The sequence below is a fragment of the Mustela nigripes genome, chromosome 1 (assembly GCF_022355385.1).
Source record: "Mustela nigripes isolate SB6536 chromosome 1, MUSNIG.SB6536, whole genome shotgun sequence".
NCBI lineage: Eukaryota > Metazoa > Chordata > Mammalia > Carnivora > Mustelidae > Mustela > Mustela nigripes.
In genome coordinates, this window is record NC_081557.1 from 203,027,848 (window position 1) to 203,155,915 (window position 128,068).

Here is a 128,068-nt window from a genome sequence, read left to right on the forward strand (position 1 = left end):
GACCGCAACCCTGACGCCGCCTTCCGGGAGGCGACGGACCGACGCCGTGCGGCCAGACGGGGACAGGCCCGAGAAAACGCTGCCCCACGTCCCAGCTTGGGACGGCCTGGGCTACCAAGCCTCCGCGCAGCGGGCGGGGCGGGGCGAGGGGGGCTTTTGGCGGGAGATTCGGACGCGCGCACGGCCCAGGCGCTCGGAGTGGCCAGGACCCGGGAGAAGACGCGCCTCTGATTGGCTGGCCCGGCAAGGCGGCCTCTGATTGGTCGACCCCACGGGGGCGGCCTCTGGGCAGGCGGGAATCGGGAACCCGGAAGGGGAGGCCGCAGTCTGGGCCGCCAGCCTTCGCCAGTTCTCCCCGCTGCGGGGTGCTCACTACCGCCGCCCTCCCGCCCCTGGCCCGTGGCTCGTGGCTCCGCTTCGCGAATCCTCCACGCCCCTCTGACCCAAGCGCCATGAGGGCCGCCACCCCTTCTGCGGAACCCCTGGCCCAGCCCGGCTGGAGCCCCGGGAAGGGGCAGCTGGGAAAACGGAGGCTGCGGCTCCTACAGCGCCCGCCTCCCGCCTCATTTTAGACAGAAATGGGCAAAGCACTGCCACTTCCCAGTCGGCTTCGCGGGTTACCAGTTCGAGTATCAGGAAAAGCACAATATTCCAGTATGTACATCGGACTAACGCTTTATTAAATACTGTATTGCTCAGCTAACAGTAAATTTATAAAACTAAGTAACTTTATTTTGTAATAAAAATAACCCGACCCAGTCCTTCGACAGCATCTGAAACCCTCGGCTGACACTAGGCTCATCGTCCCCTCTTATAGCCTCAGTTGGCCGGGTACCCCGGCGACCCACGAGGCTAAGCCACCTCCGCTCCCAAATCCCTGGGCTTCAGTGTGGCCTTAGCCAAGGCAAGCCGGCTTGGTCCATCACCCCAGCTTCAAACAGCCAGGTTTAGGAGGCTTAGGGCTACAAACACGAGGGCTCCCTCCAGCAACCGCATCAGTCAGAGCTGGGCCTGATGGCCTGGCTGCTCCTGCCCTCCTAGGTGTGCCACCAGGAGTTGGGAAGAGGCAGGGCACTTTCTGATCCAGGTGGCCTTACAGAGCTGTGGCCAGCCCTGTGCTGTGTCCCAACAAGCTTGTCTGTAAGGACAGCGCTGTTGTCTTCGGCTCAGTATCCCGTCTGGCTGGGAGTCAGGCTTGGCCTTCCTCTGGACTCATGGGGCGGCAGTAGGCATGAAGGTGCATGACCTCCAGGAGACAAGCAACCTCCACAAGCATGCAGCTTTAGAACAGGAATTGAGAGAAGCCAGCCTCTAAAAGGAAGTCCGGGATCTCCCTGGGGCAGATGGCAGGTAGCGGCCACCCCACCCAGGAAGTCCCAGGTAGTGCTCTCACCCTGGAGTGGCACCCCAGTCTCTCTGCACCGCCGGACTCTCCCCAGACGCTGAGAAGCCTGGAGGGATGCAGAGGGCACACAGGGCCACCAGCCAGCTTGGAGACAGGAGTCTGGAGGACAAACTGCAACCAGTTTGGATGAACCTGGGTTTGGTATGTAACTGAAAGGCAGGTATGCTACATAAAATTAAGGCAAGTGGTTCAGGGTAGGGCCTTGCGGACAGAACCCTGGTCTCCAGAAGACAGTTCAGGCAGCCTCAGAATGCTCTGGAAACAGGCCCCACACCATACCATATTCCGAGTCCAGCATCTGCCCCCACCTGGAGAAACGAGAAGAAAGGAAGCGGAGGCACTGAAGTCCCATCCCACTGCCACTGCTACAGAAGAAAACTTCCTTTTTAAACAAAAACTGCTGTCCTTCATCATGCTGGGGAAAGAGCCCCTGGCTGACAACACAAGTGAGGGCCTGGAGCCCTGGCTGCTCCTCATGGTAACTGTGGGGTCCTTAGCAGGGCTCGCCGGGGCCACCAAGGCCACTTTTTGCTCCGGCCAGCAGGCTCAGCGCACAGCACACACATCCAGGATGCAGAAGCGTGCACGGCAGGTGGGGCAGGGCACACGGCTGGCGAGCCAGGTGTCAGGGCGCTGTGGGTCCTGGCGGCTGGCGAACCACTTGCCCATGCAGGTGAGACACCACATGGGGCGACAGTAGCACTGCTGGCACTCGCCTTCAGCTGTCTCTTGGCAGGTCTTCACCAGCTTCACACTGGCACGTGTCTGCATGCAGCCAATGCATGCCTCCAGCTCCTGCGGGTGGGCCAAGGGTGTCATAGGGAGCCTGGCCAGATAGCCCTCTGCCCCTCCATTCTACCCAGGGGGCTTGGCCTGTGGGAACCCACCTGCCCCCACCCAGCCCTCACCTGGCTGCTGGGGACTGAGTAGGCTGGGTTGACCTCCACCAGAGAAGCAAACGTCTCCAGGAACAGGTCGCCCAGGCTCTGATGGATGACCACGTTGGCCGCACTGCGGATGGGTGCGCGGAGCTTCTCACACAGCTCACCATACTCCGTGGAGTTCAGCCTGCACAAGGTGAGGTCTGCTGGGCTGGGGCCACTGAACCAAGGCCCCTCTGCAGGGCAGGGCCATCATTCCTGCTGGGGATGCCAAGGTGCCTCTACAGTGACAGACACCCACAACCACACACAACATGGGAGCCCAGGCACAGCCCAGTCACCTGAAGTAGACCAGCCAGTAAAGATAACCCTGAGACCAGAGCCCACAGAATCAGCACCAACTCCCTGCCCCCAAGGGATGCAGAGAGGGGCAAAAAAAGTGGATGGATTGCAGGTGGGACACAGAATGCCTGGCTCTCAACAAGTTCAGGCACAAAGAGGGTCACAGGAGAGGAACAATGCACTGTCCAAAGTTTGAATGGGGTGGGAAGACATTGGTTGGGCCCCAGAGCCAAAGCAGCCATCAAGCCTCAGTCCTGTACCATCCCCCCAAACATGCCTAACGTGCTCCCCTGAAAAGAGCTGTCATGGAAAGAGCAGCAGCAGGGGGTACCTACAGGGGCATGAGGGGACAACAGGCCTTGAGGGAGAGTTCCACTGGTGGGGTGGACAGAGGAGCCTGCTCCAATGCATCATTGCCTCCCAGAGGAGCCCAAGACTAGAACCTGGTGGCTGGTTGCCTCTGACATGCCCCAGCCTTACTCTTGCCCTGGCCACACACACACCTACCGGATGTCGAAGGCCTGCACGCCAGGGCTGGCACTGGCCACGTGGATGGTAAGGAGCTGCACAGGCAGGTTCGAGTCTGGGGAGAGCTCATGCTGCTGGGACTCTGTCACGGTCAGGTGCACATCCTGCTGCTGAGCCACGTGCACACGGTATGTGGTCACCTTCATCACCCACGTGTCTGTCACAATCACACGTGCCCCTGGTGCCCCCGTGGCAAACTTATCGATCCGCCGGAATTCCGTGTTGACTGAGGAGGCCACGGCCCTCCAGCCTGACTGTGGGAGGGCATAGAGGGCCAAGGTGCGGGCCAGCGGGTGGCGGGCCCACTGATCACAGGACCAGTAGTAGATTAGGGTGCTGGCGATGGTGGGCAAGGTCACTGCCAGCAGGAGGAAGAGCCGCCAGGCCTCTGGGGCCTGGCCGAGGGAGTAGAGCTGCTTTTCTGAGGCCGCAAAGCACATGCCCACGTAGTAACCTACAAGGATAAGAAGGGCCTCAGCAGGAATTGGGGCTGCCAGGCCATTGTTATCCCTCCAAAGTGCCTACCAAAGGCCGTCTTGGTCAGCTCTCAGGGCTAGGCCATGGTACCCCAGGGCAGGTGCACCTTACCTGTCTCCACACTGGCCCAGCTCAACCCTTGCCCACGACAGTAACATAATAAAGGAGAAAAAGACATTTCTAATGTACTACTTTAGCCATACAAGAGTAATACATGATTACAGAAATAGGAAAGCCTGAAAAACGCAAAAACAAACACAAAGATCTGGTGTCACCCAAAGCCAAGCTGCACATTGGCCTCCCAGGGGCGGGATCTTGGCCTCTCAACCCCAACCCCACTGAGAAGGCAAATCAGTGTGTGGCCCTTCCCAAGAACTCAGATTTGTGCTCCAAACAGAAAGCAGAAAACAACGGGGGAACACCACAGCTCCCAGGCCCCTGCTGGTTAGTTCTGGGCCGATTTGCATATTCTACTGACTGAAGTAGATAACGAAGTAGATAATGGGTACCCGCCAGAGCACTTTTAAGAGCACAAAATAATAGTAAACATTTGCTGTCTATCAAGTTACTTCATTTAAGGTAATTTATCCTGCAGCAGTAGAAAACATGCATACAAAGTTTCAAAGCTTTTACAAAACAAGGTCAAAAGGGAAAAAAAGACCCTGAGACTGGCCACAAGGCTAAATTCTTCCCACCTGCATGAGTCACTGAGCTCCCTAAGCTCCAGCTTCTCAGTCCTGGTGCAGCCTGCGGACAGCCCTGCCACACACAGGCTTACAGAAAGGGTGTGGCTAAAGGGACTTCAGAAAGCTGTGGGAACCCTTAGTTCCCAAGACAGAAACCCAACCCACGATCCTCTTGGGGGCCCAGGTTCCGAGCCACACTTTCCTCATCCCTGCCTCACAGAGCTGCTGGGGCCTCAGGTTGAGAAAGCCACACAGTTACCCCAACAGCAGGCAGACAGAACCAGTGGCAAAGGAGACCACCAGACTGCCACCAAGGCCCTGTGTCCTTGGCGTGGGCAGGCAGCCCTCCTGCTCATGTCTGGCCTCAACCCAGTCCCCTCCAGGAGGCTCTCCACACCTGGCCCAGGCTGCTGCGCCCTGCTGACAGCTGGAAACTCCTGTGCCCACGGAGCCATAGACACGGCCCCCAGCAGCTACCTGCCCTTCCAGACCTGCTTCTGCTCTGTATGCTCCAGAGAACCACATACACATATCTAGTACCGCGCCTTCCAGCCAGTCCCCTGTCCAACCAGCTGACAAACCAGCCTCTCAGAGGCCAGAGAGCACCTGAGTCTCCGCCCAGGGTCAACCCCTGTACCACCTGTGAGCATCCTGCGCCAGCCACACAAACACGCCCCGCCATCCTCTGCACCTGTGACGCCCCTATGGGGTTACCCATCTCTGCCTCCTTTCCCACACCCACCTTCCAAAGCCTGGGAAAAGACCACCTGCTCTCCCAGGTCTCCCCACCTTCCTGTTACGATCAGTTAACTCATGTCCCTCTCCTGGGAACTGCCTCCACAAAATGACTCCGGACCTGCCCCAGCTGGGCGAAGCATCATCCCCTTTGCCCGCCCCTCAATATTCTAAGCCTTCATTTCCACCACCTGCAAACAGCCACCTGCCGCCAGCGAGCACCTTCCTCTCCGCTCTCGGGAGCCGGGGACCCGAGAAGCCCAACTCAGAGCGCACGGGCTGTTAGTTCACCGCCGCGGTTCTCAGGATCAGCGTCTCTCCTCTGCTCCGAGCGACCCGGGACCCGCTCGCCTTCCCCCGACTCTCCCCGACCTCTGGGGTCCCGGAACTCGGCCGCAGCCCGAGGGGCCACTTCCGCCCACCAAGGAGGACACAGGTCGGTGCCCCGCCCCGAGGACCCTCTGGGGAGGGTCCGGCCTGCTCACCGAGCGGCAGCAGCGAGTGGCACAGCAGCGTGGCGGAGGTGCGGCGCAGGTGGTAGGATACAAAGGCGGCGTCCTCGCTGCCCAGCCAGCCCGACAGCAGGTTCTGCACCGTGAGCCCGGCCGAGTGGAACTCGGTGGGCGTGAACACGAAACACACGGCGAACACCAGGTAGGCCAGCGTGAAGGTGACCTCCGGGCTGTCCATCGCGCTGCCGCGGCCCCCAGGAAGCCGTCAGGGAGAGCCCCGCAGCCCGCGACTGGAAACAGCCCCGAGAACTCCGAGCCGGTGGGCCGCAGCAGGCGAACGCCACCGGCGCGGGGCGCTCTGGGAGACTGTGTCGCCGCCCGCGGGGCATTCTGGGAGATGGGGTCCCGTCTGCAGGCTGGCGTGAGGAGCGCTGGGAGACGTCACATCTACGCGGGGCACCCTGGGAAACGGAGTTGCCGCGTCTGGCTCAGCCAGAAGCGTTGGGACCGCGACGGTCCTCGTGAGAGTTCGGCTCCATCTCACAATCCGCTTTGGGGCGGAGCTGCAGCCGGTCCCATTTCACAACTGGGGAAGCCGAGACCCGGGCCAATGGCTCTTAGGCCCTGGCCCTTCCGCGCAGCCCTGTCGCGTCCGCAGCAGATCTCACCCCGGCCTCCCGCAGCCACCCTCAGCCCGCCAGCGGCCCCGCCCCTCCGCAGGCGCAGCGAGCCGGGTTCCCGACGCCTTCCGGCGCCGCCACGCCCAACACGCCCCTCCCCCGGAAGCGGACTGCCGGCGTCCGGGAGGCGTGGCCGCGGCGCGGCGTGCGTCCCGCCCCCGTCGCGAGCTGATTGGCCGCGCGCGCCAACCGTCGGTATTTGAATCCGTGGCGGGCGAACGGGCTCCCGGATTCCGCGCCTCCCGCTCCCTCGGTTTCGTGTGGCCGCCAGCAGGTAGGCGATGGCGGCGGCGGAGTCCCCGGCTCGGGGTTCAATCCCCACCTCGTCCCCCCCAGCCTCCGGTCCCCGCACCCTGACGCCCGCGGCAGCTGGGCGGCGCCCACCCCCAACGGGCCCTCCTCCGTCCGCGGCTCCTCCCGCGCTTTCGGGGTGCGCCGTCCGCTCGGCACCCCCGCCCCCTGGGACCCACCCCGCCGGTGTTTGCTGCCGCCCTCCCAGGGGCGCCCTCCTGCCAGAGTCCCCGGCACCCCGCGGGTCCGCTGGTTTCCGTCTGCAGCCCTTGGGCGGAGACGCCTGAGGGTTTCCTGCCTTACGGTTCCCCCTCGGTCTCCTAAGTCGGCCTCCCCTCGCCGTCACCTTTTGACCTCTTCCAGCCTCGAACCCTACCTGTATCCGCGCCTTGCGAGTGTACACTTCCTATCCTCTGCGCCCCCGGCTCAACGCCCTCCCCTCTTGGACCCGATCCTCCGCCCCTCCCACCTCTGGGGGCACCTTCGTGCTGCTTTATCCACGCCCCACCTGCGAGCTCCCATCTGTGAGCCCTCGCCGACAACAGCTGCACCCGCCCTCCGGTTCCTGCTGATTGTTCCCAGCTGCTGCGCGCAGCTCCTCTGGGTTCCGCCCACGGACCTGGACCTCGGTTCAATGGGAGGTCTGGCCTGGCCGGCTCTGCTGGGAGCCTTCTCCTCTTTGTCAGTGAAAGCTAGGCCTGACAGAGAATGCCCCGGCTGTTCTCCCACCTTCCTCAGGCGAGGCACTGTCGGAAATTGTCCTCTAGGCCCCCTCCCTGGAGTATCCCACAGCCATCCCACTCCCAGATGTGGGCCTGCTGGCCAAGCTGGGGCTGCTCACACCACCCCGTCTGGACGCAGGAACCTCTGACCCCCCACTTCCCTCCTGCCCTTTCCTGGGCTCACACACAGGGCCCCACCCCCATACCTTCCAGGGCATCTTGTAACCTTGACTCCCCTCTTTTCAGGACAGCTTTGCTCCCTCTGCCCCTGCCAAGCCCAGCCTTGCTCTTCAAGCTGCAGCCTCCAGCACCCCCGCCACCAGCAAATACCTGAGACATTCCCATGGACAGGCCCTCTAGCCACTACTGGGTTGGGAATGTCATGCTAGTGACTGTCATGAGGACCTTGGGAAGGGGGAGTGAGGACTTCTGGGCCTTGTGGAGGTCGCTGGTGTATATTTCTAGACTCCAAGCCTCAGTGTTGAAATTCCTCCAGTCCCCACCAAAGTAATCCTCCATTTTATTGGTCTCCACCTTGCCCCGCTCTCTTCTGGGCCTGGACCCTCATGGTGCCACAGTGTGCCCCCCATCTCCCAGCCTGTGACGAAAGAGCAAGCCTGCTTTCTTGCTCTCAGCTAACATGGCAGCCAGCTCAGCTGTTGCTGTGGCCTCAGCGCCTGCAGTAGAGGCCTGAGGGGAGACCCAGGCTTTCTAACAGGCCCACACCCAGGTCTCCTGACCTTTCCTCGCTAAGTTCAAATTGTTTTGAGGACCCGATTCTCCTTCCTTGTTCTGTGGGCTGAAGGCCTTTGCGGCTCTTTGTCCTGGGCGGCGGCAGCTGCCCTAAAACAAGGACTGCCTGGCAGAGGACATGCTGAGATGGGACCCACCAGTGCAGGATGGGGACATCTGCCCTGCCGGGCCAACTCCTTGCCCTGCCTATACAGCCCTCATGCTGACGCCAATTGTCTGCTTTCCCAGAATGAGTCTGCAGATCTACAATGATGAAAACGTCACTGGTGACAAAAGTGCAGAGAACTGTGAGTTCCTGTTTTCACCGCCGGAACTTACCGGAAGACTATCTGTTCTTCGTCTGTCACAGAAAGAAAATGTGCCACCCAAGAGCGTACTCAAAGCTATGAAAGTAAGCAAATTTCGCCTGTGTAAATATACTGTGTGTCATGCATTAGGTCCCTCTGGGACTTGCTTACCTGGGGACTTGTGGAAGAGGGCAGGGCACTGCCACAATAGTGGGTGAAAACTGGACTTCTTGAACAGATCTCCTCCTCCCCCAATAGGTGACTTTCCAGACTCCTCTGCGGGACCCACAGACACACCGGATATTGAGTCCTAGCATGAGCAGCAAGCTCGAGGCTCCTTTTGCTCTGGAGGATACTGTTGGCTTAGAAAATTCTCCTCAAAACCAGACCCAGAAAGAGAAGTAAGTGTTGATGCTGCTTAATGTACTGCAATTCCTAATCTTTCCAGCAGACAGTGCAGGAAAATTCAACTTTGTCGTTAGTTGCATCTGGTCAAGTTCCTCGTGGTTTCTGCTGTGAACTTGTGCAGGGCATTGCCCAGCATGATAAGTGGCTCACACTAGAAGCCACTTGTTAGTAGAAAAGTGGATGATGGGGGCACCTGGGTGGCTCAGTGGGTTAAAGCCTCTGCCTTCGGCTCAAGTCGTGATCCCGGGGTCCTGGGATCGAGCCCCACATCGGGCTCTCTGCTTGGCATGGAGCCTGCTTCCTCCTTTCTCTCTGCCTGCCTCTCTGCCTACTTGTGATCTCGGTCTGTCAAATAAATAAATAAAATTCTAAAAGAAAAGAAAAGTGGATGATGAAATTTGTAGAAGTTCAAGGTTTTTTTGTTTAAGCTTTTTTTGGTTTATTTGTAAAGAGAGAGCACAAATAGGGAGGGGCAGAGAGAAAGAGCAAGAATCTTGATCTCATGACCCTAAGATCATGACCTGCGCCAAAACCAAGTCAGACGCCCAACTAACTGAGCCACCCAGGTGCCCCAAATAAGTTTAGGTTTTATGTTGTGTGGGGTGCCTGGGTGGCTCAGTGGGTTAAACTCTCTGCCTTCGGCTTGGGTCATGATTCCAGGGTCCTGGGATCGAGCCCCGCATTGGGCTCTCTGCTCAGCGAGGAGCCTGCTTCCTCATCTCTCTCTGCCTGCCTCTCTGCCTACTTGTGATTTGTCTGTCAAATAAATAAATAAAATCTTTTTAAAAAAAAAGAAAGAAAGAAAAGTTTTATGTCGTGCTCCTTTACTGTGCCTTTACCAGCACACCAGCCTGGCTTTGGTTTGTCTCATTTCATGGAATGTCTGCGCACATCTCCAGTGCTATGTGGATAGGTTTCTTTCTTTTTATACCCACTGGGTTCTCCTTTTTGTTTGCGAGTCAGCCTTGGATGTTGTCAAGAGCTCTCGATCTTCTTTCTCTTCAGTGAAAATCTGTGTAGCTGGTGGTCACCAAATGAAAGGGGGAGATAGGCAAGCAGAGAAAACCTTGACTGTGACTTCTCCCGTTTCGGGTCTCCCAGAAACCTGCGTGCTCTCGTTGGTCCACAAGCTTTGATTTATGAGGTTATACTTGTGAAAGTTAATCCTAAGAAGAGAATTAACTGAATGTTCTTTTTTTACTGTTTTTAGCTAATGTTTTCTCATGGATTAAGTTCTAATTTAAAAATTAACAGATTCTTTAGTGTTAACTAAGCTTGTTTCTAAAAAGCCAACAGTTCACCAAGGAAGTGGACACCAAAATGACCAATGGAATTCTCCACAAACCAATGATGGCCAATGCCATCCCCGCTCCAGCAGATGTGAGAGCAACCCCTGAAGATTGGCAGCATTCCAGTGGGCCCACCTCAGCTCACCTGGCCAGTCTGGATCCCTCAAGCTCTCCCCAGATGCCAAAACGTCTTGAAAATCAAGTGGCTTCTCTAGGACAAATGACTGTGAGCCCCGAGCAAGCCTTGGAGGAAAGTGTCCATTCTTATTTCTCAGAAAAGAGTATTCCCTCCACCTTGGAAATCACAGAAGACCCTTCCCAGATGGCTACCCCAGACCAAACAGAAGACCCTCCCGAAGCCACCAGAGAAAGCCCAAACTGGGTGGCTGCTTTGTCCCCTATGACTCACCCTGCAGGAGCAGGTGGAGAAGAGTCCCCTGTAGACCTGCCTGGTGAGGCCCCGGCCGGCCCTGAAGAGCCCTCAGGTCCTGGAGATGCCACACTGTCCAGTCATCTGAAGGCTGGAGGGGCCACAGCCCCAAGTCCTCAGAAGAAAGAAGCTGATGGCCAGAGAGCCACCTCGTGGAATGGCAGGCCCATAGAGCTAGAATTTGATTTATCTGACAATACTACCAGCAAAACATTGCCTGCACTGAGGGAATTGGGGACGAGACCTAGCCCTAAACCTTCCCCTAGGATGTCAGAACCACGGCAAGAAAAGGCCCCTGAGGAGGCCAGTGAGGGGCCCCTTCCCCTGCCCCGGAGGTCTTCCAGCCTGGACTGGAACAATCTGGATGACCCAATCTTTAACCCATTTGAAGGAGGAGAGGCCCAGCCCTCAGAATGCCCACAGAGCAGGCCAGCCGGGCCTGTGGCCAAGGAGGTGTCTGCTAGTCCCGAGGCCACGGGGCCCTCCTCTCCGAGCCTGTGAGTACTTGGTAGTGGGGGGATAGTGCCCAGCAGTGTGCGTGCTGGAGGACCCAGGCCAGAGAAGGGGCTTGGTCACACATGGGCTGTGGGAGGCAGCTGCCCGGCCTGGATCCCGAGACCACAGAGGGTGCGCTCCTCCACTGCAGGGGACTCCTGAGAGATTGTGCGGGAGAACACACAGTAGTGCCTGGTTCTGTCCCCTCCATGGCAGCTTATGCTTTCTAAGAGCATGATCTGGAAGCACCCTGGAGCTTGAGGGGATCTTGTCTGCCAGTCCAGGGCCGGCGGAGCAGCTCCCCGTGCTTGCCCCCGTGCCTCGGGCTCTCCCACTGTGCTCTCCCAGCACTTAGCCAGGGCCTGGCCCCCCAGCACTCATCCAGGCAGCATTCTGGTGGGATGCATGCCGGCTTCCCCCCAGCCAGGAGTGCGCCCTGACAGTCCTGTAGGCCATCTCCTCGCACAGGCCCGGCCCCCTGGGACCCTTACTCTGGCACATTTGCCAGCTTCCTGGTGAAATCAGACAAGTAAACCCTTGGGATTTGCTCTATGAGCCGGGTCCCCCTGGGAAGCCCATGCTTCTTGGGCAGTTGAGGTGGGTGGGGACGGCTCTGCTGGGAACTTCTGCATAGCCCTTGGCCTTCAAGGTGAGGGTTCACAGGGTGGGAGGCAGCTCAATCCCGGGGCACATGCCCTATTGACACCATCTCTTCAGGCAGGTGCCTTCATTCTCCTCGGATGACACGCCTGGGGTGCAGACCGCAGCCAGGACCCCAGGTGCAGCAGGCAAGGTAGGGACATGAGCTCAGCCCAGGCCATCCGTCATCCTCCGTGCACGTGGGCAGAGGGCGGTGGGGAGAGACCAGGTGGGACACGGCGTGGCACCAAAATCCCCCCCCCCCCCCCCCCACCCCCGCTCCCATCCTGACGAGACTGGGGGAGGTACAGCTGCGCACAGGACCTTGGGCCTCATGAGATGCCCAGACCAAGCTGCCCTTCTTCCAGGAGGGAGCTGCGGACCCTGCAGGTGCACCAACCTCCAGGGGTGGCCTGGGCGGTGAGCCAGCACCCCCCACTCCACAGGACCTGGAGCCCACCGCAGAGCTGGCTGAGGAGCAGTTCCGAGACCCCACTGAGGGTACGTTGTCCCCAGGTCACTTGTCTGTTCCTGCCGGCGGTTGCTGTTCCAGAAATGCCCGAGTTCAGGGACATTTTTCCAGAGATCGCCCTACAGGCAGCTATTCCCTGACTTGAAGCGATGTGTACAGATGCTCTGGATCCTTCCAGGACATACCCCTGCCGTAAGGGATTTCAGGACTGGAAATCAGATCCGGAAAGAGGCTCTGTGCACACACACAGGCGGCGGGCGCATTGTTGGTGGAGAAATCCTGTTGGAATGGCTCCACACAGAGAACTGCCCTTCCATGGGGGTGGAGGGCGGGTCTGGACTCTTGAGATGAGAATCTAGGATGGACTTATCTCACGAGAGAGAAGGCAGGGGTCTTGATGAGGCTTAACTTACAGGTAGAGAGGAGACCGGAGTGCAGGGTTGGTCCGTGACCGGACGATCCCAGGGACCCCTGAGTCCCAAGGGAGTTCTTGGGTCTGGTTTCTCTCCCTGAGCATCAGGTGTTCAAGGGTCCTCTGTGTCACTGCTTGTTTCCTGTCCCAGCCAAAGGGTGTGCCGCCGTGTGGAGGGACCACAACTAGCATTTCTGTTCACCAGTTGAGGGTCGTCTGGGTTGTCTGCTCAGTGAGACTGCCGCAAACTTTCGCATGCATGTGTTGGACGTGAGTGTCTGTTGGTCTTGGGCACGAACCCTGGAGGGGAACTCCGGGTCATGTGGTAGCTCTGGGTGACACTGAGGAGACACCAGCTTAACTTTCCAAAGCAGCAGCTGTGTTTAAGGTCCCCAACTCTCCTTGGCCTCGGCAGCCCCCTGGGGGCCTCTGGGACTTCAGTTCCAGCCTCCAGCCATGGGGAGCGCCCCCTCCGAGGATCTGATCTGCATCCCCCTGCTGATAAGTCTTCATGTGCCTTTCACACCTTCTTGGAATGTCTGCTTGTGTACTTTGCCCTGCTGTTGGATTCAAATTGGCATTTTTTTTTTTTAAGATTTTATTTATTTGATAGAGACACATCGAGAAAGGAATACAAGCAGAGGAAGTGGAAGAGGGAGAAGCAGGCTCCCCACTGAGCAGGGAGCCTGTTGCGGGGCTTAATCCCAGAACCCTGGGATCATGACCTGAGCAGAAGGCAGACGCTTTAACTGAGCCACCCAGGCGCCCCTCAGATTGGCTTTTTATTATTGAGTTGTAATGATTTCCTATCTATCCTAGGTAAGGATTTTTTTACCATATAGGTGACATGGAAGGAATCGTTTCCTGTTCTATGGGCTTTCTGTCTCCCAGTGGCGTCCTTTGAAGCACAGATGTTAACCCCGAAGTCTTGTTTCCCTCTTTTTCTTTTGCTCTTTGTGCTTTTAGTATGAAATCTAAGGAATCCATGCCAGATGTGATACTGCAAGGGTCTGCCCTTACATTTTCTAAAAACATTACCGTTGTAGCTCTTATATTTGGGATTTTTATTCATTTTGAGTAAATTTTTGTGTATGATGGGGGCCATCCTCAGGTTTTTTTAAGTGAGAGTTCCATTGTCCAGAATTCAAAAATGGTTTTAGGGGAAGTTTTACTTTTTTTTTTTTTTTTTTTTTTTAAGATTTTATTTATTTGAGAGAGTGAGAGTGAGAGCATAAGAGGGAAGAAGGTCAGAGGGAGAAGCAGATTCCCTGCAGAGCTGAGTGCCTGATGCAGGATTTGTTCCCGGGACTCCAGGACCATGACATGAGCTGAAGGCAGTAACTTAACCAACTGAGCCACCCAGGCACCCCTAGAGTAGTTTTAAATAATAGCTCTTAGCCCTGGCACTTGGGTCCCTTGGAACAGTTTTGGTTGTCGTACCTGGAGAGATGCTGCTTGGCTCCTGGCAACACACGGGACAATCCCACCAGGTGTCTTGGCCCCAGGGGTCCTTAGTGTGAGCCAGGATTGGTGGCCCCCAGGGGAGAGGGGTGGAGGGAGCAAATCACAGCTCTGGGCAGCCCCGCCTGAGGGCCACAGGGCCAGAAGCAGGGGACTGCTATTCACGGTGCCCGTGTGGTGGGTGACAGCAGCACTAATGCCTCCCCCCTCCTCAGTTCTAGGCTCTGGAGCTGAGGTGGATTATCTGGAGCAGTTTGGGGGTTCCTCGGTGAGTACCGCACTGTCATGACAGCCTTTTCCAGAGTATACCTCTGCAAAGAGGGTGCTTTCTAGAACAACCCTGAGCCACTGACCCACCTCCAAAATCACGATGGGCTGGCTCACACATGCCAATGGTGTCTGCTCCGTGATGGGCATCAGCAGCTCCCCGGGACCCCCTCCCAAGCTGCACCCGGGGCCTCGTGGTGCCTGTCTGGAGCTCTCATGGAGAGGGGAGCTTGAGCACACACTGCTGCATGCTGGGGTCTGCCTTGGGGCCATCCTCCATGAGGGAGGCTGGTGAACCTGCATACTCGCCCATTCCTCCAGTTTAAGGAGTCAGCCCTGAGAAAACAGTCTTTGTACCTCAAGTTTGACCCGCTCCTAAAGGACAGCCCTCAGAGACCAGGGCCTGTGGCTCCAGAGACCAGCAGGTATACCTCCCCTCTATCCCCTGGGGCTTAGGGCGGGCAGATGGGCAGGCATCTACCCAAGATTTCTAGACTAAATGGGGACATTCATGACTCTGCCTTGGAAAGGTAGACTTCAGGGCTCTCTGGACCCCTCGGGTACGGGAGAAGGGATTGTGGGTCCAATCCCACACTTGCCTGTCCTCATGAGTGGACCCCTGTGGCTGGGTGATAGCTCATGCCACAGGGGCAGAGACTCGAAGTGGAGTTGAAGGGATGTAACAGAGGCTGTTCTGTGGCCTTTGGGGGAAATGGGCACATTTACCTTCTATTCTGGGGTCTCAGTGCACAGGATGTGGCCGTGCCTTCCTCAGGAAACTTGCCAGAGGCGAAGCTCGTGGAACTTGACTTCCTGGGACCCCCAGATGCTCCCGTAAGTGCTCTTCCCCCTTGTGATGCAGAGAGAAGACTCTGGTTACGGGCCTGATGACACGAGTGGGTGCAGCACCCCTCCTTGGCATGGGGTGGGGGAATCCCTGCTGCCCTGGGAGACCATGGCCTCTGAGGACCTGTCCTCCCGACAGTAGGGTAGAGGTGGGGGTGGCTCCCAAAAGATCATATGGCCCAGCTTGTCGTCCCCCCACAGATGCTGGATCCCCCTCCCTGTGTCTTTGGGCCTGGGGGGCCACCGCTGTCCATGGGCTCCATCGTGGACGTGTTGCAGTACAGCCAGAAGGACCTGGACGCAGCGGTGAGACCAGGGTGTAGGGCGGCTGGGTTCCCATCAGGTGCTGCAGTACATAGCCCTGAGCACCAGCTCTCCTCCAAAGATGTCCGCTCACTGGTTTCGCACCCCAGTGTCTTCCCCCAGCATCTCCCAGAGTAGCTGCTTACATACAGAAGGGCTCAGGCATCCCCCACAGGCACAGGCTGGCCACGTCTGCTAGCTGCTAAGTCCTTTCCCAGCCTCAGTGCCTGTGGCCCCCTGTCCTGCCCAGAGCTGGCCAGGAGCTCCCGTGGTTGGGCCCCTCCCCCTCTGCAGCTGCTCTCCCAGCCTTGTCCATGGCAGGAGGTGTCCCCCCTCTCCACCCGCACACAGACACAATTCCTGGGGGCTGATGGGACCCCTTCGTGTCCGACAGGCAGTTCTCTCCCTAGACACTGGCTGGCCCTGCCACCACCTGGGAGCCACAAGGTCCTTGGGCTGACTGGGGCTCCTCACAGCCACTACCCCGACTCTGACACGTTGTCCCCTGGACCCTGGGTGTGAGGGGTGCCCAGCAGCTACGTGCTATGTGCCGTGTGCAGGTGGAGACCACACGCGAGGAGAACGTGCTGCTGAGGAGCCAGTGTGAGACGCTGCGCGCCAGGAACCTGGAGATGGGGTAAGGCTTGCAGTGCTCACCGGGCGGCTTGGGTGCATCTGCTGCGGGCGGCACAGGCGGCCATGGGCACCTCCATTCTCCCCACAGGAAGATCATGGATGGCTTTGAGGGAATCGTGTACCAGGCGATGGGTGAGTGCTGGCAGCCCCAGGTCTCAACTGTGGTGGAGCCACCAAGGCCAGTGAGGGAACGTCTGGTGGTCAGAGCTGGGTGGTGCTGGGGGACTGGTACTTGCTGGCCCCAAAGCTGGCCAGGCCCCAGGTGGGCATCTGGAGTCCCTTCCATGGTCACTGTAGCCATGGTGTGCCCCCCACGTTCCCAGGGGATCCCAGGGTGTCAGGCTCTGGACGTGTCAGGTGGGGCTTGGAGTGAGTACCAGTCCTCACCCTGGGCAAAGCCTCAAGCTCCCGGAGGCTCCTGGCTTGGGGACCTGGCCCAGTATCCCTTGGGGCCCTAGGTTCCTGTCCACCCACCCCTCCAGGGCTGGCTTGTGGGCCCCCTAGGCTCTGCTCTGGAAGATCACATTGGAGGGGGTGTCTTTCGCCTGGCCCTCAGCGGGACCACAGCCGGCTGCCCACCCCTCCCCTGCCGCATGTGTCCCACATCCCGGGCCCTCACCTGTGGTACCAGCATGTGGGGGCTGCTCTCACCCTGGTGCTTGTTTCTCTTTGCTCAAGAGGAGGCTCAGAAGCAGAAGGAACTTGCAAAAGCAGAGATCCAGAAGATCCTAAAGGAAAAAGAGCAGCTGACTGCAGACCTGAGCTCCATGGAAAAGTCTTTCTCTGACCTCTTCAAACGGTTTGAGAAACAGAAGGAGGTGATTGAGGGTTACCGCAAGGTAGGTGGTACCAGGTGGGCCTGTGCCTGTCTCCCACACGAGTACCTGGGGCCAGCCTGCCCCATGACCTCACCTTGCTGAGGGCAGAAGCTGCTCACTCGCCAGGCAGACCACCCGGGCAGCCCCTGGCTGTGCCCTTCCCTTGCCAGTGGACCCAGTGTTGGCGGAGGTTACTATTTGTCCAGGGACTTGAGCAGAGGGGCCATGGGGCCTGGGCTGGAGACAGAGCCCCGGCAGGCTCTGGGTGCCTAGGATGCCCTGGAGGAGGGCCTAGGCCCCTTGGACCTCCGTGGCCCCACTGCATGAGGCCTACGGGCTGCCCGGCATTCTGGGCACACAGCTGGGCAGGGCTCCCCCATGGCCGACCCTTTCTTCCTGTGCAAGAGGAGTCACCTGAAGGAGCTGGTCCCCTTCCAGAGAGCATCGAGACCTGCACGCATGGCATGTGGTGACCACACGCACAGCTGTTGAGACAGGCCTATGTTAGGGGTGGGGGCAGGGGGCCTAGAAAGTGTCACCTGATGTGTGAAAGAAGAAAGCACAGGGGCAAAGCTCAAAGGTGGGGCCTGTTGCCATGAAGGAAGAGGGCTCAGGGGGCCCTGGAAGGCCCAGGGGTGGTGGGGGTGCTGCATCGGGGCCTCAATCTCCAGCCTTCTCCCTGCCCCTCAACTATTGGCTTTGTCATGGTCTGAAACCAGACCCAGACTCAGCTGCAAAGCTGGGGCCACACAGCCCTGAGGTGGATGGCCCCAGCCCCATGTCCAGATATGCCCTCCTGTGGTCAGCAGTACCTGCCAGAAGCTGTGAGGGGCCAGGGGTCCGTTCTCACATCTGGCATGGGGGGGAGGGGCAGGTAGGTGTCCAGCTATGTCCCCGTGGCCCTCCTTGTCGGAGCTGCTGTTTAACACCCCCAGAAACCCTTGATGGTGGGCCGTCCACACCTGTCCAAAAAGCGAGGCCTGGGGGGCTCCAACAGAGGACATACCGCACAGTTCACATCTGCATGTTCTCTAAAGAATGAAGAGTCGCTGAAGAAGTGTGTGGAGGGTTACATTGCAAGGATAGAAAAGGAGGGCCAGCGGTACCAGGCCCTGAAGGCCCATGCGGAGGAGAAGCTCCAACTGTGAGTTTGGTGGGAGTGGGCGGGGCAAGACCTAGCAACCCTCGGGTCAGGGACCCCCCTGGCCTTGACATATCAGCCCCCTCCTTGGCATCCCCAGGGCTAGCGAGGAGATTGCCCAGGTACGCAGCAAGGCCCAAGCAGAGTCCTTGGCCTTCCAGGCCAGCCTGAGGAAGGAGCAGATGCGCATCCACTCACTGGAGAAGACAGTGGAGCAAAAGGTGGGCACATGGGACCCCTGGTGCTGGGGGGAGGGGAGGAGCCCTGCCTGCTCGGGACCGGCTTGGGGATCCACCCTGGGGCAGGGGCTTCAGCCAATAACTTGTAGGCAGCCCATGGCCCACTCCAGGGCTGCCGCTTCTGAGAATTGCTCCAGACCCAGGGATTCTGTGCCCCAGCTGACACAGTCAGAAGAGCATGCAACTCTTTGAACAACTTGGGGTTGTGAGTTCGAGCCCCACGTGAGATGTAGGGAGGATTCAAAATAAAATCTTCAGAAAAACAAATGAGGATTTTATTTTTCTCCTTCAGACTAAGGAAAATGAGGAACTGACCCGGATCTGTGATGACCTCATCTCCAAGATGGAGAAGATCTGACACACCCCCGCCCCATCTGTCTGTGTGTGTGTGTGTGTGTGTGTGTGTGTGTGTGTGCGCGCGCGCGCGCGCGCATACCTGTCTGTCTATGGAAGTTTTCCTGTTCTTCTCTCTTGATCTCTCGTTTTTAAACTAGACTGCTTTAAAAAGAAGAGTAAATAAAGATTGCCTTTGGTTCAAGTGTTGAAGGTGCTCTCATTTTGACTCCGGTGTGGGTTTCTGGCTTGGGCCAGAGGCTGACCTGGCCACTGCAGCTGTTGGCCCGTGCCCCTCGTGGTTGCCCAAGGGGCACCAGCCCTGCCTTTGCACGGCCGTGCTGCCACTGGCCTGGGGTGGTTGGCCCTCGACGGGGCTGTGGTTCCCGCATCCATTGCTCTCAGGTCCTTTGTGGTCGTGGTGAATGAACAACTGCAATCATTTTGGGCGCCCAGCTTGATGCCAGGGTGAGCCTGACACGATCTGGAAGGCGGGGTTCTCCAGCTGGACCCCACGCCTCCTGGGCCGAGTCTGAGATGGAGTTCCCAGAAGTGGACTTGGATGCCTCTACTGACCATTGGGCTATAGATCCTGCCAACCACAGTGGGCATTTGTGACTCGGCACAAAGGCCCAGCATCTCCTGAGCCAGGTGTCAAGGTGGATGTCTGAGTTGGTGACCCCTCGGTGGCTGTCAGGACCATATCCAGAGGATATGGCATGGCATGGCACTGGGGATGGGACTAAGGGCATGGCTGGGTGAAGGTGAACCTCTGGGACAGGTGGTTTCCGAACCAGGCAGAACCTCCTCAAGGAGCAGGCAAAAGGCACAGGTGAGGGAAATAGTACCTGGACAGGGATTAGGAGTGGCTGGCACCAAGGTCTGAGGAGGAACAGCTAGCAAAAGGGAGCAGGGGACCTGGCACAGAGACCCAAGCCAAGGCCTGCCCAGGTAGGAGGCCTCTGAGTTCCCCAGTGCCACCACCCCACACTGGGACTCCTGCTGTCAGCTGGCCTCCCCAAGAAGGACCTCAGGGTGGGCAGCGGGCCCTCCCAGCCACCACCAGGGGGCGCTGCTGGCCCAAAGCCACAATTCAGTGTAGAGTGGGAGGGGACTGTGGGGCCAGCCACCAGGGCACCCAGGACCCCACAGGTGGAGGATATGTTTGCTCTCAGAGTGTCTGAAGGAAAGTGCCCAGTGCTGGGAGCAGGAACTGGGGAGGCCCCCTGCTGCCCGCACCACTCTCCTGTCTCCTGTCCCACGATGTCTCCCAAGCCTGAGGACCTCCCATAGGGCCTCTTCTCTAGATGGCCACCAGGGTGTTCCTGGGCTCAAGAACCTGCTCTGGGCCCTTGAGCTGGAGCCCAGGCCCTGGGGCGGGCCCCCAGGATACCACTGTCCAGCCACCAGCTCTCTGTTCTAAAGCCACTTCTAACGGCTTTCCCCCCACACAGTCCCAAACCTGGTGTGTCTGGGGGCCCTGGCATCTGGGAACCACCCTCACTAGCTCTACCCAGGGACCCTAGAAACAATGCTCACACAGAAGTGTCCCTTCCACGCAGAGGCCACCCGTCGCTGCCCCTGGCAGGCAGGCCTGACCCGCCACACCGGCCAGCAGCTTCCTCCCCTCAGAGCCTGTGATGCCTCCAAGCAGCTTGCCGCCACCCCCCAATCTGGCTCCGCAGCTCAAGGTTCAGGCTGGGGCACTTGGGCCTGGAAGGCATGTCCTCAAGAGCATGCCTGGCTGTCCTGGGCTAGAGTTCCTGCCGCTGCTCCAGGCTCCGCGGCACCTGGGGCTCAGGACTGCAGCTCATCTGGGGCCTCACCCACGTACAGGCCCTTCCAGCCGCGGGGCAAGGGGCCGTGCAGCCGCAGGGCTCCCACTCCTCCTCGTAGGGTCAGGGCTGCCCCGAAGGCTCTGTTGTAGCTAGCTCCTCACCAGGCTCAACTGGCCTGCTGGCCACCAAGGCCCTGTCCCCCACGGAGCCTCTCGGAGCCTGGCCAGGAGTCTGCCCAGAGAAGGCCACTGGGGGCAGCCGGCCGTGCTGAGGACACGGGCCGCTGGTCAGCATCCTGGGCCAGGAGCCTCTCTTCGGGACAAAGGGGCCTTGTGCAGCTGAATGGGTGTTTATACTGGAGCCCGAGCTAACTCAGGGCGGCAAGGCTGGGTAGGCCTGGCACTGGGCTTCCCCGGGTAAACATGGCCAAGCCAGGCACACAGCCGCAGGACTGAACTTCCACACCCTTGCCTTCCCTGCTTGGGACACCAGCAGTATCCTGGGGCCTCCTGCCAGGATGGGGGCATGAGGACCCGGGGGCTGGCCTGGGATGCTGCCTCGGATCCCCAGTGCTGAGCAGGAGGGAAGTAGTGTCCACAGGCTGGCAGCATGCCCACTGAGGCCTCGTGGATGGGGCACCCCGTGGCTGCCTCCCAGATCCATGGCTGCCCCTACCTTCTTAGAGCACAGGAGAGGAGGGCCCCCCAAGTCTGCAGAGACTCCCTCTTTTACCCCCAGTGAGATGTCATCAGGAGGAGGGACCTCAGGTGAGGGGTGAGGTAAGGGTGGTCATGAGGGTGGGGAGTAGAGGGGAGAGACCTTGCCTCCAAGTGAGGCCACTGTGAGAAGGTCTGCGGGCTGCCACCGCAGCTCAACTTCAGCCTCCAGAACCAAGAGACCTAATGACCTGTCGCCGAAGGCAGGCCCGCAGGATCTTGTGAGGGCAGCCCAAGGACTGCGACCCTCACCATGACCAGGACTGCCGGGCAGGAGGCCCGCCCCCCGCCCCACCTGTCCTCCCTAGAGCTGTGGCCATCCACACCGCACTGAGAGGGCCCATGGGGGAGGAGCAGAATGGGGGTGCAGGGGGACCGGCCTTCCTCGATGTCCCCCCTACCTCCACACTGGCAGGCCACTGTAGCTCTCTTCAGCCATAGCCTCCCCCTGGAGTCAGGTGCTGCCTCCACTCCCAGCTACCCCCAGCCCAGGCTAAACCCCAAACTCTCCTTGGCCCCTCAGTGGGAAGGAGGATTTCCACGTGGCCAAGCGGGTGCTCAGAAGGTCCTTTCTTGGGCTGACCCCCTCCCCATTGTGCCGCTCTGCACTCTGAGAAAGCCAGATAGTGTAGATGCTGCCTGGGCCCGTAGGATCGGGGTGTGCACACCCAGGCCCCTGTCGCCTGCGGCCTCTCAGAGAGGTCCTGGCAGGGTGGAGGTCAGCAAGCCACCACACGCTGGAGAGTAGACGGCTCTCCCCAGGGCCAGCAGGGCTGCCTGAGGCCAGAGAAGGGAGTCCTGACTCAGCGGAGGCTGCCTTGGGGGCCCTGCTGGGGTGTGGGGCGTGTCCCTGAGGTGGAGAACCTGCCTGTAGGGCTGCACGTGGAGGACAGCCCCACGCACCCTGGCCCTGGTTCCTAGAGGCCTCCCTTCCCAGGACCCCAGACTCCAGGAGCCCTGGGCTGCCCTCACCCTTTCCACCCACCCCTGTTAAGGTTGCGAGAGAGCCATTGTGCCCAGCGGCCTGCAGGGGGTGCCATTGGGCTGGCCTCAGGGGCCGGCAGCTGAGCTGCGACCGGTCCCAGGGGCCGGGGCCTCCACGCTGGGTCTCCCAGACCCCTACCCTGGGGCATCAAGGGGTTATCTCCCTGTCGTCCCTGTCCAGCCATCAGGGGCACCAGTCCTGCCCCCTGCACGTTCCCTCTGCCCTGCAGACCCCCAGGTACCAACCTAGGCCCCCACAAACTGCAGAGCAGGCCCAGCCACAGTGGGGGTACTTAGGAGGCACACCTGGGCCCAGAGCAGCTGGGGGGCCCATCACCAACCACTGAGGGTCTGGATGAGCCTGAAATGGGCCTGCCAGCAGAGGCTTGTGGCGGGGACTTGGCCCTTCCCTCCCTGGCCCCGTCCTTGTCCAGCGGGGCTCCAGGGGCCGAGGCAAAGGTCCCCTGCCCCCTGGCACCACCAGCCAGGCCCCAGGGTGTGCTGGGCTCTTGGCCCCCTCCTCAGTCTTTTAGTAGTAGGCCGGACTCAGAGAAACACGCCCAGCCCCCACCTGGCCCTGGGCTCCAGGCTGTCCGGCTCACAGGTGTCTGTAGACAGACCTCACGAGGGCAGAGTGAGGTGAGGGAGTGAGCGCTCCCCCAGCACCCCCTGCTCTGGAACAGGGCTTGAGGTGAGGGGACCATACCTCCTGCAGACAACAGGTGGGAACAGAGGGACAGAGTGAGGGGCTGTACCCAGCCCACTGGGGGCCAGGTTCCCAGAGGCGGGGACCTCTAACCTCGGAGCCCTGGCCTGTTTCCCCCTCCCAGGTGTCCCCCCATACCCCCTACAGACACACGCCATCAGAGGATGGGCTGGCATCCTCTGACCCAGGTGTCTACTCTGCAGGGGCAAAGATGGGGTGGGCAGGGCTGTGGGGGAGGGAACACGCTTCTCTTGACCAGGTAACCTGTGACACTCAGCTTCTGAGGAGGAGGGGGTTCTGCTGGGCAGCAAAGGGGTGAGTGGCCTGTGCGATTCCGGCCTAGACCTGCGGTCTACCCGTGGGTTTCCAAAGGCATAGTGTCCGTCCACTCATGGGATGGGACTGGGCCCACCTTGGGGGCCGTCTCCAGCAGGACTGGCTGCACAGGCAGCATCCCTGGGCCCTGTGGAATGGCTTTGGAAGCTATACAGGCGGGGGAGAGCTGGTGTTAAAGCCAGCCCAAGGGGTCCCACCAGAGGGCGGTCTTCCCCTGGCGTGTCAGGCTGGCAGGGCGGTTAGCGGGTGGGGCCTGGAGAGCTGCCAAGGCCCGGGCCTGGGCCTGAACCACGGGTGTCCCACACAGGCAGTGTCCCGGCCCCATGGCATGCAGGGGAGCCTGACAGGCCCTAGCGCTTCTGCCTGGGGTGTCCCCCAACCTCAGGACTGCCCAGAGCCTGCCTGCCCCTTGCCCTGGCTCAGAGCTAGTTGCTGAAGCTACACATGGCCCTCTTGGGGGCCCATGGCTATAAGCCCTGACGGCAGGGCTGACCAGAAGTTGATGCTGAGGATGGGGGAGGGCTGGCAGCTGCGGGTGGACCCCTAACAACCCCAACAACGCCCTTAGGGTGTGGGACCTCACACCCTAAGTTACAGGAAGCAGAGGGGGATCCAGACCAGGGCACAGAGCTCTGGAGCCCTACACGTCGTCCGCACACACAAACATGAACAAAGGGCTTTCTCAGTTCCAAGCACCATGCCCAGCCTTCGGGGTCCAGCCCCGGCCCTGATGGAGTCCACCTTCTGGCGGGGTGAGGGGCAGAGAGTGCAGGAATAAGCAAGAACAGGGTGGGAGGAAGGTGGCAGCACTGTGGGTAAGGGGGCAGAGAGCAGGGGCCTGAGAGGCAGAAGTGCCCCTGGGGGGCTCCCAAGCACCCCCTCTAGCCAGGAAAATCCCAAGGCTGCTTCACGGCCTCTTCTGCCCCACCCCCCACACACCACAGATACTGAGCCACTTCCATGGAGCTTCCTGGGCAGGGGCCTCACTACCTCCACACCAGCCAGGCAGGAGCTCCAGCAACCCAGAGCAGCAGGGAGCATGGGAGGGGGACCAGCGTGGGCTGGCCCCCGTGTCCTGCCAAGACCTCAGATTCCCACACCATGCAGGTGACCCCCATCCCCTGCTGCTCACCAGTGGACAGGTGGGTGGGGCAGCTGAAGATTGGGCTGGGCTGGCTCTTGGGACCCCAGGCAGGGCCCTCCCTCATCCTCTCTGGGCTGCAGAGGTCATGGGCCAGCAACCCTTGGGGTCCTCCAAACTTGGAAGGTAGCCGCCCACCAGGGTGCAGGCCCAACCCTCCTCAGCTGGGCTGGGCCTGGGGGGTGTCACTCTGCACCAGGCCCAGCAGCAAAAGCCATCCAGACATGGGGCAGGCCCGAGATTGGGGGCTCCTCTTGCACAAGCCCCACACTGGCGAGGCCTCAAGGAATCAGAAACACATGGCCAGGCCGGCCCAGTGTCCCCATGTCCCAGCATCCAGGCCTCAGGCAGCTCACCCACAGAGCAGAGTTGAGGCCGGGATTCCCCCTGCCCCCACCACGCGCCTTCCTGCCCCCACCCCCTTTCAGCAACAGGACAGGCCGCACCAGCTCAGCCCCTCCATTGCCCAGCTCGGTGTGCAGGTCTGCTCCACTCCGAGGCTCATGCCTCCAGCCTGGCCTTGACCGCATGAGGTGGGCCCTCAAAGCTGTAGACCAGGCTTGTTCCCAGGGGAGAGGCCCTCCCGCCCCTGTGGCCTGGGCCTCCAGGCTTCCCCAGATCCTGGTGAGCATCCAGACCTGAATGAGGCAGCAGACCGCCTGGGGGGAGTCGCAGTGGGGTAGGGGGCTCTGGGGCTACTGTCACTGTGGAGGATGGCAAAGGAAGCTGAGAGCCATGGGCTTGGCATCCAGGCCCTGGGCACTTCATGCTGCTGACAAGGCCCAGGACTGGGGACCCTGCCATGCTGCTCCGTTTCTCTTCGTGGGGTGCAGCACTATGGGCCAGCGCAGCACTGAGGGGCTACCTGGAGGAAGGGGCTCTGGACGGGGGGTGGGCATGGCCAGCAGAGGGCCTCTCTCCAAGAAAAGGCTGAATGTTGGTCAGTGCCCGACACAGCCATCCTCTCTGCTGCCCAGGGGGTCGCCGTGTCACCCTGGGGAGGCCCCACCCAGCCCCAGGGCCACCCGGGCCAGGCAGGCACCAGCCGGATCTATGCCCGCCCTGACGTGCCCACCATGTACTGCTTCCCTCCGGGAGCGCACCCTACACACCAGGTGCTGGCTCGCCTGCCAGGAGCATGAGCTCACTCCACTCTCCCTCGGCAGGGCGGGCCATACCCCACCCCACAGGCCACGTGACTTGCCCGAGGTCCCACAGCCATCATGGCCACTCCCCACCCTGCCCCATCAGTGGCTTCCTGGAATAGCCCGGGGGTTCCCAGGTCTCTTTGCTCTCACAGGGACCATAACCGCTATGAGCAAGGGCCCAGACGGAGCCCAGGACAGCCTGGCACCTGGCAGGCCTTGTGGACAGGAGCGCTGGCTGGAGAGGGGCTCAGGAACCCCCAGGCTCGAGACACCCAGGGCTGGGCGCTGTCTGGTCCGGATCCCTGGAAGGGGAGGGCAGGCAGGCATGGTTGTTGCTGTTGACACATTTCTCTCCCGTTTCCCCCAGGCTCCTCCCACCAAGCAGGAAATGCTGGGGCTCTCCTGTGGGCCACAGGCCAGGCCTTCTGGACGCTTCTGGGAACCCCCTCCCCACATTCTCAGAAAGCTCTTGCCCTGAGCCCAGGCTTGTCTAGCCCAAGGTGCCCCTCCCTCCTGCCAGGGACAGCTGAGGAAGGTCAGCTTCCTGGAAGAGGTGCCCTAGGCCTCGCTGGACACCAGCCCAGGGGGAGGCTGGTAGGCAAGGACTCTGGACAGGGGCTTAGGTCAGGCGAAGGAGGAAGCAGAAGGGGATCCAGACCAGGGCAGGCTGTGAACACTCTCTTCACACTAGGGTCCCCAGATTCTAAGACCTGGGCCACTGTGCTACCCCTGCAGGAGGGGATGGGGACAGTAAGCAGTGAGGCCATGCCATTCTGCTGGTCATGCCAGTGTGGCACCGTCTGCCTCCCGCCTGTCCACTTGGAGCCACTCTGTCATGGAGCCCCACTTGGCAAACTTGGCCAGGGCCTCACCTGCGGGGGACTGGGGGGCTTCTCAGAGGAGCCCCTCCCAAGAAAATCTCCCAGAATGCTAACGTACCCCCTAAGAACTTCTGCTCACAGACCCTGGGCTCCCTCAGCAGCCCAGAGGCTCAGGGACGGTGTCCCACAGTGCAGGGACTTGGGCAGGGAGTGTGGAGCACGGAGGCTGGTGCCCTGGCCTCAGGGAGCTAGGAGTGGCAGGCCACGGGGAGGGCCCAGCGAGGGAGAGGGGTTTTCAGAGGGTGGATGGCCCAGATGGTGACCTGTGGGGAGGAAGTGGGGACACCTGGGGGAGACCTGGTGGGGGCCCCAAGGGCCAGCAGCCACTGGGGCCATGGGGGAGGGATTTTCCAAGTGGCCAGGGCTCTGAGGCAGGGTATGGGGCCATGTGGCCACAGCAGAGCTGGCCAGGTGCCCCCACCCCAAACCTGCTGGAGGCAGGCTGTGGGGGCAGCGGGGGTGCGTGACCAGGCCGGCTGGTCACCCATTCTGAGGTTGGAGAGGCAGGCTGGCGGCCAGGGCCTGGCTGCTGTCTCTGCAGGGCCCTCTCTGAGGACACCCGGTCCCAGAGGAGCTGGGAGGCCAGAGCCCAGCACAGCAACTGGACAGCCGCCGCTTTGAGCAGGACCCTCCTGGCGTTCCCAGGCAGCCCCCGGCCATGCCCTCAGTCCAGAAAAAGCTGGCAGGCCGGAGGTAGGAGGGGGACAGGGCCTGTGGCTACACTGGGTCCCTCGGGGGAACCTGAGCCCGGGGAGGGGTGAGTGGCCCCGAGCAGCAGCCTGAGGGCTTTCTGAAGTAGGCGGTGGCCCCCCCAGTGCCCTGCCCCTTGGCAGCCAGTTTCAGAGGCTTCAGCTGGCGGTTCTCATCAGTTCAGGGAACCAGCGGTTTGGCGGAGGGGCTGGGCTGGGGGGAGGGGCTGGCCTCCGCCAGGCAGGCACCCATCCTCGTCCCTGTCAAGCCCCAAACCCTTCGTAGGCACTTGTGGCCAAGATGACCCCCCCATCTCATGGACAGGACCTTGTGGGGAAAGGGGGGTCCATTCTACAACATGGCTGCCAGCTAGGGAGGCTTCCTGGGGGAGTCAAGGCCTGGAGGATAAGGACCTGGGAGCAGGAAGGGAGGAGCTCCCAAAGAGGAGGAGCAGGATGAGGCTGGGCGGTCTCACCACCTCCCAGTGGAAGTCAGGCTGGAGATGCCTCCTCCAAAACAGGTCAGAGACAAGGGGCAGCGGGCACAGGCCTCAGAGCCTGCCTGCTGGTGCCTAGACACAGGAGGCCATGGAGACGGGCAGCTCCCATGCCCAAAGTCAGCGCAATCCTGTTTCATAACCAGCCTGGATTCCACCCCAGCCGAGAAAAGAGCATAAAAACCCAATATATTTTAATTATATCTTTGAGGGCCATGAGCACAATCGTTTCCAGATGGGGACCCGAATGATGGCTGCTCTGTGCTTGGCCCGGGGTTGGGGGAGAAGGGAGGATGGGCTGGGCCCCTCCAGGGTGACAGTGGCTGCTGTGGCTCAGGGCTCACTGCCCAGAGGCGAGGAGCTCTCTCTTACTGCTAGTGACTTCCATTTTACAGATGGGGAAACTGAGGCTCAGGGCTACTGGACTGCACTGCCTGAGGGCAGAATTGGCACCCTGGCCCAGGGGGTCCTTCCAGACAGGGGGCTCCCTGGGGTGGGCAGCCCGGGTCTCGGAGCAGGGGCCTGCAGCAGACTAGTGTGTCAGGGACGTGATTGGCAGAGGGTCTGGACCACACTGCCCAGGGAAGGCCAGCTCCGCAGCAATGGGAGGAGCCCTTGCTTACAGCTGAACCCAGCTCCATCCCAGGGCTCCCAGAGTCTGGGGCGCTGTCCCAGGACTCCTGCCTGCCCCTCCCGCTCCCTCTGGGCAGGAACAGACCCAGAGCAGCATCCTTCTCAGCTGTGAGACCCCTGGGGGCCTGCTGGAGGCCCTGGTCCCACCTGCTGGGAGACCCAGCCCCATAGGGCAGGGCACGCACAGGGTGGGCACTGGAACAGGAAGGTCCTCAGGAGCTCAGGGAGGCTGTTAGGAATTCTGCCAGGTAATAAGATTCTCTGCTCGGCCTCCCTGGCCCTTCCTGTGGAGCTGGCGGCCCATGTCTACCCAGCACCCCCCCACCCCGCTCTACTGCCCCACTGCACCCCTCACCCCAGCCCAGCCCCACTGGAGTAGGCAGGACACCCACCAGCCCCTTGCATGTAATCAGAGGACGGACAGGACAGCAAGGGGCCTCCCATCTTTGCCCACACGCAGGGCTGAGGCCCCACCCCAGTGGTGGAAGCGGGAGGGCCCAGGAGGCACGATGGCATAGGGAGGGTTTGGGGAGGGCAGCTGCTGGGCCCCCAGTGGGGATGCCCTCACCCTCCAGGCTGGCTCGAGGATGCTGGCCTGGGCTGGGAGCGCCCATGCACCTGGTTGGAGTTCGGAGTCAGCCCCACCAGTTCTCCCCAGCCACACAGCTGCCTGGCCTCGGTGCCCTACCTATAAAATGGGCACCAAGCAGAGGGTCCCTTCCAGGATGTCCAGGAAGGTGTGGAGGGGTGGCTGGGTCTTATGGGACCCTGGCACCTCCCGGCGACGGCGTCTCCTGGGCTTGTACTCTGGGGAGACTCCACCACGACACCCTATCTTCCGTCACAGCCAGCATCCCAGAGGTGACCCACCAGGGGTCTTGTGGGGGTGGGGAGTGCAGAGATAGGCTGAGCCAGGGACCAAGGTGCTGCAGCCCAGACCTGGCCAGGATGGCCCCAAGGATGGTGGCCTAGGGCCTTTCCCTCCCAGCACCCCGCCCTCCCGATGACCGCAGGGTGACCCTACATGAACTGCAGCTGGCAAGGTCAAGGTGGGGACTTGGCCCAGTGCTGGGCAGAGCACCCCTACCTCCTGCGCCCACTGCCAGGCCCCGGGGCACCCACAGCAGACGTGATGTCATCCTGTGGCCTCACCTCTGCTGGGAACAGTGAAGGTGCTCCCTCGGCCCACCGAGGCAGGTGTGGGTGCTCCTTCTCCCCGGCTGCCTGAGGCTGCTGACTCACCCCTCCCCACCCACCAGCAGCCCTCAGTCCTGCCCCGAGCAGGGGGAGGCACAGACCTGCCTCACCGGCCCCTGGCCAATGCTGGTGAGAGTCTGGCTTCCCGGTGCTTCCCCAGAGCCCCCCAACCGCTAATGCCAGCAGCCACCTCCCAGTGTGAGACTGCCTAGCACCAGCCGGGCCACAGGGCATGCTCTCTATGCTAGCACAGAGCTGACCCAGGCTGCCTCCCGCCACCCAGGTCACTGGCTCCTGGGTGCCCAAACTCCACTCTCTCTGGGAGCCAATTCCCAGGATTCTGGCTGCCACCGACTTCCATTTCCATTCTCTGTCCTGCACATACTCAACCCTGCACCGTCCCTCCCCTCTCTACCCTATGCATACTCATCCCTCCACCACCCCCCACTCCACCACCTCCCACCCTCCACCCTGCACATACTCACCTCTGCACCACTCCTCCACTCTCACCCACATTGCACATACTCACCCCTCCACAACCCCTGACTCTGCAAATCCTCACCCCTCCACCCCCCATCCTCCATATACCCGCTCCACACTTTCACCACCCGCCCCTCTCCCAACTGTCAGAGCCCCATATGGCTAGCAGCTTCGCCATCTCTTCACCCTGCAGGCCATATACCACCCACAGCCCTGCTGGCTCAAGACAGCTGTGTGCACTCCTCTGGCTCCTGTTCCATCACTCTGCCTCTCCCATCCTGCCACCAGACCAGTCACTGATCCATCCATGCGTCCACCAAACAGGTCCTGACCAAGCACACGGGCCCCGGCCCTGTGGGGCAAAGGGCTCTCAGGACCTCCCACACCTACAGTGAGGGGCCCTCCGGGGATCGGGCACCTAGTCTGAGGCAGGTGGGTGTGGTGTGTTGGGAGGCGGGTGGGGGCAAGGGGGCTTTAGCAGGGCCGAAGGCAAGGGGCAGGTTCTGAGGGAGGTAGGGCAGGAGGCCAAGAGCAGGGCCCGAAGGCAGGAGGAGGAAACGGTGCCAGAGACAATCCCACAACAGACCCGATAAGTGCCTGCTGCATACCAGTAGTCGGGGGCCCCAAGGAAGAAGCCAAGGACTATCTTGAGACAGCTGGGTCTGGGGGTGAAAAAAGGGTTTGCCTGCCTTTCCGGGCCCCTATAGCCTGGGGCTGCCTCCACCCAGAGGGATAGGGGCCGCACCAAAGGCTGGAGCGGGAATGGGAGAGAGGTGACACAGGCACACCTACCCTCACCCCTCCAGGCTGCAGCCCAGGGTTGCGGACAGGCCTGAGCAGGCATGATGGAGGCATGGCAGAGGCACACCTCCCTCCCCGTCCTTTCCACCCGCGCCAGCAGACGGCGGGCCAGGGCTGACGTCCTCTTCAGGACCCGCCTGCTTCGGGCCCTTCTCCGGCTCTGCCATGGCTGCCCAGCTGGATTCTAGCCACAGCGAGAACCTGGATGGTCCCCACAGGCCCTGAGCTAGAGCCCACCCCAGAGCTGCTTTTGTGCCTGGTGGTAAAGGAAAGATTCTGGGTGAAGGTGTCCCCCCAACATGGACCTCAAGGGCGCTGGCTCAGGAAAGCTCCCTCCCCTCAGGCGTCAGTCCCCACTGCTTCTGGGTCCTCCCAGGCTCAGAGACCAGTGGAACCAGCTCAGGGAGGCTGGGAGGACCAGGAAATGACTGCAGACTCCCTCAATCAGGGGTCTGCAGGCAGTGGGAGGTGGTCATCAGGCTCAGGAGACAAGACAGGCCCTCTCACTTCCAACAAGGTGGGTGAGGGGTCTTTGCCTCAATGCCCTGTCCCCTGGGCAGACATGGTACCTGACCCAGGGTCTTGACTACTTCCACACCTGAGAACACGGAGACCAGGCCCCACGGGCTCCCGGTCCATGGTAGTCCACGGCCCTGGCAAGCAGCACTCAAAGCTGCGTCAGGAGGAGGGTGGGCACCTGGGGTCCTCCCCGTTCTGCTGGAGGCACCCAGGTGGCCATGTAATGGGTACCTGGCGGGGCTGCTGTTCATAACCCCAGATCCTGGGCTCTGCTGAGATGGAGCTGGAAAACTTGGGGTTTAAACCAAGAATGAATCCTCTGCCCGTCCTGAGACTTGGCCCAGGTCCCCAGAAGAGCAGAGTGAGCCAAACCCCTGGGATAGGAAGTGAGGTCCTGGCAAATCCTGGGGTCCAGCTGAACCCCATCCCTTCATGAGCATGGGGAAGAGGGACAGGAAGGCCCCTGTTTCTCTTGCACACTCTCTGGACTTCTCATTCATGACCACAAGGTCCCCCAGGCCACAGAGCAGTTCCCTGAGGAGAAGGGGGCCCTGAGACCCCGAGTGGGCTTCCCAGGGAGCCAACCACCACCTCCTGGCTAAAGAGCACGCCAGCGTTTTCACCCCTGAGGAGGGCAAGGCCTAAGAAAGAAGGATAGGCCTCATCAAGGCTCTTGGTGCTTCAGCTATGCTTGACCCAGCACCCTCCCTCTCCCGCCCCCGCCATGTCCCCTTCCCCTTGCAGCAGAGATAGCGTGGGACTGAGAAGCAGATAAACTTGCCCGCCCCAGGACCTGATTAACAGCAAATCCCAGGAAGTCCCCGCCCCATCCTGAAACCCCATCTGCAGCCTGGCTCAGCCTGGGCAGTCATCCCACCCATCCGGGGCAGGCCTGGCCCAGAGGCCATCACCACTGGCATGCACCCGTAGCCCCTCCCTGAGGGCCCAGCCTTCTCTGCCCACTTTAGGGGTGAGATGACTGAGGGGTCCTAGAGCCACCCCTGCCCCCAGGGCCTTCCCCACTTGTCTTATCTGTGGCTGGACCAGGGCCTCATAAATGCCCCGGGGAGCAGCAGGCCCCTAGGTGAGGGCTCAGGGAGGGAGCTGACATAGTTTCTCATGGAGGTGGGTCAGGAAAAAACCAGCCAGCCCAGGAGGCCCTCAGAGAGATAGGTCCCTGGAGGACCTGTGCACGGACACTAGGGACAGCAGGGAAGGCAGCTGGGGCATAAGGACTTCCCTATTTCTTTTCCTTAAATGAGGTGGCCCACCTTCCACCCTCTGGCCATTTCCTGGGGCATCAGGGTGGGGACTGGGAAGGGGGTCAGGTCCCTGGGGCATGTACAGTCTTCAGCCCTTGTACTAGGGCCTTCAGATGCTCAGTCGGCCTGAAGAACAGATAGCCACACTGAGGCAGGGGGCCTTGGCTGTGGTCACCTGTGGGTCAGGGGCAGAACTAAAGCCTACACAGAAGGGTAAGGCAGGCAGAGTCAGGCATCCCGACCATGGGTGGGGGGACAGCGAGCCTGGCCGCAGGACAGGAAGCTGGCTGGGCTGCAGTGGCCACCAAGTGTGGGCAGGAGTGGCCCTCAGTTGCCGGGGTGGGGGGGCATGTGTGGTGCCATTGGGCAGATGACTTAATCACAGGCGGGCTTTGTCGCTGGGCGCTTGCCTCCCTGCCCGGATCCTCCAACCAGCCCTGCCGCAGGCTGCACGCCCCCACCCCCAGCCCCAGCTCCTAGCAACCTGCAGCCGAGCATGGGCAAATGTGAGGAGGGCTGGGGGCTCCTTGCCACAGGGCCTGGGAACAGCGCAGGGGTGGCCGTGGGGTGCGGCCGGGGTGGGTCCATCCCAGGCCGGGCCGGGGGGACGCCTGCCATGCCTGGCCCGTGCCAGCCCCTGGAGGAGGGCATCCTGGGAGTGGTTCTGGGCTGGCATCCTGGCAGAGGAGGCGCCGGGGCCGGGGGCTTTGTATGCTGCAAGCCCTCTTCTCTTCCTGGGCCCCCACCCGACCGATCCTGTCAGAGCCTTAGAAAGTGAGACAAAGGCCCGGGAGGCCCCGGGAGGGCTGGGACACAGGCAGGAGATGGGGTTTTAATGACCGGACTCTAAGGGTGGGAGAGGAGGGAGCTCGTTAACCCTGTCGGGCCCTCTCCCTGGGGCCGCCCACCCCCACCCAGGCCCCTGTCACTGACCCTTTAAGATGGAGAACGAGCAGAAACAGGGCTGGGGGCCGGGATCCCCAATGCCCCCACCCAGGTAGCCTGTGCCCCAGTCCCCTGCCAGACAGCTGGGAGCAACTGAGGCCCTGTGCAGGAGCGGGATGCCAGCTAGAAACATGGGTCTGTCATCCCTGCCCCTCTGCGCTTGCAAGTTTCCTGTGTCCTGAGCTCAGACTAGGAGTTGCACCCCTGCAGGGGGGTCACCTGCAGTGTGGGAAACCAGGGGCTCTGCCACGCCTCCCCAATTCTTTCGCAGAGTTCTTCCTCACATGGCGGGGCAGTAGGGAGCCCCTGTGGGCCCCAGAGCTGTGGCAGAGACCATGGAGGGGATGGCCACCTGCTTGTTTCCTCCTTCAGGCCCTCACATCCAGTGTCGCCTGCCCCCAGCTCCTGACATTCTCAGAGGTGCCACCAGCCAGCTCTTCCATTCCCCCCACCCCATCCCCCACAAACCACCTCCTATCCCTCACCCCAAGGTGCAGAATTGGGCCTGGGCCTGTCATCTGCTCTGACCTTGGACTTGCCATGTGGGGACTTGACGAGGCCCTGGGTGTCCTGAGCCTCATTTTTCTGGAGGGCCAGGTGTCCAAGGACCCAGAACAGAAGCAGAGCCACAGATGGAGATTTTCAGCTACGTGGGATAATCCATGGAGAACACCAAGCGTGGGGGCCAGGTGTGAGCAGCCCCCCAGGGGGCCGGCACATTGTTCCAGAGGGTGGCAGTTGGAGGAAGCAACTCCAGGGGCACCAGATAGGGCACTCCCTGCCCCCCAAGTGCCAGCTGCCTGTGGTAGGAGGACCCACTTCGGCAGCCTGAACCTGCGCATTCTGTCCTGCTCTGGACTGGGGCAGGGACAGGAGGCTGAGGTCATAGAGCCCAGCACATGGGGAGGGATGTGCGGTAGGGCCAGCTTCTCTGCTGGGCTCAGGATGGGGTGTCCAGCTGGGAAAGGGCAGAGGCCAGGGTCTCTGCAGGGTCACCTCCGCTCCGGGGGCTGAGCTCTGATCCCTGCCCACCATCTATGTCTATGCTGTGGGGCCAGATGGGCCCAGAGAGACCAGCAAGGGGTACCTGTGATGGCCCACAGAATGTGGGTGAGGCCAGCCAGCGGGGAGGCCAAGGTCTCGCGGGGTGTCCAGGTGGTTGGAAGGTGGACAGACTCCCAGAGGACTCAGGAATTGGGCCTGAGAGCTGGTCAGGTACAGAACAGCCCATGCTTGAGCTGGGCAGTGAACGGGAGTCAGAAGCAAGGTGTGATGCCATTAGGGTCAGGAGACCCCCTCAAGGTGCCCACTGGCTGCATCCAAGTGCAGGCACATCGTAGAGGGCACATTCCTGTGCTTACAGGTATCTCTCTGTGCCCACAGGCCTGGAGCTGGGCCTGGGCCCATAAGTGTCCCCAGGGTGTGTGTGTGTGGCAGGTGCCTGACACTGAGGCACGTGGCTTGTCCATGTGTGGCTATAGCAGACCCCCCCCGCACCCCAGAGTCATCAGGGTGCAGGTGCTCCCCGGGAACCCCCAAGCTCTCTCCATATAGCATACCTGCCCTCAGAACGCTGAACTTCAGGAGAGCTCGAGGCCCCTATGCCTTCTTATAGACACTTCCTTCTTGGGGTGGGGGGTTTCTGGGAAGGCCAGTAAATGAGCGTCCGCCCAATAAAGCCACATCCCGGCCTCAGGCAAGCGGCCCTCAGCCCAGGAGTCTCCAAGTCAGATGATGGTCCCAGGACTTGCCTGGGCCAGGTCTCCTCTGGGCAACCTGTGCTGCCAGGAGGGGACTGAGTTTCCATCGAACAGAACAGGAGATGAGAGGCCGCCCCGCAGTGGCCACCCCAGGCCCGCTCACCTGTGGACAAGCCAGCCGAGCTGGGGGCAGTGGCCTCGGCACAAACAGCCCGGCTTGTTTTCACCCACGGGGTTCCACGGAGTTTCCAAAAGTCTTAATAAGGGACGTGGCCTGGGCGGGAGCGTGGCCGCCGGGCTGTGAATGGCGCCTGTGAGCGCCGGGGAGAGGCCGTCCTCCGCGGCCAGCCAGGGGGGCCCGGGATAAATGGCCCCAGTCATGCCTTGGGCTGGCCCAGCGCGAGTGTGCGAAGTTGAAGCTATAAATTACCCGCCGAGGCCAGCGCCACCGCAGCGCGGGCGGGGGTGGGGTGGGTGTCCGTAAATCGGCCCTTTCACCACTGGAGGCTGCGCACGAAAGAAAAACTTTGTTTTATTAAAGCAACATCAGGGCTGCGGCCGCCCGGCTGGGAGGCGCCAACAGCGGGGCTGGGCACCGGGCAGGCGGGGAGGCGGGGGGTCCAGCCGCACCCCGGGGCCTTGGAAAAAGGGCCCGTCAGGAAGGACCAGCTCCAGCCACGGGGGGCCGGTGCCCACTCCTGCACCAAAACTGGCGGGGGCCTGTGCTGCTGGCTCTCTGGGTGGCCCCACCCTGGTCCCCCACACATTGCCGGGGCCCCTCCAAACCCCCCCACCGCAAAGCCAGCCTCCATCAGCCCCTGAGTGGGGCTCCTGGGTGAGCCACCTCCATCCCCAAGAGCTCCATCTTTCCTTCCAACCGGAGGATGACTGACATTCTGGGGAGCAGGGAAGGACCGCTTGGGAAGCTGCAGGCCTTGTACTGCCCCTGGTGGGCTCAGGCCCTGCTCTGCTGTGGGGGCTGGAGCCCCAGCCAGCCCTCATGGGGAGTCCCCCACCCCACCCAAGCCTTCCATGGCTCCCGGCTATCCCAGCCTCAGGGTCACAGGAGGCTGGGCGCGTGGTGCTTTAGGAGCTGCCTAGGATAATTTTTAGACAATTAAAGTGAAAATGAATGGAAACCAGTGGCCTTATCTCTACTCCTCCCTCAGCCAGGAGGTAGGCGCTAGTGTCCCACAGACCCTGGCAGGGTGAGTGGGTGGAAATTCAGGGTGTGTGAGTGCAGGTTCTTGCCACACACGGACTCCCAAAGGAAGCTCCCGGTGGCCCCCCAGCCCTGCCCATGCAGGGACACCCCCTGTGTGAGGTCCTCTGTGCCCATAGCCTCCTCCAGAGCCTCCCCAGAGCACCCCAGCCCCATGAACCGCAGAGGAGGCTGCAACCCAAGGCCCACCCTGCCTCCTTTCTACACCCCTGCCAGAGGACAAGGCTGCATTGCTTGCCCCGCGCCTGAGCCCCCTAGCCAGGAAAGTGCCTAGTAGGAAGACTTCTGGCACCACATCTGGCAAGCAAGTGCTTGCTTGGGGCAGCCAAGCCTCTGGCTTCTCTGTTGCAGGCGATTGGCTTTGCCTGTGCCCTCTGGACTTTCCAGATGCCTCAGCTGAAGATGGGGCCTGGAGGTCAGGGTGGCAACCCTCTCTGGGCCCAGAGCGCGTCTGCCCCCATGTCCCCATCAGGCTGGAAGCTTCTTCTGCTTCAGCCAGGGGATCACAGTCCTTGCTCCCCATGTGGATTCAGAAACCCAGGCTCCTCAGCTGATGCATGGAATCTCGGGCGTCACAAATGACTGATGCCAGCCCCTTGAGGTACCAGTAAACTCACACCTGCCAACCTGGGTGGGAGGTCCTGTGAACAAGACCGGCTGGGGTGGGGCTGGACTCCCAACTGAACCCAGATTGCAGTATTCAGAACAGACCCAATATCGGAATCCAGGGAGCGAGATCAATTTGGAGGCATCAGGCAGGGAGGGCACCGCGAGGGGCGCACTCTTGGGTTGAACCTGAAGGATAAGAAGGAACCAGGCCTGAGTGGCCCTGAAGTACGGGCTTCTGGGAGGCCCAGGGGCTGGAGTAGATGGAGCCACAGGAGGCGGGAAACCAGGGGCCAGGGCACAGGAGCCACTGCAGGAGCAGAGTGGCACATGGATTTGGGAGGGAGGGCAACAGGCAGGGCAGCACAGGCCCGGGGAAGGAGCAGGGGTCGAGGCCAATCCTGGGTGAAGGCTGAAATTCCAGGGCCTGGGACTCAGCCTCCTGTACCCTCAGGCTGCTCTAGGGCCCCTCCCTGACACGGTAGGCAGAACCTGGGCTGGGTTAGGGTGCCAGTCTCTGCCAGGGGGCCAGGGGAAAGGGCCTGGGAGATGGCTGTGCCCCCGGAATCATGCTGCTTCCAGCCCGCCACCCAGGAGATGAAAGGCCGTACGTTGGCCCTGCCCTGTTCAGGCCCCCACGGTGCCCTTTGAAGGCTGTGGGAATGCCTGCAGGGCAGACAGGTGCCAGGCACTGGGAGGGGGGCAGCTGGTGTTGGGGCACTGGCCGAAAGGGCCTCCTGGCTCAGCCCTGGCCACCTCCCAAGGCCACACTGTCACGGCCATGCCCTGTCAGAGATGCCAGTGGGCAGTGGGGGCAGGGGGTACCACCATTCTCCACTGGTCGCAAAAAGCAAGGCCTGTGACCGTGCCTCAGTCTCCCCATCTGTACCGCCAGTAGACAGAGACCAAGAAGATGTGGAATCGAGACTCCCACATACCCACCCCTGCAGTGTGGGCCTCAGGGTTGACAAGGGTCCAAGGAAATGCAGGCCTCCCAGGCCCCTCTGGAACCTCTCCTCTAGGGGTTACCCCACTGCCTGGCAGGCCTCGGGGAAACCTCCCACCAGGACCGACTGTGGGGTGGTGGGGCAGCCTCTGCATCAGTCTGCTCTGGCTGGGAATCCCTCCGGTCTGATCCCAGCTGCCATCCGGGATGCAGGACAGACTCCAGGGAACCTGAGGGCGGGGGTGGGGCCTGTTGCTCCCCGGGGCTGGGCTGGGGCTGGAATGTTTGCATTCACTGTTTGCCTGAGGAGGGTGGTGTCCCCGGGGTGGGGGGGGCCCTCCTGGGGAGCCCCTCCCGGTTCCTAGGGCCCCAGGCCCAGCTGAGTCTACAGCTAAGTCAGCTGGGGTGGGGGAGGGACCCTTTGAGTCGGATGGGGAATTCCAGGGCTGGTCTGGACACAAAAGGGTCCTTCCTACCTCCAGCCTGCCCCTCAGGGACCCTCTGTGCCCTGGACCCCGAGACCCCAGCCCAAATAGTTGCTCAACCAGCTCCTCCCCCGCCCAGCCCTACGGGTCCCCAGCCCAGCTCGGAGATTATGCAAATCCCCGGCGGCTCCTTAATTAAATCCCTAACGAGGCGCTGGGGCCGGGCCAGAGGCGGCGCTGAAAGCCGGGGTCACGCTCCGGAGGGGCCCGGCCCGTCTGCGACGTGAGGGCCCCCTGTGCCCCTACCAGGCCTGGGAACCTCCGTGCAGCCGGAGGGGGTGGCCGGGCTGGCCCTCCTTTCGCCGGGCCGGCCCGCCCCCGCGCCTCGCCCCCAACTCCCGACCCGGAGGCTGGACCCCAGCCCCACCTAGCGGCTTCGCCCCGGGCCTCAGTCTCCCCAGCGAGGACGGCCGGTGCCCGCGCACCTGCGCCGGGTCCTGCGGGCTCGGGGTCCTGAGGGCGGGGGGCCGCCGGGGTCGGGGGCGTGGCGGCCGGGGGCAGCGGCCCCCCCGAGCCCCGCGCTCCCCTTTCAGACGCGGGTTGTTGGGCCAACAGCCCGGCCGGCCGCCTGAAAGGCCGGGATTAGCGCACATTAGCGGCCCTTTGAGCGGCGCCCGGGGCGCCCCTTCCGCCTGCCCCGCCCCGCACAAGCCGGACCGCGGGGCGGGAGGCTGGGGGAGGGGAGGCCAAGAGTCCCCCCTTTTTGTCAGGCCTCCGGTCAGGGTGTTAGCCCCGCCTGGAGCAGAGGGGCCGGCCAGCACAGACCGCGAGAGGGCCGCTGCCCGGTGGGGTCCGGATGGCCAGCATGCACAGCGGCCTCCTGCCCCGGAGCCCTACCCGGTGGAAGCCCTTTTCCCCTTCCTCCAACCTCTTTGCCACGGCTTCAAGGGGGTGACCTGGGGAAAGCCCCAGCCGCTCTCTGCTCCAAAGTGGCCTCCGCATGGGGGTCGAGGATGCCGCTTGCTGGCCTGCCACAGGGTCTCTCAGGCTCCTAACAGCAAACAGCGACCCCCAGAACAACCGCAGGGCTGTTCCCACGCCCACCTCCAGTCCTAGCTTCTAACATTCTCCCTGATCCAAACATCTTTTCCTCCCAGCAGCCTGCCTGGATTTTCCCAAACTGAGCTCCAGGCCTCTGGGTCTCCAAAACTTTCTTCTTCTCCTGGACGCCCTGGCTCAAAGGTCCCCCCAGTGGGTTAGCATCCCTCCCCCCAGCACCCAGCTAGAGGCTCACTCTTTTCTCTCAGAATAATCCTTGAGCCCTGGGTCCAGAAAGGAGACTGCAGGTGGGAGTAGCCCCTGTCCCCAGCTGGAGTCAGGGATGACACAGTTTGCTGAGTGCAGCCCGCCTGCCGCACCTTGTCCCAGATGCCTGACCCGGACTGACTGGGGAAACTGAGGGATGGGTGAGGAAGGAGCCAGCCATCCGGGTCACACTCTACACCCACGGCCCCCTTCTCACTCTCACCTAGTCACCTGCCTGTTGGGGGCGACCGCTGGCCCAAGGACCCTCAACATCGACCCAGCATGACCAACACCGGGACTGGGGGTCCGGTTGATGCCCACCTGCTACCAGGCCCCCATGTGTACACGCGCATGCACACACATGCCCACCGGGGCTCCGCAGCGCGCCCCCACCCTGGGAAGAGTAAATATCTTCTCCAGAGGAAGCAACAGGCCTGTCTCCCGAGAGAAAAAATGTGGCCAAACCAGACCCAGGAGGCCTGTGGGCCCCTCTCCTGCTACCACCCTGGAGTCACGATGGCCTCTCAAGTTTGGTGGTAAAACATTGACAGCCCCCCTCCTCCACGGGCCTGGTTCTCACATGGGCAGGTGCCTTGGGGGAGTATGGGGCTGAGCAGGCAGGTAGGACACGGCAGGTGTTGGTGTGTGTGAGCATACGCGGTGGGGGGATGGGAGGGCTGGGAGCTACCCCTGCCCCCTGCCATGAGGAGGGACTCTCAGAGCCTGGAAGGCCCCCAGGGCTGCCCCATCTGCTCAGGGGATCTTGCCTAAAAGAGACAAAGCTCCCTTGCTTATGGGCCTGCAACTCTGCTACCTGAGTCTCCCTGTACCTTCCCCACCCTCCCCCCCATCACCACCCTGGGCCCCAGATGGGTCAGGACCAACTGCAGACAAGCACAGGGCCTCTGGGCCTTAAGGGAGAGCCCCTGGCTATTGGGGGCCCAGAACAGAGGCTCCCTGGGTCCTGGGCCTCACTGGGATGATGAGTCCAGGGGTCTTGCCTTTGTTGGCTTCAGAAGGATGCGACTGCCTCTCACTTCTTTGCCTCTGGAAAGGCAAAAGAAGGGCAGTCAAGACCCTCCCCTGCCCAGGGGCCCCCACCAGCCTAGCCAGGACAAGGACTGGCCAGGCCAGATCCTATGACTCTGGAGAAACCACATGGAGCCTGGGGTTTGCCTCGGGAAACCCGATCAACTAATGACAGGTTTGGTGTGGGGGTGACTGGCTGAGGCCCCACCACAGGCCTATCAGCAGCAGAGGACCCCCATTCCCTCCACGTCCCCATGGCCGCAGATGCCAGAAGCCCGGCCTCAAGGCCTCTGACACCATCCCCCAAGCGTGTGTTTGCCCTGGTTGGACCCCCAGCGTCTCACTCACCCTGGCCACCCAACCCCTCTCGGCCAGCCTGTACCAGGCCCTCCCCTGCCCTGAGGACATTTGGAACTTCTGGAGCTGCTCTTCTGGAAGCAATCGCAAGAAGGGTGTCAGGCCACCGAGAGGCTGTGGCCCTGCATTGTCACCTGCATCTTCCCTGGACCAGTCTGGCCCCTCTGCCTGGGGCCTTCCAGGCTTCGAGGCTCAAAAGGGATGGCCTGGTAGCTCGGGTGGTCAGGAGCTACAAACAGCCACCAGGCCTTGTGGATATGCCTGTGGGGACCCAACCCTGTACACACTAGGCTCAGCCCAAGCCTCCCGGAGCCCCGTGGGGGCTGCCCTTCTGGTAGGGTCCAGTGTCCGGCACTGAGGCAAGGCTGTGGGCAGCTTGTGGGGGGTCTGGGCGGCGGCAGGCCTGCGGGGTCCCCAGAGGATCCTGGAATGGCCCGCTCACCCATGCCCCCACTCAGGAGGGGAAGCTGAGGCATGTCCTGGAGGCCAGTGAGTGCAGTGGGGATGGGGGAGCCAGCCGGGGAGTGCAGGTGGCCTCCTGGGACTCATGGGTGCAGGGCACACACTGCCTGTCTGACGGTCTGACTGTCTGACGGGGCAGGGCACCAGAGCCTCCCTCTGTCGCTGCAGCCCAGGCGGGCAGCTTTAATTACCACTCGCTGGGCCTATTGAGCCGAGATAATCTGGGCCCGCTGCAGGCGGCGCAGGGAGGTGCCTCCTCCCCCCGCAGCCCGGGCACAGGGTCCCCAGGTTCTCACGTCCTGCCGGCCCCAATTAAAGAGAGCTCGGCGGGGCTGCCGCTGCACTAATGAGCTCCGTGGGCTGCTGGGCTCCGCGCCAGGGGGGCGCAGGAGCGGCGGGGTGGGGGAGGGGAGGCTTGGGACCATTCCAGAGGGGAGCCCACGGGCCTTCCCCTATCTGTGTCCACCTGCCCAGTGGAGCTCTGAGACATCCTTGTGACGGAGAGACACCTGATGCAGGAGGCCCCCTCTCTGTGCAAAACCCCCTGACAGCCCACACTCAGAAGTCAAGACACCCTCCCAGGGCCAGGAGCCAGGCAGGAGCCAGGGTCTGGAGGGCAAGTGGCGGGTGCCGCAGGGGTGGGGGCTGGGGCAGAGGCAGAGGGCAGGGGTGCCTGTCCTGGCAGCTGGCTTAAGACACAGGGGGTTCCCTCTCAGCCCTTCCCATTCAGAGCAGCCGCCCAGGGCCCTGGGAGGGAGAAGTGAGGGGCTGAGGGGGGCAGGACGGGAGCCCTAGAGGATGGGTATCAGGACCAGGGGAATCTTCCAGAAACCTCTGAAGGCCACCAGGGGAGCCCAGGTCAGTCTGGATGGGGCAGCCCAGACCTCTCCCAACCCAGAGCTTCCGGTCACTGGGGCGCTTGGGGCCGAGTGGGGCACACAGGACTCAGTTGGTGAAGGGAGACGGGGCACTTGCAGACCGAGATGGCCAGCTGGGGGGTTTTGTGTCAGGCTTACCAGGAACGGGCTTACCCCACACTGCTGCCTGTCCTACTCTCTGAGCTTTGGAGGCCAGGCTGGGTGTGCGGGGCCTCTGAGAGGCTGGGACTGCAGTCCATCAGTTGGAGAGGCTTTTAGGGCCAGGGCCCCCAGTGTCCGCTGGGACTTCCGGGTCTGCCCCTCGAGTCACAGACAGTGTCTGTGGGGCCCAGGGCAGGAAGTGGGACAGGGGCCTTGGTGGGCAGATACCCAGAGGGGAGCAAGAGTGTAGGGGGCTTCTTGGCCAGCAGTGCACATCGGGCTCCCCACCCTGCTGACCTGACCCCTGAGGGGAACCCAGAGGCTAGGTCCTGACCAGCCTGAACCTCATGCACACAGTCCATGCACACGGACGTGAACCACTGACCTGTGCTCATACGTGTGGACATGGGGTTCCTGGATAAGCACAGGCCTCAGGACCGGCCCCCCACAGGCTTAGGGCTCCGTGAATATTTGTTGCAGCCAGGGAAAAGGTCGACGGTCAGCACAGAGAGATCTGGAGGCCGTGTGGTGACCCAGTTTACTGGAAAAGCCGGAGCCCAGCAGAGGGTTTGGCCAAAGCCAGCTCCGGGTCCTACAGACCTGTGGGCACCCCAACACATGGTCCCAGAGACCAGGTGAAGGCAAGGGACCCCGGGACAGGCCAGCCCATCTCCCAGAGTGGAAGACAAAGGCTGGAGGAGGGTGCCTTTGCCCCCTGCCCGCAGGGTCGGGTGAGGGGTGTCCCAGGAGCTGGACCGGGGCGCTGGGCCAGGCTGGGATGAGGTGAGGCCAAGCCTGTGTTGGTCCGATGGCAGCACTGCAGCTGGCAGCTCCCCTTGGCCAACTTCCGTCTCCTCAGCTCTGGCTACTTCATCTGACCCAGGCCTTGAGGCCAGTCAGGTACAAGGGCCATTTGTGTTCTTGGAGGAAGGGGGTCCCCTTGGACCCCCGAGTCTGCTCCATGGTTGCCCCTTGCTCCTGCCAGGAGTCCCCCCGCCCTGCTGTCCCCTTGGGGCACTGGCTTTTGCCTCTCTGGGGGCAGGGAGGTGCCTGGCAGCCACAAAGGAGCATGGGGCAGTTTGAGCCCCTGAGAGAAGCTGATGGGAAGGGGGGCAGCTTCTCACTTCCACTTACCCCTCCCTTGGGGCCTGCCCCTTCGAGCCCACCCCCCTACTGGGCCAGGGCTGGTGCCAGCCCTTGTCCCCGGGACAGCCGGTGAGCGCCACAGGTGCTATCCGTGACAGCAGCAGAATGAGCCCGTTGCACCCAGGGCAGGTGTCGGCGCCTGGGACAGGGCCAACTAGAAACCCAACCCAGCCCCCTACCCCCACCCGCTGCAAACCTGGCAGGCCTTCCCCTGAGAGAGAGAGAGAGATTAGCAGGACCCTTGTCCCAGCCCCTCCCCGATCGATCTGCCCCAGATAAGGTGGGTTCCAGGGCGGGTGAGCGGGGCAGTGGGGGTGGGGGCGGGCAGGACGCAGGACAACAGGACAGGAGGAGGCCCTCCTGGCTTGGTCTTTCAGGACCCGAGCTGGGGGAGGCTTAATCTCACATCCCAACTCCCTTCCTGCTCAGGTGGCCAGGAGATCTAGGTCAGGTCGGGGGCTGGGAAGAGTGGTGCACACGGGTGTGGGCTTACCGCTCTCACAGCACCCTCCCTTGGGCACCCTGGGCCCACACAGTCCCCAGGGGGTGACCACAACAGGACAGCTCCTCGTTCTCGGCCTGTGGGGTCTCTCCCCCTTGGGGTTCTCACTGCGGGCCTTCAGGGTCCTGTGCACCTCCTTGCCCAAACAGCTGGGCTTCCTCACCAAGCACACACATCCTCCTTTCTCAGGCCACAGACTTGCTGGGTCTGCTCTGGGGAGCCCCTGACTCCAGACTCTGCCCCTCCTAGCCCTCCCTGCTGGGGAGGGGGTTCCCAGGGAGGGCGGCTCCTCCTGGGGGTTCCATGGAGGTGTGCGTCTCTGCCTGGAGGGCCCATCTGCTCTGATCCCCCAGAGCTGACATGGGCAGTGGGGTGCTGGGCTCTAGGAAGGGGGTGAGGTGGACATGGGAGGGACTCATATTTCTGGGGCTTTAAACCCCCCGAGGGCTCAGCCTGTTCTCTAGCCCTAGGCACAGCCCTCCCCAGGGCCAGACTGCCTGGAGCTCTCTGTGAGTCCTCTAGAACAGCTTTCTATTCACACTGCGTCTACAGCCCTCCCACTGGCCACCAGGTCCCCCCACCTCATGGGTGCCCTCCATAGCTCTGCAGGGCTGGCCTCGCTGCCCAGCCTCCTCCTTCTCCGCCTCCCCCAGCTGATGAGGACTGCTGTCTCTGCAGAAGCTACTGTCTGATGGCCATGGGCCCAGCCGGGCCTCTCCCTGGGGTCTTGGCGCCAGCGAGGCCTTCTGCTTGGGGAGACTGTCCCTTGCCGCCACTTCGTCCCCACATCTTGGGGATTTGCCTGCAAGTCCTGGGCCATTCATACCCCTGCTAGTCTTCTATACCCCTAACCGGGCCATACACACAGTGGGCACTTTCTGGACACCAACCCTAGGCTGACCAAAGGCCACTCCTGGACCTCGACGGCTTTCCAGACCTGCTCCCTTGGGCCCAGGGCAGCCCCCATGGCCACTGAGTCCAGTTCCAACATCCCCCAGGACCCCATCCCACCTGGAAGCTGTCCCCAGGTGCTGGTCTGAGCACATCCCAGCCACACGGCTTTGCTCTCAGGAAGGCATGCCCTGGGCCATGGCAGAGGGTGGCTGTGGGCTTTTGGGTGGAGCAGTGGGGGCTGGGCAGGGGAAGGCTCATGGGATTCCATGAGCTCCATGCTTGCCCCTTGCTCCTGCCAGGAGTCCCCCGGCCCTGGGGCCCAATGCAGGTCACTCGAGAGACAGTGCCTGCCTTCTACGCTGGCCTCTGCAACCTGAGGCCTGAGACAGGCTGGCAGGGGCCCAAGTCAGCGTGGCCAACAGTCCCATGTGTCAACTTGTCAGGTCAGCAGGTGCTCCCCGGGAGGACAGACTGCTGAGCGCTCAGGTCCAGGGGACTTGGTCCATGAGGGGCTGACTGAGGCACCCATAGCCCCAGAGCTTGTCCCCGGAGGGAGCTACCTACAGGCTCTCAGCTGCCAGTTGGCATACCCGTGGAGGCCTGAGTCCTGAGCTGTGCCCACACCTCAGGCCCTCAGCGCCCCTTATGAGGCAGCCCCTCCACAGGGATCTGGGGACCCTGCGCATGACCTGCCTGGCTCTGGACAGAGAGGTTCTTCCCTTGTCTTCCTGCCCGGCCCTCCCGCCCCTACTTTGGAGACAGCAGTCCCAGGGGCCGCAGCTGATGCCGGGGGTCCCACCTCCCTCAACCAGGTGAGCACAGCCAACCTCAAGTGGGCAAGACAGACAAATGGCCGCCAGACAGACACCCGGCCAGCTCAGTGGCCCACACACTCCTCCAGGCCAGCTGGCTACACCAATGCCTGTTGACTCTTGGCCTCTCCTGCCCGTGAGGGGTCATGTTCAGTTGGAGGATGGGGCTGGCTGGAGCAGCGCCTGAGATGAGGTGGTGGGTGCTGGGGCAGGGGGACTTGCCGAGGGCCCTGGCCAGGCTCAGGAGGGAATAGGTGCCCATCCAGCCTATGCGCTGTGCTGCTCTGGCTGTTTCTCCCTCTAGCCACAAACACTTCCACCAAGAAGCCATCTGGGAAGAGGACAGCCTCCACCATCCTGCTCAGGGTGGATCCTCTAGGATGGGCTGGGCCACGTATTAGCAGCACAGGGCAGGGATGTGGTAGAATGTCCTGACCTTGCCAGACCTCACGCCCTGAGGGATCGGCAGCCTAACCCTGAATCCTCCACCCTCTAACCCTGCTCTCCTCGGGGTCACTGTGTGGGGAGCCTCCCACAGAGCGACGCAGCAGCTGCTGCTGTCAGGGGGACCTACCACACTTGACCCCTCTCACCCTCCCCAAGGCCTCGCCCCTCCCGCTGGGACCCTGCATTCACCTCCTCCCTCATAGCCTGTGGAGAACCTGGCCTATACCCTTTGGCCAGGTCCCCAGGGCTCACCTTAGTAAGGCTTTGCAGCAACCCCCTGGCTGGCCTCTGCCCCCTTAGTCCCCTTAAGCCCTCATACTTGCCAGCAGGGCCCACCCTCAGGGATCCTGTGAGGCTGTTCCCTGGGCCTGAGGCACTGTTCCCTGCACATCAGGGGCCTAGGGCCTCAGGCTGTTTCCTCGGTGCCCCTCTACCCACCCCCAGCTCTGCCTCTGTGAGGAAGACTGCTGGCCATGAGAGCTAAGAGTTTGTTCTTCTTGACTTCCCCACAAGGCTTCTAGGGCTGGATCTGGGTCTGTGTCCTTTGCCCATGGGTGTCTGTGGCCTGGGGTGGGAATGCTCATGGTGCCCCCGGCTGGCTGTCTCCCCCACCTCCAGCCTAGGCCACAGCCCCCACCCCCACAGAAACACACACTAGACTTTCCTCAAACACAAGTCCATTTCCATTTGTGCCACACTGATTGTCTGTGCGGACAAAGGCCCCTTTCAGGGACGTCAGAGGTTCAGCAAATAAATAAATGAATGAAGTCTCCGAGAGGAAGAGGTGGTGGGAAGGGGCCGGGCTGGGGGTGGGGGCAGACAGGCACCCTCCCATCAGCTGTCCTGGCCCTTGGAGGGCACACAGACTAGGGCCAGAGTGGACGGTGGGGGACCAGGGGACAGGCCTCCCCAGCCTGGGGGCTGTGAGCTGCCCTGGATGGGGGTGGTTCAGGGCAATGAGGCCCAGGAATCAAGTGTCACACTAAGGGCTCCCACAAAGGCTGGGGGCTGGCTCAGTCTGGCATTTGGTTTGTCCCACGATGCATCATGGGCCCTCTGGGGGAGACAGGATCAGAGACCCCAAGCCTGGGTGCTGGGGGGCGGCAGGCCTGCATGGGTTCCCCTGTGCCCTTGTGAGCCCAGTCCCACCCTCACTGTGTACCTTCCTGGAGTCCCAGGAGGGACCCACAGTCAACTCTTAGCCTCCTGGAGGATCTGAGCTCCTTGAAAGGCAGGCAGGCAGGGTCCCCACCTGCTGCTTTCTAGGGTCCCCTGATACTGAGCACCCCCCCCCAGCTCTGGGAATTCCCTCTGCCCAGGTCAGGCCTCCCTGAGGGTTCTGTGCTCCCTCTAGCCGAGGCTCAAGGGCCCGCAGAGGCCAGCAAACCCCCTGCCCTAACTGTCTTTGTCAGTCAGACTCAAGTAGAGAGGAATGGAAGGGTCCAGGAGGGCTGCCTGGAGGAAGGGACTGGGGTATTGCCTACAGGAGAGAAGGGGCTGGTCTGCTTGATTGGCTGCTGCTCCAGTCCAGGCCTGGTCCAGCCCCCAGGGCAGTGCTGACTCCTGGCTATTCTGGGGACAACAATGGCCAGCATTTAAATTCCAATTGAGTCGGCCTGAGTGGCCTCGGGCGTGAGAACGGGAGCCCCCACCCCCAGCCTGAGCCCCGCCTGCCACATTCCTGCCTCCCCGGAGATGGCCATGGCCAGGCCGTCGCCAGGGGGCCGGGAATGCAGCACTCAATGGCCAGGGACAAGGGCCCATTGAGCGGTGACGGGCCGGATTGAGTCGTCATTGCCCCTCTGCTCAGGAGCCCCCCTCCTCTGTCCCACCCGCCCCCCAGTGTTCCCAATGTCAGCTGTTAGGGGGACCCTGTGCAGGCCTTCCTGGGTCCAGAGCAGGCACAGGCAGACCTGGGTCCTCTCGGTGGACCAAGTGACCACACAGCCTCTCTCCTCTTACCCCTCTTGCCACAGCCAAATTGTAATCGGATCATGTCACACTCCTGCCTATACTATAGCCCTTGGTGCTACCAGTGCCTGCAGAAACTGAAGGCTGAGCCCCTCCTCCAACAGCTGGGCCAGCTGACCTCTCCTCCCCTCACCTACCCTTGCTCTCCACCTCCCTCACCCTGCCCGGTGGCCCCCCACCCACCCTGCCACCAGCTCTCATTCAGCCTTACCTTTCCCCCTGTGCACTCTTCACCGTCCACCCCATCAGCCCCACGGAGTCAGGATCCCGTCAGCCCCAGGCCTGATCTTCGGGGGCTCCACATGGATGGACCCATCAGGGTTTTAATGCCCACAAGCATGGCCAGGACAGGTCTCCCGCACCCCAGAAAGAGCACAGTACCTTCATGGAAGCCCCATTGGAGGGATGAAGGACACTTGGTTGCAGGTGTGTTCTTCCCCACAGGGCCCCTAAAGGTAGAGGCCCATCCCATGAGGCAGCCCATGGCCCAAGAACTTGACCCTCAAGGGGACCTGAGTCCCTTGAGAAGGGCGCTCCTCGCTGGCTTTGCAGGGTCAGGGATCCCTCACTCCTTCACTTTGGAGGGGAAGCCCTGGGCCAGCTGGCCTAAAGAGTAGGGGGTGAGCCACCAAAAAGTCACGGAGTCCAAGGACACCAAGGAGTCACTCTGCTCACGGAGCCAGCCTCAGGCCAGTGACTGGCTGACACTGTGCGCACTGTTATCTGTCCTCACCCAGATGGATCACCTGGACAGGACCCCAGGCTTCGTGGCCCTCTGTGGCCATGTCAGTGGCCCTGTTTCAGGCCAGGATAGGAGGATGTCAGGCAAGATGCCAGGGAACCTGAGCCTAGGGAGGGTAGTCCCAGGGGGTAGCAGCTGATTGGGAGACATAAAGCCCTGGGTGCCAGGGCCCCCACTCGGGAGAGAACTGGGGGACGGGACGGGGGCTGGCTCAGTGCCCATGGGCGGCATGTGTCCCCATGAGGATACCTCCTTCCATCCTGCTTGGGAAGATGAGCTCACCCACCTGTCTCCTGGGTGCATCTGGCTGGGAGGAGAAAGAGTGCTGGTGGGGGGGCAGCCTTGGCCAGGGTCAACAGCCTGCCAGGTCTGGAAATGTCCCCCAAGCAGGCACGGCAGCCCACCTCCCCCAGGCAGGACCCAGGGAACACAAGACAAGTGAGGTGTCGCAGTGCTGAGGGCCAGGTCTGGGCTTACTGAGAGCTCCCAGGGCTGTGGCCTAGGGGGCAAGACCTGGTGCGTGGGGCGCATGGGAGCCCCTCGTGCCCTTAGATGACCTGGCAACTGGGGGTGCTAGGAAGATAGTTGTGGACTGAATGCATGCCTGCTTCACAGCAGGGAGTAAAGGGGAATAAAGGGGAGAGCTGGGGGCCCAGGCCTACCCCCCACCCTGTCCCACTATCCAGAGAAACCCAGGCCCACAGTGGGACCCCTCCACCCTCACCCTGCCCAGGCAGTCTGGCGGGGGACCTGAGTCCCTTGAGAAGGGCGCTCCTCTCTGGTTTTGCAGGGGCAGGGACCCCTCACTTCTTCACTTTGGAGGGGAAGCCCTGGGCCAGCTGGCCTAGAGAGTAGGGGGTGAGCCACCAAGAAGTCACCCCTCAGGGTCCCCTGCAGGCCCCCATCTTCCACACTCCTGGGGCAGGGCAGGAACAGGGGTGGTGGCTGGGCCTTGGCTGTCAAGGGCCCGCACACCCTAAGCCCCCCGCTGCCCAGCTGCCTCAAGGTCCCCAAGGTCCCAGCCTGTGTCTAGGCTGGAGCTGGGGCTTCAGGTCCCCTGGGGGGAGGCTGTCTTGAGAGGTCCTTGCCCGTGGCTGCAAGTGGACAAGGATGGATTTGCGGAGGAAGTGTCACCCAAGGAGCGGTGAGTGGCTATGGTGGGGCGCTGGGAGGGGGAGGAGGGGCAGAGCTCCACAGAGAGGGAGCCTTGTGCAAAGCCTCCGAGGTAGAGATGAGCCCTGGGTCCAAGGACTGACCGGCACAGGGGTGGTTAGAGAGCTTGATCTGTGAGTCCCTGGCTGTGCCGAGAGTCAGTCAGGGGCCCTGGGGCCCCAGAGCCACAGGGCTCCTGAGTAGAGAGTGGTGTGGTCCTATGCAGACTTGGGCAGGACCCCTGGTGGCCTGTGAGGCAGGACCCGGGGCAGGGCCCAAGGTCAGGCTCGAGCAGCCATGTAGGTGTCTGAGGTTGGTGACCCTGGAAAGATACAGTAGCCAGCAGGGCTGGGCCCATCCCAGAGGTCCCACTCCAGCCATGGCCCCACCTTATGCCCAGGCAGCATGGGCCAGCTCCTTGAGCCCCAGATGTCCTGTCTTGGTGCCCCTCAGCTCTCCCTTGCCTGGAGTGAAATCAAGGCTCTCAGCAGGACATAGCTGCAGGCTGGGGACATAGAATGCTGAGCTGTCCTCCCAGCTGAACCTCCTATGCTAGTCTTTCCTGGACATGCAAAGCAGCAGTACCTGCTTTCTCTCTTTGCCCTGGCTTCCAGGGAGCTCAGGATCAAGCAATGACCATCTGTCTCTAGGTTCTGGAGTGTTTCTGTTTTCTCGGCCTAAGGAAGTCTAGGGTGAAAAAGCTGTGTTTTCTCAGCAACTTAGAGCTCAAACCCACACAGCACGAGTGTGTGGGGTCTACTGCTCAGAGACAAGGATGTGCTTTCCTTCCATCTCTATTCCGGAGCCCAGATGGGGTAGGGGCCTCGCCAAAGCCCCTCCTGCACCTACAGCCCTGACCCTGGCCAAAACCGGCCGGAGGGGTGGATAAGGCCCAGGTCATCAGGGAAAGCTAGTTCTCAGGCCCCCAGGAGGGCCCAGAGCCCTTCCTGTCCCACATAAACACACGCCTCTCCCACCTGCCTCTCCTTGGCCCAAGACCGGGGACTCACTTGAGTCCTAAGCCGCCTCCCAGGTGGAAGGGGAGTCCTGAGCGGGGGTGAGTTTCCTGATCCCAAGGGCTCTAGCCGATGCCATCCATGTCCAGACGGCAGCAGAGTTGAGATGGCAGGCGCTGGGCTCTGTGACAAGTCCTGTCCTGAGTGCGGAATGGGAAGTGAGTCAAGCCCTAGCCCCTGACCTCCCATTTCTCTCCAAGGTCAGCCTGCAAGATGTTTCAAAAGGGCAGGGCCCTGGGTTTGGGGGAACTGGTGGGGGGCTCGGTGGGCCTAGGGACTGGCAGGCATCCCTGGTGAAGACAGCTACGTTCGGGCCAGTGTCAATGGGCCACTGTGCTTCTCGAGAGTCCCTAAACCTGCCCACCTGGCAGGACAGATGTGTCCCCACTGGCTCCAGCGGGCTGCTGTGCACAGCCCAAATGTGGGGTGCCATGGTCAGGGGCTAGTGTGCATCCCGGGGCCTCTGGGAGTCCCGCCCAAGTGGAGAGTGAGCCTATGCTCACCCTGCCTGAGCCAGCTGTCCTCAAGACCACACTCGCCCCCAACAGTCCAACACAGCTCTTCCCAGCCTGGGCAGCCGGAGTCTTTTTCTGGGGACACAGGTCTTGACTTTCAGGGGACAGAATCCTCCTAATCCCACCTTGAAGCTCCCTCCATTAACAACAGAGCCCCTCCATGAATGTGGGCCTGGGCCAGGTCTCAGGGGGCTCAGGGAGTCCTCTTGGCTACCTGGTGGTGGAGCGAGCTGCATGGAGAGGACCACGTCCCAGGCGACAGCAGGAGGGTAGGGCTGGGATTGACCAGAGATGTCTGCCACGCAGCAGACTGGCACGTTGTAGCCCACAGGCCACAGAGGTGACCCCCACCCAGCTCTAGCACCCCTGAGACCTCAAGACCCCACCCCAGGCAGGCCTTCCCCTTGGTCTCACTGGCCCAGAGTCTGTGCATCAGCTAGGCTGGGGGTGGTGGGTGACTCCTCCCCGCGGCTGAGGGGCCTCGGGGCCACCCCCTCAGGGGTCTTTTCAGGGGTCTTGGTGGGGGACGGTGGGCAGGGCCTGACTTCAGGGGGCTGACTCTTTCAGGACTGGAGAGAACAGAGCTGTATGAAGGGTTTGCAGTCAGCCCCTCCCCTGCCCGTCCCATGTGCTCTGATGTCCAGAGTCCAGTCATCTCATCCATGGGGAGGCAACTTTACTGTCCCCATCTTACAAACATGCCAGAGACCACCCAGCAAGTACCAGCTGAGGTGGGACCCCTACACCCAGTGCCTTCTGGGCTAAGCCCACTTCTGGGGTGGGAATGATGGGGGGTTCCGGGTGGAGGCTCTGGGCAGCCAGGGCTGTGGATACAGAAGTCCCAAGGGCACAGGTGCATTCAGAGGTCAGGAGAGCAGAGGAGTCACAGGAAAGGGGGCTCACTTGCCTTGCTCCCCACTTCTGAGGGACATCTTCAGGGGTGGAGGGCTGGGCAGGTTGGGGAGAGCCTGAGTGGGCAGGCCTCCAAAGAGTGGGCCCGCCCCCATCCAGTCTCCACCTGCCCAGCCAGCCAGGTTTCTGGCGCTACCAGTTCCGTGAGCTCATGGCAGCGCGGGGCCCAGAGCCTGTAAGCTCTTTACGAGAATACACCAGGCTTCGTGTGCGTGCCCACCCGTGCCAGATGGGGCTGGGGTGGGATGGGGACATGGGAATACAGAAACAGCAAAGTCTCGCCCAGCTCCTGGTTTCAGAGACTGGCGGCTTCCCCTTGCCCAGCAGGATGGACACACCAAGGGGGCATGAGAGCATGGCCAGACCGGGAATTAGGGAACAGGCCCCCAGCCCGGTGTGTCTTGTGAATGGCCCCACTCTTCTGCTCGCATGGAGAGTTCTGTCCCCCAGCCACTCTTGAATGTGAAGGCAGAAAGCAGCCCAGGGATGGGCCGGGGAATGGACTGGATGCCTGGCAGCCGTGGGGGAGGGACTGCCACAGGCCTTCTTCCTTTGTATCCCCATCCTCTATGGGCTGGGCCTGTAGGCCCCTACCACAGGAAGGAAAAACCTTGAGCACTAATGAGGCCCATTATTGAACCCCTGGAAGTTTCTCAGAAGCCAAGAGGGGGAGGAGAGGACATGGTCAGTGCAAATCGGGGTAGGGTGCCTGTGAGGGCAGCGAGCCAAGAGGAACCAGGACCCAGAAAGTCATGGCCAGAGGCATGCCGAGGAGGGGTAGCAGTTCTAGATCTGCTGTGTGGCCCAGGGCAGGTGGCAAACTTCTTTGAATCAAAGCAGATTCCTCATCTGTCTACTTGAGCTCAGTCATCTCCTTCACCCCAAAGACCCAAGGGGCTGGGAGAGGGAGCCCTTTCCCAGCTGGCCAGGGTTGGCCAGGGTCACCAGAGGACCCAGCTTTAGTAGGCTAGCCTGGGACTTGGACTAGCCTGGAGTGCACACTGGCCCAAGGTTTCCCTCAGCCAAGTCAGGTCTCCAGGGGGGCCAGACGGGGACCCAGAGCCCTGAGCAGAGGCTGTCTGCCGAAGCCTCTGGTCCTGCTTGTGTTCCCGGGCATGCACATGTGAGCGCCCATGCACACGTGGAAACGTGTGCACCCAGACTTGGCCTGGGCCCAGGGAGTGCTGAGATCTGAACCCCCTGCCTTCACAGGGTGCGTGCTGGGACGGGTGTGGGGAGCCTGCCCAGCCTTGCTCTGACCCAGTTTTCCGGGCCCGGCCCAGCAGGCTGCCCTGGCAGTGGAGGCCTGGAGAACTTCTCAGCAACATGGGTGCCTGGGCCCGTGGTGTCCTGCCGGCAGGAGCCAGCTAGCTCCACGTGCTCCGGGCTGAAGCAGGCCTGCTCCCTGGGACACACGTGCATGCAGGCACAGGCTTGTCTCAGAGGTGTGCCCCCATGAACCCCCATGAGGGTTCTAGGCCTCACTTGCTGGGGATGGGCAAGCCTCCCAGGAGGCAGGCTGCTTCTGGGCCCCCCTATATCCTGCCCACCTCCCCTTCTTTCTCAGGATGAACCAGCACTTCATCCAAAGACCAAACCCTGTGGCCCTCTGATCCTGACCTGGCAGAGGGCTTCCCTGTTGCTCTTTCCCGGAAATCAGCTGGGGCCCAGCTGCAGACCAGAATCCCGGGAGGCCACAGGTTTGGGGCTAAGCCCACGGAGCCACAGGGGCTGGGCAGTCCTTGGGAGATGTCCCGGAGGAAGGCAAGAGGGAGGGTCCCGCCGGGCAGAGAGGCCGCAGGAGCATATCTGGGGCAAGGACTGCAGGGAGTGGGAGAGGAGGGTGGCCATGGGAAGGGAGCCCTGGCCTGATAAGTCCCTTTGATCTGCACTGAGGCAGCACAGACCCCTGTCCTCAGATAAACTGGACCCGGAGCCACAGGCTCCAGCCCTGTCCTCCTGATCGCCCTGCCCCCACCCACTGAGCCTAGAAGATGGGAGGCTGGGACAGGGGTGGTGCCCCACGAAGCAGGCCTGGCGGCAGGGAGGGGAGTTGGGCTTGCTCCCCACCCTGGTCCCCCAGCCTGGCTGCATGTGGCCTTCTCTGGCCCTGCAGGCCTGGCAGCAGACCCTTCTCCCACTTCCCTGAGAGGCTCCCATCGCCTTCACCCGGAGCCTGGGGGCCCCATGAAGCCCCTCCCTGGCTGTGGTCCCTTGAGCAGCCCTGTCTGACCTGAGTTCAATTCCTGTGTGAGCACAAGTGTGGACACAGCTCCGTGTGGGACAGTTGCCCACTGCCCAGGCACCCTTGCCATGATGGCTACCCTCCGCCTGGGTGGGGGGGTCAGCGTCCCCCAGGCCCAGGGGGCTATCCCAACCACATCACCAGCCTGCTGGGCAGACCAGCTGGACAATAAAGTTGTCAGAAGCCTGGGGCCATGGGGAAGGCAGGCAGGCGTGGCCAGGGAGGGAGGCCTTGGGAAGCCTTGCAAAGACATCTCTATTAGGGGGTCACAAACCCTGCCCAGCCCCAGGGCCTCCCAGGACTGAGAGGAGTGGGTGAGCATGGGCAGAGTTGGCCCTCAGACTGAAGGCAGGTGGGGACTTGCTGTCCATCAGGGCCCACAGGGAGGGCAGGCCTATAGGCAGAGGTGCAAAGTGAGGCTGGGAGTGGCATGGTGTGGGCACCCCGTCTCTGAGAGAACCCCAGAGGAACCTGAAGCCTAGGTCTCCCCCGGATTGGGAGTGCCCTGAGCAAATAGTTGCTGAGATAGGCCCCTTGTGAGATGCTTCTCGATGCTGTGCCTCAGTTTCCCCATCTGTAAGATGGTATGTTGCCAACTGCGTTGGGCAACCCTTTAGCTTCAACAGACAGTCCTCCGCCTGTGTTCAGCCTGTGCCCAGGCCAGGCTGGGGCCTCAGGACAGCACACTCACTCCTGCCCCCAGGCTTCCCCAGGAGCACAGTTTCAGAAGCTTGGGGCCCGGGGGACCCACAGAAGGCCCAGTCTCCTGGGAGGATAAGACCAGAGCAGGTTTCCTGCAGGTGTACTGGCTGCAGCCCTCACCCTTTGGGGGGCAAGCAAGACCCCACATGAACTGTAGCCTCTGACCTTCAAGACCCAGCAGATGGCCGAGAGGGGGCGGAGAAGGCCCTGTGGGGCAAGCTGCTCCCCACCTCTCCTTGCCCAGGGCTGCAGAGGGTGGGGGTGCGCAGCCACAGGGCCCTGGGTCAGCAGAGGACAGCTAGGCCTTTCCTCCCAGAATCCCCAGAGCCAGACCCCCTTCTCTAGGAAGCCCAGGACCCCCACCAGCCCCTTCCTCCCCAGGTCCTGCCTGAGCACTTTCCCAGAGCCACCTCCTTCCTCCTGACCAGCCTCCCCCCAGATGCTGTCAGAGCCTCTTCTGTGGGAGACAGAGGCCCGGCGACCCACAGAGCTGGGCAGCCACGGGCCGTGGCCCTTCTAGGACTCTGTCTCAGATGCCCGCTGTGACCTTCCAGCCCGACTGCCCACAGCATCGGCAGCAGCCAGGGCACTGAGCTGGCCATGGGGGAAGCTTGGGGCAGGAGTTGTGTCCCCACACCTCATTCTCCTGGGCAGAGGGCCTGGCTGGTGGGGCAGGGGCGGGGGTCGTGGCTCCTGGTGGGCCTGAGTCTGGCCGGGGGTGCACAAGGAGTGCGGGGCTCCCGACAACGGCTGCTTGGAGAGCCAGCAGTCTCTGCCTGGCCTCGGCAAGTTCACTCTGCAAACAGGTGCCTCCTCCAATTAGCTCTCTTCTGCCCTGCAGGCCAGCATCCAGGAGAAGGGCCTGAGGGTGTGGCCTCCCTCAAGCGGCTGGGCACTTGCCTGAGGCTGGGGGGTCCAGCCTGCTCTGTGTGCCCCCTGAATGCTGCAGAGAACACCCACCCTTCCCCAGCTCAGTAGAACTCTCCCCAGGGCAGGGCAGCCATACCCCACCACTGCATGCTTGTGAAGGCTGTGCCATCTGAGTGTCTGTGCCTCAGTTTCCCCACCTGTCAAAGGGGAGCTGATGATGGAGCTGGCGTGAGGTTCGTTGTCAGGAGCCACCATCACTACCCATGAGTCCTCCTGTTCCCAGTCCCTCAGGATGCAGGTTGCCCCAGTGAGAGTTCTGAGAGTCCTCTGGCCCCAGCCTGGACTGGCTAGTGTCTGTAGCCTCCAGCAGGCAGAGATGGAGGCCTCCCCTGCCCACTGGACCCAGCTGGCCACACTGAGCTTGTCTGCTCCGGCTGGAAGCACGGCTGAGGTTTGTCCATGGGTGACCTGTGCAGGGGCAAAGGGCCAGGGATCGAGGCCCTGAGGAGGGACTTCGGCTGAGGCTCAGGTCAGAGCTCAAAGGGGCTTCCTAGAGCGGGAGACACTCACCAGGAAGAGCCAACAGGACCCAGAGGAAGGGGCATTCCATTGAAGAGGGTGGAGGCTGCCCAGGAGGGAGGAGGGTGTGACGTGGGGTTGGCCCAGAGGCCCCTGAGGCCTGGATTCCTAATTCAGCTGGAGCCTGCGGAGCAGGCTTGTTTATTCTTGGCAGGAAGGCTTGGGGGGGAGGTGGTGGTGAAGCCTTTTCAAAAAATAATAATAATAAAAACGCTCATTTAGAAGGCTCCCAAGACGTGCTGAACTCCAAAAGGGTCTTGGAAAAAATGCTGAGAAGGTTTAAGTGTAAATGGACCCAAAACACCATAATTAAATTTCCCTTAAATTTACCAGAGTTTGGGGTCAAAGAAAAAATAAAACTTAGGGAAAATACACTTGAGGTTTCAGGCAAATGCCAAGTGCTTAGAAAAATAGATTTCTGAGCTTCTCAGCGGCTACCGGCCTGGCCCCCAGCAGCCCCAGGAGCTGCAAAGGCCTTAACCCCTCCAGGACCAACTCCGGCCACTTTTCTCTGCTGCCCTTCCCTCCCTCCCCGGCCCAGCCAGGCTCCCTGCCCACACCAGCTCCCTCCTGGCCCCCTGCTCCTTGGAGCAGCCCTCTATGTCAAGTTCCGTGTAGGGAGCAGGGGGCCCCTCACCCCAGCCTGGTTGGAGCCCAGCACAAGGTTGAGCTTTTGTTGCCCCTTCCCCTGCTCCCTGCCACCACTTTCCTGCAACTACAGGTAGCCCTGGTCTCCTTTCCTTGCTCATCTGGGAACAACCACACTTTCTAAACCTGAACTTGGGATTCCAGGGCTAGCGGTCAGAGCTAAACAAGGGGAAAAGAGGCCGGAATGTCTGGACAGGGGCTGTTACAGCATATGCCAGAAGACAGCCTCCCCATGGGGCATGATTATGGTATTGCCCTCTTTGCTCAGCTTGCCAGGGAGCTCAGAGCTCAAATTAAGGCTCTTGTACAGTAGCTAGTGTTGGCCCACGGATTTTGGAATACTTTGTCTTCTCCACATTCTTTGGAATTCCATTTCTGTTATAACGGGCAAATCAATCACGCTTTTTATTTTAATCCTCCTCCAATTTTCTGAGTACAAATTTAAAAGGTAGAGATTACCCATAATCCATAGCAGCTCTGGCCTCTCTCAAATCTGTTCTTTCTTCGGGGGAAGGAGATCTGCTCAGCCCAGCTCTCTATGGAGAGGCACCTCCTGCTCCATGCTGTGGACTCCCCTTATCCCTGGGTCCCACACGCAGGGGTAGAGACTGTCAGTAGGCAGGCCGGTAGCAGTGGTTTCCAAGAAGGTGGAGATGTGTGTTTGGAGATGGAAAGCTCCCGGGGGGAGGTCAAGCAGTGCCCTGGGGGTCCCCCAGGGCCTCCCAGAGAAGGTGAACTAGGCCAAGATGTTTGGCTCCCTTGGGCCCTGTTTCCTCCATCAAAGCACTCAGCCTGGTGGCAGAGCAGAGCAAAAACTCCATCAACAGCCACATCTCTGGGCCAAGCACTCCATTCCAGGGGTAGCGGAGTGGGAGGCTCTGACCAGGGGGTCTCCACACCCTGGCTTCTAACAGCAGCCTCGATGGCCACCTAAGGGGTTAGCAGGCAGGATTGGAGTCTGCACTAGGCAGTGGGAGGCGAGGAGGAGTGGCTGCAGGGCCCTGGGCTGACAGCCTGCCATGATCCCTACACCCAGGGCACTGTGCAGCCACCCCCTCCCCCACCCGCCACAGCATCCCTCCCCGCTTGCACCTGCACAGGCCCCAGCAAGCCGGGCAGCCTGGCTCTGAGTCACCAATCAGGCTGGTCTGGGCCAGGCTGCCCAACAGCCCCCAACTCCAGCCCAAGGCCTCCTATACTCACCTTCACTGGGGCTTGGGAGAAGGGTGGCCTTGCGGGGGGGAGTGGACAGGGAGGCATAAAGCCTGAAGGGAGTGGGGCAGCCCTAGGACTCCTACACCCCCACTCTGATCCTCTGCAGACTCTCTAAGCCCCTGCACCTGCTCCCTGGCCTGAGGTGCCCCAAGGGGGCCTCCCTCATGGGGTCCAGGAGGCCTGCAAAGAGTCCCAGGGGAAAATCTCCATCAGGAGAGCCATGCTGACACAGTGGCGACTAATGGCTCATTTTTAGAAAGTGTTGCTGAGATGTTGGGAAACACAGCCCAGATGGCATTGTGAGTACCAGGCCTGGTGTCAAGGTAAGGCCCTACGAAACGCTGACTTGGAAATAATAGTTGTGACCAATACAATTATTTTTTCAGTGATAATAACAAAGGCCTTCCAGCAATGCCCTCCCCATGGTGAGGGTGGGATGGGCTGGACGACTCCCCCAGTGCTGGCAACAGGCAGTGCTGGGGCCTTTTGGAAGCAAATTGGCAGAATCTGCCAAGAGCCACAAGGACCTCCTGTTCTCTGACCTGGAGGCCGGCAGACATTCAGGAGAGGCCAGTGGAGAGGTCACAGCGAAGGGAGCCCTTCAGACTGCGTGCCACGGGAGGAACCAGCGACCACAAGCTGTGTAGACAGCGGTATAAGACACAGGTCCACTTGCTGACCCCTGGAGACCAAGAATGTGACCTCATTCTTTGTGGTATTGTTAAATTATGCTCTTGGGATGATCTTGGATGATCTCGGTGGGTCCTACCTCCAATGGCAAGTGTTCCTATAAGGAACGGAAGAGAATGGGAAGAGGAAAAGAGTGGGCACAGAGTGGGTAGCAGTCACCCGGCCACCAGCCCAGGAGCACCTGGAGCTCAGAGGCAGGAAGAGGCAGGAAGGACCCCCCAGCCCCCAGAGCCTCAGGGGGAGCAGGACCCTGCCCACACTTTGATTTCCAACTTCTGGCCTCCAGGACTATGAGAGACCACATTTCAGCCAACCGGTGTGTGGTCATTGGTTACAGCAGCCTTAGGAAAGGAAGACGGAGCATGAAGTACCCAGGCCTGGCACTGGAGCAAGAGGAGGGGCACGCTCCCTCCCAAAGGCCCCAAGTGCAAGGGCCCATCCCCCAACAGCCTCTCCTCTCGCTAGTGCTGCCCAGTGGCCAAAGCCACACATGAGCAGGACAGGAGGGGGCCCCTGATGCTGTGTGGGCTCAGGCTTATTGGGACAGACAGAAGCACGTAGAGACCACTAACACAGACCCATAAACCCTGTGGGCACTTGGGCCATGGAGACGTTCCTAGGAGGAGAAAAGCAGGAAAGTTACTCAAGGGAGGGTGGCTGGATGCCCACACTCAGAGACCAAGGGATGCAGGACGCTTTTCTCAGGGGCCCATGGGGGAACTCTGGGTGCTATCCTGGGAGGGGACCTGCAGGGAACAACCAGAGCCTTTACTGGACCTCAGAAGGGTCCTCTGAGAAGCCATCCGTCAGGTGCCAGCGGCCAATCCTTCTCCCCTGCCGCACTCTGAGCAGATTCCTGCACCCTCTGCCTGCTCTGTCCATAAGCAAATCTGGAGGACAAACCCAATCCAGTTCACACAGATGAAGAGGGTTAACAGGGCAACAATCCACACCCATCCTTGTATATTGAGTGATTGATTCATTCAGTAACTTGTTAGGGGCACCTGGTAGCTCAGTTGTTTAAGTGTCTGACTCTTGGTTTTAGTTCAGGTCATGGTCTCAGGGTCATGACATTGAGCCCTAAGTTGGGCTCTATGCTCAGCGGTGGGGGGGTTGTCTGCTGGAGAGTCTCTCTCTCTCTGCCACTCCTCCCACTCATGACCACTCTCTCATATATATATATAAAATAAATAAACCTTTTTTAAAAAGTAGCTGATTAGTTAAGGAACTGGCTAGTATATTAGAGCTGTATATGCTGTTGTGGCCCCTGGGACGGTATCCCAGGAGGGAACCCAGGTGGGGCTAACCTGGGGCTGTGCACTGGAAGGGTGCAGACAGAGGGCCCAGGGCCAGCACAGTGCACTCGGGCTTCAGGAGAGCAGGTAACAAGAGCAGCATGCCTCGCAGGTGCCAACTGCTCAGGTGGGCGCCCTAGGGTTGCAGGAGGGCTCCCTGGGGGTGGGGCTCTTCTAGGTCCCGAAATCTGGCCTCAGAGGCTGGGGTTTCTCCAGGTAGGCATTTTCAAAACACAGGCTACCCCCTGGATCTGCGGGGTGGGGGGGCTGCTAGCGCCCTGTCATAGGGGGACTTTCATGGCCCATTTTCCTGATGAGCACCCAGAGTCCCAGAAGCCAGGTGGTCCAGAGGCACTTGGGTGGGACAGGCCAGAGCCCTGCCCCTGTCTCCCCTCCCTTCTCTGGTGCCCCTTGGGGTTTGCCTGGAAGTGGGAGAAGTGCCCTTTTCCCGGTGAAGGTCACGTTGGTCTCGTGGGGTCCTATCCATTTCAAACCTGTCCCACCCAGCAGGGCCCAGGACTTGCCACAACTCCGCCAGGTTGAGCTCTGCCATCAACTACCCTCATCCTTCCCCAGAGTCCTAGGGTTGGGGTCCCCTCTCTGCGGCCCCCAGCCCCTGCTCTCCATTCTGATGCCTGGCCAGCGCCCCATCTCCAAACTTGTTTTCTCATGGAGGACTGGGAGTAACTTGGGCGGCTTAACTACAGGCAGCAGCGAGGCCCAAGCTTCTGGGGTGCAGTCCGCCAGTATTCCAGGCCCAGGCAGACAGGCAGAGGGGCCCCTCACTCCCGGGGCCTTTGCAACACAGTTTTCCAGGACTCCATGCGCCCCGGGGCTTGTCCACCTGAGGACCGGCTGCTCACCTCAAGCTAGAGCTTGAGCAGCTCCTTCTCGGTGAAGCCTGTCTGATAGGGCTTCACCCACCGGGATACCCCCCACTTTCCATGTCCCCACTTTCGGTGATCCGAGGTCGGGTGGCGATTGGGACTGTGAGTCGCGCAACTGGAGGACTGCGCTCGGCCCCTCCGCGCGCCCGCTGGGTCCAGTAGGGCGACGCGGTGGGTCAGCGGGCATCTCGCGCGTCCAGCCCCGGCTCCCACGCCCTCCGAGACCGCCCGGCGCCCCCACCCGGCCCCGCCCCCTCTAATCCCCTCCGCGGGCTGGGTCCCGGCGAGTCACAGCCCCGCCTCCCGGCCGCCTCAGGGGAGGGGCGTGTCCCGCGCCCAGCGAGTCGGGGCGGGCGTGGCCGGGCCGGGGTGGGGCCGGGGGCGGGGCAGAGGGCGGGGCGGCCGGGGACCGGCCCCCACTGGCTGCCGCGCTTCAGGCAGCCCGGGCTCAGTGCACGGTGGCGGCGGCGGCGGTGGTACGGCTCGCTGGCGCCGCGCAGTCCTGCTCCGCCGGGCGCACGGACGCACGGGTCAGCCAACACTGCAGGCAGGGGACGCGGGCGCTGGGCCGCCGGGCAACGAGTGGAGCCAGAGCCGCACGCGGCGAGTGGGCGCCAGCGGCAGCCAGGTCGGTGCGCGGGCGCGGAGGGGTCGAGGCGGGCGCTCGGCGAGGCCAGAGCGCGCGGCGGGCTCATCTCCCCGAACTGTCTCTGCGGCGGGGCCCGGCAGGGGCGCAGGCTTCCCGCTCTGGAAAGTTTGCCGCCGCCGTCGCCGCCGCCGCCGCCGCCGCCCTGGGAGGGCTCCGCAGAAGTCAGGGAAGGAAGGGGGAGGAAGGGAGGGACCGCGGCGGGGAGGAGGCGGCCGGCGCCAGGCGGCCCGGGAGCCCAGGGCGGTGGCGGCGGGCGGGGCGGCCGGGGGTCGGCGGAGCCGCGGCGCAGGAGCCCAACCACCGCCGCTTCCGCCCCTGCGCGTCCCGGCTCCTCCCGGGTAACGAACTGCCGCCTTCTCCTGCAGTCTCCCGAGGGGGGCCCTCCTCCCGCCGGTTCCCGAGCGGGGCCATGGGGGGCAGTACGCCCGCGCGCGCCGCCTGAGGACGTCGTCGCCCTCGCCCCCACTATGGGCGCCGCGGCTCGCGCCCTAGCGATCTGCGTGGTGCTGGCGGTCATGACCCGCGCCGCCTCGATGCCTCCGGCCATGGAGCCGCGCGTCGTGCGGAGAGCGGCAGGTAAGGGTACCATAGAGGGGCGTCGGGGGCCCAGGAACGGGTTGCTGGGTGGGTGAGGGCGCCGGATCGGGGTGGGCCCGAGGGTGCGTCCTGGGCTGGCCCTGCGGAACCGGTGCCCGGGTTTCTGTAGCCCTCTTAAAGCTGGCGTGGCAGTTTGTGGGGCTCCTGGAGCCTCGGGGCTACTACCCAAGTGCGGAGCCGCGGCGGGGAGCGGGTCGCGACTGCGGCGTCCGCTGCCACTGACTCCCCGCGGTTCCCCAGTGGGGTGCAGCCTGACCCCGGGCAGCATCGAGAGGGCGCGGGGCTGCGTTTCCACGATTCTGCGGGCCTTCCCTGACGGAAAGTTCCTATTGTTGGTGCTGCAGTCCTAACCCGCCTCCGTCCCGGTTCATGACTTCGGCCTAAAGCGCGAGACCGCACTTTGTAGAGAGGGTGTGAGTGCGTCAGCCTGCCCCCCCCCCCCCCCCCCCCCCCCCCCCCCCCCCCCCCCCCCGCCCCCCCCCCGCCCGGGCCCCCCCCCGCCCCCCCCCCCCCCCCGCCCCGGGGGCTAAAGGTTTCTCCCCCCCCCCCTCCCGAGGGCGCGCGCCCGACTCCAGGCCGGGCGCCGGCGGGGGAGCGGGGAGAGGGCGGGGGTCCGAGGGCAGTGGAACCGCCGACCCCAGCGGGCTGTCAAGGTCGGGTGAACGTCGGTGGTCGGCGAGGGGCCAGTACGCGGAGCGCCGGGGAGGGGAGGGAACGCGTCCGTGCGCCAGGCCCCGCCCCGCACACGCGCCGCGACCCTCGAGGTGCAGCGCGCGCGGCCCCCTGCCGAGCCGGCTGTGCGCTCCGGGCGGCGCCGCCCCCCACACGCACAGCCAGGCTCCTGGCTGCGCCGGGAGGAGAGGGCCTGCCCGGGGGTACAGCCGGTTCCAGGCGCACAGGCGATCCGGGGGGCACAGCCGACTCTAGGGGCACAGGCGATCTCGGGGGCCGCGCGGAGGGAGGCCTTCGCCCGGTGAGCTCACGCCCCACCCGGGCGGGACCCGAACAGCCGCTCCTTTGTACCCGGCGCGGCCACAGACCGTGCATTGATGGCGGCCGCGCCGGCCTCGCGGTGAGGTGTGAGCTGAGCAGCGGCGGCAGGCGCGCCTTGCCAGGGAGGCGGCGGCCGCGGGCAGGACGGAGGCAGATGGCTGCCCTCCCCTCCCTGCGCCCCCGCGCTCCTTTCTACCGCGGCGGCTGCAGCCTCCCGGAACAATGTCATTTTTTTATGAATGAAATGGTCCCGGCGCTTGAATGTATGTGTCATTCAGCGACGTGACAGAGGCCGTCGCGAGGTCAGCGCGCGCTTTTAGCGTCCTGCTCAGGCGGCCCCAGCGTCCAGGGGCGCCGAATAGGCGGTCGCGGGGGGAGCCCCGAATTAGCATTCGTATTCAGATAAAGATATTACTCCCTACGGCCGAGGAATGTCAACTAGCCCCGAGGACCGGGTGGCAGGCGGGGCTCCAGAGCCTCCCGGGACCCCCTGAGGCATTCGGGGGGCGGGCATGGGGGCGAGCCTTCCTCCCTCTGGGAACGCACCCGAGGCAGGGCCTGGGACACAGTGGCAGGAGGGACCCCGGGGCCCGGGGCCCTCTTTCCTCCATTAGAGATAGCTGTGCCCCTCCCGGAAGGAGAGCTGGTGGGACAGGTAGTGAGTGGCTAGGTCAGCGAAGCTAATCCAGCTCGTGAAGTAGATGGACCAGGCAGTAAACATTCAAAGACCTCGTGAAATGTAGAGGTTCCAGCTGACATTTTACTGGGAAACATGAATCAGGAAGCCAGAGTTAGCTGGGGCAGAGGTGGGGAAGGTGAGGGCCTCTGGCCTGACCTGGGCAGCCTTCTTCTCCAAATGGGCCCCAGTATTCCCTGTGAGGGACATGGGTGGGGGGCACTCCGCCTACCCTCTGACTCCACCCAGTCAGGAGGAGTCCTTTGGGTGGATAGGCATTGCCCAGAAAAGCCCTGGTTGCACCCTCCCCCTCCCCCCACCCCATGGGGCCGGACTTTGAGCCCCACAGCCCTCTGGGTGGTTCATTAACCTGGTTCAGCAAGAGGCTGGACTTCTGACCTCAGCCCGGGACCCAAGCAGAGACGCACCCCTGCCCCCAGGGCCTCAGCTCTGCTTGGGGCTACTCTGGGGCTCCGTGTGCCCCATTTCAAAACCAAAACTAAAGGGGAACAGGAGCTGCAGCAGGCCTGAGTGACTTTGAAGTAAGCAATGAGGGGAGTTTTTTCTGGACGGGATGGGAGCTTCCTGACTCCAGATCCTGCTGGGGCTCTGCTCTGGGTGCCCTCCTCCAGCCCCAGTTACCTCCCTATTTGTGAGGACAGGTAATGGTAGAATTCTGGAAAGGGCAGGCTGGGTCATCCTGTAAGCCCACATTCACTTGCCTGACCTCCAATCTCCCCCTTTTTTTTCTAACTTTGTTATCAAACTTTTCAGAAAGTTTCCAGGTGGGGAAGGGGGAAGATCAGATTTTCTCCCTTGACTTCGGGTTCCCTTTGAGACAAGCTGTCTCTCTTGCGCTATTTGAAAGCATGTAGGTCCCATACTCTGAAGTTGGAAACCTTCAGCACACGTCCAGAACCAGAACCCTTTGTTCTTCATTCTACCTCAAACCCCAAATTTCTTGGGTACAGCCAGCTCCAATGGCTCCTTTGAATCAGGTCTGCATTTGTTCTTTGGGTTGCCCCCAACCCAAGGCCCTTCTGAGGGAATGTGGTCCAGCCCCTGTGCCATCCCTGTGCACTGGCAGGGCTCAACTGTAGCGACCTGAATCCAGGAGTGTTTCCTCCCTGTTGGCGAGTCAGGGGCCCAGCGGCAGCCCTCCCAACTAGGCCTGCCCTGGACGTCACCTGGTGACCTCAATGGTGATGGTTTTGGTGTCCCACCCCTGCTGTCATGTGATCCAGCCCTTCCACAGCTATGGTGGCCGCCCTGGCCTTCCAGTGGGATTTCTGCCCTGTGTCCCGGAGGTGGGGGGTGGACAGTTGAGGCACAAGGCCAGTGAGTTAGCAGAATCATGAACACCCTGTGACTGGGAAATAGGCCTGCAAGCACAGCTGGGCTTTTCCAGGATAGAGTACCCCTTGAGCTGTGCCCTTGGGCTGCCCTTCGCACGCAGTACCTGGTGGCGCCCAGACCCCATTGAGGTGGGGGTGCTGGTGACCCCATTGGGGTGGGGGTGCTGGTGGGGGCAGACATTCCAGCTGGGCCCACTTCCCTCAATGGCACGTGGGTACCTGCCATGGCACACAGGACTTGGTCTCCAGCATGTGTGGGCCCCAGCACTGGTGTAGATGCAGGCAGAGCCTCTTTGTGTCAATGGAGAAAGACTCCCTCCTGGGGCTGCTGGGGGTGGGCACTGAGCACCGTGTTCCTCTATTGCTCCCTAGGGTAGAGCCTATGGTGACGGGTTTTGTGCCCACCTGCCTGACCCTATGCACTCAGCGACACTGCTGGGTCACGACTTGGCATGGGCCTGGTGGATCAGATCCCCTGGAGGCTACCTGGGTCCAGGGCTCCCCAGCTTTGGCACCTGGGCACATCCGGGGCTGGGCCTCAGTTGATGGCAGCATCTGTCCATCAGCAGATGGCTGGCCTAGGGGCTGCTCCATGTCTCCCCAGTCCCATGCTGGACCAGGCTGAAGGAAATGCTATGTGGATGGTTGACCTGCCAACGTTGCCCAGACCAAACCAGAATCAAGCACACTGTTGCCCTTGGGCCGGGGCCTGGGGCTGAGACTGCCGGGACCAGTCTGTCCTTAGCCTTCTGGGGGGCCTCAGCCAGCTCCCAGCACTGGGTGGTCCCCACAGGACATAGTAGCCAGGACTGGGGGGGGTTGGAGGTTAGAGTAGGAGTCCTGACTGTGGGCCCCAGGGGTGTAGACTTGAGGATACTTCAGAGACCCTTCTAGAGGGCCTGGACAGGTGGGACTGCCGGAAGTAAGTAGGCAGACTTGGGACTGTCCAGGGAGCCAGGGGCTGGTGTGGCCAGAGTGGGCAGCTGGGCCCTCGAATCTAGGCCACGCGTCGGCAGAATGACAAGTGACAGTGTAACTGACCCAGCTGGGTCTGGGGAAGGAGGCCTGGGCGGTGGGACCACCCACCCTTGTCCTGGGCCCCAAGCCCAGGCCTCCTGCCTGCACTGGGCATTGTCTGGCCCTGGCAGGGATGCCTGGGGGTGATCGTCAGCCCCGCCAGTGGTGTATCCCTGGATGGCAGGTCTCGGCCCTTTGCGAGCTGGGCAGCTGCTGGGGAGGGAGGAAGGCCCCTGGGCTTACCCGTGGATATCTGCCCTTGGCAAGGATCCCCTCCCCCACCAGAACATTGGCACGTAAGGTGGGCCAGGGCCCCTTAGCCCTGGCATCAGGGCTCCCACTCTGACCTGCTCCTGGCTGAATCTGAACAGTCTCCCACTCCTCCCAGCTTGGGTCCTTATCCATGAAATTGGGTGGGGGCGTCCAGGTCCCCTTAACCTGCTGGCCGATGAGACACTGCTGGCTAGACACAGTACCCTCTCTGTATGAGCTTTTTCTTTTTCTTTTTTTTTTTTAAAGATTTTATTTATTTATTTGACAGAGAGAGATCACAAATAGGCAGAGAGGCAGGCAGAGAGAGAGGAGGAAGCAGGCTCCCTGCTGAGCAGAGAGCCCGATGCGGGACTCAATCCCAGGACCCTGAGATCATGACCTGAGCCGAAGGCAGCGGCTTAACCCACTGAGCCACCCAGGCGCCCTGTATGAGCTTTTTCTTGCTATGTGTTTAGTGTAGTGCTGACCTGTGGCTCACACACATGACACTCCCTCCTAAGTCAGGGTCCGGGTGTTCCACGACCCTGAGCGCCTCCACCCTGGGCCAGCCCCTGAGGTCACTGGCCCACAGCAAGTGCTGCTCTGGGAGGTTCGGCCCATGCTGCCCAGACACGGCGGCTTCCTTCTCAAACTGGGGAGGGTCTGTTCTCTGGTCCAGAAGTGCTTTTGCCACCAAGGGGAGAGATGGGGTGTTAAGTGGGACCCCTGCCCATACCCTGTCTGTCCTGCCTTGAGCCTCCATTTCAGGCTAGAAGGCAGAGGTCTGTGGAGGACTGCCTGCTGACTGCCTGGTTTTGAATGGCCTGTGAACTCAGGGTGCAGTTTGCATTTCTGAGTGGTTGGGAAAAAGCAGAGGAAGAGTAACACTTCAGGATGCTTTGCCCTGGGAATTCTTGGTGTCCATCAGGATGGTCCGGCGGGAATGCAGCAGAACCTGCTTCATCATGTGTCATTCGCGTCAGTGCCCCCATGGTCTAGGGGTCCTCGGGGTGCACCCCCCATTGGCAGGGCTGGATGTCACTATCCCCAGCCCTTTGCAGGATTATGGGCTCTGGACACAGAGCCTCTGGGCCCTAGATGCCCCCGCCACAGCCTCCGTGCATGTCTGGGCGGTGGGCCTGCCATGGTGCCTCGGCGGGGACGCCCAGGATTCCTATTTTGGGGGCGCCTGCCTTAGGGTCCTCCATCTCCTCCACAGAGGCCCCGGGGCCTGAGCCTGGCCAGCAGGAACACCTGGTCTTTGGCAGCGGGGACACCGTGGAGCTGAGCTGCCATGCACCTGCTGGTGGTCCCACAGGGCCCAGCGTCTGGGTCAAGGACGGCGTGGGCCTGGTGCCTTCAGACCGCGTCCTGCTGGGGCCTCATCGGCTGCAGGTGCTCAATGCCTCCCACGAGGACTCAGGGGCCTACAGCTGCCGGCAGCGGCTCACGCACCGTGTGCTCTCCCACTTCAGTGTGCGAGTGACGGGTGAGTGCCCGCTGGGCTCCCCCAGGCTCACTGCATGGCCTTGGGAGGGTGCGGGCTCATGTGGGCTCCCCTAGGCTCACCCTATGGCCATGGTGGGGCCGGGTGGGGGATGTGATGGGTGAGTGGCTGCGAGGTGAGGGGTTGAGACCATGCTCCCACAGCACCCCACATTGAGCATCTTTGTGGTCGTTGATAGAGAAGGAGGCCCCCCAGAGACTCAGGAGGGGTGGTAGACACCGGGGAGTAGGCGCTGGGTGCTTGCCTGTCAGGGGGCTGACTCCTGCGCACTCTGTTGCCTGAATTTCAGATGCTCCGTCCTCCGGAGATGATGAAGATGGGGAGGACGAGGCTGAGGATACAGGTGAGCCCAGATTGCAGGCATGCAGGGCTGGCTAAGGGTGGGGATCTGCCTTCCCAGGGGTGGGCCTGCTTTCTAGGTGCCAAGCCCTCCACTGTCATCGGGCAGGTGGGAGACTGAGGCCTGGGGGTCACCACCTCAGGGCCGTGACGAGTGTGGGTTCCCCTCAGTGTGGCGGCCCTGAGCTCTAGGTGGCAGCCACGGGGGCTGTAAGGCCTTGGGTGTGGTGGTCCAGGCCAGATATGTCTTTGGCAGGGCTGCTGTGGGGCCGTCGGCCTGGGGCATTAGGGGCAGGGGAGGTGGGAGCAGAGGGTGGCTGTGGACTCCAGGAACCAAGTTTTGGACATGTGCTCAATGTAAACCAGAGGCTGTTGCATCTGCTGGGTGGGGGGGGGGGGGGGGGGGGGGGGGGGGGGGGGCGGGTGACAGCACGTGGGGGTTTAAGCCTGTCTGTCACAGAGGGGCTGGTTAGGGGCGATGGGCTGTCTGTTTTTGGAGGAGCCAAGTTTGAGAAGCTGAGAGATGTGGAACAGGGGTGGGAGGCCCTGCGGGGTCCAGTGGCGGAGAGGTGAGGGGGAGCCAGCCAGGTATGCGGGCCTGGGTGGGGACGTAGGAGGGGAGTGGTCCCGGCAGAGGGCCGGGCCCCATAGGTTGGCTCCACCTTGGGTGTGCACAAGGGCAGAGGCATGAAAGGGCCCTTCCTAAGAAGCTGCTAGGTTTCCTCTCTTTTCCCTTTTTTCCTTTGGCTGCTAGTAGTTCAGAGCCAAACTCCAGGCCCACCTGGAGCCTCAAGCACCCCCAGCCATGCCAGGCCATGCTGGTGCCCCCTCCCCCATTAGCCCGTGGGCTCAGCAGCTCTGAGGGTTGCTGCCAGGGCTGCTCTCCATAGGCACTGTCTAGCAGCACTGAGCTGCCATGGTCTCAGCCTGCCGGTCACCCCGGGGGTCTCTGTCCCTGGAGGGCTCCCTGCTTGGGCCTCGGTGCCCTCCTCTGTCAGGTGGTTGTGTTGAAGGCAGTAGGGCAGAGGTGGGGGTGAAAGGGGTATCTCTCCCGTCTTAGGGGATGCTGGCCCAACCTCCCATGGCAGGAAGGCAGCCTGCATTCCAGCAACAAGGAAGGATGGAAACCAGTTAGGGTGGGGATGGGGTGGTAAAACCAGGAGAGGGGCAGGGCCTCCCAGATGCTGTGTCACCATTTCTACTCCCCCTGCCCGTCAGGCCCTAGCGTGCTCTAGAGGGTGACTTCAGGTCTCAAGGGTTCTAGCAGGTACCTGGCCACCTGTGAGATCTGGGCTCTGCACCTTCCTGGCTTCCAGGTCCTGGCCTTGCTTGTCGGTCCGGCTGGGCTTCATGACCTGGGCTGACCTGGTTCTGAGGCCTGCTGGGTCTGTGCGTCAGTGGACTGGCTCCAAATGTGCCTCCCTGGGTGGGTGGGTGGTCCCCCAGGAGGTACCGCTGTGTCTTGAAGGCTCCTCAGTCAGGGTGTACTGTTCCGGACCCTTGGGTCCCCTTGGCTGGGAGGGTGCTTGGGGGAGGTGGCCAGGGCAGGGAAGGGACGCGTGTCTCGGCTTTGAGAATGCCAGGAGGTGATGTTGGGGCTGTCGGTGGCCTTGTCCAGATGAGGCAGCAGGCCTCAGAAGTCTGACACTCTGTGCTCAGGAGGGGACTGAGGCTGGAGGCATGGGCAGCCTGGTGGCCTCCGAAGGCAGGGTCAGACGGGCCTCTACCCCCACCCTGGACTGGCAAGTGCCCCTCTGTCAGCAGGGGCTCCTTACTGGACGCGGCCCGAGCGGATGGACAAGAAGCTGCTAGCGGTGCCCGCCGCCAACACCGTGCGCTTCCGCTGCCCAGCCGCCGGCAACCCCACGCCATCCATCTCCTGGCTGAAGAATGGCAAGGAGTTCCGAGGCGAGCACCGCATCGGGGGCATCAAGGTGGGCCTGCTGGTGGGTGGTGTTGGCCAGTGGAGGTTGGGCCACCGTTCCTCACCTGCACACCTGCCCACAGCTACGACACCAGCAGTGGAGCCTGGTCATGGAGAGCGTGGTGCCCTCAGACCGCGGGAACTATACGTGTGTTGTGCAGAACAAGTTCGGCAGCATCCAGCAGACCTACACCTTGGACGTGCTGGGTGAGGCTCTGGACTGGCGGGGGGCGGGGTGTGGCGGGGTCTAGTGGTTCAGGGCCAGGCCGCTCCTGAGCCCCATCTGACCCCGCAGAGCGCTCGCCGCACCGGCCCATCCTGCAGGCCGGGCTGCCTGCCAACCAGACGGCTGTGCTGGGCAGTGACGTGGAGTTCCACTGCAAGGTGTACAGTGATGCACAGCCCCACATCCAGTGGCTCAAGCACGTGGAGGTGAATGGCAGCAAAGTTGGGCCCGACGGCACCCCGTATGTCACCGTGCTCAAGGTGAGTGCCACCCCGAGCTGGGTGTTGGCAGGGCTGCGGGCTCCTGCTCAGGGTGCTGGGCCTGGCCTGCCCTGTGGCCGGCTGGAAGGCATCCCAGCAGGGAGGCCGGTTGGGTCACGGGTGTTGGGGGAGCTTGGCATCCGACCAGTGGGGGAGAAGCAGTACGGTGGGTGGGGGTCGGCTTGGGAGTCTGGGCTCAGTCCCGGCACATGAGGCAGGCAGTGCGTGGCCCTGCAGTGAGTCCTCAGTTTCCCGGTCTGCTCTACGGGTTGGCCTCAGCCCTGGAGGCGGGCGTGCACATAGCACCCTGGGCCAGGCTCAAGCTCCAGGCCCTGTGTCAGGCAGGTGGCCGCTGAACCCTTGGGGCATGGCCCGCTCTGGGACCCAAGGTGCAGGTCACCATGCCTCGCACCTGATTCGGCACCGTCTGCATGCACAGAGCACAGCTCGTGCCCACCTACCTCCCTCGGCCCCCACTTTGTTCCCACGGCCCCAAGTTGGGACGGTTGCGACACTGTCAGCCCAGAAAGAAACATCTGTTGCTCATGAGGGTGGAGAGCAGGCACTTGGGCTGAGAGTGGGAGTGCAGGCCCAAACACAAAGGCCGCGGTGGCCCCGTCAGGCAAGATCTCAACACACCCCGGAACAGAGCCAGGCCCTGCCGGGACCCTGGGGTAGGCAGGCGGAGGGCCAGCCCTGGAGGGCCATGCTCTGGGCTGAAGTTGGGGGGGCAGGCCGAAGGCACATCCTGAGTAACCACGGCCCACTACTGGGAGGTGCTTCCATGACCTCCTCCAGGAAGCCTTCCTGCCTGGCATAGCCTGGCCCACCCCCTCCGTTCCTTGAGTGCCACCCCTGTGGCGGGGTCTGCTCCGGGCCCTGAGCCCACATGGCCACTCTGTGCCCGGCCGGGCTGCTAAGGACGCACCTAAGCCGGGTCTCTTGTCCCCGCAGTCCTGGATCAGTGAGAGTGTGGAGGCCGACGCACGCCTCCGCCTGGCCAATGTGTCCGAGCGTGATGGGGGCGAGTACCTCTGTCGAGCCTCCAATTTCATAGGCGTGGCTGAGAAGGCCTTTTGGCTGCGTGTTCACGGGCCCCAAGCAGGTAACAACTCTGTCCCACGCTGTCTGGCACGCCGAGCTCCAGCTCCGACGCCCTGGCCATGCGCCCACCTGCACGCCCCCATCCTGCTCGCTCCCTGCCCTGTGGCTCACGCTGTGCTCCTGACACAGCCACGTCTGCGATGTGGGTGCCACTGGCCTCCACGTGACCATGTGCTTCAAGCCCCTGTGGCCTGTGCTGACCCCGTCTGCGCTCCCATGGCATCCCCAGGAGGCCATCAGCCCCGGCAGAGGCTGTGCCCCTCTGTGAGCTTCTGCCCTGTCCCTGCCCCGCGTGTGTGTGTGCGTGTGCATGTGTGTCTATGTGTGTGTGTGCACGTGCGTCTCTTGCCCACGTTCTCTCGCCTGCTCTTGTGACCTCTGCCCCTGGCTCTCCCACCTGCGCCATTCCTCTCGGTCTATCGGTCAGTCCATCCACTCAGCTGCCCACCCATGCTCCCCACCTGCGCCCCCTGTGTGCACGCTAACCTTGCATGCTGCGTGGGTGCAGCTTGCTGCTGGCCGCACGCCTGGCGCTCACCTGGGACAGAGGACTCGCCGGTGGAGGGACTGGCTTCGGGCTCTGTGTGGACGCACGAGGCGGAAGACCCCTGGCGCCGTGGCCGTGGTTGTGGTGGTGGTGGCAGCGGCGTTTTCCTTGCAGCCTGGCTGGATCATCACCGCGTGGACTCTGGCCGTGGTGCCCGTGGGAGGTGCTGGCGCTCGCCTATCGCGCTCTCTTCTCTCTTTGTAGACGGCGGGCGCTAACACCACCGACAAGGAGCTAGAGGTTCTGTCCTTGCGCAATGTCACCTTTGAGGACGCTGGGGAGTACACGTGTCTGGCGGGCAATTCTATCGGGTTTTCCCATCACTCTGCGTGGCTGGTGGTGCTTCCAGGTACTGGCTCCTGCTGCTGCTTGCTCTGTTCCTGTCCTCTTGGGCTCGCTGGCTTGGGACACTCCATGGCTGCCAGGGACAGGCAGGGGACCCTGCGGCCCGTGGCCAGCTTACTCCACAGAGTGCTCATGCAGGCCCAGTGGCGGGCATGGGAACGGAGTTGACAACACCGTGTCTTGGCTCAGGGTCCCTCCCCTGGAGCCCCCCGCTCTCAGCCAGGTCCCCAAGAGCCTAGGTGGTAGCATTGGCGTCTCCCCGGGTGGTGGGCGTATGTGCTGCTGGCTCTCCTGGGCTCCTCCGCTCCTGGGCGTCCCCCTGCTGACCCAGCATCTCTGACCGCAGGGCCCTTGGTACACCCCCTCTGGGGTCTGAGCCCCTTTCCCCACGCCCACTGTGTCTCTGGCTCAGGCCCAGGGCAGCTCGTGGGGGCTCCCGTGCAGGTGGGCCAGGCCTGCAACGCCCATGTCTTTGCAGCTGAGGAGGAGCTGGTGGAGGCTGGTGAGGCTGGCAGCGTGTACGCGGGCGTCCTCAGCTACGGGGTGGGCTTCCTCCTCTTCATCCTGGTGGTGGCAGCCGTCACTCTCTGCCGCCTGCGTACGCCCCCGAAGAAGGGCCTGGGCTCGCCCGCCGTGCACAAGGTCTCCCGCTTCCCACTCAAGCGACAGGTAACAGAAAGTAGATACCAGGTTCTGAGCTGCCTGGCCTCCCAGACCCTCCATGGCCGCGTCTCCTGGGCTGCTGAGCTTAGCACCCTGTGGTGTCTGGGAACTGGGGCCCACGTGGGGACACGGGTGTGTGTGGCGGCTGAGGCAACCCCACCCTTGACTTTGCCATCCCCCGGGTCACTTTGTCTTCACGTAGCACTATGTGGAGCTTGAACAGCCCTCCCCCCAAGCCCTGGCCAGCCCTGCCCATGCAGAGAGAGCTGCAGCCTAACCGTCCCCAGCCCCCCACCAACCCTGCCGTCGTTTGGCCCTGCGGCACCAACCTGTCCCTGCCGACCCAAGCAGGTGTCCTTGGAGTCCAACTCGTCTATGAACTCCAACACACCCCTGGTACGCATCGCCAGGCTGTCCTCAGGGGAAGGCCCCGCACTGGCCAATGTCTCCGAGCTGGAGTTGCCTGCTGACCCCAAGTGGGAGCTGTCCAGGGCCCGGTCAGTGGTGGCGATGGGACCTTGTGTGCCAGGGCTGGGGGCACATATGGGGTGCAGCCTTGTGGTGGGGGAGGAGGGCTCCCTCAGAAGCCTGATTGGATTCCAGTCAGAGGCAGGTGGGAATTGGCTCCCTGCATAGGGTGGCCACCACTGGACGTGGTGCTGGGGCCAGAGAAGGCTGGGCCAGGGACCCTGCAGGTGGGGGACACCCCTGCACAGTGCTCCATCTGGAGGGCCCCGCACAGTAAGAGGCTGGAAGGCCAGCGTTCTCCATCCTCACGAGCAAAGTTGTAGGGGCACATATGGAGGGCTTCCTGGAGGCAGTGGCACCGAGCCTCCGAAACGGCCTGGGACAGAGCCTGGAGCAGGCGGCGTGCTCATGGCTTCCTATCTCTGCTGCCAGGCTGACACTGGGCAAGCCACTTGGGGAGGGATGCTTCGGCCAGGTGGTCATGGCGGAGGCCATTGGCATCGACAAGGACAGGGCTGCCCGGCCCGTCACTGTGGCAGTGAAGATGCTCAAAGGTGAGGGAAGGGTGGGCTGTGGCGGGAGGGTCCGGTCGGGGCTGGAGCAGCAGTCCCTAAGGTGGTCTCCCTCCTTTACAGATGATGCCACGGATAAGGACCTATCGGATCTAGTATCTGAGATGGAGATGATGAAGATGATCGGCCGCCACAAGAACATCATCAACCTGCTGGGGGCTTGCACCCAGGGCGGTAGGTGCCATGGCATGGCGGGGGCAGGGGGCTCGCGGCCTGTTGGGGGAACCTTCTCTGAGGCTCCTGTGCCCCCAGGGCCCCTGTACGTGCTAGTGGAGTATGCGGCCAAGGGTAACCTGCGGGAGTACCTGCGGGCACGGCGGCCCCCGGGCCTGGACTACTCCTTCGACACCTGTGGGCCACCCGGGGAGCAGCTCACCTGCAAGGACCTGGTGTCCTGTGCCTACCAGGTGGCCCGGGGCATGGAGTACCTGGCCTCCCAGAAGGTAAGCAGGGGCGGGAGGGCGGGCACAGGCCCCTCGGCCAGTGGGGGCCCCGTGGGAGCCTCAAACCCCCTCCACCCTCCCCCAGTGCATCCACAGGGACCTGGCCGCCCGCAATGTGCTGGTGACCGAGGACAATGTAATGAAGATTGCGGACTTCGGCCTGGCCCGCGATGTGCACAACCTGGACTACTACAAGAAGACCACCAACGTGAGCCCCGCTAAAGGCGGGGGTCGGTCGGTTGGAGGCTAGGGAGGGCTCCCCCTGCCCATAGGAGGGCCCCTGACCCAGCGTACCCCCTTCCTCCGCCCAGGGCCGGCTGCCTGTGAAGTGGATGGCACCTGAGGCCTTGTTTGACCGGGTCTACACCCACCAGAGTGATGTGTATGTAGTCTCCTAGATCCTGAGGAGGGCCAGGGGTTGGGAGCTGTGGGGGACGTGGAACTGTGTCAAGGGGACGCAGGACACCGTTGGGAGCCTCCTGGACCCTGGCCCATCACCCCTGTGCTCTGCTGGGGGTCTGCTCAGGGAGGCAGGCTGACCGTCCTGTGCTCCCCACCAGCTGGTCCTTTGGGGTCCTTCTCTGGGAGATCTTCACCCTGGGAGGCTCGCCATACCCCGGCATCCCCGTGGAGGAACTCTTCAAGCTTTTGAAGGAGGGTCACCGCATGGACAAGCCGGCCAACTGCACACATGACTTGTGAGTGTCCCCACTTTCTCTGCAGCTGGCAGGGTTCCCAAGGGGTGCAGGCGGGGCTGAGGGCAGGCGGGGGGCCTTTCCCAACTGCCACCCCCACCCCCCCGCAGGTACATGATCATGCGGGAATGCTGGCATGCTGTGCCCTCCCAGAGGCCCACCTTCAAGCAGTTGGTGGAGGACCTGGACCGTATCCTCACTGTGACATCCACAGATGTGAGTGCCACCCCCTCCCCCCGCCCGTGCTGTGTGGAGGACGTGGCATTGACCTCCACCCTCCCACAGGAGTACTTGGACCTGTCTGTGCCTTTTGAGCAGTACTCGCCAGGCGGCCAGGACACCCCAAGCTCCAGCTCCTCGGGGGACGACTCTGTGTTTGCCCATGACCTGCTGCCTCCGGCCCCCACCAGCAGTGGGGGCCTGCGGACGTGAAGGGCCAGCAGCCTGCAGGCCGAGCCCCCACCACTGTTGAGAGTGGACGCCAGCTCCCCCCTACCCTGTGCTGCTGGTGGCATGCTGTCAACCACTGGGGCCCCTTTGCCTGGGCCCGAGCCTGGGACAGACAGACAATGGACAGACACTTGTGTGTGTGTGTGTGCACCCGTGTGTGTGAGTGTGAGTCTTGAGGCCCCCTGCACAGGGATCCCTGGGGTGCCCACTCTGCTGTACAGTGACCTCCTGGCCACCAGCGCCGGCAGCACCAGGGGGACAAATGTAGAATGTAAAGGGGTTCCTCCAGGAGCCCCTCAGGACAGGGAGCCGGGCCCCTTCCCCAGGCTCCCTTCCCCCCACATCCGTTGCCTCCCAGGGGCCAGTGGGGGGGTGGGCAGGCTCTGGCATGCAGTGTGGACCAAGGCCCCTAGGGCTGAGCCTGCGGGGTAGCCCCTATGCGGCAGGCCCCCGCCACGCACCACCTTGTGCCTGGGGATGCGTGTGAGCAAACCACCCCACCCCGCCCCAGCCTGCCCCATGTCCCCCCCCCAGCTCCTTGGAGGCTAAATTACGGGTACCTGAAGGCAGGAGCCTTTACCTTCTCTCCGAGAGGTTCATTCCAGAAATGAGTGTACATTTATATAAATAGAAGCCATGCCTATATATATGCATATCTATATGGAAGAAAGATTGGTGTGGCTGGCACAGGACCCTGGGGGCCCAGGGAGCCTCCCCGAGGGATTTGCTGTTGAGACAAGAGCAAACACCAGCACACCACGGGGCGGCTTTTCTGACAGTTTTGTTTTAAAAATTGTACCTGGACCTGTATATTTGTAAAGCTATTTATCGATCGCCCAGAACCCCTGCCCCCCGCCCCACACTCATAGTGTTGAGACAGCCGCATGGCACAGAGGTTTCAGTTTTAACTTATTAACCATGGAGAAGGGACCGTGGGGTTGTGATAGTGCTGGGTGTGGCCTGCCACCCCCCAAAACCCAGCGAGTTCCTTTGTGCCCTCAAGGGTTGTTCATAGTTTGAGGTGATTCTAGTGAGGTGTTTTGTTTCCTTTGGCCTTCTTTTGCAAGGGAATTAGATTGCTATAGGGTTTTTCTTTAGGAGATTTATTTTTTGGGACTTCAAAGCAAGCTGGTATTTTCTTCCAAGTTCTAATTGCCATGTGCTCCGGGTGGGGAGGTGGCTTCCGGTGGGGGCCAGCCCTGCATGCAGGCTTCAATGTTATTAGATGTTACAAGTTTATATATATCTATATATATAATTTATTGAGTTTTTACAAGATGTATTTGCTGTAGACTTAACACTTCTTGCGCAATGCTTCTAGACTTTATAGCCCAGACTGCCACCTTTCAAAGCTTGCAAGAGAAAGCGGTGAATTCAGTTTTGTTACTTTTTGTACTGTTAATGGCCCAAATTTGGGGGCCTGTTTTTTGCTCATCAGCTGGCCAACTGGGCAATGGTTCAGGGTGGTCTTTGTTCTCAGGGGCCCCCCTCCCCTGCCTTATGGGAGCCAAAGGTGTTGGCCCAAACTGGCAGATGTGCTTTCCAGAAAATAAACGGAGACAACTGGTTCCTGTCCTGATTCTGTGCCTTGTTGTTTCCGGCCCTCTGGAACCCCAGGCAGTTCAGCATCCTTAATGTCCACCTGGGACAGGTCCTATCATCTGTTCTCCCCACCCCAAGGATGTAGGGGTCCCCAGCTGCTGGCACAGACTGGGACTGGCTGCCTGGGGTCACAAGCCCAGGTCCTGGCTAGGACAGAACAATCCTGGGCAAAGCCAAGGCACAGGTGAGGATGGTCTGCTGTGTGCAGCTGCATGGGGGTCCAACCTTAGGGCCATGTGTGGTCTTCACTGTCTGAGGTCCCCAAGGGCAGGGAATGGTGGCAAGGGGGTGTCCAGGGGATTGGCAGTGAGAGCATCCTGGGATGTGGCTGAGCAAGGAGGAAGGCAGGTCCCGCCAAGCCCCCTGGTTGCCCCCAGCTCCTGGAATCTAGGTAGGCTCTGGGGGTCCTGTGCAGACATCTGCAGCGGCTTCCGAGGCTTCCCTCCCTCCTGCACACCCCACGTGCTAGCATCTGCGGTTACCTGGGGAGAAGCTGGTTTCTAGCTGGGTTCCCCTCATGGAGCCACATGTCAGCAAAGCTCTCACCTGGCCCCTGATTCAGCCAGACCCAGGGAGAGTGCTGTCTACCCTGGGGGCCACACTCTAGCTCCTGGATGCTTACCCCATCCCAGGCCTGGTACCACACCCTTGGGCTTCACCTGCACCCCTGCATTCCACCATTTCTGCAACTTTGGGCAGAGGCTGCATGCTGACCCTTAGCTAGTTGGGACACTGAGGACCCAGTGACAGGATCTGGTCCCCTCTGCTCTGCGTTCTCAGTCTGAGGGAGTGGGGACACCAATCAGGGCACCCACCCATGCACCGGTGAGGTAAGTCTGGGAAGCCTTCCTAAAGGAGGTGGCAGTGCCCAGGCTAGACGGTGAGGCTAGAGAGGATTCAGGGATGGGCAGCCAAGCACAAAACTTGGCCCAGGTCCTCTCTGGCGCCCAGTGCTGTGTAGGGCCCCTCTCCCTCCTTCCTCTGCTGACCCCTGGTCTGGTCCCAGCGGAGAGGACCGCTCCGGGTTAACCAGCCACCTGGCTGTGTCAACTTTTAACTGGCTTTTCAGAAATCGCTCCTGCTGTAGCTGTGTTCAACTCAATTTCCAAGTCTGGGGCTTCCCTGGAAGGGAGGATCTGAATCCAGTGGGTGACCCGCGCCCCCCCCCCCCCCATACCGCGACCCCACTGGGAAGCTCTCCCTGCCCCCGGTCCAGCCTGCCAGAGACCGGGTGTTCTTGGAGTCACCAGCACTCTGGGGAGATGGGGGCCGATAGGGGTGCAAGTGTGCGCTGCTGGTCCCAGGCTGGCGGGGAGGTGGGGAGAGCCCAGAGGGTACCCGGCTGAGGGGGGCCCGGCAAATGGGGACGGCGGGGGTAGGAGAAGCTGATGGGCGGAGAGGGGCAGGAACTGGGGAGGCAGGCGAAGCGCGGGCCGGGAGCGCCCTCTAGTGCCGCCCGCAAGCATCCCCGCCAAGTCCCCAGCTCCTCGCCCGCGCGGGGCTCCGGGGGCGCGCTCGAGAACCGGGGCTAGGCCTCCCGGGAGCTGGGAGTCTTGCGGACGCCTGACCGAGACCCCGGGCGGGACGCGGGCGGGCAGACGAACGGGCCAGGCCGGCAGGTTGGGGCACTGAACAGGCAAGCAAGGGCAGCCCTGCACCCTCGCGCGGCCTGGAGCCTCCCCGCCCCTCACCTGCAGGTCCCACCTGCCCCGCGGCCCCGCCCCTCACTACCGGTCCCACCCACTCCAAGCCCCGCCCCTCACCTGCCGGTCCCACCCACTCCAGGTCCCCGCCCCTGTCCTGCTACACCTGTGCTGTCTCACCTGCGACCCCTCCCCTCCCCGGCCGGGCTCGCCTCCTCCTGCAAGCCCCGCTGCCAGTCCCTGGGTGTCTTATGAATCCCTGGACAGATGGGGTCCGACCCAGACTCGAACAGGCCTCCGTGGCGTTTCAGGGAGAGAGGCGTCCACAAGCCACCGCCCTCGAAGGGTGGAGAGTTCCCCGGTTCTTGGAGCTCCAGGCCCCGTCCTTCACCTTTCCCCCTAGCTGTCGGGGTTGGCTCCTTTCCTGGACCCCGCAATCTTATTCCTGACCTGTCAGATGCCGCCCACCTGTTCTGCCAGGCTGGACACCAGCTGTACACCCTGCATCCTCCTCCCAGGCGGGTGGACGCACACACTCGGCCGCAGCTGCCAAGGTCTGCAGGGTCGCAGCCCCACACGGAGCACACTTGCATCCGCCCGCGTGGGCCGACTCCAGTCGCCCCCACTGCAGTGCAGTGAGAGGTGTTTTAAATCCGGACCTCATCTGGTTGCCTTCATCCCAGAAGAACCCCTGGCCTTTCCCCCCTTCCCTGAGCTTTTTGGGGGCACAACGATGTATTGGAAGGGCCTGCTTTCTGGATATGCTGGTGCTCCTGTGGGGTCATCAGACTTTACTGGGTGGGTACCTGGGGCAGGAGCGCTGTAGAGGGGTGGGGCACAGCAAGGGGCACATGGCTAGCAGCCCTTGTCCCCAATTGTTCCAGGGAATGGTGCCCAGGCTGGAAAGCTGCAACGCTAAATTCCAGCGTTTCTTCAGGCCCACCAGCTGGAATTCTCCCTCAACACCTCGCCGGGATGGAACCTCCTCCTGAGAAGACTGGGGAGTGGCTTTCTACTTTCTGATGGGAGAGTTGGCACCAGCACCAGCCGGCTGGCCAGACAGAGGACCACTGCAGGGACGTGATCTTTCTTTACATCCCATTCTCCATGTTTCACCCTCACTCTTTCCTCGTTCTGGTCAGGAGTACCCTGTCCCCAGGACTCTAGAGCCATCTCCTTAAGCAAACCCCCAGCACCCTCATCAGCATCCCCAGAACCCTGGTGTCTTTCTGTGGCCTTCTTAACTGTGGAGACAAGAAACATGCTCCCGACCAGGCCCCTGACTCCCCTGAGGGCATGTAGGCGCCTGCCAGGAGCATTTTAAAGAACCTGGATGGAGCTATTGGCCCAGGGCCCAGGCCAGGGGGCAGGCAAGAGCGGAGACCTACCAGTCCCCCACTCACAACTGCACCCACAGAAATAAACCCTCCCACGCAGTTCTAAAGCGGCATCCGAGCTCCCAAGACCTACAAGGCAGAGGAAACACAGCCAAGGCCAGCCTCAGGGACAAATGCGAGACTAGTGAAGGTGGCCCTTGGGCAGGGTGCAGGCAAGGGTGTCAGGACTCAGCAAGGGTGGAGGGATCCCACACAGCACCCCATGCAGCCTGGTGCCCGTGGTGAGGCCACTGGAGACGGTGGAGGGCATCGTTTTGTCTGTCCTGTCTGCCTGGCAGCCCTCTCAGCTCTATACTTGGGGGTAGAGTGCAGGCAGACCTAAGCCAGCTCTCTGGGCCCTGTCCAGGCTTGGGGAGCAGCCTCTAGTGGAGGGACGGCCCCTGCATCATCAAGGACCCCACAGCGGAGTGCACACCTTTGGGCACCACTGTCCCCACTCTCGGGTGTCCTCAGAGTCTTTCCCAATGGAATTGGGCCTTCCTGGGTGATCCTTCAACCAGGATCCCAGTCCTGTCTCCCCAGGTCCCACAGCGTCCGCTGAGGGCTGGGGTCAGGGGAAAGCCCGGTCAGGCAACAGCCTACTTCCCAGTCTGGACAAAGCAAGCAGTGAACAGTGGACATGTCATCGCGACAGTGCTTTATTAACCCTCCTCCGGACATCACACTGAGCACCTACCCGCCGCACGGGGGTCCAACTGGGGGCACAATCAGACAGGACGTGAAGCCAGTGCGCAGCGGAGTCCACCCAGGCATGGTTCCGCCAGGCAGACGTCCATCTGGAACCTGGTCTCCCAGCAGAACAGCCATACCCACGGGCCACGGACCACCCCCTTCCGCCGCAAAGGTAGAAGCGGACCCCCAAGTGGTCACAAAGGCAGACATTCCAACGATTCAGATGGCTTCCACCTTGACTTCTGATGTGTCACACAGTTCAAAAATCCTACTTGGAGCTATTAGAGGAACATTAACTTAGCATTTTAATAAAAACACTATTTCTAAAAAAAGACATTTATACATAGCTGGGGGGTGGGGTGGTGGTGGTTCTCAGGTACAGCCGGCCCAGGGCCGCATTGTGAGAACCACCGCCTGGAGGTTATTCTTTAAAAATTACAAAGTGCCCTTCATCTTTTAAAAAGTCTGGATTTCAATATTCCAAAAGGGATCTAGAAGCCACACACTATTTTCCCGAATCCCAACTACAAGAGCGGGTGTTTAAAACGTGGAGGATGAAGCCCGTGCTAAGAACTCCTGCTTCCTTCTCAAGGGGTGTGGACACCGCAGGCCCCTCCGGAGGTGACACAGGAAGGCCGAGGGAGCCACCCCTGCAAGCCGCACTGTGCAGAATGGCTTTCTAGACTTACCGGTGCTGTGCCTGCACCGGGACCCAACACTCTGCTGCAGCTAACAGCTCAGGACAGGAACATTCCCCGCATTGAGGGGGGCCTACCGCAGGACCATTGCCACCGGGGCCAATGCCGGAGGGGCCCCTGGCCCTCAGCAAGCCTGGCAGCATCAGGGCGGTGTTTGAAGCGGCAAGTGTCTCCCCTGGAAGACGCAGACAGCAGGGGGCGCAGCGAAGGGGCTGGCCGTGGTGGTGACCACACCTTGGGGCTACTCAGGACGCCAGGCCTCCGCAGCGAGGGTGTAAACGGGATTTGGGCACAGCCGAAGAACTGCTTGCTAGAAAGACAGCCGCCGTTCGCAGGGCCCACGAGTGACCCAAGCTCGTGTACCCACTTCCTACAGCTCAATATCATACCACTAAAGGAAGTGTAAGGTAATTCATAAATAGTTTAATTAAGCATCTAGAATATATATACTTCTTTCTCAAATAATCGAAATAAAAACCCTTTAGAACCCAACTGTTACTTTACAAAGGTTTACATTTGAGAATACAGAATTTTATTCCTATTTTGTCAAGTTTCCTTTTTAATGGCTGAGTAAAACATTTCAAGTAATTTGGAAGCCATCCTTCCTGGGCCCTCATGCTCCTGTCCTGGCTCACCTGGCCACTCTGTTTCTAGGTCTTCCAAGCCTATGCCTGCATTCCCCCAAGAAAACATTCTTGCCCATAACAGACCTGGTGTCTGAAGGACAGGTCTGACGGAGCTGAGACCACAGCCCCAGCCCCCATAGAGCACCCCTACCTAAGCTGCCAGGGGTGCTGAGGTGGCCAGACATCAAGTCCATGGATGCTGCCCCACTCCAGCTGTGGGGTGCATCAGGCGAGCCTGACATCCCAAAGCCCGAGTGCTGGGCTGGCCCCCCTCCAGGGGTGCCGCCTTTCTGAAAGCCCCTCAGGATGCTCTACCCCGGGAGCAGGAGCGTATGCCCAGAGCGCCCCTCACCATCCCTGAACGCTCAGCACGATCCACTCGGTCACCCACGGGGAGACTCTCTGAAAGCCACAACACCATGATCAGTCGAGTAGAAAGCCTTACTTTCTAAGGGCTTCATGAGCATCTCTCCCAGCATAACTCTCACGCGCTGTTACAGGGCGGACGCACAGTGGTGTGCAAACATCCGGTACTAGTCAGCTGGTTAAGGGTTAGGGCCATGCCAGAGGTTAAACCAAGCAAGAACTGATGTCACAGGAGGCCTGCACAAGGCACCACATCCCTGTCGCAGATCTGTGCTTGTCCAGAGGCCACAGTATCCCAGTTGTGCCAGAGATGACTCTGGAAATGTGCAGGAATCACTGCTACGTAGGCTGCTGGTCAGGACTCCAGGTCCGCAGATAATAGGCATGTCTTCTCTTGAGCCATCATGGTGGGCTGCGCTTCTGTCCTCCCCATCTGTATGCCTCAAGCTCCAAAGGCATGGGGCGTCCACAGAGCAGACCCTTTCTCCTCCTGGGACAGGCACCAGCAGGGTACAGTGCACGCTGGAAGGGAGGCACCTTCCTGCCCTGGACCCACCTCCGGAACCAGGAAGCCTGTGTAGACTCCCCAGCATCGGTGGGCTATACATGTGGCCACCATGGCTGGGGCCACGGCAGCACCGTGCCACTCTGTGAATCCAGACATGATTCCCTGGAAGGGTTTGGGATTCCAGACTGAATCTTCATGGAATGATGAAAATTAAAAATTACTTGATTATGGAAGTTTCTGATTTATTCCAGACAAAATATTAGGTTTGTCATTAAGAATCACCTCAAAGACTTCACTAGCACAGCAGGGCCCAACAACTGGCGCTGCAGGACGGAGGCCAATGCGGGAGGGGCCCCAAGGTGCCCGGGACGGGGGCAGGCCCTAATTCTTCACTTCCGCGGCCTCCTTCTCAGCCTTCTCCTTGGCCTTCTCCTTCTCCTCCACCTTCTCCTCCTTTTCCAACATGGCCACGATCTCGGCCACCTGGCTGGTGGAGATGTGGATGTCCTCTTTATCCACCAGCTCGATCACCTATGCACACGAGAAAGGGACGAGAGGCTCAGGGGTGACCCTGCCCCCACGCAGTGCCTTCCCAGCAGAGCATGCAGGGGAGGTGGAGCCCAGCTCCTCCATCCCAGCAAGAGGACCATGGGGGTCCTTCTGCTGCCTTGGTTCTGCAGTACCAGACCCTTATCCACCCCTGGAGGCCAACAGGCTCCAAAACCCAAAGCAATGAGGCAGGGGTGCCTGGGTGGCTCAGGGATTAAGCATCTGCCTTCAAATCAGGATCTGATCCTGGGGTCCTGGGATCAAGTCCCATGCCGGGGTCCCTCCTCAGTGGGGCCCCTGCTTCTCTCTCTGCTCCTCCCCATTTGTGCATTGTCAGATGAATAATACAATCTTTTTTTTTTCTTTAAATAGTAAAATATTTTTAAAAAGCTATGAGGGGCTCAGAGAGCAGGAGACACAGGCTCTGTGAGGATACAGGGGTGGGGGAAGGAGTGCAGGGGTGGCACTATGAGGCCGCAGGGTCAGGGCATGCCCTAAACAGAGACTCCTCAGGAATCTCTCATCCCCGTGGTTCTGGGTGTGCAGGGTGAGAGCATCTGAGTTGCCATCCACAGCATGGAAGGGGCCCCAAGGAAGGGGCAGCTGGTGTGGGCACAGGCCTCCCAGCCTCTGCTGCTGCCAAAGTGAAGCCATCAGCATGTGCTCCTGGTAACACCTGGTCCTTCAAGAGGACCCAGTCAATTAGCAGCTATGCTTGGTGAACCTGGGGATAACAACTAACCAGCTAGAGACCAGAAGCCGTGCGAACAGCCAGGAGGAGAGTGCGCCCTCCGTGGAGTCCCTCTCATCAAGATGGAATCCCATTCCCAGTCTCCTGAGCTGCCCAACTCCTGGCCCCAGGGACCCCAGTGCTTCGCTCAGCCCCCCTCAGGGTTCAGGCAGCACCTGCTGAAGTCTGGCCCGGAGGGAAGCCTGACACATTCCCTCCCTGAGTCTGCCCTAAACAACCTACAGCTACAGCACTCTCCTGACTGTGCCACAGCCCCACCAGAGGACACAAGAGGCTTAGTGTCCAGTCAAAATGCATACGGGCTGCTCTAGGTGCACATCCTGACTAAGCCAAGGGTTTAGAGTGAGGACAGAGACGGGGTACATGTGGAAAATATCTCCCCCAGACCCAGCCATTGGCTGGGCCAGGCAGCCCTGACTTGGTCCCAACTCACCTTGACAAGGTCATCGATGTTGATCTTGCCATCCTTGTTTTCATCCAGCGCAGAGGCCAAGCTGATGAGCTTGTTTTCTGGAATGTGCTTGATCTGCTTCATGGCACTGATGAGCTCAGCGATGCTGATGACAGTCTCCCTGGGGGTTGGGGGGGACAGAGCCTGCCTGTGGCACAGCCACACCCACAGCCCCACCAGGCCTCCTAAGGGTTAGCCTTAACCCAGGCAACCCTCCCTCCAGAGCTCCTCAGCCCCTGCCTTTGGGAATTCCCACCCAACTTGGACATAAACCCAGAATTCTTCCTTTGGTCCCAGGTCTCCCTGGGCGCTGCCCCCCAGGAAGCCTTTCCACTGCTGAGGACAGAGCCTCATGGTTCCTGGGCAGTGGTCCTCAGGCCTATGTGTGTAGTGGCCTGGGGGGCAGGGGCCAAGTATGGCTGTGCTGCCCTGTCCGAGGAGGTCAGGTGGGCTGAAACAATGACACAGCCCAGCAGGTCAACTCAGGAAGGGCACGGACCTCGCCTGGGGGTGAAGGCCCCCCCCCAACCTGGGGACAGCAGGAAGTCTGCAGCCAGCTCTCCTTCCCTCTTAGAGATGCGGGCACTCAGAGCACAGTGCCCGGCCCATAGGAGCAGTGGTTAGCAGCCCAACAGCTCCTCACTCACACGATGACCTCCAGAGTGGCGACAACACTGAGTGCCTGTGTGTAGGGGGCTTCAGGAAGAAAGGTGGCAGGGGATGGTCCAAGGGAGCTGTATCCTAGGCACATTCTGGAAGGACCAGCTTGATGGCAGTCTGGGGACAGATGTGGCCTATAGTGCCTGGAGAGTAAGGGCTGGGGGCGGGGAATAGTGGTCCTGGTATTGGCCAAAGTGTGCCTGTGTGTATGTGTGCGTATGCATGTGTACATGTGTGTGCATGTGTGAGCAGAAGAGAGGACCCCAAGATCTCCTTCAGTAAAACAGCGACAAGTGGAGATGGAGGTGGGGCTAGGCTTCTGGCTGGAACCATGGGGTGAAAGCTCAGGGCTTGGACACCCGGGCCAACAAATGCAACTTCAGCTCCCAGTGCCCAGCATCGGGGCCACGCTCACCCTGCGGGCGGCTGCTCGGCCGTGGGACCCAGCCTGCCGGCCTCTGGGCCTGCCTCCAGCTGTGAGAGCAGGCTATCGATCTGCCCAATCATCTGCTGCACCCTCTTCGTCAGCCTCTTGCTGGCTTTCGACTCCTCTACATAGATTTCTTCGCCGGTCTTCGAAAGCTCCTTCTGGATCTCTTGCAAATCCTAACAAAATTATGGAGTCATAAGATTGTCTTTAAAAAAAAAAAAAACAAAATAGGGGCGCCTGGGTGGCTCAGTGGGTTGAGCCTCTACCTTCGGCTCAGGTCATGATCTCAGGGTCTTGGGATCGAGCCCCACATCGGGCTCTCTGCTCAGCGGGGAGCCTGCTTCCTCCTCTCTTTGCCTGCCTCTCTGCCTACTTGTGATCTCTGTCTGTCAAATAAATAAATAAAATCCTTAAAAATAAATAAATAAATAAAATAAAAAGGACCCACACAACTCTGTTTATCTCGTAAAAGTAGTTAAATTAACCCAAAGGTAATAAATTCCAGGTTGCAAATGGAGCTGCACAATCGTGTCTGCACCTTCCGTACAAATCACTTGTTTTTGCAAACTCAAATATGGTCTGTGTTGCAAAGAAAATAGTATCTGTGTGAAGCTCAACTTTCTTTATATTTGTTAAAAGAATAAATAGATGGATGAAAAAATTGGGGAATAGAAGATGCCTTCTTAAATCCCAAGTCATGACCGTCCTCATAAGCAGACACTACAGGGAAGGATAGAATGTGGGGCTGGGAATGAGGCGAAGGGCTCAGCATTTCTGGTGAACCCCGGATTTCCAACAGAGAACCACTGCATCAACAGGCCTGCCATGAACATGGCTGATTATTTTCACCAATCTCAAAACTAGTCATCTTTTCCCAATGGATCTATGAAAACATAGTTCTTTCATGAAGTAGGCTCCACAGCTCAAATGGGGCTTAAGCTCACGACCCTGAGATGGAATCACACACCCAACTGAGCCAGCTGGGTACCCTGAAACAGCGCTTTCAAATCAGATTTGGAAGTAACATTTATAAAACAGACAGGTTTTCCTTTAAAAAACAAACAGGGTACCTGGGTAGCTCAGTGGATTAAGCCTCCGCCTTTGGCTCAGGTCATGATCCCAGGGTCCTGGGATTGAGCCCCGCATTGGGCTCTCTGCTCAGCAGGGAGCCTGCTCCCCCACCCACCCCTCCCTACCTGCCTCTCTGCCTACTTGTGATCTCTGTCCAATAAATAAAAAAAAATCTCAAAACAACAACAACAAATAAATCAGTAAATGAAAAAAGTTAGTGTGTAAGAAAGAAATGTCTACCAGGGAAACATGACTGCAATGAGGATTTCATTTATCAAGCGACCAGCCTGTTGGTCTGGTCCCTTCATGGGCCTATGGACTGCCAGGGTAAGCAGCCCATGCCAGGAGCAGAGTCCGGGCACTCAGCTGCACAGAGACCACCGGCTGCCCCAGAAGGGGGCCAAGGACATCCCCAGGACACTGCCGCCCACCTCGCTGTAGTCCTGCACGTCCTCCTTGAGCAGCTCCAGCTCTTCCTTCTCCTTGGTCAGGGACGACTTCTGCTCTTTCAGCTTCGAGCAGGCATTGCTGAGTATGTCGATCTCCTCTTTCGTTATTTCCTCTTCCTGCACAGAGGACACATAAGCGCCCTAACAGAAACCCAGCTGGAGGAAAATCATTACTGACCCCCCACCTCCAGAGTACTCAGTGGCTCTTCTGATCACACCGTCTGCTCCTGCCGTGCACGCAGAGGCTAGCAGACACACGCACAGTCCCCGTCCTTTGCCCCCATGTGCCCAGATGTGCCTGTGCCACCACGCACGCAAGCCCGGGACACCATCACCAACTGAGAGAGACCTGTCAGCCACCCAAAACCTTTCTGTCCCCAGGCTGGCTCAGAGCTGCCCTCCAGCAGGTCAGACAAACATCATGCATGATGAGCTCATGCATGTAGGACGTCGTCCCCCGCCTCACTGGGAGCCCCCCTCCCCATCTCTGTGTTGTCCTGGGCCTCCAGGGGCCGGACAGCTTCCCAGCCAGAGCACAGACCAAACCTGTTCCTCCACCACAGGCCATCCTAGCTCCTCTCAGTCTGCACACATGTTCTAGAACAAGCCTGCCCACTTCCACACCAAGCCTGTGGGGATGCTGATGGGTCCAGTCATGGGCATCAGTGGCAGAACGGACACCTCACGAGGACCCCAGCACACACAAATGCAGAACACCCGTTGGAAGTAAGGAACCTCAGCGGCACCTCAGCATTCAGCGGTACAGCACAGCTGCGATACTGTCAGACTCAGCCCAGATGCTCCCTGCAGGGACCGTCCGCCATACTGAGACTGCCGGTCGCTTGCTCATCAACGGCCCAGAGAAGCGGCAATCATTTTCGGCTGCTCACACCCTCTGCGGACAGGCAGTTTTGCTCCCCCCTTCCGACTGTGTGCTTTCATTCCTCTCCTCTAACCGTGCCGGCCAGAACCTCAGCACATTGCTAAACGGGGCAGCGAGTGCGGATGCCAGGGACTGAGTGAGCTGCAGCTGTTTCCACAGATGCTCCCCGCTGGGTGAGGGCATTCTCCTCGACTGGCTGGCTGGGAAATTTTTTTTTTTTTTTAAATCAGGAACAGATACTGGATTCTGTGAAGTGCTTTTTCTGCATTTATCAAGATGCTCATATGTGGTTTTTCTCTTCATTCTGTCAATACGCTCGTTATACTGACTGTTGTTTTGTATTCCCCGGACAAGCCCCAGGAGATCACGATGTATTAGCCTTTTCACAGAATAGCTGCATCTGATTTGCTAAGAGTTGGTTCAGAACTTGTACGTCTGCGTCCCGAAAGATACGGCTGTGCAGTGCTCTCCCAGCGATCTGGTACTGGCATCAGCCCATCTCAAAAGCTGGAAATGGCCCCCCTCTTTGGCTTTCTGCGAATACTCTGTGGAGCACTGAAGGATCTCCCCAGAAACTTGGCCTGTGAAGCCACATGGATCTGGCTTTCCCTAGGCTTTCAGCCACAAGCTCAATGTCCTTACCTGAGGGAGAACTAATCAGGCTCTCTGTGCAGCCCCAGCAGACGGCCAGGACAGGTAAAACCTACAAGGTCGCACTGCAAATGGGGACGGAGGCACTTGCTTTTCTCACTCCTTACAGTAACTTTCCAGGGAACAAAGGCTTGTAGCTGTCAGTTTTGTAAAGATTTGTGCTTCTTGCTAAGAAATCCTCACCAAACCTCAGTTCTTCTGACCGGTCTAACTGCCCTTTCACAGTTAGAAAGGGGATGTATCTGTTTCCATGAAGACAGTCACTGTCCCAGCTCTATTTAATGACAAGTGCCCCTTCTTCCCGACCTGCATTCCATGGGCCCAGCAGGGCTCCATCTCTGCTCAGCTGTCATGTTCCAGCCTTCCACCCCCTTAAAAATGACCCTGACCCCTCCCTGAGTCATCCTTTGAGCCCAGCTTGGTCCCAGATTCCTGGGACCCTCTTCCTCCCAACCTCCTCGATGTGTCCTTACCAGCACATCTGTTTCCAGAATGGCCCTGGCCTCCCACCTCACAGGCCTGTCTCACTCACCTTCCTCCACCCAAACACATGGCCTCTGAGGACCACAGACCATCTTAGGCAGCTGTACCAGCTCAGATCTGCTACCCCGAGTCTTCTTGCAACAGTAGTCTAGATCCTCCCTGAGACCAGCTCTCCCTGCTGCCTGCTGCAGTGGGGCCTTCCTTCTCCACGGGCCTGGAGAAGGCTGGCGTTCCCCCACTTCCCGGCAGCTCCACCCTGAGACACCCACAGGGGAGCTTTTCCTTCCAGCTCTGCCCCACAACTGCTCCTACTGAGCCACGGATGACCTCACCCTCCCCATTAGGGGTCTGTCTTCATGCCTCCCCCACCCAGCCCTCAATGCTCCTGATGAGGCCCACCCTCCCCTGGACACATTTCCCCCCATGTAGACATGCTGGGAGCACGAGTGGTCCCTCTACAACCTCGTCTCTCCTCCGGCCTTCGAACGTGGAGGCCACCGCGTCCCGGCCCCTCTGGGACCTCACTTGAACTCCCCCCATCCCCCACCAACACGAATCTGCGGCCCTGGTCTCTCTCGTACTCCAGCTGCCAAACCAACATTGCCGTCTGTCTGCAGAGACTTCCCATACCCGACATCTAGCAGTTCCAGACAGAAGGGGTCCTACGTGGGAAGTGGGCTACCACCTGGACAGTCAGACCCCCTAGAAAGCAGTATCCTGCTAGGGTGCCCAGCACATCAGGCTGGGTGGGGATCATACCAGCTCCCCGTCCTTCCCACTGTGCAGCCACTGGGAGGACAGAGGGTCCAGGGGCCCAAGCACTGGGCACCTCCACCTTCCAGCCACTCAGGCCCAGAGTTGGGAGCATAGCTTGCCATTCGCACAGCAACCTGGGCCTCCTGAGAACATCTCCAAGCTGTGGCCTCCCCCCTTACACCCCCACGACCGTCTGTTGTCACCCTGAGCCAGGCCACGGTGCCTCTGGAGCCCCCGCCCCACAAGCCAGCCCCCTCTTCACCCTCCTGTTGGGCTCCAACATGGCCTGCCTTCCAGGCCTGCATGCACGGTTACCTTCAAGCCTTCTAGGACAGGGGCCGTGTCCTTCAGGACCTCTGATGGCAGGGTAGCCTCAGGCACTCCGGGCTGCAGCTCGGCCGCAGGACTCCCAGGGGCAGCCTCTGCCGCCACTTCCGGCTCCACTTCCTTCTGAAATGCAAGGCCACTGCCAGCTCAGCACTGAATGGCACCCCAGCTGCTGTCCTGGAGCATCGGCGCCAACACAGACCGAGGGCGCGTTGTCAACAGGCCGGCTGCGCGCCAGTGGAGGTTTTCACGAAAGCCTGGCAGCCAGCGTTGGGGGGTGGGTGTGTCTCCCACAAGGTGTCCCCGCCAGGCTCTGATGGGCACATTCCACGACTCATGCAGCTGTGCATGGGCACTCGCCAGGTCCATGGAGGCCCCTGTCTAACATGGTACCAGCACCTACGTTCATCCTCAGTCTTTCCCTGACAAATGCACGAAGCTGCCCCATGGCCTCCAGAGCAAACACAGCCACTGCCCGGGATGGTGGGCACCGTGCTGCCCCTCTGCCCATTGGTGGAGCCGGCCACACTGGGCGCTGGCACCTGGGCCACTGGAGAGCCAGCCAATCCCATCCCCTGGGCGCTCCAGGGAGAAGACAGGAGATAGGACCCTCTCAATGTGGTTCCACAAACAGCTTCTAGAAAAGCTGGAGCAGATGGCCGGTAGCCTGTCCCAATGCTCCGTGTGGCTCCCGTGCTACCCAGGCAGGCACAGGGACCCGGCAGTCGCTTACCGCCGCGTCGGGGCGCCGCTGCAGCTCCTTCTCCAAGTGTTCACGCCGGATGGCTGCCTCCTCTTGCAGTGTGGCCTCCAGTTTGGCCTTGTTGTCCACCTGCTCACCCTCCACTTCGGCCACCTTGACCTGGGCCTCCTTCGCCTGCACAAAGGGGAGACGATGAGGGGGTGTCTGTGTCCTGAGGTGCCCCCACGGCACTCCCAGATCACCTGCACCTAGACTCCCACTTGGGAACCCCATCTGCTGGACATGCTGCAAGGCAGCTGAGGGGCACCTTCTGTGCTGTACAGGAACCTTCGGCATCAGAGTGGACTGACGAGACAGTGTGGGGAGCGTCCCCAGAAGCGAGAGGGCACCCTGCCTTCCAGAGCAAGCCACAGATGCAGTCTCCTGGCACACATACCACGATCTCTGGGAGTGTCTGCAGCGTGGACTTGAGCTGGTCGGCGGGTGAGAGGGTGTCCGGGAGGTACATGGCCCGGGACAGGATGAGCAGGGACGTCGGGATCTCCTGGTGCAGGTGCAGCTCCAGCCACTGCAGATGGGGGAAAAGACAGGCTCACCTGCTGGCCGCCTCCCACCAGCCTCTCCTGGGACCTGGACCCTGGGATCTTCTCTCTTCCGGTTTCATGGCGGAGGGGGACTACAGTAGATGGACTCACTAGCTCACTCAAGGAAGGGCTCCCCCAAAACAAGACTCCTCAGTTTCTACAAGGCCCACCTACTCCTGCCTCTTACGATCTGATGCCCACCTCAGCCGACCAAGCCTGAGATGCCCCCAGGGTCGTGAACGAGCACTAGCAGCCTGGCTGCTAAGCTCAGAAAGCATGGAGCGTGGTGACCACACACTCTGTTAATGAATTGCTTCATTTACTAATTTTTTAGGAATTTTTATTTTATTTTTTAAAATATTTTATTTATTTGACAGAGATCACAAGTAGGCAGAGAGGCAGGCAGAGAGAGAGAGGGGGAAGCAGGCTACCCACTGAGCAGAGCCCGATGTGGGGCTCGAGCCCAGGACCCTGAGATCATGACCTGAGCCGAAGGTAGAAGCTTTAACCCACTGAGCCACCCAAGCGCCCCTTAATTTTTATTTTACTTTTTTATGAGGTAGGGCAAAGTCCCGACATGGGACTCCATCTCATGACCCTGAGATCACGAGCTGAGGTGTCGGCCGCTCCACCAATGGCGCCACTAGCCGCCCCTAAAGCTCTTCATGTCCAAGCGCCACAGATGCTGCGGGGTCAGCAGCTGTGGTCTCAGAAGGCTCTCAGGGCTCTGCCGGCCCCGTGAGGGCTAGGCACTTTGGGAGGGGTGTTAGAGACAGAAAAACAGCGTTCAAACTGACCAGACCAACACAGGGTTTCCACACAAACTGTACACAGGACAGAAGCTGAGACAAAATGGAGGACCCACGACCAGAGAAACCCACAGACTTGGACTTGCAACAGCGGCCCACAAGCACACGTGGCCAACTGTGCTCAAAGAAAGCTGCCCAGGGAAAACACAGGGGGACTCAGCCTCTGGGTTAGCTTCCACTAGGTGACCACATGCTCAAAAGTGCAGGTGCTGAAAGAGGAGAAACAGGTGTGGACACGTCTCTGTCTACACGTGGAGGACAGCCCCCAGACGGAGTTGTCGGGGGTGGAGAGGGGGCGCAGCTGGCACTGACCATGCCATGCATTAGGTCTTCTGACGTGACAGCTCAAGGGCCGTGGATGTCCCCTTCCAACCTCTAACCTATGCAAACTGATGCCAGCTGCAGACCTGGGCTCTGGATGTGGACCAAGGGCCCTCTGAGCTGCAGGAGAAAGCACAGCACAGCCAAAAGAGACGCTCAGGCTGGGCTGGCCTGGATCCTAGTTACGCAGAAGGCCCTGGCCTCAAAGTTATAAGGCAAACTGGGATTTTAAGGGAGGTTAACCGAGTCCTTATCTGTCCACACAGGACCAGAGTGGGACAGTCAGGATGGGAATATCAGCCAGGAGTGAACACACAGGTACGTGAGCACACAACAGAGCCAGGCCACTGCGCACCCTTGTCCAAGTCCAGCTGCCCCTGGAGTTTGGGGGTGTCTTTCCACCACAAGCCCATCTACACTGGCCAGACACAGGCAAGCCCTTCAGCCACATACCTGCTTCAGTTGGTCTCTCAGACGGTCCTCTGTGACCCCGAGGGCCCGCATGCCTCGTGCCCGACATGCTGACTGCAACTCCTTGACATTCAGGCTGTCCACCCCTTCCTCGGCGATCAGCTATAATGGAAAGTCAACTGAGCCCATGCGGAAAGGTCACTCCAAAGTTACGTGTCCCGTCAGATGCGCTCCTGATATGCCTTGCCGAGAGCAAGATGCATCAGAACCACCAGGGCCTCAGCTGGGGGTCTGCAGGGACCAGAACTATCTGACAGAAGGTGGGGATTTGGGAGGCACACAGTGGCCAGGACCCCACCTCTGCCCAAGCCCTGCTCGCCACATTTGACGGCCTCTTCCTCCTCTTCCTCAGGGTTGCCCCAGCTTTCCTCCCCATCTCCCATGGCCCTCCAGCCACAGGGAAGAAAGGATGGAGAGCAAAGTGAAGCCAACCTTTATTTTTTTTTTAATTTTATTTATTTATTTGACAGACAGAGATCACAAGTAGGCAGAGAGGCAGGCAGAGAGGGGGGGGGGGACAGACTCCCTGCTGAGCAGAGAGCCCAATGCGGGGCTCGATCCCAGGACCCTGAGACCATGACCCGAGCCGAAGGCAGAGGTTTAACCCACTGAGCCACCCAGGCACCCCTGATGCCAACCTTTTGAAGAGGTCTCCTGGCCTCAGCCCAACATCATGGGGACCCAAGTGAGAAGAGCGAACCAGAGTCCTCGTCCCAGAGGCCCCCTCAGCTGGCCCCTCTCGAGTCTCCCAATGACCGTGAGGCGACAACACCGTGACTCACCTTCTCTGAGGTAAGCTTTCCATTCTGAGAGGACTGGAGACCAACACGCAAATGTGACAGCAGGGTTTCTGCCAACACTAAGGCAGCACAGACAATGCTGACAGTCATAGCCTGCATGGCGACACCACACCACCAAGCAGGAAAGCCTCCTGTCCCCAAGAGGACTGTGTGCTTTCACACACTCCCACCTCCTGAACCCCTGGCAACCTCTCCCCTGCTCCTTGTTTCCGGCACATGTGCAGCTTGCCACAACTTCCGGGACATCCAGGAGGACCCGGAACCTGCTCATCTGTAAGCAGACAGCCCTGTGCCGGAGACTGTCCTGCTTTAACTGCTCTCCCACTCACATGCAGCTGGATGTTTTCAGTTTGGGGTTATTAGGAAAAAGCTGAGTCTCTGTTTTCATTTCCCCGTCTTCCCATGGGTTCCACAGTTCATGTGGACTTGTGTCCCATGCCTCTGAATCCATCTCCTTACGGGGCACGCGCAGAGGTCACTCACTGTCCACATCCTCGTCCCAGGCCCCACAACATGTAGGAACCTCAGCCCCCAGATGACCCTTGACCTCTCCCACTCACGATGCACTCATCTCAACGACTCCTCCTTCCATGGAGAGCCACCTTGCACAGCCCCGTCGTTTCCGCTGTGACCACTGCACTTCATGTTTAAGGTAGACAGAAGGGAAGTCTACTGGGTTTACCTGTGTTTGCTTGCCATGTTCTTTTTTCCTCATGGGCCAGGCCTTCTCCGGTCACAGCTGACCCGTGACCAACATGGGCTTAAATTTTAAGTGCAGGTCCACTCACACTTGGGTTTTCTCGACAAAGGACAGCAGTGGAAATGTCCTTTCTCGTCCTTACAATTTTAGTAACATTTTCTTTTGTCTAGCTTACTCTATCGTAATACAGCAAACAACACAACACATTACACACAAAAGAGGTCTTTGCCAACTGTTTATGACATCAGTAAGACTTCTGGTCCACAGGAGGCTCTTAGGTAAGTTTTTGGGGTCAGATGTCACACATTGTGGCCTGGCTATGCCATTTGCCTGCCTACTACCAAGGGACACAGAGGCAGGAGCTCCCTCCAGCTGTGTTTTTAATGGAGTCAAATTCCATTTTGAGCATTTTGTTTTCTTTCTCTGAGAACACAGCCTGAAACACTACAGAGCTGAGGATCATATAAAAGATGCATTCGTAAACATCACACAGTTTTACATACATTCACTGTGTGTTTCTGCTGCCTTCTTGGTAATTTACTTCGTAACACATTACCACCACTTGTAAATAACTTCTGTACGGTAACACCACTGCAGTTATGGATAAAGAGACTAATTAAAAAGAAAAGTTACATGCGGATTTTCCCCTGTGTTGGGGGGATGCGGGGTCCAGAGGCCCTAACCCCCACATCATTTAAGGTTGACTATGTCCCTTCCGATTACAGCTCCTCCTCCAGGCTGAGGGCAGACGTGCTGGTGGTGAAGTTCTCTTAATTTTCCTTCTTCTGAGAATGTCAATTCACATGCCCCCCCCTTACAGAATATTTTCACTGGGAACAGGATTTTGAGTTGGCAGGGTTTTTTCCAGCAAGTGAACAATATTGTTCCACTTTCTTCCGGCCCCTAGTTTCCACAGAGCACCTTCCCTGTGGGCCAGACACCACTCTAACGCTGCTGTTGAAATCAGTGATCTTCAGTGTTGTTCCATTTGACAATGACTGTCCTCCTGTGGATTTCTTTGGGTTGATCCCACCTCAGGTTCACTCAGCTTCTAAAATTTGCTGATTCAGGTATTTTACTGAATCTGAAGAGTTCAGCTGTTATACCTTTCAGCACTTTCCTGGTTCTGCCCTTCCTCCTCTCTTTCCAGAACTCTGACAAGTATGTGAGATGCTTTCCTTTAGTCCCCACGGGTGGCTGAAGCCCTGCTCATTTTTTTTTAAGATTGTATTTATTCATTTGTGTGAGAGAGAGAGAAAGCACACAAGCAGGGGAAACGGCAGGGGCAGAGGGAGGAGACTTCCCGCCCAACAGGGAGCCTGACATGGAACTCGATCCTAGGACCCTGATATCATGACCTGAGCCAAAGGCAGTTGCTTAACCGAGTGAGCCACTCTGATGCCCCCGCAATGTTCATTTTTTTCAACTGTTTTCTCAGATGTTCAGATGGGTGATTTCTACTGTTTGATCTTAAAAGTTCACTGGCCCTGTCTTCTGTCCTTTCCCTTTTGCTATATTAGGGACCTATTTTGGATTTTATTTTTTACTTCTAAATTTCCATTTAGTGGGATGCGTGGGTGGCTCAGTCGGTTGAGCATCTGACTCACAGTTTCGTCTTAGGTCATAATTTTGTGGTCATGGGACTGATCCCCACATTGGGCTCCATGCTCAGGGCACAATCTGCTTCAGGTTCTTTTTCCTTCCCCTTCTGCTCCTCCCTGCTCATGCTTGCACTCTAAAATAAAATCTTTATATGAAGAAAGAATTCCATTTGGTTTATCTACATTTTCTTTGCTAAGACTCTTCTTGAACGTGGCTACGGGACAGCAGCTGCTTCACAACTCTTGTCTGGTGTCTCACGTCTCTGCTGTCTCCATGGGCTGCCTTTTCTCATTCACTCTGAAAGCCTTCAGTTCTTCTTTTCTCTCTCTCTTTTTTTAAGATTTTATTTACTTATTTGACAGAGAGATCACAAGTAGCCAGAGAGGCAGGCAGAGAGAGAGGGGGAAGCAGGCTCCCTGCTGAGCAGAGAGCCTGATGTGGGGCTCGATCCCAGGACCCCAAGATCATGACCTGAGCTGAAGGCAGAGGCTTAACCCACTGAGCCACCCAGGCACCCCCTCCTTTTATGGAAAGATTTTAATCTCTCGCTCTTTTTTAAAGTTCCCTATGGATCCCAGTGTAGGGCTTGAGCTCAGAACCCTGACATCAAGATCTGAGCTGAGATCAGGAGTCGGACAACAGGTGCCCCATGAGGAGTGGTTTTCACTTTAAACCCAGACGTTTTAGGTATCAGATAGGAGACCCTGGATCTTGTCTCGGTATTCAATCTTCGCTGGCCCCCTTGGACACCACTCCGGCACAGGAATGGTGTGTCACATTCTAACCAACTTTGACAGATTTTGCAGTTTGTCTGGCATCTACTGACCAAACCAACAAGCCTACGTGGATTCAGTCTCCCCCGTGGCCTGGCTTTCGAGGGAATGCAAGAATCCTGTTTCAAACCCTCCAACCACAAAGCCCTAGCCACTCCTCCCATGCGAGGACTAAAGGCCAAGCCCCAGGTCCTCCCTCGCTCCTGTTTCCTAGTTCCCAGGTGTGTCAAGGTCTCATTTGGCCCTCAGTGGGGGCTCTGCCTCCATTTCTAGGGCAAATGTGAGTCATAAGCTCCCTTGATGGCTGTCCTCTCTGGGCTAACTCTCGGTTATACCCACAAATGACATCCATGGCACAGCCTGGAATAAGCTAGGTACCAGCTCATTGTTGCCAGGCCCCCATTCAGCCTCCACTAAGTCCCAGAGGATGCACCTCTGTTTCTGCTGGGTAATGGGGATTCGAGCTCCGGTCTTCCACCAGGGCTCTCCATGCCTCCTGGGCTAGGAGCAGGTAGCCCAGCTGGCTCTGGACACCATCCCAGTGGGATGCAGGGGGAGCCTTGCAGGTAGAGGAGGAGGTCCTGGCCCCTGCTCCCTGCTAACACTATGCCCGGGTGAGCAGGGTGGCTCAGCCCCACTGGCCAGCCTTCCTGGACATCATCCTGGCTGTGACATCCTCAAAAAGGCGGAGGTCTCAGCCCTCAGCCAGCAGTACACATGGTGGGGGAGACAGCATCTCCCTTGGGGTCTGGCTGAACTACAGAAGTTACTGCCCCAAGTCCCCTGTCCTTTGAAACAGCTCCTTTCCTCTCCTCTGGCCAGACAGAGCATGCTTCTGTTAGGGTTTTTTTTGTTTACTTTTTTTTCAAAAGATTTTAATTTTAAGTCATCTCTACGCCCCACATGGGGCTCCAACCTGAAGCCCTGAGATCAAGTGTGACACGCTCCAGCGACAGAGCCAGCTGGTGCCCCTGTCACAACTCTGAGGTCTGCACGCATCAGCACCTCTTCATCTCTTCAGCCCTGAGGTACAAAGACCCACCTGGTTGGTCCTGAGGTCTCAGGGTCTTCTCAAACTTCTTGTGTGTTTGTCACTTAACATCAACACCCAGGGGAAAGGAACCCCATTCCACCTTCCCAATGGTGGAAGTCTAGCCGCTATCCTATGTTACAGGACTCTGAGGCACTGAGCAGTGGGATGACTTGTCCAAAGTCATAGAGCAAGTAAGTGGGCAGGACTCAACCCCAGGCCACCTACCCTTGAGTTGCCTCTCCCAGATGGGGTGGCAGAGATTAAGGGCAGCCACACCGCAGGCTGTCCTACGGCAACACTGTGGGCTCCCCCACAACCACACAGCAGGCTCCCCCGCAGCCACACGGCAGCCACATGGTAGGCTGTCCCACAGCCACAAGGCAGCCACAGTGTGGGCTCCTCTGCAGCCACACGGCAGCCACAGCACAGGGCTCTCCCAGTCACATGGCAGCCACAGCGCAGGCCCCCCCAGTCACATGGCAACCATAGTGCAGGCCTCCCCAAGTCACATGGCAGCCACAGCGCGCTCTGCCAGAGTGGATGTCCAGAGCACCCTCCGAGACAATCTGCACCATGCTAAAGAAAGGGTTTCTTTTCAGTCTCATAAAAATGCAGATACTCTGCTACTTCTAGCTACAAGGAGGAGCCAACTATCACCGGACCCACACCCCTGCTGAGAGCGCCTAGAAAAGCCAGATGAAACACACAAATACACACCCGGTGGCATCAGGAAGCTAACACGACAAGGGCTCAGGGACAGCGAGATGATGTGCCTAGAAAGGCCAGGCAACCACGGAGGTGTGGGCCCTCCGTCTGTGAACCCCTGGGGACGTGGCAGCATCTGCTGACTCTTAGTGCAGGCTGAGGTGAGACATCTCACCAAGCTAAGATGACAGCTGGAAACAAAAGGTTGCTTGGTAGACAGCCTTGAGGGCCGCTGCCCAGGGAGGAGGAAGGTGGGAAAGAACCCTGGTATTAGGCCCTCCAGCTGAGCAGCACAAAGGCGAGGAGCTGGGCAGAAACTCTTCACAAAGCAGAGGGGCCTCTAGGGCCCTGCTGTGCAGGTGGCACTATAGGGAAGGGCCTCGGTGGGGCTGTAGGATGACCAGCCCTGATCGCAGTTAGTGACTCCCAGGTGACCGGGCCCTCAAGAGACTTGGGTGGGCCCCTCTGGGAGGATGACGGCAACAGCTGAAAGTTCGGAAACTTCGCACGGACATATCTGCATTCAGGAAAACTAGACACTGCAAATGCACAAGCCTGAGAAGATGAAACAAAACAAACGAAGACCTACAATCCAGTTATCAGAATAATCAGACAGGAACTATGACGAGCTATTCAAGAAAGTGGAGCACAAGCGGTCTGGAGCAAAGTCTGAACACCTCCGAGATGTGCCTAGAGAGCTAGGAGGACATCAGACGCCAGACACTGTACAGCAAGCACTGCTGGAGAAAAAGAAGGGTGTTTCAGGAGCTCGCGCCAAAAAAAGTGCACTGGAACCATGGCAGGGCAGCCGCTGGGCTGCGGGCAGGCCAACCATGACACAGTAGTCAGCATAGCCCTGGGAGCAAGCTGGTTGTAGGCCACTCTTTTTATGAAAACTATCAAAGATCTGGAACAAAAATCCATATTAAAAGATGTTTATTACAGTGCTGTCTCGGATAGCAAAATATTAGCGGAAGTGATGGTTAATAAATTCTGATGTGTCCACATAACGAAATGTTAGGCAACCACTGCCACTCATCCTTCTAGCAAACACTCAGTGACACGGGCAGGTCTTCTAACATCCTGCCAAGTGACTAGCTGTTGGCGGGATGGTTCCAGCGTGATTCCAGCAGACATGCACATGCTTTGAGTGTGCGCACACAGAGCACGGCGGGGGGCAAATAGCCACGACTGGGGAATGACAGGGCCACCAGAGCTTTAGAGTGAGGACATGGAAGGCGCCAGAAGAGGCAGAGCCGTGACCTCAAGCCACTCACCTTGTCGTCAGCCTTGATGGACCGCAGCCTCATGGTGAGCTGGAAACGCAGAAAGTTGTTGGTGCCAATGGACTGGAGCTCCAGCAGCTTGCACAGGGCCACCAGCTGCGGCCGAGTCAGATTATCCAGAGTCAGCTCATCCTCAAACAGCTTGGAGAAACGCAGGATCTCCTCATTGCTGGGTCTCTCGCCAGTCTCTCGGATCTGCAGGAGTAATCATGTGGGTGAGCCCTGTGGCGGGGGAGGTGCTCCCCAGTGCCACCCACAGACTTGGACCACAAGCCTCAAGTGAAGAAACAAAGGAGGATAAGGTGAAGAGCCCCAGACCATGCACGCCCTCCCTTGGGTCCACCCTGTCATCACACTCCTACTGTGGAGGAGTCCCTGGAAAGCTCCAGGCCCTGAGCACAGCCGGTGCTAGCTCCCTGCAGACGAGGCCTCCAGGCAGCACATGGCTGCCGACCACCCTGCTCCTGCCCAGGCCAGCCAAACCAAGGCTGCTGACTGGCAAGAGGCTCCCACTGTGGATGTAGCTGGCACCCCCTAGCCTGGCCCTCCAGCACGTCACTGCTGCAGGGTCTTAGTTCCTCATCTGCCAAACTCTACGTCCCCTGGGGCTGCTGCAAAGTCTGGAGACACCATGGCGAATGTCAGTGAAGTTCAAGTTCTCAGTACAGCAGGCTTGACCTCCCTGAGTACGGGGTCAGGGTGGGGCTCCCAGTCAAACCCCCTATGGCACCAGCCCACACCTGTCTGAGAGACCCACTCTTGCCGTGGGTGGTAGAGCAGAGGGAAGAAAGGAAGTGAGGTGTGCCCCACGTAGGACGGGAGCAGCCCTGAGGCTCTAACCAGCATTCGGGACCGGTGGGCTGAGGCCACCAGGGCCCCGAAGCATCACGGCACCTTCTGGAAAAACACGGAGAAGTCTTTGGTGGCGTTCCCCTTGGCTGCCTTATTCTTCAGGGCCATCTCCTCAATGGTGTCCTGGAGGAACTTGGCCAGCTCCAGCTTGACCCGCAGCTCCTTCTTCAGCCTCTCCTCCTGAGGGACAAAGAGGGGGTGCTTCACTCCTCTGGCCTGCACCCCGGCACCCCCACGGCTTCCCTGGATCCACCAGTCAGACCAGTTGCTTCCATTCCTCCAATGGAAACCCCAGCACGGAGTTCATATTACTCCTCAATCCAGCGCCACCCACATTTCCCTGAACAGTACTCACTCCCACCCAGGTGCTATGCATTCTGAGACTTTCTTTTCTAGTTCACAGTTTTAGAAAATATTTGTGTGGCCTCTTACAGCAGGGGTCGGCCAGTGACGCTCTGAAGCTTCATGGGCCGTGTGGCACGAAACCAGTCCCTGGCTGTGGAAGCAGCCGCCGCCAGCCCAGCCTACAGCAGGTTGGCCCTGCCCTCCATGGGGTCTTACCCCCACCAAGAGCCTCAACCCGTGCCCTGAAGAGTTGGGCTAGAGAAACCATATGTGAAACAGGTTTAAAGAGAAGCATCTCTGAAACCCATCCTTGACTCCTCACAGTGCAGCCTGGCTGAGTGAAGGAGACACACAACACCTGAGCATCAGCCACGAACAGTGCAGAGGTCGTAACTGCATCTGTAGCCGCCCTGCCCTGAGTTCCCGCCCCCGTGGCCCCTCACCTTGATGGACTGGGTCTCAAACGTAGATGGCAACATGTTGGGGAAGAGCTTCACAGCGACAGGAAGCAGGAACTCCATGAATGGCACCACCACAAAGACCAGGAAGGGGACCAGGCGAAAGAGGTCAGCGCATATCCGGAGAAACTGGGCAAAGGTGGAAGGGATCAGAGGGTGAGGCAACGTCAGTGCTCACACGGCCCTCAGAGGCGTGACCACAGGCACCACCTGCCAGGGATCAGCGAGAGCGTGAAGTTCCAAACAGCTCTACCGATTGCTCCCAAAGCCGGCTCTTCCTCCCGTGTCCAAACCATGGGAAGATAGCCTTCAGAAAGGAGGGGTAGAAGCTTGCTGTAGGAGCCGCCCCATCCCTTTGTGCCCTGCCCACTGGGGGCAGGGGGGTCCTGCTCAGCACAGATGGCCTGGCACAGCCATGGTACTGCCCACGGGCTTGAATGCCATGGGAGAGGAGCAGCAGGCTGATGACCTGCCACTGCTGGCACCAGCAAGGGCCACCAGGGAAGGCTGTGGCCACACTACCCACCCCACCTGAGTGGCAGAAAGAGTGCAAGTTTTGTGTTTCTCCAGATAGCCTGACTTGAGCCTGCACTACACAGCAATGATCAGACAAGCGTCCAAGGGCTTCAAGGACAGAAATCAACTACCAATGAAGCCATTAAAGAAACGCACAAACTGAAATCCCCCGAAACCTGAGACGACACTCCCTGCCAGGCCCCCAGGCAGTTCAGCCTTTTCTTCTGTCATGACCAGCCAATGACGGTCTACACTCACAACTCTCCAGCCTCCCAGGAAACAATGACATCCTGTGCACATATGTGCGCACTTCCACTGTCACGGCCTGCTCTGTGCTTGTGAAGAGCAACGTTGGTCTCCAGGGGTACATCCCCAATGGAGCACGGCTCCCCGAGGGCTGCAACCCCTCCCAGCCGTCAGGAGCCACCAGCCTCTCGATTGTCCTGCATACACGGAGGACACAGCAGAGGCTCTTCTCCCCAGACCAGTCTCTACTCTGAGGGTCACAGAATAGGGACCCCCAACCTGAACCTATCTCATTTACAAACCTCGCACATTCACTTTACTATTTATTGTCAAAACCAACTCATGGATTCCTCTGTTTTTTCATTTGTTTACAATTCATTACTGTTTTTATTTTTATACTCAAAAGGTCCAAAATTAGACCAAGGAAAGACCCTTTCAGTTAAGGTGTTTTTTGACTTCATCCATTAATTTTTTTGTTAGTAGTTCTACTGAGGTTTAATTTGCATTCCACGACATTCACCACTGAGTGTGTCATTAAATGATTTTTGGGTAAATTTACAGATATGGAACATGTTTGTTGTGCCGTAAAGCTCCCCATGTCCATCTGTAGTCAAGCTCTGTTTCTACCCTTAGCCCAAGGCAAATAGTAAATTGACTCGTTTCTATAAATTTGCTTTATTTGGACATTTCCCATTCACGGAACAGTACAATATATTCTTTGGCGTCTGACTTCTGTCATTAAGTACATGAACATTTAGGAAATCTGTCCTTCTGGTAACTTCACCCCTTCAGCATTGTGAATGTGGGACACCAGGAAGACTTTGTTCATCCCTGGTCATCTCTGCTTTGCAAATACTGCAGAACGGTGCTCACGTGCCTGTGCTGGTTCTCTTCTGCCATCAGCACCACTTCCCTTCCCCACTGTGTCACCTGGAATTTATCTGTGTCCTTACACTTAAGGGGTGTGTCTTGTAGACTGCACAGAGTTGGGTCTTGTTTTTTTATCCAATCTCATAATCTCAACCATTCAATTAATAAAACTGGAAAAAAAAAAAAGGAAAACCGTAGGATCATCTAAACAGGTGTAGAGGGGCCTGGGTGGCGCAGTCAGATAAGCAGCTGACTCATGATCTCGGCTCAGGTCGTGATCTCAGGGCCATGAGATCAAGCCCCATGTCCATCTCCACAGTGTGCAAGGAGCGTGCTTGAGATTCTCTCTCCCTCTGCCCATCCCACCTCTCCCCAAAACAAAACACTCCATCACAACAAAGAACAGCAGACTTTGGTAAATCTGTAAGACAAGATCAATACATAAAAATCAGTTGTAGCCCTGGGGCGCCAGGGTGGCAGTCGGTTGAGCGTCCAACTCTTGGTTTTGGCTCAGGTCCTGGTCTCAGGGTGGAGAGATGGAGCCCCTCGGGCTCTGCACAGGCGTGGAGTCGGCTTGGGTTTCTCTCTGTGTCCCCCCCACACTCGAGCACATGCATGCTCTTTCTCTCTCAAATAAATAAATCTTTAAAAAGTCAGTTTTACTTCTATATATAGTAGAGCCTTGAAGAACACAGAGGCTAGGGGCAGCAAATCTCCCACCCAGTCAAAAATCCATGTATACATTTTGACTCCCCAAAAATGTAACTGCTAGGAGCCTCCTGTTGACAGAAAGTCTCAGTGAGGACAGAGCAGTTGATGAACAAGCATTTTCCAGCATTTCATCTGCTGTATTCTTACAATAAAGCCAGACAAAAGAAAATACTAAGAGAATGATAAAAGAAAGTATATTTGCAGTAGTCCATATATTTTTTATATGTTTAAACATTTATTTAAAAAATCCACGTAAATGGATCTGCACAGTTCAAACTTCTGTTGTTCAAGGGTCAACTGTACTAGCAATCAACAACTAGAAACTGAAATTTCAAGAAGTCCTTTTATCTACAAGAGCCAAAAGATGGAAGCACCCAAGTGTCTGTGGACAGATGGACGAATGGATGGACAGACAGATGGATAAACAAAATGGACACACAATCCATACAATGGAATGTAATCCAGCCTTAAACAGGAAGGACACTCTGACACCTGCCCCCACTGGGATGGACCCCAAGGACACGGTACCGAGTGAAGTGAGCCGGTCGCCAAGAGATGACACTGTGTGACCCACTTACCCGAGGCCCTCAGAGGAGCCAGGTTACAGGGACAGGAAGTAGAGGGTGGGTGTCGGGGGTGGGGAGTTAGTGTTTCGTGAGGGGCAGAATTTCGGTTTGGTGAGATGGAAGAGCTCTGGAGATGAGGGTGGCCCCACTGAGCAGAGAGCCTGATGCGGGGGCTTGATCCCAGGACCCTGGGATCATGACCTGAGCCGAAGGCATAGGCTTAATGACTGAGCCACCCAGGTGTCCCTTTTCCTTACTTTCTGACACAGGTTCATCCCGTAGCACCATTGGTGAGCTCTGTCTCTGAGAAGCCCCAGTTCCCCTTTGTGGACCCATTAGAAGCCAAGGGCTGGGGGCCAAGTGTGCTCAGTGCTACTAGGCTGTCATGCCTGCCACACCTGGTCACCAGCTGAAGGGAGCAAGAGGCTGGAACCGGTAAGAGTCTAACAAAGCTGAGAAACTGCGGTAATTCTCGATCACATGTCTGCCATCAATGGCTAGACCAGCAAGTTTGTTAGCTTAAGAGCATTGCCGCATGGTAAACATCAGGGATCCAACATGCGCCATCTGAAGCCAGCACTTGGCGAGAAGGCTCTGGGAAGAAGAGCCGTGAACACACTGGAGAGGCAGAGAACCAAGCCTGCCCAACAGCCCCCAGCTCCCCAGAGCCCTCAGGAGCCTACAAGCCAGGCCCTAGCTGCACTTCTCCACAGAGAGCTCTGCCAGATATCAGCCGCACGTCGTCCCGGCTAGAAAACCAGGACCCCGGGGCACGGAGAGAGCACGCAGCTACTTCGCCGAGCAAGAACAGAGGCCGAAGACAGCACCATCTCTCCCCGCACAGCTGCTCAACACATGGTCAACAGACACACGCTGTGGCTCTGGACACACACTGCTACCTCATGGTCCCTCCTGCTGACTGCCACTCGGAGTCATTTCCGCGGGTAAGCCAGAGCTCCTGTGACAGAGCCAGAAGCGCTCCTTCCACCAAACACACAGGCCCACAGGGCCGAGAGTCAGAACACAAAACAACTCTCCAGATACTCGTGTCACACAGGAACCCCAGACAGGTCTGTCACTCTCTGTTTAACAAGATAAGCAAGCATTCAATAGCTGCATGACCTAAATTCACATTTCAAATGTACCTCCTGCTTATACAAATTATTCTACAATCTCTTTGCCTTTGTAAACATAACTTAAGAGTCACTTTTCTTTAATTATCACAACTGCCAACGTTCTGTTCAAATTCAAAGTACCTATAGGACCCTAAACCAAAGGAAAATAGCATTGCTCCACAGACCCTCTCCTTAATGCTGGCAATGGACAGACATACCACCTCGGCCAAGCCCATGTCCACACAGGGACCTTACCCTGGGATGTGCTCATCTGCTCCAACTCTGTTTTTTCTTTTCCTTTTTTAAAAGATTTTATTTATTTATTTGACAGAAATCGCAAGTAGGCAGAGAGGCAGGCAAGGGGTGGGAGGAAGCAGGCTCCCCACTAAGCAGAGAGCCTGATGTGGGGTTCAATCCCAGGACCCTGGGATCATGACCTGACCCGAAGGCAGAGGCTTTAACCCACTGAACCACCCAGGCCAGGCAACCCAACTCTGTTTTTTCTTAAAGTTTCAGTGTCTTCAATGAAATAGCAAACACATGCACCTTTCAAGGATGAATGGGATGGGGGTGGAGCAGAAGGGAATCCGAGAAAGCATTAATGTGTGCACTGTACTTGACACCCAGCGAGCACTAACAGTATGATTCTGGAATACCAGTGCCACTGCTCCTTCTTCCAGTCCTCAACCTGCCCCCACCTAGAACAGCGTCCCAAGGGACACTCTAGCCAGTTAAAATGACCCACATTCTCCATGAAGCTCCTGAGAACGAGTATAAAATCTGAAGCCAAAGTAATTCTCACACATGACAGCCATTTCCTAAGATCCTCTGAAGGTCAACTTAAAGGAATTACCCATCGCTGCACCTCTCCTTGGAGAATCTAAGGGTGTGGAGAACATAAAGCTGCCCCTTGCCCCCTGGGGACTCACCAAAAAAAAAAAAAAGCAAGAGAGGAAGAAGAAAGAAAAATCAACACTGTAACCATCAGTTATTTCAGATAAGATAAGAGATCTAAAAGATCTGGGCTCCTGGATATATAGGAAGAATCTTGTTTTAAGAGCCAGGGGATGGCATGGGGCGCTTGGGGGGCTCAGTCAGCAAAGGATCTACCTTCCAGATCAGGTCAAGATCCCAGGCCTGGGATGGAGTCCCGTGTTATTCCCATGCATCTGCTTCTCCCCTGCCCTCTGCACTTCCCCCTACTCACATTCTGTCTAGCTCTCTAGTAAAATCTTTTTAAGATTATTTAGTTGGTGTTTTGTTTTTTTTTTTAAGATTTTATTTATTTATTTATTTATTTATTTATTTGACAGACAGAGATCCCAAGCAGGCAGAGAGGCAAGCTGCGAGAGAGGAAGTGAAGCAGGCTCCCTGCTGAGCAGGCTGTGGGGCTTGATCCCAGGACTCTGGGATCATGACCTGAGCCGAAGGCAGAGGCTTTAACCCCCTGCGCCAGTCAGGTGCGCCTAAGATTTTACTTATTTATTTGGCAGAGAGCGATTACAAGTAGGTAGAGAGGCAGGCAGAGAGCCTGATACAGGGCTTGATCCCAGGACCCTGAGCCAAATGCAGAGGACCATTGATCCCATGACCTGAGCCAAAGGCAGAGCCTTAACCCACTGAGCCACCCAGGTGCCCCTCTAATAAATAAAATCTTAACAAAGAAAGAGCTGGTGGATGGCAGAGAAAGCTGGTGCACTGAATGCCGACCCAGATGGCCAGGGAGCGGGAAAGCGGGCAGGTTCTGGAGCAGATGATGGAGGCACAAAAGCCTCTGGCAGAGGAGAAGTGCTGCCATCAGCGGCATCTTATGGAGAAGTTCGCAGGTTATTTTTCCTGTGCTTTTTTTTTTAAACACCAGAAGTGGCAGAAAAAAGCCTAGAATGTACGTTGAAGCACCCAGAAGGGGAAGCTGCCGGGAGCACTGGTGCCCCTTACCTGCCTGTGTACCTCTTACCTGCCCACGCCCCTTACCTGTCTGCGCTCCCGGCGGGTCAGGCTGTGGCCATGCAGGATTCGCCAAAGCATACGCGCTGCGATCTTGGTGTCGATCCACAGCAGGCGGAAGCCATGGTAATAGTGCTTTAGCTCGTCCACGACCCTCTGCCCCAGGGACTTCCGCACGGCCACCTCTGGTGGGGGGCTGTACACGGGGCCACCCTCCTCCAGCTTCTTGTTCTTGTCCTTTAGGGACTTGAGGGACTTCTCCACCACAGAGTCATCGCCCAGCGGGGCCGATGAGTGCCAGCAGCGCAAGGGAAGGAACAGTGGCCCTGGGACGACCAGACTGGCAGAGGTGAGGGCCCATGGTGCTCCAGCTGCTGAGCATGTGCGCTCGGGCCTCAGAGTCCAGTAGCCACGGGGATCAGCTTTGAAGCAAAGGTGCACAGGGTGGACAGGAGTGCGGCAGTGAAATGGCACGATCCTTGAAAAGGAAGAAAGGAAAACAGTGATGAGGAGCCAGCCACAGTCCACAACCTCCCAGCACCACATGCCAACGGGAGCGACACAGACCAGAGCCCTATCACAACCGCTCAAACACTCAGCCTTCCCACCTCGTGAAACAGACTCCCCACTGCTTCCCGATGCCTGGAAACCACAGCAGGAAGAGGAGGAGCTGTGTGAGAGACCAAAGGCAGGGGCTTGTGTGAGAGACCAAAGGCAGCCAGTCCCCATGGGCTCATGGAAGACACCAGGACACCAAGGAGCCTGGGCATGGGCTAGGGTCTGGGGTGAAGGGACAGGCTGGACACAAACAGTACAAGCCAGACCCTTGGATTAGACAGACCCAACATCAGGGCAGATCTCCCAGATGAGTTCCTAGAATTGGGGAGTCCAAGGTGGGACAGGGGTGGGGGGGTGTCCTTTCCCCTAGCAGAGGACTACAAAGACCTGCAGTTCTAGGGGTACCTGGGTGGCTCTGTGGGTTAAAGCCTCTGCCTTTAGCTCGGGTCATGATTCCAGGGTCCTGGGATTGAGCCCCACATCAGGCTCTCTGCTCAGCGGGGAGCCTGCTTCCTCCTCTCTCCCTGCCTGCCTCTCTGCCTACTTGTGATCTCTATCTGTCAAATAAATAAAATCTTAAAAAAAAAAAAAAAAAAGAGACAGAGAGACCTGCAGTTCTTGAGCGAGTCCTGGAAGTCAGTGAGGACACCTTGAATCAACGGGGCACCAACCCTGTGCGGCCCAACAAAGACGTTTGTGCCAAATGCCAAAAACTGAACAAGTCACGTCCAGAGCCCACTCTTACCCTCTCTTCCCCGTGCTGCTCCCATTGCTCAGCCCAGAGCCTCAATTATAGTGCAGTGTTGGAGCAACTTACCTGCATGATTCTCAGAGCCCTACAATTGTCTATGTACCCCACCCACCTCACTGGAGACCTCCTCCCTTCCTGGTGCACAGACTCACTTCTGGGAGGCCACAGGCTCCAACTTAACCTCAGAGGCATGTGTGTATAACCAACATGCCCTAGCCTCTTCCCAGCCACTGCACCTGGCCCAGCGCCAGCAGTGAGGACCTAAGCTCTACAGCTGCCTGTCCCAGTCCAAATTCCAATCCACTGCTCATTGCTGTGAGACCTTGGGCAACATAATGAACCCCTCCATGTTTCGGGAGCTTCCTCTGCAATCAGGTGTGGTAACACACACAAAAAGCCCCCAAAGCCGTGCCTGGCACACAGCAACACCTACCAGAAGGGTGGCAGTGATGACTACCCTCCCATCAAAGCGGCTGAGCAGCAGACGGTCAGGGCTGGAAGGAAGCTCTGTGAATGTCTAGACTAGATGTGCCTTTTATAGACAGGGAACACCGAAGGAAAAACAGAGACATGCCCATCTCAGTTCGCAGCCTGCATCAAGTGGGCACAGCTGGCACAGGGCACCACCAGCCACAAACTGATCAAGCCCGCTTGGAGGCCCCGTTCCCGTGTGCGGAGGGCAGGGTCCGTCCTGTGCCATGACCCCCAGATCCCCACAGTCAACGCTTGAGCAGGGAGGTTAGTGGCCTTGAGCCCACCCTGCTCAAGCGTTGAGAGCTCGCAAGAGAGAGGCTGCATGGAGCACAGCTGAGCTGCTCAGCCACATGGGGCTGTGGGACTGCAGCCACAGCCTGGGCCCTCTTCCCTTACTCTCACCTCCTAATGTAGGCGATGACAGTGCCCACACACAGTAATGAACCTTACCTCCCATCTCCGTCAAACTTAATTACCCAATTTTCCAACCCTCAATTAGCAAGGAAGCAAGTGGCTGCCACAAGAAGGCATGATGTCAGCAGCTGCAGGGGCAGCCAACAGGCAGAAATAGACTCGTGAAAACAGCATGCAGAAAAGCACCTGGAGTATCTAGCTGGGGCCAGTGACCTCCAAGATTTGGCTATCTTTACACACACTAGAGACTACTATTACTAACAATCTAGCCAGAAAGGTTTAGCTATTTTCCAAAAGCATAAAATTGCATAATCTGTTACTTTAAAAATATTTCTTAGAGTAACCCCAATCTGGGCACTGCTGCCTCCCCAAGAGCAGCTGGTGCCCTGCTTTGCCCCACCTCATGAGAGCCCATGGCTTGGCCTCGCTCTTGAGAAATGCACGCCTTCCTCACCCACACAGGGTCCGTGGGCCCAGTTTCCCACCAGCCAGACCCCAGTCCTGCTTTTCCTTTCCTTTCCTTCCCTTTCAAAGTGGGGAAAACCCACTCCAGGCAAAAGCAACGTGTCAACAAGAAATTCGCAGTCACTAGAGAACAGACTGTAGGCAATAAAAAACTTGAGGGCTCCTATTGAAGCTGCTCATTTTACTTTAGGATGCTGATGCCCACATCCACCTCAACACACGCCCCCTGCTGCCACCTTCAAGAAGAGAAAAACTATGAATACCTTGGCTGGTTCAGTCAGGAGAACAGGCTGACTCTTGATCTCGGGCTTTTGAGTTTGAGACCCACTCTGGGTGGAGAGAGGACTTTAAATCTTTAAAAAATGAAGAGAAAGGGGCGCCTGGGTGGCTCAGTGGGTTAAAGCCTCTGCCTTTGGCTCAAGTCATGATTCCAGGGTCCTGGGATCGAGTCCCACATCGGGCTCTCTGCTCCGTGGCGAGCCTGCTTCCTCCTCTCTCTCTGCCTGCCTCTTTGCCTACTTGTGATCTCTGTCTGTCAAATAAATAAATAAAATCTCTAAAAAAAAATGAAGAGAAAAACTAAGTGGTGCCTGACAGTAGAATATATTCACAGGGTCAGCATTTCCTGTGCCTCGTGGCACCAGCCACACAACTACAGCATGGCAGGCAAAGGGACCCACACCTGCTCTCCCTGCAGCTCTTCCCTAACTCTTATCAATGGCACGACTACTATGGCCACACGATTCCTATCATGTCCTGTTTCTGAGGGGACAGCTCACCCAGACAATGGCTTGAGCTGAACAGGGAGAATCACAAATCTCCACGTGCCCCTTTCCATTTTTCAGGGACATGATGCCAGCAAGGGCAAAGTGATACCAGCAGCAAGAAGGGAAGCAAAGATGAACAACAGAGCAACAGGTGCCAGGATCCAGAGGAGTGATTTCCAAAGTGCAGGACATCTCTCTGCCCAAAGACAAGAGGTGAAACCACGGTTGCCTGCAGGACAAGGGGCCCCTCCACCAGGGAGCCGGAGACCACTGCCAACATCTCAACACCTATCAGAGCCCTGTAGGCCCCGTGACACCCAGTGTCCCCCATGGGAGGAGCACTCCAGGGGCCAGGGAAGCAGCTTTTAGTGTTTTAGCATTTCTGCAGCCCATCTCAGGAGAACTGAAACCACATGAGACTCTGGGAAAAGACTCCTGGTGGCCCCAGCCTTCCCACCAAATGAGTTCCAGGACTAGGTCCTGGAGTTAGTTTGCTTATTCCCAATTTTAGGGGCTCCCTTGCTACCTTTATTTTTATGATAAAGGAGGTCAAGGGCAGCTAGACAATGGCCATGACATTGTCTTGGATCAGAAACTTCCCACCTGCTCACCCTTTGGGGTCTGGACCATTTTAGCTGAAGACTGAGATCGCAAAAGAACCATCAGAGAGAGCACAGTGACCACCACACTGGCCTCAGGACCACATAGACTTCTGCGGCTGGGCTTATACACAGAGCTCTTCCCACAAATGCGGGATGGCCCTGTTAAGTGCACTTTCTTTATGATTTCTTTTGTCTAGCCTGCTTTATTGTAAGAATGCAGCATATCCTACACAGACGAGACAAGTGAGAATCGACTGTTTGAATTCAGCAAGGCTTCTAGTCAACAGCTGGCTAGCCGTTGTTCAGCTGGGGGAAGTCAAGTCGTATGTGCGTTTTCGAATGCACAGGGGTTGGTGCCCCTGACACCTCCCTGCCTTGCTCAAGGGTCACCGTCCTTAACCGTGTGGCTCAGTATTTCTTTCTTTTTTTTTTTTTTTTTTTTTAAAAGATTTTATCTATTTGACAGACAGAGATCACAAGTAGACGGAGAGGCAGGCAGAGAGAGAGAGAGAGAAGCAGGCTCCCTGCTGAGCAGAGAGGCCGATGCGGGACTCGATCCCAGGACCCTGAGATCATGACCTGAGCCGAAGGCAGCGGCTCAACCCACTGAGCCACCCAGGCGCCCCTGGCTCAGTATTTCTTATACTGAACCAGCAAAAGGAAAAGCAACATGGCCAGGATGCTGAGACTGATAAAGACTTCAATTCTCACCTGTAACCTCTCATTTGAAGTATAGCTGTTCATCTGAACAGCTTTTTGGTTCCCACTGCTCAAAATTCTTTTTTTTTTCTTTTCCCTATAATCTTCTTTAATTTATTTTTAAGTACGCTCTACACACAACATGGGGCTCGAACTCACAACCTTGAGAGTCACCCACTCCACCAACTGAGCCAGCAGGTGCCTCACATTGCTTAACTTTCTAAAGAAAGCACTTAACGTTCTACAAATTGTTAACTTGTAAAAAAATGTGTATTAATAAAGCAGTTTTTAAGTTCATTTATTTGGTTTTTATTTCACAGAAAGAGAGAGAGACCACAAGTAGGCAGAGAGAGAGGGGGAAGAAGGCTCCCTGCCGAGCAATGAGCCCAACGCGGGGCTCGATCCCGGGACCCCAAGACCATGACCCGAGCCAAAGGCAGAGGCTTAACCTACTGAGCCATCCAGTGCCCCAGTTTTTATGGTTTTTTTTTTTTTTTTTTAGATTTTTAAATTTATTTATTTGACAGTTGGAGATCACAAGTGGGCAGAAAGGCAGGTTCGGTGGCGGGGAGCAGACTCCCTGCTGAGCAGAGAGCCCGATGTGAGGCTGGATCCCAGGACCCTGGGATCATGACCTGAGCCAAAGGCAGAGGCTTTAACCCACTGAGCCACCCAGATGCCCCAATTTTAATGTTTTAATATGAATCTTAAATGCAAGTACATTTGACTCTTAAAAGGTGGTTGAAAAATTCAACATCCATACCTAACAAAAACAGGAATAAAAATACAGGGCAGAGAGTACTAAAAACAAAATCTAACATGACACAGGCCAAATACTAGACACTCCACTGTTTGCTGGACGGACAACGCAGCTGCTTGGACACCAGGCCCAGCGGCTGAGGAAGTGGGAAAGCAGAAGCACGGGCACCAGAAGGAGAGATGCACAGGGCACCCGGCCCCAGCAGACCACGCCTCCAAAGACAGGTGGTACCATGTGAGCTAGAACACGATAAACGAGCTGTGAGAGGTGGCTGGACACAAGAAAACTGGTGACTTACATGCCAGCAATGATCACGTAGAAAAATAATGAAAAAGAAGACCCAGGGACACCACACCCAACATGTCTGGGCATCCTCTTAGAGGCACCAGGTGTGGCCCAGATAAAGAAAATGACAGACCTCTTCCTGAAACAAGAGAAAAGGTCTTACTAAAGAAAACAGCTAACTCCCTAAGAAACTGTAGGCACCTTTAAGTTAATATTCCCCAACAATTTTATGGGTTTTTAAAAAGATTTTATTCATTTGAGAAAAAGAGAGAGAGAGTGCATGCACTAGCAGGGGGAGCAGCAGAGGGAGAAGGAGAAGCAGACTCCCTGTTGAGGGGCTCAATCCCAGGACCCTAGGACGATGACCTGAGCTGAGGGCAGACACCTAACTGACTAAGCCCCCCAGGAGCCCTGATTTTATGGTTTTGAGGACAATCCAGTTACAATCCCAAAAAGACCACTTTAGAACTGAAATAATTCAGAAGTAAACCCAGAAGGACTGTCCAGAAAGGAAGTGTTCCAGGCCTGGTCCCCTGCAGATAAAAGCCAGCAGGAGGCCTCACCTGGGCAAATGGCAGGCGCAGACCACTCAGACACAAGTGTCCCACGCAAGAGAAAAGGGCAGGGAAGGCTCTGCAGGCTGCTGGGGTCACTGATTGGCAGCACCACCCCCCCTGCCCCCCCGCCGAGTGGTTCATGCAGGTGAACCAGCCCCCACCGCAGTCCTCTAACCTTCCTTAGAGGTCTGGTACCTAGAAACCAGACATTTCACACAAAAACCCAGACTTCTAGGTTGTCTTGAAAAAAACCAAGAGCTGGTCTTAAGAGGCTTTATGGCAAGCGGGAGTTGCACCCCAGGATCAGCAGCCCCTGCTTCCAGCCTCGCGCTGGAAGCCCCTGAGAGGGTTACCCGTGGATTACAGAATTTGCTTTAGAATTAAATCTAGAAATGCACACTTTGGCAAGAGTAAAGATGTTCTATGAACATTCATCAATGGCTCTGTATCATAAAAAGAAAGAGCTTATGACAACAACATCTTACACTGGTCAAAAGAGAAATCTAATTAAAATCAAACCCAGGGGTACCTGGGTGGCTCTGTCGGTTGAGCAGCTAACTCTTGATTTCAGCTCAGGCCGTGATCCTGGGGATGTGGGAGGGAGCCCTATGTTGTGCTCTGAACTCAGTGGGGAGTCTGCTCGGGATTGTCTCTCCCCCAACACCTACTCTAAAATAAATAAATAAAATCTTTAAAATCAAACCCAAGATCAGGGTGCCTAGGTGGCTCAGGTAGATAAGCATTTGCCTTTGGCTCATGTCATGATCCTGGGGTCCTGGGATCGAGCCCCACATCTGGCTCCCTGCTCAGCAGGGAGTCTGCCTCTCCCTCTCCCTGCAGCTCCCCCTGCTTGTGAACACACACACTCTCTCCCTCTCTCTAATAAATAAAATCCTGTTTTAAAAAAATCAAACCCAAGAGCCAGGTGGGGAGTACTCTTGCCACATGCAGGGGCCAGCAAAGATTGCTGCTGGGAGGGGCTCTGAGTCAGACTCTTCCGTGTCCCCACCATACACTGCACGTGTGCCAACCCCATTCCACAAAGACTCTCACACATGCAAGAAAAGCCTCTCAAGCCCCCTGTGTTTAAACACAATTTTGCTTCACCATCAACCAAGTTTTTGGGTATGACTTACATAGTTTTTATTTTAGGGAATTAAATCTGTTCCAGGAAGCATTCTCCAGAAAAGTGTTATAGACAAGATGAAGTGATAAATGAACAAGCTCAAATTATAAGAAAACTCAGAAGACCCTATAGCTCTGTGGTTGTAAAGGGTCAGCTGGACAGCAGTTGGGAAAGATGTCTGTACTCCCAGATTGGAAGAATCTGGGCTGTTGGAAGGGAGAGACAGGCTCTACTCTGGGTATCTGGGGCAAGTGGACAAGGGCCTGGGAGTCAAGAGACAGGTCTGGGAATCCAACTACATAGGTGGGGAAGCTGATCAGAAGGAAACTATGCTCGGGGATGCCGGGCAGAGGGAATGGTGGGTGGGAGAGCACAGGAACCCTGAGGGACGTTTGAGTCCACGTATGACAGTGGACAGGGAAGTATGGATGCCACTCCCCCAAGGAAGTCCTCCAGCCTCACAAAGTACCACCACAGGGAAGGGCTAAGTCCACCACATCCCACACATCCCCCAGGAGGTGGGGGCAAGCCCTGCAGCCAACAGTCACTCAACACAATGCTCTACAAAGGACCAAACGGGGTTCGAGGGAGGGTCTTGGTGCAGCCTATGTCTCCTTGCACAAGTACATGAAAACCCACAGACAAACAGCCGTGGGAATGTGGAAAAGCACATGGTGCACAGTAAGTACACACTTTTCAAAAACAGACACATGAAGAAAAGACCAGAATAAAATTCACCAAAATGTAATAATATTTACAACAGGTACTAGGATCATGAATGTTTATTTTCCCAAGTTCCAATAACATATGAGGTTAAAGAACAGGAGGGTAGACTATACCATCCCCCCAAAATCAGGAGTCACACAGCACTCAAGCATTTTCAAGCTCCCACTTTAAAGGGATGCACAGTGACGTTGTTGACTTACAGGTGATTTATCAGCCCCACGGTGTTGGCACAGCTGAGGCAGGCACGATCTCTCAGAGTACCTACGATAAAGACAAGGAGAAAACAAGAATGTAAATCTCAAACCAGGGGCTGCAGACTGATTTCACCTTTTACAGTCTCTTGCAGAGTAAGTCTCTGGAATTCTGTTCTGAGTGTTGGAAGTTTTCAGAGTGCTGCTAACTGAAGGGTCTGTTCAGTTAGGAACACAGGGTCTTGGGATAGCCCTAGAAAGAAGGGGAATCTTAAACAGCCCTGGGCTTCAAACACCCCCACCAGGGATACTGGGTTTCACACAGGGTCCACAGAGCCCAGGCCTGGGGGGTCTCCCCAGGCAGGACCACTCCCGACTCACTCCAGCTGATGCCAGGCTGCATGGGACCCTCAATGCACAGACACCCCACAGAGCAACAAGGACCCCATGCATACAGCCCAACACCTTCTCTGCCCACAGGAGGGGGCGAGGGGTATGAGAATTACTGGTAAAACAGACGCTAAGAGCAAGCTGTTTTTTGGATAAACAGTACTGGTGAGTGTACAGCATACTTTAATGATTTTGGTATATTTTTGACACTTTTTCTAACTCAGTGTGGTTTCCGTAAGCATAAAATTCAGAGTTCGTTCTCAAGACCAATGCCTGGGCTTACCTGGGATCAAGCCCTGTGCTGTGGAGACCACCTGCGGAGGGAACGTGACAAATATGGGGGCCATGGGGCCAGAGGCACCATGCTGACAGGGTGCCAGGCCACAAGGCTGGAAAGGCAGGCTGGCACCCTAAGACCCTGAGGCAGCAGGAGTACACAGGTGCGGCGTGTTGAGGGTTTAGTCTGGGAACCAGAGTGAGAAGGGAGAGAAGATGGGCACAACAGGGGACAGGTACCAGCCCAAAACACCCTTCGAGCAGGCCAGGCAGGGGAGACCCAAGCAGCTCCCGGCAGACCCTCTGGAGACAAAGACTTCTACTTGTCACTTTACGTATCCCAAGAGAAACCCAGTGTTATCACAGGCAACTTTCCATCAAATTCGGGACCTTGTAGTATAGGTGACAGTCTTGTTTAAGCTGGGCTCTGGGCTCCCAAGTGGTTACCACAATTCATAATCTTTTATACTTCAAACACTACATTTTTAGTAACACGAAGCCCTTCTTACTCCAGCTGAGGACCAAACAGAAGTGTGCCAGACCTGAGCCAGCCCCACACCTCAAGAACATGGCTCAGCCATGGTTCCCAGCCCCATACCCGCCTCCCCCCAGCAAGGAGACAAGCTGTCACAGCTCCCAGAGCTCCTTGGCCTGCCCTCCCATCACTATATTATGTGAACTGCACATCCCCTGTCCTACGTGGCCCCTTCTCACAATCTCTGCACTCGGAAGGTTTCCCCAGCCCTCCAAGGAGCCTGCTCCTGAGGGATCCAGGGGGAGGACTCGGGGATACCGGCTATAGATGGGCCATTTCCTCCTTCTATAAGTCCCTTTAATCCCTGTCCCCATAACCAATTCTCCAACTCTCTGGCCCTAGCTGGAGAGCCTACTAGTCGGTTCTGTCTGACCCTACCTGGAGTTAGTGCACCCCCACGGTTATTAAGGCTTCAGTCCCACAACACTGCTCAGCTTCAGACACCAGTTGCAAATAGGGTCCTCAGGTCACCCATACCTCTGCCAATTACAAATAGGAGGGTTCCCATCACCACTCTGAGTTTTATTAATTCTCTGCAACAACACAGAACTCAGGAAAACTCTCTACTATTACAGTTTATTATAAAGGACATGAGGACCAGCCAGATGGGGAGGCACATAGTGCATGGTGTAGAAGACTTCTGAGTGCAGGAGTCTGTGTCCCTGTGGGCTTGGCATCTACAGATGCCACTAAGTCCAATGCTCCCCAAGCCCCCTTAGTCAAGAATTCTTTTCTTCATTACCTAGACATGACTGATCACACCCTAGGCCACTGGAAATCAATGTCAATTCCCAGACCCTCTCCCCTCCCTGAAGGTTGGGATTCTACAACAGAGCTGAACAGTCTTCAAAACTGTCAAGAAAACCCTGAGAAACGTGTCACAGCCAAGACTAAAGAGAAATAACTACAACCTGTAATGTGGTGTCCTGGGTAAGGTCCTGGGGTGCAGCAAGAAATCAGAAACAAAATATGTGCACAATAAAGGAAAGGTACTAATAAAAAACAAAGGTGAATAGAAAGTATGTAAATAACAAAGTAAAAAAATCAGAATAAAGTGTGGGATAGAGGGCACCTGAGTGGCTCAGCTAGTTAAGAACTGCCTTCAGCTCAGGTCAGGATCCCGGAGTCCAGGGATCGAGTCCCGCATCTGGCTCCCAGCTCCTCGGGGAGTCTGCTTCTCCCTCTGACCTTTTCCTCACTCATGCTCTCTCTGTCTCTCCCTCAAATAAATAAATAAAATCTTTAAAATAAAATAAATAAAATTTTTAAAAGTGTGAGACAGAATAAAAGAAATCTGAATACAGTATGGAGCTCAGTTAATAGCAATGTACCAATGTTGGTTCACTAATTGTGACAATGAGCCACACTGATAGAAAAAGTTACTACTGGGGAAACTTGCTGCAGAAAATGGCTACTGCGCCCAGCCAGGAATGTTCTGGAAGGTTCAAGACTGGATTTGGAGTCCAGCCGTGGGTCTCCCAGGCTCTGGATTCCCTGTTGGTCCTACAGCAAACCTAATGTCCAAGCCACTCTCAGCCCCTTCCTGTATAATAAAGAACAGTGCTAACTACAAGAAACATCTGTATTCCCAGAATGACACAACCACAAAAACAAATTCTGCTCACTTTTAAACTGTGAACGTGCTACAGAAACCCGAAGTGGCCAGAGTATTTTTATTACCATGCTTAACAGGGAAGAGTTACAAGGAGAACTCGAACAGCTGATGGACCTGGACACCCAGACCATTCACACCGTCAACTCCCGCTGCTCAGTGCCTTTTTCATTGCTCCAAAGTTCTAAGCAGCCAACAGTCATTACTGTTAAAAATTACAAGAATTATGTTTCTTGGGTGTGCTTTTGTGAATCCTAAAGTACTTTCAAATATATTTCACTTGAGCCTCTAATACTTGTAAGGGAAGTCCTAATCTTAACAAATAAGGAACAAACTCAGGTTAATGTAAAAAGAATCAAAAAGGGAGTCTGGGCTACTGACATATGGACGGACCCCTAAGAGCCCCGAGTTAGGTGTGATCTCTATGTGGACAGCAGGATCACAGAGGCTGGGGATACCAGGGGACCTGCCTGGGGCCATCCCGAGCAAGGCCAGGGGTCCCTTCTACAAACACGTAAACAGTACTAGAATACCGGCGCTGCGGATGTCCTACAAGCCCGCAGATCCTGGCCATCTCATCTCAAGGAGTCCTAAACGTGTCCCAAGGGCACGACTTCCCCGGAGAGTGAACACCGCGTTCCACCAAACTTAACTACGACAAGAGCGCCTAGATTGTCCTAGGACTGGCCGTTAGCGCGCTCCCTTCAAAAAACTTTCCGAACCCCGCTCAGGACGCCGCCGCCAGCAGCCGGGCGGCTAAGGTCACGGCGCGAGAGTGAGTCACAGGCCGCCGCCCCGCGCGCGGCTCCCACACCCCGACACCGGGCTGGCCAGGGCGGGGCAGAGGGGCGAGGCGGCGCAAGGTCCCAGCCCCGTGTGACCCCAGCCCCAGCCCAAGGTCCGAGCGCCCCTACCCAGCGACCCACCAGAGCGCCAGCCGGCGCTGTGCTTCCGCGAGGCAGCTGAGGCCCGAGGCTCGAGGCCCGAGACCGTCCGCCCGGACTCCCGGCCCTCTTCTCCCGTCCTCCAGACGCCGCCGGCCGCCGGCCCCGGCCCCAGGCCTCGGCCCCGCCCGGCCCACCCGACCCCGCCGGCCCCGGCTCCAGGCCCCGCGCTGTCGGCAGAGCGCCGGCTTCTTACCCCTCGGGGCGGCGGTGCGGGGCGGCGGGAGGCGAGAGGGCGCCCGGCCGCAGCAGCTCCTCAATAAGATGGACGCCATGTGCCCAGCCGCAGCGGCCGCTGGGGCCTCCTGCTGCTGCCTCCTCCTCCTGCGCGGCGGCTGCGGCTGCTCGCCCGCCCGCCGGCGCCTCGGCCCGCCCGCGCGGACGGTTGAAGGCGACGGTTGGCTCCCGGCGGCGGGCGCTCAGCTCAAGGACCCGGCACCGGCGGCAGCCATGTCCCGGCACAGCGTCCGGCGGCGCGGGGCGGGGCGGCCGGGCTGCCGCTCCCATTGGGCCCCTCGGGTGCCCGCCGCCCGCCAGGTGCAGGGCGGGCTCGCGCCGCCGCGGACTGCGGGTCCCGGCGTGCCCCGCGACGGCCAGACCCTGAGACCGCGCGGAATTCTGGGGCCCGTCGCACCAGCCGCGCATGAGCGCTGGGCCTTTCCGGGTCGGTGCAGGCGGAGGGTGGCGGTGCTTGCGGCTGCGGGCGCTCGGGGGAGGGCCGTATGGAGCGACGCGGTTCGCCGGTTTGGATGGCGGAGCGGGTGCTAATTGTCGGTCTCGTCCCCGGCCGGCGCGCGTAGCCCCGAGGGGCCCTCCCTGGGGCCGGGCCTAGAGCGGTGCCCCCAGATCGCGGGTTGACCCTCCCAGCTGAGCTCAGACACCTGCTCCAGAAGACCTTCCACCCAGAGCGGACCTTTTAGCCCAAGCTCCCCTTTCCTAAGATGAGGTTCTGTTCGCCATGGTCGTACAGGGACGGAGGAGGTGATGCAGGGAAAGCAGGCAGGGAGAGATGGGGTGGGCGGGTCCTGGGGTTCAGTGGAAGTGGTCCCCCCCAGCAGGGAACTCCTGCCAGCCTGCACTCCAGCCCGGCGACAGCAGGCTCCTCCTCGAGACTCGCTCCCCTCTTTGCCCCATCCCACGCTTAGCCTGGAAGGCCTTTTACCTCCCTTTGGCCTCACGTGCCTCTTTCTTGTTCGTGGATGTAAATCCCAGGGTACCGCTTAGGGGAGGTCCGGCAGTACTTACTCCGTGCAGAACTGTTCTCTGGGCTGCAGGAGTGTGGAAGCCCTAATCTTAGCAGGCTTCCCGCTCTTGAGAGATTGAACTTGGTTTAATTGCATGGCTCTTGGGGGGCTCGGCTCTCACCATCAGGAAGAAGTTGCCTGCCTGCAGTGGTTTTCTTTTTCGGGACTGTCAGATGCTCCCATTTTCTCCCACCTCTCAGAAAAGGGAGCTAGTTAGTGCAGGGCATTTGGGAGACCAGACGAAGTGCTTATGTTGGCACTGGGCAGTGAGCGCTACGGACATCATACACAGAATTAATCTAAGTACGTTGATGCCTGAAACAGGCCTCCAAGGTCAAAAGCCCATAAAGCCAGGACCCTATCCTATACATCCCTCAGGAGGCAATGGTGGGATAACAAAGGACAGTTCTTGTCCATGGACCCCAGGGTCAGGTCTGAATCAGGGCAAAAGGTGCTCAGGATCAGATAGGACTGGCCTTCCAATGTCCAAAGTGTAGGAGAAGGCTTTTGCTAATACTAGTAACTGGTATTGGCCCTCAGCTCCTGAAGGCCGTGTTCCAAAGCCATCAACGGGCAGGTAGGGAGCCCCATAGAGTGGGTGAGAATCAAAGCTGGTCCCTAACAATGCTGTAAGTGTCTGCAGGACTTTGAAGGACAGAGGATGGGGGGGAAGGCCCCATCTGCCTCTGTACTGCCCAAGGGGCCAAGTGTGAGGAAATACGGCAACAATGCTCACTTGCCCTTGGCATGATTCTCCTGTGGCCCACCTAGGTTGCATGAGAGAGAGAAGCAAAAATAGAGTCTATAGAGGGGGCGCTTGTGAACACCCACCTGGGATGCTTTCTGCAGCTCCACTGGTAGGGTGGAATTTTAGGGAAAGTCATTTTTAACAATACCCTTATTGGACTTTCTTTCTTTTTCAAAGATTTTATTTATTTGAGAGAGTCAAGCCAGGCAAGAGGCAGAGGGAGAGGGAGACGCAGGCTTCCTGATGAGCAGGGAACCCAATGCAGGCCTCCATCCCAGGACCCTGAGATTAGGGCCTGAGCCTAGAAGGTAGAGGCTTAACCAACTGAACTCCCCAGGCAATTCCCATTATTGGTTTTTCTTATTAGCTAAAGAAATGTGCTTATTATAAGCATTTTAAGTTTATAAAAATAAATATAAAGGGGTGCCTAGGTGGCTCAGTCGGTTAAGCGGCTGACTTCAGCGGAGGTCATGGTCCCAGGGTCATGGGATGGAGCCTCTCATTGGGCTCCCTGCTTGGTGGGGAATCTGCTTCTCCCTTTGCCTCTCGCCCCTTTTTGTGCACTCGCTCGCTCACTCTCAAATAAATAAAATCTTTAAAAACAAATGGCGGGGCACCTGGGTGGCTCAGTGGGTTAAGCCGCTGCCTTCGGCTCAGGTCATGATCTCAGGGTTCTGGGATCGAGTCCCACATCGGGCTCTCTGCTCTGCAGGGAGTCGGCTTCCTCCTCTCTCTCTCTTCCTGCTTCTCTGCCTACTTGTGATCTCTCTCTGTCAAATAAATAAATAAAATCTTTAAAAAAAAAAAAAATTAAAAAAAAAAAAAAAAAAAAACAAATGGCGTAGGGGCGCCTGGGTAGCTCAGTGGGTTAGGCCTCTGTCTTTGGCTCGGGTCATGATCTTGGGGTCCTGGGATCAAGCCCCGCATTGGGCTCTGCTCAGCAGGGAGCCTGCTTCCCCTTCTCTCTCTGCCTGCCTCTCTGCCTACTTGTGGTCTCTCTCTCTCTGTCAAATAAATAAATAATGTCTTAAAAAATAAAAAAATAAAAGGCATATAAAGAAACAAGTAGAGGGGCACCTGCCTGGCTCAATCCATAGAGCATGCAGGGCTTGATGTTGGGGTCAGAAGTTCAAGTCCTACATTGGGCATAGAGCTTACTTAATAATGAAAATAATAATTAAGGGCACCTGGGTGGCTCAGTGGGTTGAAGCCTCTGTCTTCGGCTCAGTTCATGATCTCAGGGTCCTGGGATCGAGCCCCACGTCGGGCTCTCTGCTTGGCAGGGAGCCTGCTTCCTCCCTCTGTCTCTGCCTGCCTCTCTGCCTACTTATGATCTCTATCTGTCAAATAAATAAATAAAATCTTTAAAAAATAATAATTAAAAAAACAAGTAGGGGCGCCTGGGGGGCTCAATGGGTTAAGCCACTGCCTCGAGCTCGGGTCCTGATCTCAGGGTCCTGGGATTGAGTCCCGCATCGGGCTCTCTGCTCAGCGGGGAGCCTGCTTCCCCCTCTCTTTTTTTCTGCCTCTCTGCCTACTTGTGATCTCTCTGTCAAATAAATAAAATTTAAAAAAAAAACAAACAAGTAGAAACCTGGCATCCTACCAGCTTGCCATCCATACCCTTAATGCCACGTCAGTGGCTGCCTTCTTGCACCCCGCCTACTCATGCAACAGTCCAAGTGCACAGAATCCTGGCAATGGGTCTGTTTTTGTATCACAGACTCTGCTGTTTTTATTTCTTTCTTCTCTTTTCTTATAGGCCTTTTTCTTTTCTCTATGTTCCCCACAAATTGAACATAATCTTCCATAGTCGCTCCATGTTTACACAAGTGACAAGAGTCCCAAGAAACAAGGTGGGATACACAGCACAAATGCCCGAGCTAGGGAGGTTAGAGGATCGGTTGAGGATGAGGTCAGAAGTCAGGTTAGGGATCTGGTTGGGGGGAGGTCATGTTAGACACTGGGTTAGAGGATCAGGTTAGAAATCAGGGTAGCAGAGGAAGACCAGCTGTTTACCCTCCTGTGGCCAGGATTAGGCTCAGAGCAGGTGAAACTGGGTTGCACAGGGTTGGAGTTTTGCCCAGAAGGGTGATGAAGGAAGAGAGGGATTGTAGAGTTTAAGATGTGTGCAAAAGAGTGGCTGTAAGGTTTGACTGGGAAATTTAAACATGGGATGAGGGGAAGTGAGTAAAAGGTGGGAGCAGCTTGGGATAGTGGAAAGTGGCAGAACCACCAGCCTGTGGGGCTGCAGGTCCTGAAGGGCGTTGGGAGTCAGCTACCATGGGAGTCAGGTACCACAGCAAGTGAGCTAGCAAAAGAGGGATGTTCACAGTGGGTGGTGGGTGTCTTGCATTTATTGGCTATGGCAAGTGCAAGGATGTGAGCCCAGGAGAAGGGCCTGAAGTGAAGCTGAAGGGCAAGGCCCTTGAGGTGGAAGAGCCGGGACACCTTTGAGCACCATGGGGAAAGGCATGCCTTCCTCCAACTGAAAGCAGCCTCAGCCAGGCATACACAGCAGAAGGAGCAGGTAACTAGCCTCCAGCCCTATCTTGTTGGAACAACATACACAGCCAAGCTGCAGAAAGCATCCCAGGTGGGTGTTGGCCCGGACTAGAGTATGGTGATGGCCCGGACTAGAGTATGGAAGAGACTTTCATTTGGGTCCTTGAGTACACAGGAATGGTGTCTATGGGGCTGAGACTAAGCCTACTCACTCCCCACAGCGACACCCATTCTTAGGTTTCTGAGTTTCCTGGAAAATGCTCCATTCAGCAGCTTTGCTTGACCCTTCTGCTTCCTTCTGCCTGCCAAGCACTGTGGGTGATGGGATGGAAAGGATGGACCCTGGACTGCCGACCTTGGACTTGTTCTACCTAAGATCGAGAAAACATCCATCTTTTCTCAGCCACTGTTATTTGAAGGGGTTTCTGTATATAAAACTGACTTTATTATAACAAACTCAAGGACAAATCCCTAGAAGCTGGATTGCTGAGTCAGTGTGACTGCCAAGGTATATTTTTGTAAACCTTTAAAATTAAAGGTTTTATTATTTTTTTTTTAATTTTTTTTTTTTTGACAGAGAGAAATCACAAGTAGATGGAGAGGCAGGCAGAGAGAGAGAGAGGGGGAAGCAGGCTCCCTGCTGAGCAGAGAGCCCGATGCGGGACTCGATCCCAGGACCCTGAGATCATGACCTGAGCCGAAGGCAGCGGCTTAACCCACTGAGCCACCCAGGTGCCCCAAGGTTTTATTATTTTAAAGATTTTATTTATTCATTAGAGAGCAAGCAGGGGGACAAGCAGGGAGAGCCTGACATAGGACTCTATCCCAGAACCCTGGAATCATGACCTGAGCTGAAGTTAGACACTTAGCCAACTGAGCCACCCAGGTGTCCCTCATTTGGTGGTTTTTAACAGCTTCTATTTTTTCCATAGAGGTTTTTCTTCATTCATTAGATCATATTTTCCTTTATTGAATATCTTCAAACACCTGCCTTAAAGTTTTTCTCTGCCATATCTAAAACTGGGCTTATGGTTGGTTCTTTTCTTTTCTTTTTTTAAGATTTTATTTATTTATTTGACAGAGATCACAGGCACGCAGAGAGAGAAGAAGAAGCAGGCTCCCCACTGAGCAGAGAGCCCAATGCGGGGCTTGATCCCAGGACCCTGGGATCATGACCTAAGCCGAAAGCAGAGGTTTTAACCCACTGAGCCACCTAGGCACCCCAATGGTTGGTTTCTATTAATTGTTCCTTTACCTTGAAAATGGCCACATCTCCTTTTTTCTTTGCATGCTCAGTGACTTTGTTGCTCACTGATGGTTGTGGATCATATGCTATAGTCTCTAGATTCTGTTATCTTCCTTTGACAATGACCATGTATGCTTTCAGATCACTAAACACTCTGTGGCTTCTGCCTTCTTCCCTCCAGATTCCCATTCTGGGAAAGTCAGCCCCTGTGTTGGGAGGATACTCAAGCAGCCTGAGAGAAGGCTCACGTCGGGGAGCACCTGAAGCCTCCTGCCAATGTCCAGCACCACCAGAGTAAAGCTATCCCCATAGCCTATCTGCAGCCCCAGCCAAGGTTTGGATGATGGCAGCTCTGGGCATCATCTTGTCTGCAAGGACAGAACTAGCTGTCTCACTCTTTCCCAATTCCTGACCAAAGCAACTGCATGTGATGGTCCTAGGATCCTGGGATCGAGCCCCTCATCAGGCTCCCTGCTCAGCAGGGAGTCTGCATCTCCCTTTACTGTTTGTTTTGAACCACTTAGTTTTTGGGTAACAGACAAGATGTGTCCAGATAATGTTTTGCTGTAGGATGAAGCTCCAATTCCAAGGGGATGTATCCTAGTGTCTCAGCTTCATGTCAGAGGGATTCATGGGCTTGAGCGAGGTGTCCACTCTAGCTAGCCCAGAGCTCCCACAACAGTTGTCTGGGAAGTCTGGGGGCCTCACCCCAAGTATGTGTAGTCCCATTCTCAGCCAAGGACAGTGGGACATCTTAGACTCCCCTTGACACACTTGCCTGTCCTCCAGTGCCCTCTCTACAGATTCTAACAGCAGCACTGGCCCCTAAGATCAGTCATATGGTGTCCCCTGGCTGGACCACATCTCCCTGTGCCATGGTGAGGGACTTCCACAAGTACAGAGCTGGGTGGGCAAGGAGTACCTTGTGTATTTCCCTTCACTGGAGACTGTAGTCCTGCCTTTCCTGTTTTGTCACACCTGAAAACAGCTGCGTCATCTGTTTTGCCCATGTTAATTGTTGTTGTCAGTGGGAGGGCCCATCTACTACAGGATTCTCTGTTCTAGCCTCAATCCAATTTGCTTTTTTTTTTAAGATTTTATTTATTTATTTGACAGACAGAGATCACAAGGAGGCAGAGAGGCAGGCAGAGAGAGAGGGGGAAGCAGGCTCCCTGCTGAACAGAGCCCGATGCGGGGCTCGATCCCAGGACCCTGAGATCATGACCTGAGCCGAAGGCAGAGGCTTTAGCCCACTGAGCCACCCAGGCGCCCT

General features: G+C 58.6%; 4 protein-coding genes across 19 annotated transcripts; 2 read left to right on the forward strand and 2 right to left on the reverse strand.

Annotated features, from left to right (window-relative positions):
* Positions 1–659: 659 nt before the first annotated feature.
* Positions 660–6,237, reverse strand: TMEM129 (transmembrane protein 129, E3 ubiquitin ligase). Of its 3 annotated transcripts, XM_059379290.1 has the most exons (5): positions 5,540–6,236; positions 3,136–3,610; positions 2,314–2,473; positions 2,122–2,200; positions 660–1,713 (listed from the first exon to the last, which is right to left on the reverse strand). In XM_059379290.1, exons 1-5 carry the CDS (start codon positions 5,742–5,744, stop codon positions 1,595–1,597), a joined length of 1,038 nt encoding a protein of 345 aa, XP_059235273.1. In that variant the 5' UTR covers positions 5,745–6,236; the 3' UTR covers positions 660–1,594. The 3 variants fall into 3 exon arrangements, with proteins under 3 accessions (XP_059235273.1, XP_059235264.1, XP_059235283.1); XM_059379281.1 differs by having other exon boundaries at positions 1,619–2,200; XM_059379300.1 differs by lacking the exons at positions 660–1,713; positions 2,122–2,200 and having other exon boundaries at positions 2,459–2,547; positions 5,540–6,237.
* A 123-nt stretch (positions 6,238–6,360) lies between these two features.
* Positions 6,361–18,633, forward strand: TACC3 (transforming acidic coiled-coil containing protein 3). The gene is made up of 16 exons (XM_059379268.1): positions 6,361–6,460; positions 8,181–8,343; positions 8,498–8,640; positions 9,937–10,863; positions 11,579–11,654; positions 11,869–12,001; positions 14,061–14,113; positions 14,434–14,537; positions 14,859–14,946; positions 15,160–15,264; positions 15,822–15,898; positions 15,986–16,029; positions 16,576–16,736; positions 17,753–17,859; positions 17,957–18,077; positions 18,388–18,633. The coding sequence occupies exons 2-16, from the start codon at positions 8,182–8,184 to the stop codon at positions 18,451–18,453; spliced, it is 2,367 nt and encodes a 788-aa protein (XP_059235251.1). The 5' UTR covers positions 6,361–6,460; position 8,181; the 3' UTR covers positions 18,454–18,633.
* Positions 18,634–61,894: 43,261 nt separating this feature from the next.
* Positions 61,895–78,113, forward strand: FGFR3 (fibroblast growth factor receptor 3). 13 transcript variants are annotated; one of them, XM_059379394.1, is made up of 18 exons: positions 61,895–62,080; positions 62,467–62,677; positions 68,190–68,480; positions 68,788–68,841; positions 70,599–70,771; positions 70,845–70,968; positions 71,057–71,247; positions 72,202–72,352; positions 73,722–73,912; positions 74,255–74,403; positions 74,807–74,928; positions 75,010–75,120; positions 75,199–75,389; positions 75,475–75,597; positions 75,701–75,771; positions 75,950–76,087; positions 76,195–76,300; positions 76,370–78,113. In XM_059379394.1, the coding sequence occupies exons 2-18, from the start codon at positions 62,569–62,571 to the stop codon at positions 76,514–76,516; spliced, it is 2,442 nt and encodes an 813-aa protein (XP_059235377.1). In that variant the 5' UTR covers positions 61,895–62,080; positions 62,467–62,568; the 3' UTR covers positions 76,517–78,113. The 13 variants fall into 13 exon arrangements, with proteins under 13 accessions (XP_059235377.1, XP_059235386.1, XP_059235295.1 ...); XM_059379403.1 differs by having other exon boundaries at positions 68,211–68,480; XM_059379312.1 differs by lacking the exon at positions 61,895–62,080 and having other exon boundaries at positions 62,479–62,677; positions 74,258–74,403.
* A 3,683-nt stretch (positions 78,114–81,796) lies between these two features.
* LETM1 (leucine zipper and EF-hand containing transmembrane protein 1) lies at positions 81,797–121,569 on the reverse strand. 2 transcript variants are annotated; one of them, XM_059379438.1, is made up of 14 exons: positions 121,249–121,569; positions 117,305–117,365; positions 108,948–109,398; positions 102,935–103,078; positions 102,189–102,326; positions 101,286–101,489; positions 94,378–94,497; positions 92,647–92,778; positions 92,241–92,384; positions 91,496–91,627; positions 88,390–88,524; positions 86,873–87,063; positions 85,780–85,918; positions 81,797–84,577 (listed from the first exon to the last, which is right to left on the reverse strand). In XM_059379438.1, the coding sequence occupies exons 1-14, from the start codon at positions 121,325–121,327 to the stop codon at positions 84,428–84,430; spliced, it is 2,220 nt and encodes a 739-aa protein (XP_059235421.1). In that variant the 5' UTR covers positions 121,328–121,569; the 3' UTR covers positions 81,797–84,427. The 2 variants fall into 2 exon arrangements, with proteins under 2 accessions (XP_059235421.1, XP_059235415.1); XM_059379432.1 differs by having other exon boundaries at positions 91,496–91,630.
* Positions 121,570–128,068: the final 6,499 nt, after the last annotated feature.

What these genes read in the sequence shown, in the direction of transcription:
- TMEM129 (XM_059379281.1), bottom strand. Translation starts at nt 5,744, where the DNA reads ATGGACAGCCCGGAGGTCACCTTCACGCTGGCCTACCTGGTGTTCGCC. An exon ending in GTGCAGGCCTTCGACATCCG is followed by an intron (nt 2,474 to 3,135) that starts GTAGGTGTGTGT and finishes CACCTTGTGCAG; the next exon opens with GCTGAACTCCACGGAGTATG. An exon ending in ACTCAGTCCCCAGCAGCCAG is followed by an intron (nt 2,201 to 2,313) that starts GTGAGGGCTGGG and finishes GCCCACCCGCAG; the next exon opens with GAGCTGGAGGCATGCATTGG.
- TACC3 (XM_059379268.1), top strand. Translation starts at nt 8,182, where the DNA reads ATGAGTCTGCAGATCTACAATGATGAAAACGTCACTGGTGACAAAAGT. An exon ending in GTTCCGAGACCCCACTGAGG is followed by an intron (nt 12,002 to 14,060) that starts GTACGTTGTCCC and finishes CCCCCTCCTCAG; the next exon opens with TTCTAGGCTCTGGAGCTGAG. An exon ending in GCGGAGGAGAAGCTCCAACT is followed by an intron (nt 17,860 to 17,956) that starts GTGAGTTTGGTG and finishes TGGCATCCCCAG; the next exon opens with GGCTAGCGAGGAGATTGCCC.
- FGFR3 (XM_059379394.1), top strand. Translation starts at nt 62,569, where the DNA reads ATGGGCGCCGCGGCTCGCGCCCTAGCGATCTGCGTGGTGCTGGCGGTC. An exon ending in ACCGCATCGGGGGCATCAAG is followed by an intron (nt 70,772 to 70,844) that starts GTGGGCCTGCTG and finishes ACCTGCCCACAG; the next exon opens with CTACGACACCAGCAGTGGAG. An exon ending in CGTATGTCACCGTGCTCAAG is followed by an intron (nt 71,248 to 72,201) that starts GTGAGTGCCACC and finishes TTGTCCCCGCAG; the next exon opens with TCCTGGATCAGTGAGAGTGT.
- LETM1 (XM_059379432.1), bottom strand. Translation starts at nt 121,327, where the DNA reads ATGGCGTCCATCTTATTGAGGAGCTGCTGCGGCCGGGCGCCCTCTCGC. An exon ending in CCCGCCGGGAGCGCAGACAG is followed by an intron (nt 103,079 to 108,947) that starts GTAAGGGGCGTG and finishes ACCTTTGCCCAG; the next exon opens with TTTCTCCGGATATGCGCTGA. An exon ending in CTGTCCTAGAAGGCTTGAAG is followed by an intron (nt 88,525 to 91,495) that starts GTAACCGTGCAT and finishes TCCTCTGTGCAG; the next exon opens with GAAGAGGAAATAACGAAAGA.